The sequence below is a fragment of the Hibiscus syriacus genome, unplaced genomic scaffold (assembly GCF_006381635.1).
Source record: "Hibiscus syriacus cultivar Baekdansim isolate YM2019G1 unplaced genomic scaffold, ASM638163v2 tig00110890_pilon, whole genome shotgun sequence".
Taxonomy (NCBI): domain Eukaryota; kingdom Viridiplantae; phylum Streptophyta; class Magnoliopsida; order Malvales; family Malvaceae; genus Hibiscus; species Hibiscus syriacus.
This window is the reverse complement of record NW_024062900.1, coordinates 7,220,170-7,364,348: the sequence shown is the minus strand read 5'-3', so window position 1 is coordinate 7,364,348 and position 144,179 is coordinate 7,220,170. Positions and strand designations below refer to the sequence as shown.

Below are 144,179 nucleotides of genomic sequence, written 5' to 3'. Positions count from 1 at the left end.
TAGGGAATTGAGTGGATCCACATAAGGAAACTAATGAATGACCACCCTGATGAATGGAAGACTATAGACCTTTTTTGCACTAGGTCTGTATGGCTTGATCATCTTTCCAAAGATTTTGGGATGCATTGACGCAGCCGTGTTGGAACTGTTTGAGCAACTTCCGAAACAGGTCAACCCAGCACCAACCATCTTAGCTGAGACCTTTCGGTCTCTCAACCATTGCCGAAGAGCTGGCGGAGGTAGATTCATTGGATGTGTTCAGCTCCTTCAAGTCTGCATTCACAACCACTTCTAGAAGACTAATGGGGTTGCCTACCACCGATTTAGCACTACGTATTCACATTTGAGAGAGTTTATCACCATGAAATGACACTAAGGAACTTCAAAAGAGAAGTGGATGAAAGTCTTCACTCATCTATCAAGATCGAGATATTACTTGGAGAGCCCCCTGGTTGTTCCTCAGTGACGTTCTTTTCCAATGTGGGGACTCTGACACTATGACCTTACCTAAACTTTGGGATGCAGTTGGGTATGCTCCATTATTAGCACTTAGACATTATGGGGCACGTCAATTTGTCCCAGCAACATGCGGACTAGCTAAATTAGAGTTTGAGTATCACGGTGACAGTTATAAGAAGAGGATCAAAGAGATTGTCGATTCATGGAAGAAAGTGTTACAGATAGATATTGTGACTGATAAAGACATGCTTACCCCAGACTATTTAGAGTGGCGAAGATTGCAAAAAAATGACAACACCCCGGTGCCAAACTGTGAGGACACACGGACCATGGAGGAGTATCTCAGGCATGTCCCTTCTGGACTTGAGATAGCCAAAATAGAGTTTGAAGCTGTGAATAATGAGTTGGGGAAGAGGATAAAGGAACTTGAGGCTGAGCGCTATCAGTGGAATCTATATGCCGACTCTCAGAAAGATCGAGCAGACAAACTAGAAAGAGAACAAAAAAGAGTCCGTTTAGAGCTCGAAGACTTGAGAAAGGGGTATCAAGATAAAGTCAAGGATAACTCCAAGTTGAAAGTGGCTTCTAAATACTGGAATGAGAGAGCTTGGAAGGAACAGATGAAGACTGCCCAGAGGCGCTTAGCAGGCAGTCAGCATCAAAACCAATGCTTGAGAATACGGATGGCTGATATGGAGAAACAACATGAGAGAGATGGCAAATCAATAGCTGAGTTAGAAGCTATTGTAGATGGGTTCAAGAAGCAAGCAAGCAAGCTTCAGATAGTGCCCTTCGATGGATGTTTACAGTGGCGTTTTCGTTGGGAGCAAGCACAACAAAGGGTGAAGGCCAGAGATGCAGTCATCCGAGACTTCCTGGATCAAATACAGAAGGCAGCTCATCATCTACACGGCCTGGAAAGGGAAACTGGAATGGTCCAACAAGGCATACAACCAGTGACAGATGAAGACAGAAGACTTGTCAACCTACTAGAAGCTGTTCGGGGTCTAGAGGATTTAGTCCAAATGTACCTTTGATCGTTTTTATATCTCTTACAAGATAAAACATTTTTGTCTAAGTAAAGATTATTTATAATAATAGACACTTTTCTGGATCAATGCCTCGAACATTTCATGCATTCTTGCATTTTGCATTTTTGCCTTTTTGCATCTTCATCTACATTTTTAAGCATTTTCACAAACATGAAATTAAGTCATGAAGGACTCGATGAAGTGGATTTAACCACATGGAAGCAAGATTGTAACATTAAAGAGCCTGATCAGCTGATGGTAGGACAAAGCCTGCCAAGATGATCTAAGAAAAGAATCCCCATATTCTAAGGGCTACGATGTTGAAGCTGTTACCACATAAGAAGCCCCAAACATTCCTCTGAAAACTGTAAGGCGCTTGCCGAAGAATGGGGCATGGTATATACCATTTGCACTTAGAGGATTGTTTTGTTTAAACACGGCTTTGATCTTTCATGTTTGCTTAATCTTTTAAAGGATTTAATTTATGCTACTTTCTAAGGTGGAGCAATTGAATAAATTTTAATCTTTAGTTCTTCGAATATTAAATGAATTAAGGATTCTTTTAATTCTTCAAGAATTATAGATTTTTGACATGTGACAAGATTAGACCTTTCTTATCCTGACTCAAACCCCAAAATAAAATACCTCGATTCTTTACCCAAAATAACTCATGGTCATTACCACAAAGACCAAATTCTTGAACATTGCCTTTATCTTTTCGATACACCCATACCTTTCTTTGAGTCAATAAAATCACACCACTGTCTTTTGGACTCAAAATTAACATTTTAATACCATTAAAACCCAAGGCATTGAGTTGTTCATCTAAACATGAGCGTTATTCTAAAGACACAACTTGAGGCATCTCGCGGGGAGCTTGAACATTGAGACATCTGGGGAAAAAAAGAAGAAGAATTCATCTGAAATAATTCATCCGAAATAATTCTATCATGCATTAACTACATTATTTTCATGTGAATAGAACTAATCCTGAAAATCTATCCCCCTGGGGATACCTCTTCTGTGAAGACTTACATGTATGAAATGATGAATGACTTTCTTTCTTTATCCCTTCACAACAGGAGAAAATATATATCCCTTGTGTCCCCTTTTGAGCCTATAGTATTTTTTCTTCTGATTTAACCCTAACCAAGGATCACCCTCCACACTGGGGGGCAAGGTGGAAGAAATCTACTCACATGAGTGAAGACATCGATCCAAAGGTAGACCAAATGGCAAGTGCGAAGATCCAATCAAGAAAAAAAAGAAAAGAAGCAAAAAAAGAAAAAAAGAAAAAAGAGAAACAAAAGAAAAAAAAGAAATAACAAAAATCAAAAAGAAAAAGGGACAAAAAGCACATGCAAAGATTCCCTAAAGACAAATGGCACATCAAGCTTCAAACTATGAGATTGATCAAGCACAAACATTCCCGAATCACTGAATCACTGAATCACTTCACTCGAAGATCATAGAGCATCAAGAGAGAGACATTTTGAGCAATACATGATTGAAGGCATCAGAATGAATTGATCCTTGGTTCAAAACCCTAAAACACTTGTTTGGGCCTATTTATCCATTTCTTTCATAACCATGAACCCTGGCCTACATTACGTGCCTTAAAAGTCCCTTCTAATCATACATGGATTTCTAAACAGAAGAGACTATCTTCAGATTTCATCCCGCCCATCAGGATTAATCTTTGTTTGCAAAAAACAATGTAATTAATGCATGGTAGAGAAAAATAACAAAGGGGATTTCAAGACGTAAATCCTGAATAACGTCTTGAAACCAAAGGAGGGTTCGAGTTGAAAACCTGAAAAGGTGGCTCGAATATAAAAATTGTGCAACTGAGGCGATCACACAAATTCCTTGATACGGCATCACACAACCCGAGTGTGATCACGAAGGTTGGGAGTCAGAGAACACTTCCAGTAGAGGAGCATGCAAGCTACCCCATCAAACCGTTGAGCATCAAATGCCAAACCTATGAGCATCAAATGCCAAACCTTTGAGCATCAAATGCCAAACCTTTGACCAAACATAATAACCTGAGATTTTTTTTATCCTTTCCTTACTTAACCACTTCCCAAAAATAGCTTTGATCTTGGCACTTGTCAAATAGCTATAATTCATTAAAGGATTAACACCATAATTAATTCTTTGATATCTGATGAACTCTAGTTTATGATTCGTCTCAATTGTAAAACCGTGAAAGTGACAATATTTTCAAAACTTTGGATCAAACATTTTTCAAAACTCTTTTAATTGATATTTTCATAACTTTGAAAATAAAAGAGAAAGAAAAACATTTTTTTTCAAACAAGACAGTCTCTCTAGAGTGGATCTTGATAAATGACATGTGACTTTTAGACACAAAACTCATGCTCAAAATCAATGCTGAAGCAAGAAATGAGGAACATTTGGGGCATCTTTGAAGATTCAACATCAAATATTGGGGCATTTTTGGATATTGGGGCATTATTTGGGGATTCAACATCCTAATGCAAATTATCATACCTTTTTCAGGAGATAAAATATAACCAATTCATGTTACATGCATCTTATGCATACATTTTAGAGCATCATATTTATCATTTTCCACATACATAATTTTTTGCAGCTTTTAGAGTCAAGTTTCGACTTCAAGACGAAGGATACTCGATTCAAAAGCACCTTTAAAGATTCATGTTTGTTGCTTAACTCAACAGCAAGAAGCTACACTTCGACCAACTCGACAGATTGAAAATTTCTCTCGAACTCACAATTTGCTCGAGAGTAGATTTCAACTTCACAACGAAGGATATCTAGCTCGAAGCCAAACATCCACGATTTCAAATCCACGACGGAGGATATCGTGCCACTCAAGATAACACAAGTTTAACTTCACAACGAAGGGACGGCTGGTTGTCAACAATAATTTTCCAATTTCGGAGCCAATTTCAACTTCACAGCGAAGGATATTGGACTCCAGACAACGCAAGTTCAACTTCACGACGAAGGGACCGTTGGTTGTCAATAAACAATTTCCCAATTTCAGATCCAATTTCAACTTCACAGCGAAGGATATTGGACTCCAGACAACACAAGTTCAACTTCACGACAAAGGGACCGCTGGTTTTCAATAAACAACTTTCCAATTTCAGAGCCAATTTCAACTTCACATCGAAGGATATTGGACTCCAGACAATGCAAGTTCAACTTCACGACGAAGGGACCGCTGGTTGTCAACAAACAACTTCTCAATTTCAGAGCCAATTTCAACTTCACAACGAAGGATATTGGACTCCAGACAACGCAAGTTCAACTTCACGACGAAGGGACCACTGGTTGTCAATAAACAACTTCCCAATTTCAGAGCTAATTTCAACTTCACAGTGAAGGATATTGGACTCCAGACAACGCAAGTTCAACTTCACAACGAAGGGACCGTTGGTTGTCAACAAACAACTTCTCAATTTCAGAGCCAATTTCAACTTCACAACGAAGGATTTTGGACTCCATACAACGCAAGTTCAACTTCACGACGAAGGGACCGCTGGTTGTCAATAAACAACTTCTCAATTTCAGAGCCAATTTCAACTTCACAATGAAAGATATTGGACTCCAGACCACGCCAATTTCAACTTCACGACGAAGGGACCGCTGGTTGTCAACAAATAATTTCCCAATTTCAGAGCCAATTTCAACTTCACAACGTAGGATATTGGACTCAAGACAACGCAAGTTCAACTTCACGATGAAGGGACCGCTGGTTGTCAATAAACACCTTCCCAATTTCATAGCCAATTTTAACTTCTCAGCGAAGGATCTTGAACCCAAGGCAATACAAGCTCAACTTCACGACAAAGGGGCGACTGATTGTCAACAAAATTTCATTCAGAGTCAATTTCAACTTCACAACGAAAGATATTGGACTCGAGACAACACAAGTTCAACTACACAACGAAGGGACGACTGGTTGTCAACAAACAATTTCCAGGTTCCAGAGCCAATTTCAACTTCACGACGGAGGATATTGGACTCAAAACAATGCTACTTACATGGATTTCAAGTTCACGACGAAGGATATCCAATTTCAGGCTCAACTTCATGACGAAGGGGCCACCCGCGGTTTCAACTTCACGATGAAGGGAATCGTGCACACAAGCATCGTCCATCTTTAGATTGGATTTCAACTTCACGAAGAAGGATATCAAACTCAAAGAAGGAGTATATGTCAACAAAGACCTTCGAGTTCGACTACGCTCAGCTCCAAGGCACATCATTTACAGCATAACTCAAGGCTAGAAGGGTTATCTGCCATCAAAATTGTCGAGTTCGATTCCATTCACCTCGATGACACATCAATCGCACTACTTTCTGGTTGCAGTCGAGGTTTTCAAGTCGAGAAGAGGACCTGGGTTAACCGTGCTTTAGTGACAAGCAACCATTTTCAAGCAAAAGTTATCTGTCAATGAAGATTTATGAGTTCGATTCCGATCCAAGGTCTTTAAACCGAGAAGAAGACCGAAGGGCAACGAGAAGCCACGTGCTGATTCAAATTCCGAACTACGGTTTCAATTTCATATCATTTCAAGATGATCTCGGCTTCACGACGAAGGAGTCATCCGTAACTCAATTCGACAGGGAGTTATTGAAATATCAGAGTCAATTTTCAACTCCACCGAACGAAAAGTGTGTCTTTTAATCTTCGCCCTATCCCCGTTACACGACTATGGGCAAAGAGGGGCAGCTGTCAACACACATTTTTATCCTATTAGGATTCAAACTCCTAAAAATATGATAAAATTTTGCTAGGATTCAAACTCCTAAAAATAGGATAGAGTTCTACTATGATTTAAACTCCTAAAGATAGGATCCACAAGCACTATAAATAGCCATTGTAACTCACTATTGTAACACACGATTTACACACAAAACACAGAGGAAAGCACAGAAAATACAAAGGCAAAGCTATTGTAAACGATTCGAAAAGGAAATAAAAGGTAGCATCTTTTTTACATTGGTTCGTTCATTTCTCGCATGTGCACGTTATTTTTCTTGAGATTTGGTTCGAATAACCCAAAACGTGGGTTGCGCATATAACCAAAAAGGGGTGGGGTTTCGAAGTTTCAAACCTAGATCTACCCCCGAGGTGTGTTCATTTTTTTTTAATATTTAGATCACCCCCCTAAATCATTTTTTTCCTACTTTATTATTCTTGTTATATATGCATGTTACTTTCTATTAATTTTATTATATATGTATATATGTTTTTTTAGTGTTATTATATATATATATATATATATATATATATATATTTATATATTTTCTATTTTACATATATAAATACGTATATTACTTTTGATTATCTTTTTTTTATTATTATTTTACTTATATATATATGCTTTTACTTTTTTTTATATATTTTACTCATTTATTTATCTATTTTCTTTTTATCTTTATCCTATATTTTATGTTTTTATATTCTTTTACTTGTTTTATTTATTTATTTGCATTATCATTTTATTTTTATTTAGTTGTTTGCTATGTATATATTAGTGTTATCATATTTTTTATTTTATATATTCTATTCATTTTATATTTACTTTATTTCTTTCTTAATCTCCTTATTTTATTTGTCTTACTTTATTTATTATTTATTCATCTCTTATAACCCATATTTTGACTTTTAAAGGGTATATTTGTAAATCCGTCAAAGGTAAGTAATTTAGGATCATTATTTTATCTTTTAATTTAAACTTATAATTTTTTTTAATCAAAGACAACTGGAAATTGCGTAGTACCGAAAGGGCAGTTCAAGGGTGCTAATCCTTCCTTGACTGTAACCGACTCCCGAACCCGACACATCTTTGGAAAGACGAAGATCAGGTAAGAAATAAGGTATCCGATCAACCTATTTATTCTTAAATAAATGATCGGTGGCGACTCCAATCCACATTTTTTAAGTCGAAGCCCAATCCTGGGGCCCAACCGAAAGACGGTTGCGACAGCAATGAGTGGTAATATGCAATGCTTTGGCTTTACCCCTTGATCGCTTGCAAACATATATGATAAGGCAAGGAAATCTGTGCAAGTATACACAATCAAATCAAGTAATAAAATGTGAGTGAGTTATCGTCTCCTAAAGGATTGGTAGGGGTTTTGATATTTCACCACAACTAGAACTAGGTGTCATGAGCTAGTTCCTGAATTCTTGTAAAAACAGAAAAACAATTAGCAATGGATTATATGAACATGTGTCAAAGCATTGCTAAATCAAGAGAATATTATAAAGTATGGTTGTATAAAAGTTTGGTTGAGGTAAAGAAAATATGCAAAAGTAACAAATAAAAATCACCAAGACAAAGAAAAAGGTTGACCCAAATATATTCAGAATAACCTCATATATTCGAACTTTTCACAGAGCACTTAGTTTAGTCTTTTGCTATGGCGAGAAATTACTCTAAGTTTGGAAGGATTTGTTATAATGTGTTTAGGTTGCCCGACAGGATAACTGAGTATTCTAAGATGGTTTTCTATGGCAATACTACTTAGCATTAACTACAACCCTTAGTTTGTCAAACTGTTATTGTATCAATACCCCTTCGCGTGAACTATAGTCGTTGTCTATCCTACTCAAGTGTCTATCCCTTTTAGTCAAATAAAACCCTCTCCTTATCTCTAAGGTAGGCAGGTTAGAACATTACTGTCCCGAATCTATTCCATTGTTCACGTAGATCTATCTTAATTCTTTCAAATCTAAGAATAAACTTCTAGAAAAACGGTAATCTCTCGAAAGCTCTTACAAGGTCGAGAAGTGTTTCGCCTAGGCATTAGGCTATATCTCGAAAGCTCTTACAATGACAAGGCAAAATACTAAAACAATTAATAAAACAGACGTAAGCCAAAACCATAATGCATCATTCATGAACCATTAAAGAATTGTCTCAACAAAACAAAAGCCAACACCAAGTAAAGTAATTCATGGTGTTGCCAAAGTGCCATCCAAGAGTATCATCGTTTAATACAAACCCCAAAACATATTAAAGATATTAAGAATAAAGGAAGAATGAATCCCCAAATAAGGGGTCTGCCGTGACAACTCTGACCAGTACCGCGCCTGCTCTGGCAACCAGCCTCTCTCGAGGCATGACCATTACTCTACTATAGCCTGGCTATGGAGGGCACCAAGAACGGTCAGGTTGGAGAACGGTGGAACGTAAGGTACTACAGTTGCTTACTCCATGCCTCAGGTAAATTTTCTTCTTCCTTACCTCCTCTTTTATTTTTTTACGGCTTTGATTGTGTATTTATTAAGGGAATTCTCCTAGGGTTTTCCATAATTCAATATTCCCAAAATACCCATGTTAACTTGTCCATGCTATAGATGGAAAGGCAGCTGGATATGGTCAGAATCTTTGGGGCTTGATTGCACATGAGGTCAGTCTTACAGCTGGCATATGACATCAGTAATTCTTCATATCCACTTCAGACTTGCAAGATAAATCTTGCTTTGGAAAGAAAAATATGTTCATCACTGTCTTTGTCTTCTGTGTTCCACTGGCCCATGCAAAATATATTGTCACGACAGAAATATTCCTCCTAAGTCAATTTCTGCACATACACAACCCACAAAATCCCTTTCTCCTTAGCAGCATCAGTTAAGCCAAAATATTCTTGCCTATGCAAAACTTATCCACCACATGCAATTATAACCTAAATGCAACTAATATGATGTGATAACAATGTTTAGACAAACAATAACTTACGTAAAAAGACTAAAAATAGAGTCTTTTTACGGAGTTATCACACCCCCCAAACTTAAGCTATTGCTTGTCCTCAAGCAATGGATAATAATTAGTAGAAAAATTAATATTGTCACAGCAAAGTGATATTAAGACAATCATGTGGTTTAAAATTTTAGCCCTTAGCAAAAAGTTTAGCCTCAACATGTCGGACTGTCATATAATTCATGTACCTTCCTAAGTCAGGATTCTTTGCAAGTGTGTGTTCGTGATTGTACTCAACCTATGCTTTAACGTATTTAGAAAACTTCAAGTAAGTACTTCTGTTTTTCCAAGGAATCATATTATTCGTCAAGCATAGTTTCCACTTCTATTTATTCACTTTTTTTTTATAATTTTCAGGGGAGTCAGCTCATCACGCCTATCCTTCCACACTATAAGTGAAAGGGGGCATACCTTCCACCCCCAAGCTAGTCAGGTAGAGTCATCATGTGACTACTTTCATTCACTCATATGCCTACACAACCATTTATTTTTATGGAGTTTTCTGGTCATGCCATTACATAGAGGAGTGTCCTTTTATTCCACAAAATATAAACACTAAGAAGTTCAACTTAAGCTTTACAATTCTTCAATGTCACGGCATGCAGAAAGTTCTTTCCTAAAAATTTACTAAGCACTTTAAGTAGAGAAAGCATACAATCGTGTTTATAAGTTTACAAAGAATCAAGCCTAAAGTCGGTTATATCCTTCAACAGTATTGTAAAATAATTATGGCCTAGGCAATAAAATTCTGTTTTTATCATCGGGCATCCTTAATTCATTCCAAACAATAGTCTCAACATACTCATGCCATGACAACCTAAATTTTCAAACAATTATCATCAACTACTATTGATTAAGTGCGAGACACAACACCTCCCGAAAACTTGAGGGATGCATTGTCTTCAATTCATGAAAAATAAAAACAAACTACATTAATCTAAATGCAAATGCAGAGGGAAAAAATGTTAAATTACTATGGTAGGGAGACTTGACTGGATACACATGTTATGTGTCACTTTGAACGATGGGGCTCTCATATCCAGTGTCTCCTGATTGAATTGAAGAGGGAGATGGCTAAAGGACACGACCTGTTGTTCGCTTAATGCGATGCCTCGTTCTCGGGGCACTTGCTTGTGATAACCTTTCCTCAGTGTGGGTGGGCTCTACAGGTGATGCTTGAGACTGGATTTGGTATGGTTTGGGAACTGGTGTAGTGTAGCGATCCGAGGATTATTCAGATGCTTGTTTGGTTGTGGGCTGATCGGGGACCAGAAAGAAATCATCACTTTCAAAAAATTCAAGAGGGATTTCCTGTGTGTTTTTGGACAAAGAGAATGAGGAGCTTAGATATTCATCTGTCTCGCCGTAGCCTTCTTCGTGTAAAGGCGAGACATGCGTGGCTAGTGGAGGGACATCTGCGGGGAACTCGGGGGGAACATTTTGCACCGAGGCATGAAATGTACTACCGCCTGCTATGTGTTTCAAAATTTCATTGGGAAAGGGTGGCAGGTACTTGGAAATTGGAAGCAGCTCTTTGAAGAAGGCATTTAGTTGTGTATCCCTCGCCTTGACATAACCAAAGAAAGTCTACATGTGACTTGTTAGGCACTCGATTCTCCCACACGTCTCCCACGTAGATGTGACCATGGTTGTCATTCTTGTTGTGGCAACTGATTTCACTCCTATCTCCAGGCCCTCATGTGGAGCATTATCATCGAAGCTCATGAGTTCTAACACATTCTTTTTGGTTATCCTCTCCTTTAACTTGATAAAGTCTTCGAACGATTCCTCGGTGACTTTTTTTTCCTATATAGAGCAGTTATCAAGTTAGGACAAAGAAAGTTACCTCGTTTCCTCTTTACACAATCATGAATTTGCTCGAAGATGATCTCCCCGACATCAATTGCTCGCCCATAAATAATCGAGTGTAGCAGCATCAACCTCCTCCCTAATATGGTTGTACTGTGGGAGGTCGGCATCAGCTTGCCCTTCAAGAAGTAATTCCACGGCTTTACAACCGGCTTAAAGGCTCGGCGATCTACTCGATTACGCATAGGAGCTTTTCATTCGAACTTGGCCCATCCGAAGCACATGCCTTCTAGGATTTCATCATATGTTTCTTGATTTACTTCGGCCAGAAATTTCTTATGTTAATCATCCACCTCACCGAGCTTAAAATAATGGTTGAAAGCTGATGGAGAGAACCGGATGAATTTCCCTCTCACGTAGACATTATATTGCGATGGGTCCCCTAAATGGGCATAAAATTCAAAGACCATCATCGGCGCCACCGCTTTAGGATGTCGAGCAAACTACTCCCACTTATGCTTCCTTACTACGTCCATTACTTTAGGTCCAAAGGGTCCGTTAACCTCTACTGGAAAAACAAAGTCGTCCTCCAAATAGACTTTCCTTTTTTGTAGGTTTTTTAACCTTGATTCAGCTTCAATAATTTGGAAACACTTAAATCTTAAGGACGTGGCTGGATTTTTCTTGGATCTGGCCATGATTTTTTTGCTGGCACAGGATGTATCGTGGCTACAATTTGGAGGGAAGAATGAAGAGAATAGGTTAAAGAAAAAGAAACTAAGAAAACGGTGAGGATGAAGGAGAGATCGGTAGTTTTGAGGAAAGTAATGGGTAATTTATTTGGGGTAAAATGGTAAATATAGAAAGGGGAAAAGATATGATATTAATGAGAAGATTTGTTGATTTGAATTAAAGTAAAGAAATATATCTTTCTCTCTTCTCAATTGTCGCCAAAAATAATTACCTTAGGGTATCTCTTCCTCCCATGCATGAGCTTCAACCCTGTGATGCCACGTATAACTTATATACCTAAAAGAAACAAAAGTATCTTAAAAATTGAAACAACCTGCATAATAAAATAACAATTTATTTATATACAGAATTCAATTTTTGGTTGCCTAGGCAACCAAAATTGTTCAGGAAAAAAAGCAAACTCTTAGGCATTGTGAGTCATCGATGTCGGTTTATTGCACATGACTGGTGCTCCTTTGTATTCCTTCAGTCTTTGACCATTCACCTTAAAGTTGGATCCATCATCTAGGTTCTTGATTTCTTTTTCTCCGTTGCTATGGACTTGGTGTACGATGAACGGTCCTGACCATCTACATTTTAGCTTGCCTAGAAACAGCTTGAGTCGTGAGTTGTAAAGCAACACTTGTTGTCCAGAATAAAATTGCCTTGGCAAAATTTTTCTATCATGCCATCGTTTCATTTTTTCTTTGTATAGGCAGGCATTTTCATAAGCCTGATGTCTAAACTCATCCATTTCGTTCAGTTCCAGTACTCTTCTTTCTCTAGCAAGCTGGGCATCCATGTTCAATTTCTTGATGGCCCATTATGCATTATGTTCAAGTTCTCCTTGTCGTAGACTAGTCTGAATGGGGACATTCATAGTGGTGTCTTGAATGTTGTGGATAGTGCTTCATCTAGCTTTAGCGACCAATCCTTGCAGTTTGGATTAACCACCTTCTCGAGGATTTGTTTGATTTCCCGGTTAGAAACTTCGATCGGCCCATTAGTCTGGGGATGATATGTCATGGCAATTCGATGATGTACCCCGTATCTTTTCAGCACCTTCGTAATTAATTTATTGTCAAATTGGGTACCTTCATTATTGATAATAGCTCGTGGTGTCCCAAAGCGCGTAAATATGTTCTTGTGCAAGAATTTCAGCACGATCTTGGAGTCATTCTTAGGTGTTGCAATGGCTTCTACCTACTTGGACACGTAGTCCACTGCCAAGAGAATGTATAGGTCACCAAAAGATGAGGGGAAGGGTCCCACAAAGTTGATCCCCCACACATCGAAGAGTTTGACATCCAAAATGTTTTACCACTGTATTTTATGTCTCTTCTATATGTTTCCGGTGCACTGGAATCTATCACATGACTTATAAAATTCTTGTGCATCTTTGAACAAGGTGGGCCAATAAAAACCAGATTGAAGAACCTTTGCTACAGTCCTCGTTCCACCAAAATGTCCTCCGTACAAGGATAAATGTCAAAAAAGTAGAATTTCTTTGTGTTCTTCTTCTGGGACACATCTCCTGATTATTTGGTCGCCACATTGTTTGAATAGTAATGGTTCATCCCAGTTATAGTGTCGTACATCATGTTTGAATTTTTTCTTCCCTGGATAGATAAATCTGGAGGCATAATACCACTATTAATAAAGTTAACTATGTTAGCGTACCACGACACAGCCGTGACAAATAAAATTTTCTCGTCAGGGAAATCCTCCTAAATGTCCTTCATGTCATGACAAATTATTTTGTTTTCTAACCTAGACAAGTGATCTGCTACTTGGGTTTTAGTACCCTTTCTATCTTTTACCTCTAAATCAAACTCTTGTAGTAATAATATCCATCTAATGAGCCTAGGCTCTGCATCTTTTTTATTAACTAAATATTTAATGGCAGAGTGATCAGTATGCACAATAACCTTAGTCCCTATGAGATATGGCCTAAACTTATCGAATACAAATACTACGGTAATAAGTTCTTTTTTAGTTATGGTGTAGTTCATCTGTGCATTGTTAAGGGTACGACTAGCATTGTAGATAACATGAAAGAGTTTACTTTTTTGTTGTCTTAGTATCGTCCCAACTAGATAGTCACTAGCGTTGCACATAAGCTCGAAAGGTACGTCCTAGTCTGGTGGAACAATAATTGGCACCGAGGTAAGTTTCTTCTTCAAATCTATAAAAGCATTTAAACATTCATCATTAAACACAAACTGTTGATTTTATTGAAGAAAAAGACACAAACACTTTGAGATTTGAGAAAAATCCTTTATGAACCGTCTATAAAATCTTGCATATCCAAGGAAACTGCGTATGCCCTTTACATTGGTAGGTGGAGGTAGATTCTTGATTACTTCCACCTTGGCTCTATATACTTCAATGCCTTGGCTAGAAATCTTGTGTCCTAACACAATTCCTTTGATTACCATAAAATGATATTTTCTCAGTTTAGCACCAAGTTAGATTCTTCGCATCACTTCAACACTTTAGATAAGTTGTCGAGGCATCGATTGAAGTCATCACCCGAGACGAAGAAGTCATCCATAAATATTTCCATGCAATCTTCCACTATATATGAAAAATGGCCATCATACACCTCTGAAAGTTTTCTGGAGCGTTACATAGTCCAAATAGCATTCTCCTAAATGCATATGTACCATATAGGCATGCGAAAGTAGTATTCTCTTGATCCTCCGGTGCTATGGTTATATGATTGTCCAGAATATCCATCAAGGAAGCAGTAAAATGCTTTTCCTGCTAACCCATCGAGCATTTGATTAATGAAAGGGATGGGAAAGTGATTTTTCTTTGTTTCTTTATTGAGCTTCCTATAATGCATAATATGCGCCAGCCCTTGACTGTTCTAGTAATTAAAAGCCCATCATTTTCATTCTTAACCACGATCATTCCGCCTTTCTTTGGCACGTACTGCACCAGGCTAACCCATGAGCTATCGGATATTGGATAAATTACTCCAGCATCTAGCCATTTTATGATTTCCTTCATCACCACTTCTTCATAATCAGGTTTAGTCTTCTATGTGGTTCTACAGAATTGTTATTACTATCTTCTAAGTTGATCTTGTGCATGCATATTATAGGGTTGATTCCCTTCAAATCTGCCATGGTCCACCCGAGAGCTTTTTTGTATTGCGACAAAACATTTAACAAAATGTTCTCTTGTTCAGAGGTTAGACTATAAGAAATTATCACCGGTAAAGTCTCATTACAACCAAGATAAGAATATTTCAAATGCGAATGCAAAGTTTTATGTTCTAATATGGGTGCATGTTGTAATGATAATTTTGGTTGAATAAATTCATTGAAATCCAAGGGTTCAAAATTTATACCTGGTCTAGCTTGAAAGAAGTTAGATTGTTCCTCTAATTTATCTTCATAACATATTTTTAACAATTTTTAGCCCATGCCAAAATTTTTGTGTTCCTACGTCAGAAAAAATTTGTCTTGGCATAAAGTTTTGTACTCATCTATATGTAAAAATCCATCTTGGCTAAGATTTTATGCTCCCTCTTCCTCCATTAATTTCACGTCCCTAATGTATTGGCATTCTTCTGAATCATCAACATAGTTCATGGAGTTGAAGACATTGACTGTGACGCTTTGGTCTTCCACCCATATCGTGAATTCTCCCTTCTCGTAATCTATTAAGATTCGTCCAGTGGCCAAAAAAAGCCACCCAAGAATGATGGGTGCATTTTTATCGGCCTTACAGTCTAATATGAGGAAGTCAACTGGAAACACAAATTTGCCCACTTTCACAATGACATCTTCAATTCTACCCTCAGGACAGACATAATATCGGTCAGCTAACTATAAGATAACGGTGTTTGGGCAAGCGTTACACATTTCTAGTTTTAAAAATATGGACTTGGGCATCAAATTTACACTTGACCCTAAGTCAACCAGAGCTCGTCCCATAAAGTTGTCACCGATAGAACATGGTACCATGAAGTTTCCAGGATCTTTTTGCTTTGGCAGAAGTTTACTTAATGCAGAGTAGAATTCTTTCGTCGTGATAATATTTTCTATTTTTTTACCTTCCTCTTCTTCATGATGATGTCTTTTAGAAATTTAGCATAAGAATGCATCTGCTTGATGGCTTTAAGCAAGGGCACATTAATATACAGCTTATCCAGGACGTCAACAAATTTCTTGAACTCAATCTCATCATTGTGTTTCTTCAACCGTTGAGGAAAGGGCGGTGGAGGTCTGACTTCATCTACTATAGGTGGTAAGAATACTTTTGCCTTGGCAATAAATTTCCAACCATGGTTGAGTGGTGTTTTTCCAGCCATGATTCATGTCCTTAATCTCTTGCTCCAGGTTGAAGACCTTTAATTTTCTAATTCTCTAATTCTCGCTCAAAGGGTTCTATTTTCTTCATAGACAATTTTGGAATTTGTTGACCAGCGTCAACCTTGCATAAGAAAATCTTCAAGTTCAAAAACTCTAGCTCTATGTTCGCTTTTCTAGGATTGAACTTGGCCTAATTCTCCCCCATACATTGTGTGCATCTCTTGCATGTTATGAGTGAGTTCTTCCACATGTCGGTCCTTTGTGATACATCTTTGGGTCAAGGAATCAATCTCGTCGGCCTTTCCTTTGAGCATACGACTCCAGAATTCACTTTCTTCCCATAGCTCCTTGCTATTACGTTTTGCTTCAGTTTCAAGTACTTCAATCATTTGTCTTTTAAGCTTAAAGTCTTGCAACATGTTATCCCTTTCAACTCACAACTCTTCAACTTTATGCTTGGCCATCCTCAAATCTCGATTTATGTTTCTCCATTCAGCTCTTAAATCATCACATTTACTAATTTTAGCCTTAAAATCATGATATTGTATCTTTTATCACCTTCTAATTCTTCCATCTTTTGTCTCTCAACTTACAGTTCTCAAATCAAACGTTGAACCTCCGTTCCCAGACTCAAAACCCGAATACTTTACACTTCCAACTCACTAGTTCTTGGCTGAGGTACTTTGCTCGTTCCTCCAATCCCCTTACTTAAGTGTTGATAATTAGCCTTCAATTCGGCATACATAAGCTCAACTCATTTTTTCTCCTAAAACATCTCTTTTAACTCATTCCTATTAAAGGCCACGTTAGTGGTCATTAGATAATTCTCATTTTTCAAGTTTTTCCTTTATTGCGGCCCATTTTTCTCTTTCTGCTTCAAATTTTAGCCTTTGAGTTTCTAAAGATGAAGGGATCGACTTTAACTATTCTATTAAAGAGAGTTCTGACTCATCTTTAGGATCCATGATTGTTTTATTTTTCCTTCTACATCTCCAAGCTTTGTAATCCGTAGTATAAATATCATCCTTGGAAACCAACTTAAATCTGAAAGTTATTTTCCATGACTCAACCTTCTCACATACTTTTTATTTGTAATTATCCAACTAAAATAGGAATTCAGACTTCCTTAGTCAGTGAATCAAAAGAACATATTGTCTCTCTCCAAATTGTTTGATTACCAAGAGTGGTGCATATACGATGCCCCCCAGAGTCCTGACAAGTTTACCCAATAATCCTTGCCACACTTATAAAGAAATTTGTAGTGATCAAATCAAGGTGTGCGCCATATGATATCTTCATCTCAGAGATTCTTGCATATTTTGGTCCATCGATCTTTCGGTAGGTCCTTTGGCCATTATTATTTCAGAAACTAATTCAAATGTGAGTAACCATGAAGGAAATGATCAATAGACACATTTCCAAAAGTGGTTATGAATTCAGACTTGCAACAATTAGGCACACCTAAGAAAACGCTTACGTGCCACACTTTGGCATCTATTTAAAGATATTAAGGTTTTTTCGAGGATTGCAGGCATAGGATTCATTCCTTTAGGCAGTTGCTCTATAAAGTCTACTATGGATCATTCAACATGTCTCAAAACCCTTGAAAATACTACTAAACCATAAATTGTCAGGGCAAAAACTTCAATTCTTTTCCCTTCTCCAAGTGTTGCTAAAAAATTTCTTTGATGATATCCCAAGTGATACCCTCTTTTTCGCCCTTATTTTTAAGACTATCTTTTATCCACTTATCTCCCACTCCGAAAAGTTTTATTAGCCTAACTCTAAAGGACGGGGCTTTGGCAGGCTTGTAGTAAATGAGATCACCCTTGACATTCTTAATGTTTAATAGTGTTATATACTCTTCAATAGTAAGAACCTTGTCATGTCCATTGAAGATGAAGTAGTGGTACCTAGGATTCCAAAATTGAGCCATGGCATGAAATATTGGTTCACCTACATTCACATAGAGCAAGGTCACAACATCACCATAGGGTTGTTTAAAGCGTTCTCTAGTCTCAAGAGCTCAATTATCCCATACTTTCCTAAGCTCTTGCAAATCATTCTATTGGCAGCTGAGATGAATTTTATCTATTAGCTTTGACACAAATTCTGACGGAAAACTATCCCCAAATTCTTATTATGTTATTTCTAACCACACCTTGCTTATGAGTACGAACCCAAATGATTTTTGGATTCCAACTCCATCAATGAAACCTCTTATAATTCTGATGGAATATTCACATATCAACACCTCTTATAGTATATTTCATTATTTCGAACCAATGAGAAATTACCACCTAATATAAGGTAGAATGGTAACTTCTCATACTTAGAAAGAAACTAAAAGTATCATGGTCATCGTATTTATTTAACTAAAGCTATGCAACAAACAAAGTCTTATTAGTGAAGATTATTATATGCCTTTAAGATAGATGAGGAATGTTCAGATATTTATAAATACCAAAACTAAACCTCTGAATAGGGTCGAGAGGACTATTTTTGATAAATTTAAATATGAGAACATTTCCTTTTCTACCATCTTGATTAATTTTAGAAGGTTATCATTTTTCTTTATTCCACTAGAGGGTGTATGTTCACTTTAAATTATCAAATAGAACTGATCAAGTGGATTAGGATAACCCACTTTGATAATTCAAATTAAACGTGTATTACCTTTTAATTTATTATGTAAGAAGTGAAGTGATGTGGATGAGACTATCATTCTCGCGAAAAAATAAAGAATGTCATGCAAATAAATTTCTAAAACATCTATGAATTTAAAAAATAATCATTTTATGGTTAATGACCAAATTAATTATAAATGCTTGTTAATTAATACTACTAAAATAATTAATAAATTAATCAAAATCATGCTTAAATAAATTCACATAATTAAACAAATACATCAATTAATAAATAAACATGGTCATATCATAATAAATATTAATTTATAAAAAAAAATATAACAATTAATCAGTACCATATTGCATCCAAAATGAAGTTTCAGGAGTCAAATTACAAGTTTTCTGAATAAGATAAATTACACATCAAACTTATAGGGACTGCAGAAATAATTAAACTACCTACTAATTGTACTCTCGTCCCTCCTATAAATACCTCAATTTCCTTTTTTCAATTTATTTTATATCTACTCTCTAAAAACCCTAAACCCAAAATGCTCTCAACTCTCTCTTCCCCTCCGGCAATCCTAACCTAGATTCTGGTGGCTATCCATCAGAAAAGCTACCCTAACCGCCACTCTGGCAACCATTAACGATGGCCGAAAACCTAAACCATACCCTAAAATACTCCCCATTTTATTCTAAATCTAAATCCGAAGACCAAACACCCATGCAATCATCATCAAAGCCTAGATCTAAAAAAGGGTATCAATTTTTTACCTTATTTGATGACGATTGAGGTTCTAATGACCTCATTCTCCTCTGATGATCATGAACGCCGATAAGCTCGTTTCCTTCGACGAATAGGGAGTTTGTTTTCCATTTGTGTATGAGTCTAATCCCACAATCGTTGGGATTTTTCTTCGATCTTGGTTTTTTTATTGTTGCCACTGCTTTGGTTTAAAAGTGATTACTTTCTCCGTTTGTGTTGATGTGCATTGTTGTCTGATCTTTATTTTTATGATTTCCTTTTCCAAATCGAGGAAAAAATTTAAAAGGGGGAAGCTTTCCTTTTTCTGATCGACACTTGGCCTTCACACGCGACCTTTATGCTTCTGTGATGCTTTTTTGACTGTTGGATGGCTTTAGCTAGATCCAATGGCTTAGGCTTTTGTAGTGTCTGATGCCCTTGTGATTAGGGTTATAAAACCCTAATCCATTGCTCAATCTGCGTCATTGAAGTCCCCTTGATCTGACGACCCTTGTTTGTGCGACGCTTTGCATAAGATGAAAACCCTAGCTTGCTGGGTTAGGAGAGTGAGCTTCCTTAGTGGACCTCCAGGCTTGTTTCATGTTGGATCTCTTTTTAGACTCCACAATTTGTTGGGTCAGATAGATTGGTCCACTTGCATTGGACCTGGGACTTGGATTTTAGACACTATTTGGACATGCTAAATAAAAAAAATAAAACCAAATAAAAATAAAAAATATAATATATATTTTTTAGAAATTACATAATCATTTAAAATCATATATATATGTGTGTTTCCAAAACTATATATTATGATTTTAAAACTATATGTTATATATATATATATTAAAAACTATATAAAATTTCAAAATTATATATATATTCAAAGCTATATATTACAACATTAGAACTATATAAATTAGAATTTTAGAATTATATATTCCATATATTTTCAAAACCATGTTATATATATATTTTAAAAAACACATTTTTTAAAATTATATATATACACATATATTTCAAAAGCATATGACATAATTATTTAATGACCCTAAAGGAAATGAGTGTCTACAATATTTAAACCCTAGGATTGATTATGTGAAATTTTAATGGTTTGTTCTTGCATTTTCTTCCATATTCATATAAATTTTCTGCATTTTGAAAAGAAAAAAAAGATCGATCCCTTTTGAAAAAGAGATACATCTCCTTTGGAAGATTAGCTATTATTTTGCTAAGGATTGATCCCCACAAAAAGAGATCAATCCCTTGGTTGTGTTCTTGATGAAAATAGGTAAAATTAAATTCATTAAAGGCCTAAAGTGTTCCCTAAGTCCTAGGATGGTCCTTAAACTTTAAGACATATTCAATTTGGTCCTGAACTTGATTTCTTAATTAAAGATTGGTTTTAAGTCGGATTTGGTTGAAATTTGTTCTATGACTTTATAATAATAATTTCATAATGGAACCTTAAATTTTATATTTTTTTTGTTTATTTTCATATTTTAAAAAGTTTACATTTAAGTACCTAAATTGAGCATGTTCAATTAGGTCCCCAAACGATATCCGATTAAGCTGAAATTTGGCATGTAAATAATTAAAGGCAAATAATTCATATTGGTGAGTTTGAATTCTACAGTTTCCATGAATTTGATAGCAACATGTGAAATGACTATTTTACCCTTACATAGTTAATAACATTTATGTTGTGATGTATGATTGTATGAATATCTTAAGATGTATGATTGTATGAATATCTTGCGATGTATGATTGTATGTATGAATATCTTGCGATGTATGATTGCATGAATATCTTGCGATGTATGATTGCATGAATATCTTGCGATGTATGATTGCATGAATATCTTGCGATGTATGATTGTATGAATATAGTAAGCGTGATTATGTTATATATATCATTATTATGTATTGCATGATGAATGTTTTATTTTAATTGCTTCTGCTTAGTACGCATGATTAGGGTTTTTGATCTGTTTGACTTGATCGGAATCTAACATGCACTCAAGTATTTGAGTCATTCTTTGTGGACGGGTATAAAGTGTTACAAATTCATTTGGATTCATTACTATTTCCCTTTGCTTAAATTCACTCGCAAAAATCTTGATTCATTTCTTTGTTCATTCCATCAAAAGTACATTGAAACCTCTGTCAATATCTCTTCACTTCTCTTCCATAGATGATTGTTTCTCCATCACCATTGCCATAATTTCTTTGTTGATTATTGATCCATCTTTCATTGATTTCTTTATTCCATTTTCCTTCATTCTTGATCATCTTTGTTGTTACCTCCCATTGTCACTCTTTGGTGGAATTATTTCTTCTTTAACTTCATTCTTCATCTTTTCTTCTTTTTCTATCAACGTAATTCCTAAAAGTTGATTTCTTTTAATGTTTCGATAATTAAAGATCCATGAAGAAGATGATCTTAATAGATCATGGTTTTCAATTGTGAGTTTTCTCAATTAAAGTGATTTTCAGAGTTAATTAATGATTTTATTTTATTATAAGATTTTTTAAGTGTTTCTTGAGTTTATTATGGTGTTTTTGAGATGAATATTATCATACTAAAATATATTTTTATAGGAATTGATTTGGAGATTGTTTTCTTAAAAATAAGCTTGATTTGCTATTTTTGAAAATCCATAAATTGATATAATTTTTGTTGTTCTTAGGTGTTTTGAATATGCTTAGGTGTTGATTGTGATCATTCTTTATCAACTTTAGGTTGAGGAAGTAAGTGCAATGTGTTAGATGTGTTAGATCGCTTGTGTGGTAAGAATTTCAGTTATTTGTTTGGTTTCCACTATATTTTGGTAGCATAATTTTTTGCTCTGTTTTTTATGTTTTGGTGACAAAATGTTTTCTAACATGTTCTTTAAGTCATTGATGAAGTATTTTTTTGCATCAACTATCAATAACGAGTAGATAGTAGTTTGAAGTTATTTTTATGCTTGGACCACCATTAAAGTGAGTGACTTTACATTCTTGGATGATGAATGTCATCAATGTTAAATGAGGGCTTAGTTGAGGGTATTACCTTAGATTAAGACCCTATGGTAAGTATGTTATTGATGTGAATTGAATGTATATATATGTTATCGATATATGAACAATGAATCATTAAGTTACACTTGATGTATATCAATTATGGAAAACCTATTTTGAGTGTGAATATTTATATATGTTGTGGGATGAGTGGAACAACTTTGCTATCTATGGATAAGTGAGCAACTTGTTGTGCAATAATGGTTGATCATGACAATCAATGTCATTTGTGTTTTAAATTGTGAATCGGAACGTAAAACTATGCATCTTGCATTGACTACTCTTGGTAAGCCTAGATTAATTGGCAATTGCTCTAAATAGGACCTTTGGATATGAAAGGCATGCCTAGAAAAGAGTACTCTATGTTTTCTATAAGTGTGTGATAGGGAATTCAAGTTGTAAGGTTGGTACGTTGAGCATAGCTCTAAATAAACTTTAGTGAGTCTACAAATAAAAAGGGAGATGTATGAAGTTCGTTTATTCATCGAGTGAGTTGTATTATGAACAAAGGTCATTGATCTAAAATTGGAATTAATTGTGTGTTATATGCGTGACTTGCCATAAAGGTAATTATGCATGAGTGTGTGTAGTTGACAATAATGAATGTGTTGAATTGAAACATGTTTATAATCTGGTGTTTGTATGCATTTAGAGTATATTATGTGTGCATCATGGCATGACATATTGGTATGAACATCGAGGTAAAAACATGTGAGGTTGCATGGCATTTAGAAGTGTTGCCCTTTAGCCTTGATACATGCATCACTTTGGAATGTTTAGTCATTCACTAAGATTTTAGCTCACACTCGTTGTTAATATTTTGTAGAAGATTGATTGTTGTTTTAGGAGCAAAGAGTGAACATTCGGTGGTGATCAAACAACGTTCAATTTTACTAAAGTGTATATGGACTTATTTTATAATCCAAGACAATGTGGGATCTTATATTAGGATTAGATTGGATAATGAGTTGTTGAATATGTTTGATTTCATAATGTGATATTGAATACTTTGAGTCTTTGAATAAATGCATGAGTTTGTTCTTTAATGATGTTGTGCATATACATTTATAATATCTTAACAGCCTTAAATGCTCACATGTTGTTATGTGCCTTAAATGAGTGTTTTGCGTGTTTAAACATGTGATAATATGTTTGTTAGAAGCCTAATTTTGTGTTATTTTGTTATGATGTTTTGCATGTTAAATGTTTACTTTGACAATTTCCATTTAGTATGCATGATCAGGGTTTTATTTGTTTGGTTCGCTTTGAAATCTAATGTGCACTAAAAATATTTGAGTTTTTTTACGTGGCTGGATATAGAGTGTTACATGGAGAGTAATGATTAGTGCAAAGATAATTATTAGTGGATGTTCTTCTGTAAGAGACAAGAAAAGAAGGGAGATGCGAATGGAAAGAATATTTCACTAGGTAGAGGATGCAAGAACTCAGGAAAAGCCCTTTATTCAATTTTTTTTTCGAGGGTATAAATTCCCAACCATAAGGTGGTTGGTGTCAGGCCTCTGTTAATAGATTAGTAGATTGTGCAAATATGCATGCCTACTATTAGATTTGGCTGTCAAAAGTCACATCAAAGATTGATAAGTATGGAGTTGAAAGCGATCCCGACAGAGGGTAATTCCAAAGATGATGTGGTGTCTCTGAGGGACTTTTAAATGCTCTACTTATAGAGTATAGTTCTTAGGAAATCTTTATTAACAGAGATTTAGTATTTTTTAAAGGTTTTCTCCGGAAGTATAATACTTTTTTAATAAAAATATAATAAAAACATTTTAATTAAATAATATTATAGTAATTAGAAATCCTAATTTACCTTTTTCTAAATGATTTTGCATATCTTATTAACCTATCCTCGTATTTTCAAACTTCTAATAAAGTGTTCATCTGATCGTTTGTTTACATTTTTAAATTTATTTTTTTATTGTGATTTAAGAAATAGTTATACAAAACATATTTTTTATATTTAATGTTTGTTTTATGTTTCCATATATGAGATTTATTTTTTATTTTTAGTATTTAAACTTAAATTATCGTTTCAAAAATGTGTTTGGATGGTAAAATTTGAAAGAAAATTATTTTTATAAAGATTTCTAATATTCTAAAAAAATTGTTTGTTTGATTAAAGATAATAGAAAAATATTTAAAATTTATCAAGATTTTACTTTTTTTTTCATAGTTTACTTTTAATTATTTTAATAATATAAAATAATTATAATATTATACATATTTAGAAGGATTCCTCCTCCCACGAAAAAAAAAAAACACTCGCATCTGCTATTGATTTAGCCCAATAAGTTCTAATTCATTCTCAACTAAATACGTGTATCTTATTTATTTTGAATTCATTTAATATACCTGATTTCACTATAAAATAAAATATTTAAATTATATATATATATATATTTACAAATTTATGAGAAAAGTATTGTATATATTTACTAAATGTTAGTACTCTAATTTTTTAACAATAAATTACAATTTAATATATACAAAACGTCTTTTTTCACCTAAAAAGTTCTTTCTTTTTGAAACATCATTTTTGTTCCATCCCCCATGGATCTACATGTTTCTGGTTTTATACCAACCATAAAGTTTCTAATTGTGCCCGCGTTTCAAATAATAAGTGATATAAACTGAATTAATTGTGGGTTTGAGTACGAGTTGGCTTGCAGTTGAAAGTGGACAGCCGAAAGCGGAACCCTAGAAACCTTATTCCCTCGGTCTTCATCTGCAAAATGGCAGGTAATTTGGGGGGAAATCAATTTCAATTTCCCTCAAACTGAAGGAGAAGAAGCTGAGCGATAGAGACCTTCCTTGCAGTTATTACCAAGTCATGTGGACGAATGTTTTTAGAATCGTATGTCGCTTATTCATTTCTCTTTTAGTTTCCATGTTTTGTTTTAAATTTCTTTTCTCCTGATCGAACTAGGGTTTTTGTTTGTGCTGTTGAACTCTTTAATTCATTTGCGAACTAGAGAATAATTCCTGATCGAACTAGGTTGAAGTTCGACTAACCTTGCACTGGTTAAGGATTACATTCTAGCTAACTTATTTGCGGACTGGCAGTTAGGTTTTTCTCTCTCTCAATTTTGTTTTACTTTATTTGTTTAATCATTTGTATTGAAAAATGCTGTGCAAAATTTTGAAGGTGATAAAGAAACTTTAAGTTACATTAAAGGATTGGCAACCCATCCGTCCTGCTAATCTTAGGATTATATACTTCATTTAACAGGGATCGATCATGCTGCACCTTTTTAGGCATTTTTATGATGTTGATGCGAATTTTGTATTTTCCTAAGATTCTGAATTTTAATACACAGAAGATTAAATCATTTCTTTAACATTGAACATGGGCTCTTTCTACAGGGAGGTCTCAGTCAAGTATCATGGTTCCAGTTTCTTCCTGTTGAATCTGATTTAAATTCGCTCCCTGATAAAAGGTTAATAACCAAGGCATCTATTTTCTCTTATCTTTCTATGCATCTCTTGGAGCTTTTAAGAAGTAAATTATCATGGTTACTGTGTAAACAACCAGTTATTTATAATTTGCTCTTGAGGCTGCACAGAATAAAAGTAGAGCAGAAAGATGCTGCTACATTGTTAGTTCTCTCATCCCATCTGCAGCTACAGAAGGAGGGATTTCTTAGTGCATGGACCAATTCCTTTGTTGGTCCCTGGGATCCATCTCAAGGTCGACATAATCCAGGTTAGGGTCCAATCTTTCTTTTTGACAACGAACTTTGCCGTGGATTAACTTTGAAAGAAAGATATAAGATTCACTATTTTTTTTTTATCTAATGGAGTTTTTTTATGCATATAGATGAGAAAATTAAGCTATGGCTTTTCATCCGGGGACGTCATGGATCTGTTGTGGACTCTGCACAATCTGCAGTGTCCAGGTTAAGAGGTATCAGATAGCCCCGAGTTTCTATTGTTGTCTTTGTTCTTTTCTTTTCTTTTCTTTAGTTATATGTATTCAACACTTATCTATGAGGGAATTTGTAGATTAGAGTGGCACTCCTCTTTCAGAACTAAGTTTTCTTTTTCATCCACATGGCACTTTTGCTTATGCTATATTTACTGTATGAATGCACTATTTTTTACTCATCTATTTATTTTGTTGAAGTTGTTGCTTCTGGACTTTGGTTGGCTCCTGGTGATTCAGAGGAGGTTGCTGCTGCCCTTTCTCAGGCTTTAAGGAATCGCATTGAAAGGTTTGTTTTATCCCTTGAATAAATCTTGGATAAGTTTTGAATAGACCTGTCCTCATCAAACCAGGATTTGGACGTGATTTTTAGGCCTTAGTCTGACCCACATTAGTATTTAGTTAATAATTTTTTTTATTTCAATTAATTCTGAAAATGTGTAAATAATTAATAACATAATATTTTTTTGATGTTTTTAATAGTCAAACAGACTTATTGGGCCTGATGAATCAGGCTGAGCCATGGGAAAGAAAATTTTATAGTCAACTGTGCTTGGCCTGGCCTAGTTCACGGACTGGTCTAGTCATAATCATGTCTAATTTAAACTTTACAGGGCACTTTTGGGACTGTTCTACATGAGATTTGGTGATGTATTTTCAAGGTTTCATCCTCCACAAATTGAAGAATCTATCAGGTATGTTTATATTTGTTGTCAATTGGTGGTACTTTAATTTGAACAAGTAGATATTGTGTTGCTAAAAAGACCATGGTTATTGTTAATCTATAGTACTTGAGGCCGATGATGTTTGCTCCAGTGTTAAAAAGGGCGCAAGGCGCACTAAAGCGATAGGGGTTTTATAGCCAAGACGTAGAGCGCAAGATGTGCGCCTTATTGAAATGAGGCGACATTTAAAAAATAAAAGATATACAAGTTTTTTCTAGTTGTATAATCAAACAAAAAGAACAGTTCATGCAATATAAATACCAAAGAGTACTCATTATTAGCATTTTTTGTAGTAAACATCACTTTTGTTCCATCAACCATTGAACCTTGAGAACCCAAGCAAACCCCGTCCTTGGTCCACAATTCCACATTAGAAACTGAAACAATAAAAAGAAGTCCAATAATGAGTTGGCATCAACTTCTTACTTGTCACCTTTTTGTCTATCCACCTCGCATCTCTCAACAAACGTGTCTTCCTCCTTGTTAACACCACCTACACCCTAAATCCCTCATTTGTCCACCCTAATCCTCCATTTTCGTATGTCTAAATTGTGCTTTCAAGATTTTCTTTCTTTCTCATGGATTCAAATTTCATCGTCTGCTAAATGTGCTTCTCAAGAACCTGTTACTATTCAACAAAACTCACTAAAACCTATCTTTTCCTCCCTCGATTTTCAATTCGTGTATGCATGCTTCTCTCATTTTGCCTGCCCAGTCGGTTGTCTTTTTTAAGACAAAAAATGACCTCTATTCATTCCCCTTTGTTTCTCTCTTTCAAACTTTAAGACAAACAAAAATTATATAAGGTAAAGCACACACCCCCTTTTATCTGTATTTCACGCCAAATTTTCATACGTCTTCCATGAAACTCTCTTTTCTAGTCACCCCACCATATTTTACTCTTTTCTTCATCGACATTTCATTTTTACTTATTTTTTGTTGTTGATATATAAGTTAGTGTGTAAAACATAATAAAAAAGGCAAAAAAAAAAAAAAAAATGAAAAGGCGGCGCCTTTCTGCTCCTTAGGCACCCCTTGCTGCACTTCATTGAAAGCGCCTCACCTAGACCTAATTAGGCGCTTCACCCTCGCCTTAGCCCCTAGGCGTGCCTGAAGTGCGCCTTTTTAAACATTGGTTTGCTCCCTCTCCTCCATGACTTAGAATTCATCCTTTTATTGTGATTTTTCCGGCATTTGCACTACCATTCTTAGGAATGCCATTGCCACCAATTAGAGGAAGAAGCCGACTGCCACTTGTTTAAGAACCAAGAGATAAAAGGGTCTTTAAAGAGATAAATCGAATAAAGTGAAAGTGAAAATAAACAAAAACAACAAATAAACCGTAGAAATTAAGGATTTAGGAAAAATAGATTAAAATGATACTCTGAATTTCTTGATTGATTAGAAAGAGTATACAAGCCTTATTTAAATAGGTTGATTAGAAGTGTTTGAATACAACTACAATTAATCCTAGATAAGGTTCCATCCTATTTAGAGAATAAAAGGATAAAGTTATAGTTAATCTAAACTATTAAATCAAATAGGATAGAGTTATAGTTAATCTAAACTACTAAATCAAATAGGATAGAGTTCTAGCTAACCTAAACTACTAAATCAAATAATTTAATGCTATTTCACATGGCAATATTCTACACTCCCCCTCAAGCTGGGAATATGTTGAATATTCCCAAATTGGATGAAAAATCATCTAGAACGGGTCTTGAAAGAGCTTTAGTAAGGATATCAGCCAATTGGTTAATTGTTTTGTGTTGTGGGTTTTGGTAGTTTCTTAGGTGTTGGGATTGGTTATGTTTTTGAGTTTTTTTTGTACTTATGGTGTTATTATGGTTTGCTAATAAAATTGAGGTACTTTTTTCCTCCTTTCTATGTTTGTTGAGACACTTTCTAGTGTTTCTACGGATATGAAGGGGTTTTTCAATGAGACCTCCCATTTAAAAAGAAAATGCTCAATTGCTTACTTTTTTCGAGATAAAATGTCTATCTATCTCCAACCCGTGTTTTATCCGCTATCCGCATTTGAAAAAGGCATAAAGGTATAAGAAGCCGCTGGACTTTTTTCGAAAAATAAGTTAGGCCCCCTTTTTTGCGTCCAATCTATACCTCCAACCCAAGATTTTCATCAAGTTTTCCCTTTGACCAACAAAAAATATTATTGACTGTTCAAATTTAACATCCGTATACCAAAGTTATCAAAGGCTCAAAGCGTATCGAGGCGCAAAGTATCCTAGAGCCTTGAGCCGCGAAGCGCATGAAAGGCGCGGGATTCACAAAGGCGAGGCGCATGATATCCAAAAAATTGTAATACATGTATATATTAATGCAATCAAACTCAAATATCATAGATACCCAATATTAGGCTTCAATAGAGTTCATTCTCAAACTCAAATACCAACCTAACGTCATAAAAGCTATCGACAAGCATAATCAAGTACTAAGTTTAACAAAAGCATCCAACATGCATAAACAAAACATCAAATAAAGTCACTGATAATCATCATCAAACATCAAACGTGACACATGTCACTCACGTTTTTATTAACAGTAGAAACCTAAAAGTGTAACGGAAGAAACATTATACACTTATTTTTAATAAAAAAATTTAAACATCAAAAATTAATTTTAAATATGATTTAGACATTTAATTTTATATTAATCATTATTTAGAAAAGGTAAAATATAGAACTGTTGTTAGACGTAAATTTTTAATTACAATTAAATTAATATAAATAAATATCCACATCAACCGGTCACAAAACGTTCCACGTCATGACTTTATCCATTCCCCATGAGTACCTGCGACAACTAAAGATTTTTCTTCCCGCCAATCAAAATACGACACATTACCATAGCTTTTGTGTTTAAAATTACTCACTAGTCACTTTCTCCTTTTCTTCACCTTCTTATTCGTACGAAGACAAACCACCGTTCAAAATCCCCCCCACCGACCTTTTTGTTCTTTGTAGAAAATGAATCCAAATAAGACAGCGGAGGATGAACAACACCTATCCATCGCTGTCGTGAACCGCCATATCCAGTGGCTGTCCCTTCACCTGACCCCACTTCTATCGCTCCAACCTTCACACCAACTCAACATGCTAACGTACGCCAAGTCGACCAATAAACTAAAGGTTGACAAATCCTCCCTGAAGAGCTACATGAGAGGGAAAAAACAAGGAAACACGAGAAAATCATCGAGTTCTTTGAGTCGAGGCCCGATTTGTAAACCCCGGTGGGGATTCCGATAAAGGAACACAAGGTTTTAAGCCCACATCGCGCCTCGACTGAGCCTCGCGCCTCAGAGCCTTGCTGTGCCTCACTGAGCCTAGGTGCGCCTAGGCTACGTGCCTCGCTTCAGTGTTGAAAAAGCCCCTTTCAGTGAGCCTCTGCGCTTTTGCGCCTCAGGCGCGCCTTAGGCACGCTTTTTACAACTATGCCGTATACTTGGCAATTAATCATGTTTTTCTTTAACCGTTGGTCTAGTTGGCTTGCCACATGTTTTATGATGTGGCATGGTAATTTTGTTGCTGAATTGTGTTAATAAATGTAATCAAATTATTGTATTTAAGAGTTAAATTTGTTCCAGTTTTAAACCCACCTGGACCTAAAATTGGAATCGCTCTTCTCTACTTTCGTCAAGCCTTTTCTTCAAAGCCAAGGCAATCAAACAAAATCTCTCTTCCTCAACAAACTCGTTTCATTTTTCTTAGAAAATTTCTAGTTGGCCTTTAAACCAAGATCGAATTTTAACCCTTTTACTCACCGGATCTCTAATGTTCACATTTAGATCGAATTATTTGCAGATCTTGAAAGGTACATAAGACTTATTGGTTAGTTCAATTATCTTATTTTTACACGTCATGATATTGCTTATCTGGTAAGTGTGCGGAGTCTGTATGTCTGTGTTTAAAAAAGCGCCGCTTAAGCGCGATTAAAGCGCTAAGCGACTCGAGCGAGGCCCCTAGCTCTTCAGCATAGCAAAAGCACTACGAATTCATTAAGCGGTAGTAATCGGCGCTTTTGCAACGCTTTTAGAAAAGCGCTAATCGGCGCTTAATCGTGAGTTTAGAAGATGCGATTCTGGGCTTTAGCAGATACGATTTTTGGGCTTGTTTAGGGTTTAGCGGGCTATTAGATTATCAGGCTTAGATCGGCTTTTAGTTTAGGCGGGCTAGTGTAAAAAATCCTATCTCTAGTAGACCGTCTCGTAGATGCTTAGTTGATGAAGATGAGATAGAAGAAGATATTGGAGTGTCTAGTGATGAAGGAGATGGTGTTGTCCGAGTTGATGACGATGACGATGACGATTTAGAGGCTTTTTAGTTATAAGGAATTGAGGGTTTAGAAAAATACTTTTGTTCATCTCACTTTAGACTACTTTTGGTGTAGACCATCTTTTGAGATTAATATGCTCGTATAGTCGTATGGTTAATGGTATATAATTATTTAAGTGTTTATAACTTATAAGTAAATTGAGAATTGTATTTTGGTGTTTAAGTACTTATAATTTTTGAATATATGCATTGACAATTTGATATTTAAGTATTTATAAGATAATTTATAAATATTCTGTATTTTTTTGTGAATTTCGGCCTTTCTGGCGCTTCGTGTGCATAAAGCGAGCGCTTTCGCTTAGCGCTTAGGCGTCTAGGACCCTAGGCACTTTAGGGCGCTTTACGCTTTTTAAAACCAAGCTGTATGTCATCACTCGCAGTTGATCAGTGGAAGGCATTGGAAAAAATTCTGCATTATTTGAATTGAGCTCATGGATGTGGAATTTTATATGGAAGTCATGATTATACTAGGATCAAATGTTTTTAGATTCAGATTGTGCAAGATGTAAGGAAGATAGGAGATCTACTTGTGTGTTTGTTGGAGGAAACTTGATTTAATGAAAGAGTAAGAAACAAAATGTGGTCTCATGATGCAGTGCAAAAGGTGAATATTGAGATATGGCCAAGTTTGTGTGAAATCATGTATATATAAACTCCTCAGTGAAGTAGGAATTAAGGTTTCAGTACCTACAAAGCTGTGTGTGATAATCAAGTTGTGCTTCACATTGCTTCCAATCTAGTTTTTCATGAACGAACGAAACACATTGAGGTTGCTTGTCATTTCATTCTCGAAAAGATTCAGCAAGGTTTGGTTACTACCGACTATGTGAAAACTGGAGAACATCTAGGAGATATTTTCACAAAAGCTCTTAATGGGTCTGGATTGTTTATCTATGTAATAAGTTGAGCACGGTTAATATCTATGCTCCAACTTGGGGGGAGTGTTACAAATTGTAGGCTGAATTTTACTTGTACAAATACCCATAATGTTGATGAATGAATATAAGAGAAAGTATTCTATTCCAGAATTCTACAAGTTAAAAGTAGATGAAGAGAAAAGCTGCAAAAATTTTGTTTCATAACTTCTGTTAGCTGTATTTTTCTTCTGGCTAGTCTTCAGTTATGTCATAATAATTTCTTTTATTATTTTGCAGGAGAGTACATCCTACAATTGAGTTCATCTTTGCTGCTACTGAAGAATCTATTTTTTGTACATGCTATAATATCCTCAAAGTTCGTGAAGCTTGGCATCTTACGCTTCTAGCAGTTTGCAGTTTTGTAGTTTTATGATTTTCCCTTCAATATGCTCTTATACCTATTTTAATTATATTTTCAGGCATATCCGGACACTTTCAACTGGTGATATTGAGAAAGTGCTGGAGCATTCTTCTAATAATACCAGTTACCTGCTTCCTGGTTTGTTTATTGCTCTTCTCTATTGTAGTTTCTGAATGCGACTTTGAAAAGGCTTGCTAGTGCTTTTGTATGTGTAAGAGTGAAGAGGTCATCTTGTATGATTTGTTAGTTAAATTTCCTGCTTTTTTGAATACTAGGCTATCCATTATTTCAACCTGATTTTAAGAGGCCAGTTATGCAAAATTTAGCTGCATTGAGAAGCTTTTTGATTTTGTTCATTCTGATGTTTGGTTTTAGTGATAATCTCCCCACATGGAATGTGTGGAAGGCTCACAGGGTGTTGTCCGAACGATCTAGTCAAGCAAGTCTATCTCAGGTGGTCTTTATTTATAATCTGTTCATTTGTACTTTTCGCACCCTTTTTTGTTATTTGCAACTAATCCCTCTATAGTTATCGTGCTTGGATTAATATTTTCCTTTTGCTGCAAATTTCTTCTTTTTCAGCAACTCCGGGAAAAATAGTCTACCATATCATACTTCTCAAAGTTCTGCTTGCCGGTTGAGGGGTCAAAACTGCTATGTCAAAGTTAGTTTTGGATGCTCGAAATATAGGAGTGATAAGTCACTGAACCCAAATCCTGATCATATCAGGAATTTACCCAAGCACCAGTCTACTGACACTTATACAATGGGAAGAGGATACCAGAAGGGATCAGCAGATCCCTTGTCAGTACATGAGAAAACATTTATCTATCCACCTGAGGTTGTGCTTGTCCCTGTTTTGCAAATATCCTTTGCTAGATCCTCTTTGAGAAGGTATGTTCGAATTCTGTGGCAATTCATTTGCTGCCAGTGTTGATTTGTGTGCTATGATCTAGCTTGAGAACTGGCAAGGTCAACTTTCTCAAGCAGGTGGTATCTAGCATTTTGTGATATTTAAAGCAGCATCCTTTTAAGACATTTCATTCTGTTTTTTAGGGTTAAACATCTTTGTAAAGATGAACTGATGATACCATACTACTTTTTCCTCTTTGTAAACTTATTTGTGTGACACACTTGCAAAAGCTTATATGTTAACTTGCAGATTCTGGTTACAAAATTGGATAGGACCTTCATTGGCTGGTTCATCCTTTTTTAGGCATTGGTTAGTATTCTCTCTCTGACTGCGTCTCTCTCGCTCTCTCCCTCCCTCTCCCTCTCTTGCTCCCTCTTTATCTCTCTTCCCTTCTTACCCTCATATTTTCTTATTTGTCTGTTAACTTTCATGCTTTGCCTTCTTGTAGTACTAATTTATGTATTTAAGCATAAGAACTGTGAACCAATAAATTCACAACCAAAAGAAATTAAATGATTCATAAAAGTTCCTTGGTATCTGCTCTAGCCAAATTTAATACCAATTTTGAGACTGATTAAGGTTAGCCACAAACAGGATTGCACAATTGAACAAATATAAGAAATGACCAACAACTTCCTATTTTGTGCGCAATATCACAATCAAGGTGCACCTACACATTCACGTAAACATTGGACAGGCAGAACTCTAATTTCACTTATTTATGTATTTAAGCGTAATAACCGTGAACTAATAAATTCACAGTCAAAAGAAAAAGCTTTGCCAAAAAATGCATGGAATTACCGTTCTAGATGAAGAAATTAAATGATTCATGAAAGCTCCGTGGTATCTGCTGTAGTTAAATTTAATACCAATTTTGAGAATGATTAAGGTAAGCCACAAACAGGATAGCACAATTGAACAAATATAAGAAATGACCAACAGATTCCTATTCTGTGCGCAATACCACAATTAGGGTGCACCTACACGTTCACATAAACATTGGACAGCCAGGACCGTAAATTTCACTTATTTAACTGGAGGAAAATTACATACGTTATCCTGACATTAATGAATTGTCTGTTCGTTACTTCATACCACAATTGATTAGCATTTTTTGCACATAGCTTTTTTTTTGATAGAAATAGAGTAGGCCTCATTAAAAACCCCCCTCATAACCTCCATGTTACAACAGTAACGTGAAGGACATTGGAAGGAGGAAAAGAGTGCCTAAGATTTAATTAATATAAGAATAATACAAAGCCAGATCCTACAAACTTGTGAAACAACATAACACTTAAACAACAAACTAACACCACAAAAACAACCAACTCCGAAACATAACAACCTAACCCATATCCTATCAGCCTATTCCTTCTTTAGCTAATTTATCCGATTCCCAATTAGCAGCTCTAAAAATATGCCTAATGATAATGTCTTTACTATCCAGTAGGGTTGTAATTTCTTTCACCAAAGGCTGAAACATAGGAGTACATAGAGCTGGATTTTTAATCCACTTTATTGCAGTAAAGGAATCCGATTCAAGGATAACCCTTGGCATTGGAACCAAAACTAATTCCTCCATAAGCAGCAACCCTCTCTTGATAGCCATTAACTCTGCAAGAATAGGAGGACCACTCCCTATCCTCTCTGAAAACGAACCCAGCAGCCGACCTTAAGAATTCCTTATCAGACCCCCTATGCCTCCTTTAACCTAATCCTTAGACATCGCACCATCAACATTTAATTTAACAAATCTAGAAGGGGGAGAAACCCAACAAGATGATAAAGAACTACCCTTCTTCTTCCTTCCCACAAAATTTGCTAGTTTAACATCACACACTAGGGAATCAAAATTAATCTTCACATCTTGCCACAAACCATGAAGCAATTCTGAACTGAATAATGAAAAACAAAAACGAACCATCCACCTTCCCTTTCTCAAAAACAATTTCATTTCTGCACTTCCAAATCGACCACAACACCGCCCTTGGAATAAATTTCCATATAACAAAACTCGGAACTAGACTATTCCAAACCGTGAAGAAGGTCAACAACCTCTGCGAAACCTCAAAAGAGACATTCCAAGAAGACAAGAATCTGCTCCTCAAACACCAAACCACCTCACAATGCAAGAAGAGATGATCAACCGACTCCACACACTTGCCAAACAACGGACACAAAGAGTCATCAATCCCTATCACTCCTCGCTTCAGCAATTCCTCCCTAACTACCACTCTCTGATGAAGAACCTGCCAAATAAATGATTCCACCCTTGGCAGAGCAACCCCAACCCATATTACGCTATCCCAAATATCTTCGTTAACATCAGTACCAGTCCCATCAAAGTAGCACTTAATACATGATTTAGCAGTAAAACATCCTTCCCCATTCCCTGTCCACACCCAACAATCTTCTTGAAAAGCTGACAATGAAAGACTACTCAACATAAGCTGAAGCCATTGTTCCACTTCCCAATCAACCAAATTTCTCCTCAATTGTATATCCCAACAGCTACCTAAAGAAGAATTCACCCTGAACTCAGCAACTTTACCCCTTTATTAATCGAGAGAGCAAAAATTATGGGAAACCGATCTTTTAACGGAATCGAGCCCACCCAAGAATCCTTCCAAAACTGCACTGTCTCGCCATTTCCCGTTTTTAAACACAAGTTTTTCCTTAAACAGTCCCCAAAATCATCATTGGCAAAAAAATTCTTTACAACTCCTTTCCAAATCCACAAAGCACTGTTAGGCCACGAATTCCTAATCACACATGAGTTCGGATCCAAATTATACACGCAGCAAGCAACTCTCTTCCACCACGAATCCTTCTCTGATGCAAATTTCCAGACCCATTTGCCCAACAATGCCCTGTTCAACAGAACTAAATTAGGAATTCCTAAACCCCCAACCTCTTTGGCTTACACCAGCTTCCAATTAATCCAATGAATATTTCTTTTTTCTGTTGACCCCCCCAAAGGAAGGCAGCCATAATAGAATTTAACTTCTTAACCACACCAACTGGAATTCGGAAAATAGAGAGAGTATGTAAGAAGAGAACACAACACATATTTTACCAAAACAGCCCTTCCAGCAAGAGATAAGGAACTAGCCTTCCAACCAGCCAACTTCGAATAAAATCATTGAACAATTGGCTCCCACAAGGCAACCGAGTTTCTCTTGGACCCCAACGGTAATCCTAAATACTCTGCTGGAAAAATCTCCACTGAACAGCCAATTTCCTTTGCCCAGCCTGATATCACTTATGGCTCCATATTAATGCCGAAGATTCTGCTCTTGGCTAATTTTAACTATAAACCCGTCAATAATTCAAAATTAATTAGCACCCTTCTAGTGTTCTTCAAATCTTGAATAGAGGCCTTAATAAATATAATTAAATCTTCCGCAAATTGCAAATGCGACAACAAAAAAGAACGCTCATGGTTTCCTAACTCAAAGCCCGAAAACAGCCCCTTCTCCACTGCTTTGGCCAGCATCAAGTGTAACAGCTCTCCAACCAAATTAAAAAGCATAGGAGAAAGTGAACAACCCTGTCTTAGACCCCTTTTAGTATGGAATCTCCGTAGGAGACCCATTTACAAGAACCGAAATGGTTGTTGTAGACACACTGAAAAATCTAAGAACATCACTTGTCTCCAAACCCCATTTCACGCATAATTTTCAGCAAAATTGACCAATCCACTGAATCATATGCTCTTTTGAAATCTACCTTAAACACAACCCCCTTCAATCCTTTTTTCCTCCAGAAATCGATGCCTTCATTAGCGATAAACGATCAATCCATTATCTATCTCCCCGGTATAAACGCAAATTGTGCCGGGCTTATTATCTCGTTAATGCACTTACTCAGCCTTCTAGCTAAGACCTTGGATTGGATAGAATTTTTTATAATCCTCCAACAAGACTAATAGATACTGCATTCTTTACCTATGGTCTCTAAAGGGACTTGCAGGCACCCCTATATGAAATGCATTCATCACAAAAATCCGGACTTGACTATTTTAGTGATATGGTGAATCATTAACCACAGTGACTAAAAATATATTAACCATGATTGACCTTGGGTGTAAGTAATTTTAGTTCATTGAATTGTCATGCTCCTCTTATCCTGTTATTAATTTTTGCAGTGATGGCAATATAGATTTCCTGGAAAAATCCTGGGTTGATTTCAGTGGAATACTCTCACAGCATTGCTATAACAGCAGCAGCAATAGTAATAATAGCAGCATAAGTTCTATAAGTAGTAGTTCCAGTGAAAGTGTGACCACAGGAGCTCGTGGCATGGAGGCAGATTCAGATTCATCATGTAGACAGTCAGGCTTATCTTCTAATGATCAGATGGAGACTGATCACCTCAAAGTGGTCTCTTTCGTATATATTTTTTAGTTTAACTTTTTCTTAAATTTTACTTGCTGTTGATGAATCCATACAAGTGTCGATTCTGGATAGGAGAGTTTCATGCACGCAATCATAAAATATCCACCTCAAGATGAAATAACAAATGTGTTCTTCTGTAAACTTGGTAAAAGAGAGTAATGCAAAAAAACTTGTATAGACTATACTTGTGTGCTCATCTTTTATTTGTTAAATCATAAATCCATTGGGAAAAGTCCACTTCTGTGGTAAGTTACCTATTTGGATGGAGAGTACTGCAATGTTCATCTGAGTTGATTAAACATGATTGAAGCCCAAAAAGTGGGGTTTAGATTTTATCCTGAATTGTAATAGCTTGGTATCTTTTTCACTTGTATAGGGGACTGAAATCAGCTCCCTTTGTTGCATGTATTAAGCATTTAGCGAGGAAATAACGACTTGTGTATGGGTTTTGAATGTGAAGCCATTTTCGCTATTTGAATTTAGAAGTCGATAACATGTTCGTTTGTTTTATTCTTTTCAAATTCATAAAATTATGTTCGTTCACTAAAATTAATAGTTATGTAGGGTTCCAAGCGTCCTCGAATTGGGATGACAGAGTCATATGGTCAAGCAGGTACGAATGTTCCAACTGGAGACACATAAGTCTAATATTGGTTCCATGGAAGTTAAAAGGTCAGTGATTGCAGGTGTTGGAAATGATCAAATTGGTTCTAATTGGGATTGGGATGACGACGACAGAGGAATTGTCATGGATATTCAATCTCTTCTCTCTGAATTTGGAGACTTTGGCGACTTCTTCGAAAATGATGTACTGCCATTTGGGGAGGTATTGTCTTTTCATTCCATACATACTGTTATAAATGCTGCATTTTATTAGGTGTTTGTACCATTTTGGCTTGAACATCTCAGAGATTGTATGGATGAGGGATTTAGAGGAAGAGTTTGATTTTCTATCAAGATTTTCAAAATTAACAAGGAATTTCGAAAGGGGATTTGAACGATCCAAATTCTTTATTAAATTCAACCTTAAGAGATGGTTTTTCAAAATTCATTAAAATTCTTCTTTCATTTATGGACGTGGTCCTACTGTAAAAAATTTAACCTACTAAATATCATTTTATTTACTCTAATATACACATATTTTATATTTATTAATATTGATATATATTTACAAAACTATTGATAACCATATTGTATATTTTTTAATGTCTATATATGTATTATTTAATATCATTATTTTTGTAACCATTTTTATGTCATGAAATTCCAATAAATTTAAAAATATTTATCCAAACAAAATAATTACAAATACCAGCATTTAAAATGCATTTTAAAATATCTTACTCTTATGTTTCTACAAAATTTTAAAATTCCTCATCCAAACGTGAGCAAACCTAGGAGAGGAAAAAACATTCTTGTTTTCTATCTTCTAAAGAATCAATAGATTATCTTACTCTTATGTTTCTACAAAATTTTAAAATTCCTCATCCAAACGTGAACAAACCTAGGAGAGGAAAAACATTCTTATTTTCTCTATCTTCTAAAGAATCAATAGATTACAACTTATTTGCTATGTTTAGAGGGTTGTGGGAAGAATTGTGGGTGTTCTGATGGTAATATCCTGGTGTTTTATATGGTGTAATTCCTTTTGAAGCAATAAAATTTTGAGTCACTCTTTTCCTCCTCATGTCCGTTGAGTTACTTATGTAGCTTGACGGTTATGAAGGGGCTTTTTAATGAGGCCTCTCTTTCCTATAAAAAAAATAGGAAAGTAGGCAGTGAACAATAGGAAATGATTCCTAAAAATTAGGAACTAAGATTTAAAGACTATTTATACTAAGTCAACTCCTAGAAATAAGGAATAATTTTACTCCTTAATTCTCAGAATTCCAGCACTCCCCCTCAAGCTGGTGTGTAGATATTGATCAATCCCAACTTGCCACTAAGGTCTTCAAACATGCTTTTATTTAAACTCTTAGTTAACAAGTCGGCTGTAGGAATTATAGAAATGAGCTGTCAAGAGATTCTGTAATTATTTTCTGTTTTTCAAATCCCTTATTTCAAGGGATTACATCTCCTAGGATTAGTATCTTTGCTAACTTAGAGTTTCCTAGTTTAGAGGCATAATTTGTATATAAATATGTAATATGCTTCTATTGAAAGTATGCAAGAATAAAATAACAGACTTGACTGTTTCCTACAGTCTGTTTTCTACTATACAGTCTGTTTTCTTTCTATAGTATGATTTCTACATGGTATCAGGTTAGAGCGATCAATCCGATTTCCGCTTCTCTTTAAATCAATTCCTGTTCAACTCTATTTTTTTTCATGGCTAATCGTGATCCCTCAGTATCATTTGCATTTTGTCGATGACCTGTTAATTTTCTGTGGTGCTTTGGAAGGGTAACTAAAGTATGTGAAGAGAGTATTGACCATTTTTGAATTGTGTTCGGGGCTTCAACTAAATTTGTCTAAGAGCAAAATTTTTGGTAATAATGTTGATGAATAATGCATCAAAGCATGGGCAGACTCGATTAGATGCTCGGTTGGATTCTTTCCAAAGGAATACCTTGGTCTTCCCCTTGGTTCGACGAAAAATTCTATTACGTTGTGGGATCCAATAATCCATAGATGTTACTAGAAATTGACGGGTTGGAAAGCAAATACTCTTTCTCTGGCAGGGAGGGAAGTGTTGGTGAAGTCGGTTTTAAACGCTTTGCCAATTTATTTTATGTCGTTTAGAATGCCGAATAAGATTTGAGGAAACTAAATTCTATTACTGTAAACTTCTTATGGGGTGGTTCATCTTAAAAAATCGTATCCATTGGGTGAATTGGCAGACTGTGTGCAGACCTAAAGGTCAAGGGGGTATCGGTGTAATTGATTTAAACTCTATGAATAGGTCTCTCCTGGGAAAATGGGCATGGAAGTTTGCTACGGAAAAAAGTCTTGGTGGAAGAAATTGGTGTGCTGTAAGTATAATTTGGATAATAGATTAAGTTTGATGGACAACAGTGTATCCTGCAAGTCATCTTTGATTTGAAGAGGAGTGGTTAATAACTGCTGGGCGAATGATGCTTTTGGTCATTGTTTTAGGAATCATTTTAAATTATGAGTTGGAAAGGGGAATGATTTCATGTTTTGGTCTGATAGGTGGATTTGCAATGTCTCGCTTAGATTGAAATTTACGAGATTGTTCTCCCTTTCCGTTAATAAAGAGGGTAAAATATTCGTGTTTGGCTTTTATAATGTAGGGGTTGGTGTTGGGATATACAGTTTCGAAGAAATTTATTGGATTGGGAAATAGAGTTGTGGGTAGAACTACTATTGTTTTTAAGCAATGGGAGTATCCGAAATGATGCAAAGGATCAATGTGTATGGACGAGGAATGGGGAAGGCGTTTATTAAGTAAAATCATGCGTTAAATTATTGTCAGAAGGGTCTGCTGAAGATCCAATTTGGTCGAAGCTGGTTTGGATCGGTTATGCTACCCCAAGAGTGGAGGTGTTTATGTAGCAGGTTTTGCATAAAAAATTGGCTATTAAATCTGAACTTTTAAAGCGTGGTGTTATTGGGACAGAGAACACTTTATGCCCGCTATGTGGTTTGCTTCAAGAGAGAGTTTCTCACCTTTTTTTTTGTGTTCTATTGCGTGAGGCCTTTGGGGGTGTTTCTTAAGATTGTGGAACTTATCCACGGTCCTTCAGAGCATCCTAATGTGTTATTATCGTCTTGGGAAAGCCTTGTTCCGAAGTCTATAATATGGAATTTTATTCCGGGAGCTGTAATGTGGTTAGTTTGGAAGTGTCAGAACCATGTGATTTTCGAGAAGGGAAACATTGATCTTAATCATTTGTTCTTTTCTTCTAGATATAGAATGACGGCGTGATTTTTGGCGAAATTTCCTAATTTTCCATTTCACTTTGATTGCCTTGGTGGTGACCCGAAGCTGGCTAATTTAAGTAACCCGTCCATGAAGATTAATCTTTCACCGGTCTCGTGGAGTCCCCCTTCCATGGGTTTCTTTAAAATTAATGTGGATGGGGCAGTAAAAAGAGAAGGGGAAAGCAACGTTATTGGGGGAATACTAAGAAATGAAGAGTCAAGGTTTTAGGCTCATTTTCGGCTTCGGCTGCTCCAGGTCCCCCTATTTTAGCTGAATTGAAGGCTATCCAAGCTGGTTTAGTTTTGTTTGTGGATTCAAAGTGGTGTGGCAAGTGTGTTCTACCGTATTTTCACAGCTAGCTAAGGGAACTATTAGTGTTGTTTTCGAGCATTATGTCATTTTAAGGTTTGTAAAAAGGTCTGCGAATTGGGAGGCGACAACTTGGCTAAGGCAGGTATAGAGTAGTAGTTCAGTTTGTGTGGTTGTAGAGAGTGTTGGGGGGTGTTTGTAATAGCCGGTTGTCGTATGAATTGTAATTTATTTTTGGAATAACATTTAAGGCACTCTTTTCATCCTTCCAATGTCCGCTGATGTATTTTTGTACAGCAGTGGTTATGAAGGGGATTTTTAACGAGGCCTCGTTTCTTTATTAAAAAAAAAGACAATGAACAAAGGCATTGCAACCAAATATTTTAGTTGGTAGAGTAGGAACACATATTGGTGGGAAGGTTTTTTGTAGGGCATTTAGTGGTGTTTGGAGGTTGAGGACTTTGGATGGCATTCGATTTAATAGGTAACATGCAGTGAGGACTGCCTCCCTCCACAAACATTTTGGGACATTCATGGTGAACATTAGGGCACGAGCAACGGCTAGAAGGTGTCGATTTTTTTCTCTGGAAAATTCTGTCTTGGTGTGGTGTGTTAGGGCAAGAACTTTGATGTATAATACCTTGATCAGAAAGGTATGGGCTTAAAATAGAGTTGAAGTATTCTCTCCTATTGTCGGTGCGGAGCGTGAGTATTGTGGAGTTAATTGAGTCCTTGTTATGAAATGAAAAGGAGATAAACCCAACATACTCTTATGGTCATCAATGAAAGTTATGAACCATCTAGCTCTCATGACATTTTTTACTTGGCTATCCCCCCATAGGCCACTGTGTATTGAAGAGAAAGGTTGGGATTGGATATAAGGTTTTAAAGGGTATGGTACACGGGTATGCTTTGATAATTGACAAATTTCATATTTCAAGGAGAAAGGTTGTATGGTGGAGTTAATTGAGTCCGAATTATAAAATGAAAGTTCTGGAATATATTTGCTGTTTCAGATTTTTCTTTAAGGAGATAAACCCAACATACTCTAGTATGGTCATCAATGAGAGTTATGAACCATCTAGCTCCCGTGACATTTTTTACTTGACTAGCCCCCCATAAGTCACTGTGTATCAAGGAGAAAGGTTGGGATTGGATAGAAGGTTTTAAAGGGTATGGTACACTGGTATGCTTTGATAATTGACAAATTTCATATTTCAAGGAATTGGTGCTTTTATTACAAAATAAAGGAGGAAACAAATGCTTCAAATACAAGAAGTTTTGGTGCCTTAACTTACGGTGCCACAACATGACAGTGTCCGCATTTGAAGCTGAGAGAGTTGATCCTCCATGCAAGCCATCTTGCTTATTCTTGTGGTTATTCCATATATATAATATAGTCCATCGTCTACCTTAACAGTGCCAATCATCCTCTTCGATTTTAGTTCCTGTATAACACAACCAAGAGCAGAAATTGAGCAAGAACATCCTTATCTTCAGTGAGCTTACTGATTGAAAGTAAATTGCAAGATAAATTAGGAACATGTAGAATTTTCTCAAGTGAAATATTCTTGGTGAGTTGAATTGCTCCAACTCCAGCAACGAGAGAGTATGAGCCATATGCTATTTGGATATGGGATTAGTTGTGACTGAGTGCATATGTGTGAAACAGAAATGAGTTATCTATCATGTGAACGGAGGCACCCGAATCGAGAATCTGGGCAGATTGATTACCGGAATCAGAGGCAGTACCTTGAACGACCAAAGATCTATGAGCAGTTGGAGTACCAAGCATCTTATGGAGAGTTTGGAGTTGAGACTTGATTAGATGAACATCTAGGAGAACTTCAGTGGGAACAGACGAGGTGTTGGAGGATATTAAAGCCTTGTTGGCCTTTTGATTTTTTGTTGTTCCAGGATAGCTATGAAGGTTGAAGCACTTCTCATTTATGTGTCCAATTCGATTGTAGTGGCTATGCCATTTACGATCTCTTGATCGATTTTGCCCCGAATCACTTTCAACTCGAGTTTTCTGAGATTGAGGACCCCGGAGATAAGGGCTGAGTTTTCAACAAGTTGGTCACATGTTTGGGTTCCTTCATGTCTCCCATCATGACTCAGCGACGATTCTCCTCTCTTCGAACCTATGCAAAGGCTTTACTAATGGCAGGTAGGTGAGTTCTGCCCAAAATACAGCAACGGACTTCATCTAATTCATGGTTCAGCCCTGCTAGGAAATTGTAGAGTCGTTATCTGTTGAGATATGTCATGAACTTGGTGTGTTCCAAGACTTCACCCTAGTTTGCTTCATAATACATGAGTTCCCGCCGCAGGATCTTTAAATTATTGTAGTAATGGGTCACTTTGAGTGTCCCTTGTCGAATGTCCTTCAGTTTTAGTTTGATCTCAAACACTTGAGAGGCATTTCCCAAGTCAGAATAATTTTCCTTGACTGTATCCTACATTGCTTTTGCAATATTGAACATAAGGTAGTTACGACTTATGTGGCTTTCCATAGAGTAGATCAATCATGCCATTACAATTGAATTGTTGAGTTCCCATGTAGCATAATTAGGATCTGTCGAAGGTGGACGTGGGATTTCCCCATTGATGTATCCTAATTTGCCTCGACCTTGAATCACCATTAGAATGGGTTGAGACCACTGTAAGAAATTTTTTCCACCTATACGGTGATTAGTGATTATAAGGGAGAAATTGATCTCACCATGAGAGGTTACCTAATTGATATTCTGAGTTACTTGTGAAGTCTCAGATTCGGACGAGGTTTCAATGTGATCTCCCGTGGGAGGAAGACTAAACAAGAGAAATTTATAAGGAAATGAACAGGACCATAAGAGATCTAAAGCTTTGATGCCATGAACAAACTTAGGAGAGGAAAAAACATTCTTATTTTCTCTATCTTCCAAAGAATCAATAGATTACAACTAATAGGAAAAAAAGGCCCTAAACAATAGGAAATGATTCCTAAAAATCAGGAACTAAGATTTAGAGACTACTTACACTAAGTCGACTCCTAGAAATAAGGAATGATTCTGCTCCTTAATTCTCAGAATTCCAATGGTATTGTCGGGGGTCTGTTCGGATTGTGCATTACAATCCAATTGCTAAACTATTTAAGAAGGAATTTGCATCGTCTCAATATCCCTCTTGGAAAGCCCACATGAAAGGTGGCTAATCAAAATTCCTCCAAATCTCTCGCTCTACTCCCCCATGTCTCCTATAAAATGAAAAACTCAATATTTATATTTAATTACTATATATGTTTTCATATTTTTCAGTAAAGCTATACATTTTTACTAATCTAATGATGCCCATATTGAATTTTTGTTTTTCTTTATATTTTCTACCTGTAATATCATTCTTCTTTTATCGTAATCTTTTTCTTGTAGTCTTATCCAATTTCGATATTCATTCTAAAAAATCTTTACCATAACAGTACAATTGTAACTTTTATGTTTTGAGCTGATGCATAGAAAATGTCTTCCTTTCAAAATCCCCCATCCAAATGCACTCTTTGTTTACAGAAGGGAAGTTTTCAAATGGTGTATGCGGAACTCATATACATTTGTTGAGCACTTTGGTTCAAGCCTTCAAAATTTGCATATGAACTGGATAGCACGGAAAGTTCTTTTTCAGGGAATTTTATGAATGTATTTTTTTCTCTTATCACCTCTTTCTTTGCTAATTATATGAAGTTACAGCTGCTATTGTCCTGCATTTAGTCTTTAGTCTTGTCATTTGCGCATTTTTTTCCTCATCATGATCAAACTTTAATTGATCTCATTATTGTCTTTCATTTCTGAAGCCCCCAGGAACTGCAGAGTCATCGGCTATCATGTTTGGTACTTCAGATTGTGGAGACATAGGAAGCAGTCCGGTAGGGGCGATGGATACTTCAGATCAGATGCTTTTGCCTGCAGGTCTTCCTTCCTTTGATAACTTTAATCCATCTCTTCCAGTTTCCACAGAGGAAATTTTGAGCAAAAGTCAAGAGATCACAAACAGTGCTATGACATCTGGTCCATCAAACCAAACTCCAGCTTCTTCCACTGGTGAGTTAGATCATTTAATGAAAGCTGAAGCGCTGATGACTTTTGCAGTTGAATATGGTGCAGTAGAAACACCTGCAAGTGATTCCTCATCAATTTTCAGAAACCCTTATCTCCCAAAGTCTCGTAAAACGCAGAGTTCTAATTCAAGCCAAAATAATTACAAATATGTTGCAACATCACCCTCTTTTCCTTGCTTTGGTGGATTGGATGAGAAGACTGGCATGCCTATGAATTTGAAGGCTCACCCTGGAGGGCTCGATTCCAATGCCATGCTCCAACTGAAGAAATATTATACTCATGTGGAAACAAGGGCAGAGAGATTTGGTAGGAGGTTGCTGACGAAAAATGATAGCAATGCTACCAATCAGATGTCGGGAACATCTCAGTTTGGTAATTTTTATTCAATCAATTCAGATAATTCTGCTGGCAGGAAAATGTCACAGGGCATATTTGGCGGGGAGCGTATCCTTCTATCTAAGAGGACTGTGCTAGGAACTGATGTGGAATGTGCTATGTTCCAAGCTTCGATGTTAAGGTTGCGACACATACTATTGTCTCCCACTAGTCCTGCAACTATTAACTTGAGTAGGCCTACAACTAGTTATGTTTTAAACCAGCTTCCTGATGAACCTAGTACCATGACGGACAATCTATCTAGCCGGTATGAGGTGAACAAGAAAGAATGTATACCTTTCAAAAGTGCTGGTGATATTGATGGAGTAATGCTAGATAGGCATCTTAATGATCCTGTAGGTGTATGGCGCACTGTTGGAGCTCCAAAAGTCTCAAAGCTTGCTACTCCAAGTATTGAAGCTAATCCATCATTAACCCATAATTTATTTAATGAGGAAAGTATGCTATCTTACGGGCAAAGTCAACCACTTCAGAAACTTCTTGATGGCATTCCATTATTGGTCCAGCAAGCTACTTCCTTTGTTGATTTGCCTTTGGATGCCGGTGGTGGTGACTGTCCTTACAGCTGGCTTGCATTACAAGAGCATTGGAGGCGAGGATTTTGTTGTGGGCCTTCTATGGTTCATGCAGGTTGTGGAGGGACTTTGGCTTCTTGTCATTATCTGGACATTGCTGGTGTGGAGTTAGTAGATCCACTTTCTGCTAATGTGAGCTTCTCATCATATTCCAGATTACTAATTGCACTAATTTCTATGGGTCCTATAACACTGGAGTGAATCCCCTGAGATCTTGCGGGTAGTTATCAAGTCAAATAATTTTGAAATCTGTCACATTTCATTGTCGAACGTGTGTGCAGAATTATTGGACCAGAGAACTTTGACATTTTATCATATAATTAAGTCTCATGCGAAGAATATTTTCTTTCAGATTCATGCTTCTTCCGTAATCAGTTTGCTGCATTCTGATATCAAGTCAGCCTTAAAATCTGCATTTGGCAGTTTGGATGGTCCTTTGTCTGTCACTGACTGGTGCAGAGGTCGCAGTCAATCAGGTGATGTTGGAGCCTCAGGTGATGGATCATCAACAGAGTCCAATATAAGTGAATGCCGAGACTCTTCAAGTACCGTAACTCTCTCTGTGGGAGAAGCAATGAGTCCATCGCAAACTTCTGTTGGTGGCTCATCTTCCCATAAAGGTATGTTTACATGCTACTATGCTATATCTACGGGAGTCCTGAAGAAACTTGACATGCCAAATGGGTTTTCCTCATTGATGCAGTTGTTGGTGCAATAGATGGATGTAAAGTTGATGAGACCAGCCAAAGGAGATTGAACCAAGAAACTTCTGGTTCTGAGTTAGAGCAACAACGATGCAGTCGGCTAAGACCAACACTTTTTGTTCTCCCATCACCTGCAATACTTGTTGGGTATGTGTCCTCCGTTTGTTATTTCACATGCAACAGGTTGCTCAAGTCAATGGCAAATGGCCTAAAACAAAGGAGTACAAGAAGCTGGATTATCGACCCAGTCTAAAGCAATTAAACAGTCGGACTCTAAAATTAGCCTTCCCCTTGATGCCCACTCCGATTCCAAAAATAATTGCAAACCCCTCTTGATAGCCAACAATTATGGCAAAATTGGAGGACTAGAACCAACTTTTTCAGAAAAAGAATCCAGCATTACACCATTTTCGTCCCAAAGCAAACACCCAAAATTGTTGAAATTATATATATTATATTTTTTAGGCCATAAAGAGGAATTTTATATATTTGTATAAAATTTCAACAATTCTGGGGGTCCCTTGCATTGCTACTAGAATGTGTGTAACTCAGTCGTTAGACTCACTCCGAAAAGTTCATATTTTGATTTCGAACTTTAATAGACATAAATATAACCTATTGGTATAAACTTGTGGAGACTTATATAAAATAAAATTAACGAGAAGACAGAATACAGAGTACTTGTTAATAGCGATTAAAGGAAAGAGAATATCGGTCGTTGACTCTTATATTCACCTCTCTCCTATTCATGGGTTTCAGGATGGTTAGTTTATAGAGAGGTGGTAACTTTGCTCTGGAGGAGCATGAAATTTTATTTTCTAAAGTCTAAACAGGAAAGAGAAAGTTAAGGATTTCACTGCTAACCACTTGGAAACCCTTTGATTTGCTAAGTTGATACAGAATTGCCAGAGGGGAAGAAACAGTGCTGAAATCCATTACAATAACATATCAGTTAAGATTAGAGTAGATCAACTGAATTGTCAAGATATATAACTTACTGTGCTATAATGTCAATTACATGCGTATCATGACATTACTTGCAATTGATAGTTTGGACAGTTATTGCATGTGACAATGAATGTAGGGTATACATGTGAGCCAAGTAGGCCGTATTTAAAATGAAGTTGATACATTAGTCAGACTTTGCGGTTTGCTCTCGTTATATCATGACATTCGATCATATAAGTGCAAAGATGATTTTGTAGGTACCAGGATGATTGGCTTAAAACTTCAGGGAACTCATTGCAGCTGTGGGAAAAGGCTCCTCTTGAACCATATGCTCTACCGAAACCTGTAAGATTCTTTGCATGGGTTGCTGCAGCTGAAAAAAAGACTATTTAATGGGCTGATCTGATTTTAGAAACTGCTTTCTGTTCATAATCTGAACTTTTTGCTTGCAGATAAATTATTCTGTTATATGCCCCGATATTGATCCCCTTACTTCTGCTGCTGCTGATTTTTTCCAACAACTAGGAATTGGTGAGTATGAGATTTTGTTGCATTTTTTGTTTTCTTGAGTTTGAATTCTTTCAATTGAATATGAAGGTTATTGCTCAATAATTCAATTTAGCTAGAGTATTGTATTTTTGATGCATACCTAGTGAGAAAGAAAAGGTCATATGTTTCTTTCAGTATGGTTCTGTAAATCCACGGAGATTAGGTAAGGAAGCATAATCTTTTTTTTTTTTTTAGAATTGGAGGTCTCATTGAAACCCCCCTTCATATTTACTAGTACACTTAGGGGTATTCCAGTAAAAAGCGGCAGTGGGAAAATGTCAGAATTTATTGAAATATAAAAGAACAGTACAAAGTGCTTAGGACTACAGATTGTTAGTCCCAAAACATAAACCTTGTAACCCTACATCAGAATCTTCCACAACCCGAAAAGAAAACCACTCTATTAACCAATTCCAGTCTTGGCTAAAGCATCTGCTTCTAAGTTTGCTGGTCTAGCTATCCAGTGAAGAATACCATCTATACTCCTAATTCTACCGGCAATTTCCTTAGAGATTGTAGCATAAATGCCAGGACACTCATAGCAATTCACTTTAGTTAATGTACATCTGATGCATACCTGTGAGAAGAAAAGGTTAAATGTTTCTTTCAGTACGTTTTGTCAACCTGACAGGGATTTTGGTGGGAAGCACAAGCTCGTAATTCTTGATTGGAAGAAATGAAAAGTTTTGGAGCTGTGTTGACTTTGCCCAGATGTTTGATCCTTTTCTCCTTAGATGAGCTGAATCTGTCCGTCCTTTGATCAAACTAGAATTATCTTTTAACAAGGATGCCTTCATTGTTTGCTCATCTTTGTCTTTAAATGTTATTGACATTTCACAACTTGCAACGGCTGGGTTCACTCAAATCTCTGGTTTATGGTGATGGTAAATGGGGCAGACACCCTATGAGTTCCCTGTAACTTCCGTCCAATTAATACTAGTGAAAATATTGACGTCAGTTATCAATATAGCTTGTTTTCTGTTCGAGTTATCATTTTATATTTGTGAAGTGAAAGCATGGTTATATGATAGTTTGATCTTATTGCTTATTTTTTCTCAGTATATGAGACATGCAAACTGGGAACACACTCACCTCAGAGTTTGGGAAATCAGATGGAGATTGATTCGGGAAAATGGTTTTCTTCTGGTTTTGTCCTACTTGATTGCCCCCAATCAATGAAGATAGAAAGTAGTAATGCATCTCTCCTAGGATCGATAAGTGATTTTTTTCTCTGTCTGTCAAATGGTTGGGACTTGACCTGCTATCTCAAATCTCTTTCTAAGGCCCTTAAAGCTTTGAAAATTGGTCAATTTTTGTTCACAAACCAAAAGGAAGGAATAAGCAGCCCTTGCATGGTAAGTATGGTGTTCCTTGTATGTCTTTTATGGAAGTGGTTCTCTCTCGACATGTTCCTTGTTTGATGATGATTGACCATATTTACCTCTGCACAGAGGGGAAACAAAAAATCTGCTCTCTTCGTCGCTCCAATTTATTAATTATGAGAAATGAATGTGGTAAATTCATTATTCTAGGCACAATAATTCAGTTACCTTAAATGATACATCTGTGTATTATCTTTGGGTTTTTGTTTTTCTTATGTCAAGATCCATATCAATATTAGTTCTACTTTGCAAAGTGCATGGTTTTCTTTCTGAAATGACACATAATGTTTATTCACTGTAACTATGTGTTTTTTTTCTGTATTCCTTGTTAGTTTAGAGCATATTGTGTCTAGGCCAGACCATAGTTTGGCTGTCCTACTTGATGGTACATGTAATGTGCAAGCTTCTTCATGTTACTGAATGTTACTTCTATTGGCATTTTTGTGGCATTCAATTATGCTTAAGTTATTTATATCAATATTAGCAGGTTGGAGGATTTAGAATGCACTTTCATTTTGGTATATGTTCATATTTGAAAAGCATCATATCCTAAAAAATATTTTGCCTGCAATGATTTCACATGTTTTCCCCTTGTATTATAACATTTCTCATTAGAAAAAGATCGAGTAGCTTGTTGCGATTTAAGGGTACAACATAAGTGCAACTAAGATAGAAAAGCTTCAGAGTTATAGTTTCGATGAATTTATATTATATACCATTGCCATCTCACCCTGTAATACATAAATTAAGATAAATTGTTTAATTAAATACGAAATCCGTTCTTCAGCAGAGTTCTTGTTGTGGTGCATGACCCTCTCTGATTTAAACCTTACATTTTCAGATTACCTCGTAAACTTGCTTAGTATTACTAATGTGACCAAACCAAGTTGTCATTACCTATTGCGTTGGTTTCTTGTATTTAGGTAATATATGTGGTTTGCCCCTTTCCAGAGCCTACGGCAGTCCTAAAAACTGTCATTGAATCTTCTATTGCTGTTGGATCAAATATTCTGCCTTCGGATAGGGATAGATCTCTGCTGCACAGTCAAGTGGGGAAGGCATTAAGCAGCTCAGGAGCTGCGGATGAAACATCAGTATCAAATATTCCTGTAGTTTCTGGGTTTAGTGTTCCAAAAGTGGTTCTTCAGATCATAACAGTGGATACCATTTTTAGGGTTACAAGTCCACCTTTTAATGAACTTGTCATTCTTAAGGAGATGGCTTTCACTGTATACAACAAAGCTCGGCGAATTTCACGAGGATCCATGAATGATCTAGCCTTATCATCATCATTATCCAGTAGATCTCATTCTGTCTTAACTACTGTGACATCTATTCCAGCAATGTGGAAGGATTCTGTTGGTTCTCGAATCCCAGGGTCTTCTATTCCTAGAGAGGGTGAAATTGATTCCAGCTTGAGGGGTGGTGCTTGGGAAAATTCGTGGCAAACAAGGACAGGAGGATTAAGTTGTGACCCAAACAGAAATGGGGATTTCATCTATCCCGATGAAGTTCGTTACATGTTTGAGCCCCTCTTTATTCTTGCAGAGTCTGGTTCTTTAGAGCATGGAGTTTCACCTACATCTTTTGGTAATTCAACCTCTGAAACTTCAAAGATAGTCTCAGATGAAAGTAGTGGTGGCTTCATGCAGACTGCAAATTCAGTAGGAAGTACTGATCCTGGCTCAGGCTCTCAGCTTGCTGGGTTGGAGTCTGATGGTCTTGATTCTTGTAACCAAAAGACCCCTAGCTTACACTGTTGCTATGAATGGACAGAAGATTGGCGGTGGCTGGTTTGCATCTGGACAGATGCAAGGGGGGAATTGCTTGACTGCAACATATTTCCTTTTGGTGGAATTAGTAGTAGACAAGACACAAAAGGTCTACAGTGTCTTTTTGTGCAAGTTCTGCAGCAAGGCTGTCAAATACTTCAGACATGTGCTTCATCTGATATTGGTGTTGTCGAGCCCAGAGACTTTGTGATCACACGCATTGGAAGTTTCTATGAGCTTGAATACCTTGGTACATCAGTTTGGTTCGTTGTTAATTTTTGTTTTATCTTTCCCTCTAGCATTTCAGGCTATCTTGTGCAATATCATTGAATGAATAGGCCATATTATGTATATGTTGCTTCTGAATTTGATAATTCCGCTGCTTTTTGTTTGTTGTTTTTATACTTGCAATTATAATATGTTTAGCGTATCAGTCACAAACCTCCAAGGATGCTGTATGTTAATATACTATTTTGTTTTCTTCTGTTTACCCGGCATTAATACTGTTTTTGTTTTTGCATTGTGACTAAAGAGTGGCAAAAAGCCATCTATTCAGTTGGTGGATCTCAGGTGAAGAAGTGGCCTCTTCAGCTGCGCAGATCTGTTCCTGATGGCATGCCTGCTAGCACAAATGGAACTTCATTGGATCAGCAAGAGATGAGTTTGATTCATGATAGAACATTGCCTTCCTCGCCTAGTCCACTGTACAGTTCTCACACAAAGGCTAGCTTTATGAAAGGTGATTTAGGACAATCTGCTGCAAGAAAGCAGCTTTTGAGTGGACAAACATTAGTTGACAACTCTAGGGGATTGCTTCAGTGGGTGCAGAGTATCAGTTTTGTTTCAGTTTCAGTTGACCATTCTTTGCATCTAGTGTTGCAAGCAGATTCAGCGTCTCCTGGTGAGCTATCAGTCACTCTTTTAGTTAATTCTCTTTTTCACATTGTAAATGATGCTTTAATGTTTTTATTTCCCTTTCACAACACGACTACGTTGAATTGTTTGGTTAAATTATATATGGGGGGGGGGATACCTGTCTTGTTGACCATGGTCTCTTACTCATTCTAGTCCTCTTACTATTGTGCATAAGAACGAGGCTTGAAAGAGAGAGATTGTTAAAAGAAGGGAGATGGATGTTTGTCCTTTCATCCCACACTGTTGATGCGATTCAATTGGACGGGAACTAGATCTAGTGCCAGCCAACAACTTTCCTAGAGAATAGTCGTATATCATTGGGTACCGTTCAGAGGGATGGATCATGCTGAGCCTGTTGACTCTTCATCCAGAAACTAACCATGTTTTCACTTTTACATATAAAAAAAAGTGAATGCTATCTATTTGTAATTATGTATTATTTGTTAATAATACTTGTATTTACTAAGACCATTTCATCGTGTACCAGGAACTCATAGTGGCAGTGGTGTGGGTCAGTCAAGCTACATAGAAGGGTTCACTCCTGTCAAATCTCTTGGTTCAACATCTGCTTCATACATGTTAATCCCATCGTCCAGCATGAGGTTCCTACCTCCAACACCTCTTCAACTGCCAATATGTCTAACTGCGGAGTCACCACCGCTTGCTCATCTACTTCACAGCAAGGGCTCTGCGACCCCTCTTGCAACTGGTTTTGTGGTTTCAAAGGCTGTACCGTCTATGAGGAAAGACAGCAGAAATTACCCAAAAGAGGAATGGCCTTCGGTTCTTTCCGTCAGTCTCATTGATTATTATGGAGGTAATAAGGTTGCCCAAGATAAAGTAATCAGAGGAATTACAAAGCAGGCAGGAAGGACTCCGAGCTCTGAAACTAGATATTTTGAAGTTGATAACCATTTGATTTTGGCATCTATTGCAGCAGAGCTTCATGCTCTGTCATGGATGACAATTAGCCCTGGATTTTTAGATCGCCGAACTGCACTGCCGTTTCACACTGATATGGTTTTGAGACTTAGAAGATTGCTTCATTTCGCAGAGAAAGAGCTCTCTCGGAAGCCCGATAAGTCCCAAGTTTAGGAAATAATTGTTGATAAAGAGTAAACAACATAGTGGAGAAGAAAAGAAACTCTTTTTATTATATATTGTGAATGGTGAAAATACATCTTTTTATAGGAAAAGTTAGGAGTAAGTTTTCTATTAGAAGTAAAATATTTGGTAGTTATCCTTATGTATCTAACTTTATAAGAGTTAGTGTTATATTAAAATACTAACTTATCTATTGCATAACGTACACTCCCCCTCAAGTTGAGGAGTAAATGTTGAAAAGACCCAACTTGGATATAATCTCATCAAAGGTAATTCTTGGAAGTGCTTTAGTGAGAATATTTGTTAACTGATTCTTCGTTGAAATATAATTGAGCTTCACCGTTCCACCATTCACCTTTTCAGAGATAAAAAATAATTGGATTCTTTGCCATACTTATTGTAGATTTACTGTCACTTTGAAGTTCAAATCATTTGTTGGCACATAATCCCAGTTCAGTTAACATTTTTTGAAGTCAAATTCTTTCACAAATTCCAAGTATTATTGCTTTAAATTCTGCTTCTACACTACTTCGAGACACCATTGCTTGTTTTTTACTTCTCCAAGTAACCAGATTTCCCCAAACAAATGAACAATAACCAGTTGTAGATCTTCTATCCGTTAATTCACCTGCTCAGCTTGAATCCGAAAAAATTATTACTGTTCTATAATCACTCTTTCTAAAAATTAATCCATGTCCTGGTGTCATTTTAAGTATCTTAGAATTCTATTCATAGCCTCTAAATGTTCTTCTCTTGGATCATTCATATATTGATTCACTATACTGACAGGGAACACAATATCAGGTCTAGTAAGTCTAGTAAGTGATAAATAAATTAGTTTACCTACTAGCCTTTGATATTGTTCTTTGTTCACAGGACTTCCCAATTCTTCTCTCCTTAGCTTCAAATTTGCTTCCATGGGTGTTTCAGCCGGCTTACATCCCTTCATTCCAGTTTCCGATAGTAGATCAAGGATATATTTCCTTTGGTTGATCACTATTCATTCTTTTGACCTTTCAACCTCCATGTCTAAAAAATACCGTAAAGTTCCCAAGTCTTTGGTTTCGATCTCCTTTGCCAGTAGCTTTTTCAATCTTTCTATCTCCATACAATCATCACTTGTTAGAATGATATAATCCACATAGACAATCAAAATTGCCTTTTTGTTGTTTGAAGATGTTTTGACAAATAAAGTTTTATCTGATTGATATTGCTTGCAACCATCCTGAATAATCACCTCCAAGTTTCCGTTTAGAAATGTGTTTTTGATGTCTAATTGATGAAGCACCCAATTCTCATTAACTGCTAATGACAGTAACACTCTCACAGTGTTTAGTTTTGCTAACGGAGCAAACGTTTCATGATAATCAACTCCAAAAGATTGAGTGAATCCTTTCGCCACTAATCTCGCCTTATATCTTTCAATGCTACCATCAGCTTTGTATTTTACTGTGAATACCCATTTGCAGTCAACTGATTTTTTATCTTTCGGAAGATCAACTATAATCCAAGTATTGTTGTTTTCCAGTGCTTTTAATTCCTCTTTTACTTCCTTTTTCCACTTGGGATCTTTCAATGTTTCTTCCACCGTTTCTGGAACAGTAATGCTATCTACACTTGTTGTTTTGAAGACTTCCCATCAGTAGGATTGCCATGTAATTTCCAACAGGAATCCCGCAGATGGCCAACCTTCTTACAATAGTCACACCAAGGTCTCCCCTTCTTTGGCCTAGTAGTAGTTTGAGAGTGAGGGATATAATTGTCACCATTCAATCGGTGACAGGTGATAGAGGTTGAAGAAACATCAGAATGAGGTGAATTAATGAGGAATTCCGAAGTGACCTCCGATGAAGAAGTGGTGGAATTCATGATCGACGGCTAGATTTAGGGTAAAAAAGAAAAAAAAATCAGCTAGATTTAGGTGAAGGATCGGTCACCTAGCTGATACCATGTTGATAAATAGTAAACAACATAGTAGAGAAGAAAAGGAACTCTTGTGAATGGTGAAAATACATCTTTTTATAGGAAAAGTTAGGAGTAAGTTTTCTATTAGAAGTAAAATATTTGGTAGTTATCCTTATGTATCTAACTTTATAAGAGTTAGTGTTATATTAAAATACTAACTTATCTATTGCATAACGTACACTCCCCCTCAAGTTGAGGAGTAAATGTTGAAAAGACCCAACTTGGATATAATCTCATCAAAGGTAATTCTTGGAAGTGCTTTAGTGAGAATATTTGTTAACTGATTCTTCGTTGAAATATAATTGAGCTTCACCGTTCCACCATTCACCTTTTCAGAGATAAAAAATAATTGGATTCTTTGCCATACTTATTGTAGATTTACTGTCACTTTGAAGTTCAAATCATTTGTTGGCACATAATCCCAGTTCAGTTAACATTTTTTGAAGTCAAATTCTTTCACAAATTCCAAGTATTATTGCTTTAAATTCTGCTTCTACACTACTTCGAGACACCATTGCTTGTTTTTTACTTCTCCAAGTAACCAGATTTCCCCAAACAAATGAACAATAACCAGTTGTAGATCTTCTATCCGTTAATTCACCTGCTCAGCTTGAATCCGAAAAAATTATTACTGTTCTATAATCACTCTTTCTAAAAATTAATCCATGTCCTGGTATCATTTTAAGTATCTTAGAATTCTATTCATAGCCTCTAAATGTTCTTCTCTTGGATCATTCATATATTGATTCACTATACTGACAGGGAACACAATATCAGGTCTAGTAAGTCTAGTAAGTGATAAATAAATTAGTTTACCTACTAGCCTTTGATATTGTTCTTTGTTCACAGGACTTCCCAATTCTTCTCTCCTTAGCTTCAAATTTGCTTCCATGGGTGTTTCAGCCGGCTTACATCCCTTCATTCCAGTTTCCGATAGTAGATCAAGGATATATTTCCTTTGGTTGATCACTATTCATTCTTTTGACCTTTCAACCTCCATGTCTAAAAAATACCGTAAAGTTCCCAAGTCTTTGGTTTCGATCTCCTTTGCCAGTAGCTTTTTCAATCTTTCTATCTCCATACAATCATCACTTGTTAGAATGATATAATCCACATAGACAATCAAAATTGCCTTTTTGTTGTTTGAAGATGTTTTGACAAATAAAGTTTGATCTGATTGATATTGCTTGCAACCATCCTGAATAATCACCTCCAAGTTTCCGTTTAGAAATGTGTTTTTGATGTCTAATTGATGAAGCACCCAATTCTCATTAACTGCTAATGACAGTAACACTCTCACAGTGTTTAGTTTTGCTAACGGAGCAAACGTTTCATGATAATCAACTCCAAAAGATTGAGTGAATCCTTTCGCCACTAATCTCGCCTTATATCTTTCAATGCTACCATCAGCTTTGTATTTTACTGTGAATACCCATTTGCAGTCAACTGATTTTTTATCTTTCGGAAGATCAACTATAATCCAAGTATTGTTGTTTTCCAGTGCTTTTAATTCCTCTTTTACTTCCTTTTTCCACTTGGGATCTTTCAATGTTTCTTCCACCGTTTCTGGAACAGTAATGCTATCTACACTTGTTGTTTTGAAGACTTCCCATCAGTAGGATTGCCATGTAATTTCCAACAGGAATCCCGCAGATGGCCAACCTTCTTACAATAGTCACACCAAGGTCTCCCCTTCTTTGGCCTAGTAGTAGTTTGAGAGTGAGGGATATAATTGTCACCATTCAATCGGTGACAGGTGATAGAGGTTGAAGAAACATCAGAATGAGGTGAATTAATGAGGAATTCCGAAGTGACCTCCGATGAAGAAGTGGTGGAATTCATGATCGACGGCTAGATTTAGGGTAAAAAAGAAAAAAAAATCAGCTAGATTTAGGTGAAGGATCGGTCACCTAGCTGATACCATGTTGATAAATAGTAAACAACATAGTAGAGAAGAAAAGGAACTCTTGTGAATGGTGAAAATACATCTTTTTATAGGAAAAGTTAGGAGTAAGTTTTCTATTAGAAGTAAACTACTTAGTAGTTATCCTTATGTATCTAACTTTCTAAGAGTTAGTGTTATATTAAAATACTAACTTATCTATTGCATAACCTACAATAACAAAAGCAATGCACCCTCATTTTATGCATACTTGGTCTGTGTCCATACCTCACCTATTGTAAAACTAAATGGTATATCATGTAAGATGTTTGCAGTCTGCTTGTATGATTTCAGCTCACAAATTGGTCTCCATAAAAGAAGGGAAGGAACAAAAAAAAAAAAACACTAGTGAGATGCATCAGTTACTACCAAAGAAAGACGATGTAAACTAGCATACGTGGAATGTTATTCCTGTTAGACTCTAATTGGAAATGCTGCAACGTGGTATAGGTGTAGGAAATTTCAGTCACTTTGGTGGTGTCCTAATGATCAATTTTGATGCTTTTTTCTTTTTATAATTCAAGTAGCATGTATCCAACTCTTCATGCTAGGGATATAATTCAGTTCTCAATTGGAGTTCTAGTTCGACATGGAATTGGAGCTCAAAATCGAATAGTGAATGACCATTAATCAATGCTTTTGGACTTATTATTTACCAACTCAATTAAGTTCTTAAAAGAAAAGTAGATAGAGAAAACAAGGGTGGAGACTATGAATTTTTATATGTATTAATATAATATCTCAAAAGTTATAAATTTCAAACTTTTCAAAGTTTAATAATAAACGAATAGAAATATTTATAAAATAATATGAATTTTTATATATATTTAAAAATTGACATTATTATTTAAAAATATAAAAAATATATTAAACATAAATTTTAGTTACATTTGAAGGTCAAATAAGATTTACTTTATTAACTTAATATGTTACTTCATCCCTTTAATGACAATTAAAGATGTTTGTATCTATTTTATAAACTTAAATATACAAAAGGTGCCCAATCTATGTCCGTTTTTTCAGTTTAGTGTTTAACGTTTTTTTTTGTTCTAGTTTGTTCTAGTTTGGTGCCTAACTTTCATTCCGTTACTCAAAATGAGTCCAGACATGACATACCGTTAAGTTTGGCAGTTAACCCATTAAAAGTGCCAGCTGGCAAATTTTTTAGAGTAAAATATATAAATAATCCCCAAACTTTTAGGGCATTACATTTTGGTCACCCCGAAAATTAAATATAAAGTAATCGGAGCTTACCCTGACGACAGACGGAGGAAACGGGACGGGAGGGAACGATACTAGTTGGGCTGTGGTTGGAATAAAGCGGGGAAAAAGGTGGCGGTGAGGCGAATGGAGCTCGGGCGCGAAAATCGCGAAAACAACGGCGGTGGTTTAGTTTTTTTCCGAGTAAGCTTTAAGTCATTCTCCACGAAGAACGACGACTATTCACAGTGTATTTGAGGTTAGTAGTATGAAAGTATTTAAAAATGGAAGGTAATGTAAGTATGGCTGAATTTTCGAGCTAAAAAGTGAATTATGGGCTATGAGTATTGGCACTGCTTTATCAAGTACCTATACTTCTTGTTTCTAATTATTAATTGAAATTATTTGAAGTCAAATTATGAAGGTTCTCAGTTGTAAGAAAAGGTAAAAAAAGAAGTAATGAAGAGAATTCACCACCATGTCGAAGCCATTGCCTCGAGCCGAAAAAACTATAACGTCTTCAATGGCGGTGGTATTAACGACACAATACCACATTTCTATCTCTGACGCGTTGTTGACCAAAGAAATTCATGTGATGAGAAAGATTGTCAAAAGCATTTGTCGCATTCGAACGTGACCGACCTTCATGACAATTGCGAAGATCAAATTGGCATTCACTTAGTAGTAGAGTTCTGCTCCGGCAATGAGTTGTTCGATCAGGTTGTCGCGGAAATGAGGTACTTGATGGCTGGTACGGTGGTGGTGGTGTGAGAGATCGCGCAGGCAGTAGGGGTTAACAGTGAGTCATAGGGATTTAGAATAAAAAAATTGTTTGTTCTTGAGCAAAAGCGAAGACTCGACGTTGAATATCATGGAATTTAGGTTGAGTTCAATGAATGAATTCACGGATCTTGTTATCGGGTTGTTTGGATCCATTAATTATATTTCACCAGAGGCGCTTTCTCAAGGGAAAATCACCACGAACAGTGATATCCGATTATCGGGTTATTTGGATCCATTGATTTTTCTTCTTGCTCTTTATTGTATTTGATATTCTGCAATCTCAATCTTTGGAAATTGAATTTTAGTTTGTATAACCGAGATTATCCACTTCAATTTATCTCTGAGTGTCTACCCTATCATTTTTCTTTGAACTTGCGGTGCTATTATTTGTTATCAAAAGTGGAAATCTTTCATTATTCTTAAAATGCAACATGATTCCTTGAAAGAAGGAAAATGAAGCAATGGAGTAAATATGTCTGAAGAAGCAGGGAGGAAATGAACAACAATGAGGCTGGGAAGAAAACCGATTAAAACGGATAAATTGAAATGTTGTCCATAAACTAATTTGAATTTACATAAAAAAACTCATAATTAATATTTTGTCTAAGGTTTAGGGGTTAAAATAAAAATTAAACCATTTTACTGATGGGTCATGTCTTCAAACTAATGACATTCAACGTTCAATTAACTAAAACTTAATAAAATGTTAACGTAAGTGACCAAAACTTAATAAAACCATAACGTAGGTGACGAAAACTTATGTTTTTAAAATTTAGTGACAAAAGTGTACAAATATGAAAGAGAAATGACCAAAATGTAATCCACGTATTATCTACATGAAACTTATATAATTTTAATTTAATATATTTATTGTGTCATATCAGCAAACAGTTAAAAGTTTAACGACTGTTGACATTTAGTGACTACATTTTAATTAAAAAAGAATAAAAGTGACCAAATCATATGTTTTTTTGAATTCAATGAAAAAGTGTTAATAAAATTCAAAGGAAAATAACAATTTATGTAGTTTACCCAAAGATGTTTAACCGATGAAAATTGATTACATGCGACCTATTATGCTTACTTTATCTTCTAAAACTGAATCTCTTTACTGTCTATCATTACATCATATCAACTAAATTAGCACTTCAAGCCCAGAGAAGCTTTTAAGAAATACATGTATGTATCTATACTTATACAAAAAAAGTTAAGAATATGAGGTGTCAAGTTAGGGGAGGGGGAAAGTCGCACTTCACCGGAGAGACTTGGACTGTCTTTGTAAACAACCTAAGTAGGCGAATTTCAAGAAGAACACTTTGGAAGTTTTTTAACAATTATGATAAGGTCGTTAGACTTTTCATCCTGGTAGTAAACAACAAACCAAGGTATATAAAATCCAACTCTACCTTTACTTTTGTTCAATTCGTGTATGAGAGGGACCTTCTCAATGTAGTAAAAAGAGTTGATGATGCTCGGATAGATGGAAGGATGGTGTCGATTAGGAAACCAAAATACCAGAAAGTTTGGAATGTATGAGAGGTGACTGATAAGATTGTGAAAGGACCAAAATCCGTTAGTGTGAGGGAAGAGAACAAAAATAGGAGTTCAGGATATTCTCTGGGTAGTCTACGTGATGATAGGTCATATAAGGAAGCGTTGGTCAGGAATAAGAAGATATATAACTCTGACATAAAGAAACGCTCTCAGTTGGTCGGTGGAACATCAGGTGGTGGCAAGAATGAATCACCGCTGTTTTTTTTCCTTTAAAGGAATTAGAATGGATCAAGCGTTCATTAACATGGATTGTTAAAGACGGTCAGGATATCGAGTTTGTTAAGAGAGGAGAGCACTCTCAAATGATGGGATCGATGTAAAAGTTGCAAGGTGGGGTTTTGCATGGAACGCTTGTATTGTTACATTCCTATCAGAGGAAGCTCTAAAGGTTTCTTGGACGGACAAGAGGGAAGAACTTTCGTTCTGGTTTGAATGGCTGGATAACTTCGTTCTTTTGTGTTGTGGACCTTTTTTGGAGTCCCCTTAAACCACTGGCAAGAGTCATTTTTCTCACGTCTGGCAAACAAATGGGGTAAGTTAGTCTGGATTCAGGAAAGGATGAGGAGGAATGGTGATATGTCAGTTACCAAAATAATTATTAGGGTGGCAAGCCCTTTTGATGTTCCGAGGTCTGTGACCATTCGATCAATGGGTAGACCACATTTAATTAGTATCAAGACGGATATGTCTTCATGTAGATCAGAGGAGCACGCCGATTTGGATGCTGGGATTAAATCTGCTGATATTTGGTTTTCAGATTTGTTAGGGAGTTCGGATTACGGTGGCCAAAACTTACAAGTGGGGGTGGAGAACCAACCGTCTTACCTGGAGTCTCAAGACAAGGTGATGTCGTCGCTTGAGGATGGGAGAACAGATGGCAGCCCAAAGAATGTTCTAGCCGGCAGTGTCTCGGTTAGTTTGAGACAATTATCATTGATGTTGGAAAAGGAAAACAAGAATATTAATGAAGTAGAGTCCTTTTCACAGGGTATTAAACATGCATTTATTGAGGAATTTGCAGGCCTTGACTAAGAGAAAACTTGAATGATTTTTCTTTTGGGCTTGATCAACCCAACGATGTTATTGAGCAAGAGCCTCAGGGGGTATTGAATGATCTATGTTCTGATAACATTAGTGGGCCTGTTTCTTTGATCCCATATCTCAATATGGTGGTCATCGGGGAAAGAATTATCCTTGATCTAGAAGGCAGTCAAGCCCGTGGCCCTAGACTAGATCGTCAATCCAGAGATTCAATCCGTTCGAATCAATCTCGGAGGCCTGGTAGGTCCATTTCAGTTAGAAGACTAGAGACTAAATTTTTTGATAAAGTATATAGAACCAAGAGAGGAGTGTCTTCAGTTTCTTTTGACCAAGAAAATGTTTCTACCTATTCCTCTCTTCTCTCATCTAAGCTCTCCAAGGAAGCAATAGCTACATGAGAGGTGAGCAATCTACTAGGAATTTCCTTTAAGGGTGGGAAACAAAGAATGGTGGACAAACTGTTGAGACTTAAAAGACGGTCGGGGCAGGGGAGATAGGGTTTTCTTGGAGGTAGGTTTTTCTTTTCATTTTTATGTTAATCCTCTCTATTATATCATGGAATGTTAGGGGATTGGGTCAAAAGAAGAAGTTAAGAGCAGTTAGGAAATTGGTAACAAAAAAGAAGCCATCTTTTCTCTTCCTATGGGAAATTAAACTATCAGTGATTAAACCTTCAGTGCTAAGAATTATGAGTGGGAATTTGCTATAAGGTTGTTCTTTCTCAATGGCAGCAGGGTCAGCTGGAGATCTTCTAACTACTTAGGATAAAAAAATTTCAAGATCTCAGATAAAGTTATACATAGAAGATATATAGCAGTTGTGGGGAAGATAAAATAGTGTTAGCTTAACTGTGGATTCATTAACATATATGGTCTATCAGTTGAAGCAAAAAATGAGGGTTTCTTTAAAGATCTTCTTTCTTACATTGAGAATGTAGATTTTCCCGTCTGTATTGGTGGGGATTTTAATGCGTATCTATCCTCAGAGGAGAAAATTGGGGTATATCAAAACTCACGCATGATATGATGAAATTACTTTGGTCGTTCATCAATCAAGCAAATTTGGTGGACTTCCCTTTATTCGATGGGAGATTCACAAGGTGCAATAACAGGGAAAATTCAACTTTTGTTTGGTTGGACCATTTTTTGGTGTACAATAAATTTATACTGGCTTTTCTAAATTTGTCTCAATCGCACCTTCTGAGATCCCTATCGGATCATAACACAATTGAAATCAGACCCAAACGTTGTAATTAGGGATCTAGACCTTTCAAGTTATTCAATTACAAGTTGGAAGATACAGACTTTGTTAAAATGGTGGAAACAACAATCTAGTCTCAAAAGGATGGAAATAGTCGTATGGGCATTGTAAGTATTTTAAAGGGTACTAATTCTGAGATTAATAAGTGGTTTGGGAGCAGGTTTTCCAGAATTGATGTTTCAATTAAGGAGCAGAAGGAGAAAAGAATTGATGTTTCAATTAAGGAGCAGAAGGAGAAAATTCATTCATTGGAAGAAGAGTTACAATAGGGATCATAATCATCTAATTTTTTTGGAGTTGTTGGCCAATCATAGGAAGATATAATGGAATCTATAGGGTTGAATAAAAAATATGGCATCATAATTATCGGGCTATATGGGTGAAAGATGGTGATTGAAATACGAGATATTTCCATCTTTGTGCGTCAAATCGTGGGAGGGATAATACCATAAAGTCTTTGAAAGTGGATGGGAGAATCTTTCACACCCAGCTCTAATTAAAAATTGTGTTTATGACTTCTTCAAAGATGCATATAACTCGAAGAACACTATGGAAGTGAAAGACATGAATTTAAACTTTTCCAAATTATCTGGTGAGTAGGCTGGGTTTTTAAAAAGACCATTTACGGAGGAAGAAATTTTGGAGGCTATTGAATCATGGGATAGCCAGAAAGCTCCAGGTCTAGATGGTTACACAATAGGGTTCTTCAAAATATTATGGCCAAATTTAAAGGAATTCTTCCTAAAATTTTTTAAGGATATTTTCGTGGGAAAGAAGGGGGAGAATGTAGTGAACCAAGCCTTTATAACACTAGTTCCTAAAAAATTAATCTTGAATGTCTTGAGTATTACAGGCCAATTAGCCTGGTCGAAGGGTTATACAAAATATTGTCAAATGTCCTCTCTGGGAGATTAACGGAGTGCATCAATTCTATCATTAGTACTTCGTAATTTGCCTTTATTCCCATAAGGCAAATTCTATATTGTGCTTTTATTGGTAACGAGGGGATCGATTATTGGAGAAAGAGGGGTCTGTAAGGGGTGATCTTTAAAGTTGATTCAAATGGGCTTATGATTCCATAGATTGGTCCATCCTAAGCAGAATCATGAAGAAGATAGGTTTTGAGGATCGGTGGTGTTTGTGCATTATGAGGTATTTTTCATCAACCTCCATCTCGGTTCTTGTAAATGGTGTACCAACCGAGGGTTTTTTGATGGCGAGAGGACTTCGACAAGGTTGTTCTTTATCTTCACTGCTAATCAATCTGGTTGGAGAAGCGCTTCACCTGATGCTCACCAAAGTTGCGAACTCTGGGTTTTTTAATGGCTTCACAATTAGAAGATCGAAAAATCCATTCATGCTTTCCCATCTCTAGTTCGTAGATGATCTAATCATCTTTTGCAATGCGTTGGGAGGTCAATTAAAAAAATGTTAGAAGAATCTTACGTATTTTTGAAGTTGAATGGTTCAAAAAGTAAGTTATTTGGGATCAACATTGATGAAGCAAACTTGAGGAATTGTGCCTTTAATAATGCCTGCTCAGTTGGATCCTTCCCATCGGAGTATCTTGGCTTACCTCTAGGAGTGAAGAAGAACTCTGTGTCCCTATGGGATCCCATAATTCAAAATTTTCAGTTTAAACTAGCTGGATGGAAGGCCTCCACTTTATCCATGGCAGGAAGATTGGTGTTATTGAAAACAGTTCTATTGGCCTTACCTATTTATTTCCTTTCAATATTTAAGATGTATGCTTCAGTTTTTAAAAAGTTGAATTCCATTACGACAAGGTTTGTTTGGGGATGGAATTGAAAAGTGGGGCATCCATTGGGTGAATTGGGTGACTGTTTGCAAACCAAAAGGTAACAGTGGTTTGGGAGTGACGAACCTAAATATTCTAAATTGATCTATACTCAGAAAATGGGCTTGGAAGTTTGGTGTTGAGAAGGACTCCTGGTGGAAAAGGGTGTTATACAGTAAACACAATGTGGATCATAATTCTCTTTCTATGAATAATATCCAATTTTCGCAATCCTAGTGGGTGTGGAACGAAGGAGTCAAATATTGCTCTAAGGAGGATGATTTTGGGGTTTGCTTTTGCAGAAATATCAAAACTAAAGTCGAAAATGGTGAAGTTGTCCTTTTTTTTGATTCCTGGATTGGTGGGTCTCCGTTAAAGAGTAAATTCCCTAGAATGTACGCATTTTCAAATAACAAAGAAGAAAAAGTGGCTGAGTTCGACTTCCTTGGTCCATCTGGGTAGACATGGGATGTTCAACTGAGGAGGAATATGTGTGATTGGAAGCTAAATAAATGATCGAAATTGATGTCTCTACTTAATTGTTTCAAGCTAAACAAAACATAGGTAGATGGATTAGTCTGGATAGGGAATGGAGAGGGGGTTTATTTGGTTAAATCTTGTAGAATTAAGCAAAATGAAGAGGAAGACAAGGATTGGATCAACTTAGTTTGGCAGGGTATGGCTCCTCCAAGAGTTGAGACTTTTATCTGGAAGTTATCCATCAAAGGTTGGCGGTAAAATCGGAACTTCTGAAATGTGGGATCATTGGGGTAGAAGTGTCCATTGTGTAACTTGTGCATTGAAACAGTTTCTTTGCAGCAAAGTGGCTTGGGATTTATGTGTACGCTTTATGCAGATTTGGAAGACCTCCTCTGCCCTCCTTGTTTATATTTAGTCTCTCATTTCTTCATGGGAGACCTTGTTCCATCATCTTCAATATGGAAATTCATCCCTGGCATGGTTCTTTGGTCAATCTGGAAGCTGAAAAATTTTGTTGTTTTTGAAAATGGTTTGGTTAACTCCACTCTTATTTTTTTCATTGAAAGATTTAGATTGGCTTCGTGGTTCACGACTGATAACTATGTAAAAAGGCCATATTTACTGCCTTTTCACTTAAGTTATTGATACAAGGCATTTCTACCTTTCGATTGATTGTGGATCTAGGAAGGAAGCAAAACAACCTGCATAAGTGAATGACTCAAATAGATGGTTTAGGTGGTAGATGAATGGACGAAAATAGTAGGCTATTTTTATGATAAGAGTGATGGTAGCGGAAGTATGTTATTATGGCTATGGTATGGATGATGAAACAATGGATTGTTGATAAGGATAGTATCTTAGAATAATCAAGGAAGAACCAATGCTATAAAGAGCAAACACCCAACCTTATAAATCGTTCTAAGGGGTGGTAATTAGGACTTTGATCCACTATCTATAAAGAGGTATGAACCATAAGTATCAAGGTGAAAAGGATTGACGCCACAAATAACAAGTTACTTGATAAGTTGATGCCACAAGTAAGTGAATTACTTTATAAGTCAATGAAAGCCACAAGGACTTAAGAGAATACTCTCAATTTTAATTCATGATAAAAGTCTTAGTTACAATGCTATATGAAAGCCTAATTAAAGGACTTGAATGAGCTTTGGCCGAATAATGCATAGTGATGTGGCCATCCATTACAATTTCTAAAAACATAATTCAAAAGCATAATTTAAACATTATCATGCATATTTTAGGTTTTGGTTCGGTCATAATGGGGGAACAAAACTCATGGCAGAATCATTCTCAAATTAGTGGAGATTAACATATTGTTTTTACTGGTCACGCACATGGGCTGTGTAGTGGAGACAATCATCTTGTATTTCTTAAAATTGCTCCCAAATGGAATTACACGTCTCTCACATTATTTGCTGGTCATATGGCCACTCATGGGTGTTCTTAGAAAATCTGGTAGTGATTGCTTGTGTTCAGAATGTGTGCTGGCCATGTGTGGCATTATGGGTGTCCTATGTAATCTGGAAATGCAGTCTTGTGCTCCACTTAGTTGTTCCACTAGCTGTTTATGTCTTCCAACCTGTTTCATGATCCAAGGAGTTGTTTATGTCTGCATAATGCTCCTCCAAGATGTTGCAAACGTGTACCATGTTGTTTGTACCATATAGTGTTGTTTTGTGCAAAAGGAGATGTTGTCCATGTGCAAACAATATGGGCATCTATGGGGTCTTCATCCAAGCTTATTTGAATGAATAATTAATTAACAAGCAAAGGCTGGTGGTGATTTATCTAGTGCCCCACGTTCTGCCATGTCCTTGATGATTTGTTGGTGAGCTGTTCATGTCCTCTTAATGCTCCAACAAGCTGCCAATTGTGTGCCATGCTCCACTAAACCTTGGCTGCCGCGTTGGTGTCTTCTAAGTTCTCCATTATGCCATCCCAACATGAGGTACGTTCTAATGTTCCTACATGTTCAAGAAAACAAGTATTTTTATAGCATTGATATGTTATGAACTAATACTTGCTGCCGTGCATGTGCTTGTGATAGTGAGCTGTTGGTTGCATGTTTTATTAACTACAAATGCCATCAACACGTGAACAAATTCAAGAACTAAAATGAATGAAATGAGTTAATAAAATAACCATGCTGTCATGATGAATGTAAAACAACACGTGAAAAATATTAAGTGTTAAGATGAATACAAATGAACCACACGAATGATATGCATGCTGTCATGATGAATGTGAATGCAAGGCTATCTTCATATGTTGAACATATTTAAAAAGTAATGTGAATCAATTGTAAAGATGTGAATATGTTTATGCATGAACATGGTATTCATAAATGATAAATGGAAACATGTAAAAATAATATCCTCAGAACTGATATGTATTTATAACAACTAATTGAATGATAGGAAAGACATGATCAACTACGCATAAGAATGAACTAAAAATATGACAATTTATACTATCATGTGAATGTATGTTTAAGATAGAATAAAATATATAAAGGGTAGAATATAAGATAGGGTAAGGAAGAACTCCCTTAAAAATAACAATGAAAAACATCCATGGTATGATTAGATCATGGAGAAAATTGGAGCTAGACAGGATCACATCATCCTCCCCTTCTTTTGGGCGATTTGTCCTCAAATCGAAAGGTGATCTCTCTAAATTGTATGCCCATTCAATCATTGTTGGTTTGCCTCCATAGGTCATCCTTATAAAAGAAATCTTATCAAAAGTAATATCCTTTGGATAAGTTCCTTGAATGTCCATGACTTGAAAAGGAAGACAATTTTCATAAGTAAGATAATGATCAATGAGAAATAAGTGAAAGAGGTACTTCCTATCTATGTTTGCTGGATGGTCAAGAATCAAGTCTTTTGAAGACATATTGTCTTGAATGATCATATCTATTGGTATCCCAATAGACATATTGTTTGGTTCTTCAAAAGTCATGTCCATTGAATCATGAAAAGTTATAGCTTTTGGAACATGAAAAGATAATTCTCTTAAGCTTCCATGGATCATGTCTCTTGGTCCATACCTTTGAAAAATTGTGTCTTTTGAAGCATCCTCCATGCTTGATGTTGGTTTCCAAATGATAGCTCTTGATGTACTCTTCTCCTTATCCTGCAATAATGACAATTCAAGAATAGAAGAATAATGGTCAAGGTTGTTAGTGCAAACTGAAATTTGACTTTCTCATTCTTTTGCACAAACAATTTCCTTTTCTCCATTCTCAATGTCTTTTTCAACTATTATTTCTATTTATTTGTTTCAAATAATTCCTTTGTCTAGTTGTTCTTGCAATTATGTTTCTTTGACGAAATTGTCAACACACTCTTGAAGACGATCTAGACTGAAAGATGCATAACTTCTTGGCACACTCTGCGTTAAACGATTGATATTGTTTCTTATTCGAAAATTGGGATCCTCTTTGCAAGTTCTTTCCCTCCACTTGGATGTAGAATTATAAGTGGGTCAAGAGTCATCTCTCCTCTTTACTTAGCTTTTGATCTTCGGTGGAGATGTTTGTGAACAAGAACCTTTTTCGATGATACGATTCAACTTCTTTGAGATTGTGTAGAAATGATTTTGGTACAAACTCCTCATTTCTTGACTGAAATCTTAAAATTGAGAGTTTGATGAAAAATCGGGTACGTTATCACTTGTATAAACATTTGGTCTGGTATACTTTCGAGACATGATTAGTGAAATAAGAAAAGAAAAGATGCGTAAAAGACCTTACCAAATAACGCTCTCACAAAGCCTCACGAGTCACTCCAAGAAACTTGAATGTCACTCAATCTGCTCGTGTTTACACTCGAGGACTTTAAGGCTTTTACTTGTCCGCTTCTGTTCTCACACACTCGAACCTTTTTCCACTCGTTCCTCTTTGTAAAGTTTGAAGTGACTTTACTCAAAACCATCTCAAGTAAATGTTACTTGTTGTGCGTCGGCTGCAAAGAGTTAGTAGGAATGATAAAATAGAAGATAATGATAGGATGACTTAGAAATAGAAAGAAAGAATAAAAAAAAGGTCACTTACACAAGTCACTTCACAACCTTTCTATCACCACAATCAATTTAAGGCTTACTTGAATGGTTTGGTGATGAAAAGTGTTAATGAGTGCTTCAACCTTTCTCTTGTTGATTTTAATTGCTTGCACTTGTAATTTTCGAATTCTTTCTCTTGTATTTCACGGGTCATTCTCTTTGTTTTTTTTAGTTGAACGTTGCTTCTTCCACCAAAGCTCTTATTACTGCATGATACAAGGCATTTTTACCTTTCGATTGATTGTAGATCTAGGAAGGAAGCAAAACAACCTGCATAAGTGAATGACTCAAATAAATGGTTTAGGTGGTAAATGAATGGACGAAAATGGTAGGCTATTTTTATGATAAGAGTGATGGTAATGGAAGTATGTTATTATGGCTATGGTATGGATGATGAAACAATGTGTTGTTGATGAGGATAGTATCTTAGAATAACCAAGGAAGAACCAGTGATATAAAGTGCAAAGACCCAGCCTTACAAATCATTCTAAGGGGTGGTAATTAGGACTTTAACCCACTATCTATAAAGAGATAGGAACCATAAGTATCAAGGTGAAAAGGATTGACACCACAAGTAACAAGTTACTTGATAAGTCAATAGGTTGATGCCACAGGTAAGTGAATTACTTTATAAAAGCCACAAGGACTTAAGAGAACACTCTCAATTTTAATTCATGATAAAAGTCTTAGTTACAATGCTACATGAAAGCCTAATTATAAAACTTGAATGAGCTTTGGCCGAATAATGCATAGTGATGTGGCCACCCATTACAATTTCTAAAAACATAATTCAAAAGCATAATTTAAACATTATCAAGCATATTTTAGGTGTTGGTTCGGTTATAATGGGGGAACAAAACTCATGACCGAATCATTCTCAAATTAGTGGAGACTAACACCTTGTTTTTGCTGGTCACGCACATGGGCTGTGTAGTGGAGACAATCATCTTGTAATTCTTCAAATTTCTCCCAAATGGAATTACACATCTCTCATATTATTTTCTGGTCACATGGCCACTCATGGACGTTCTTAGAAAATCTGGTAGTGATTACTTGTGTTCAAAATGTGTGCTGGCCATGTGCGGCATTATGGGTGTCCTATGGATTCTGGAAATGTAGTCTTGTGCTCCATTTAGTTGTTCCATTATCTGTTTATGTCTTCCAACGTGTTTCATGATCCAAGGAATTGTTTATGTCTTCATAATGCTCCTCCAAGATGTTGCAAATGTGTACCATGTTGTTTGTACCTTGTAGTGTTGTTTTGTGCAAAAGGAGATGCTGTCTATGTGCAAACAATATGGGCGTCTATGGGGTCTTCGTCCAAGCTTATTTGAATGAATAATTAATTAACAAAAAAAGGTTGGTGGTGATTTATCTTGTGCCCCATGTTCTGCCATGTCCTTGATGATTTGTTGGTGAGCTGTTCATGTCCTCTTAATGCTCCAACAAGCTGCCAATTGTGTGCCATGCTCCACTAAACCTTGGCTGCCGTGTTGTGTCTTCTAAGTGCTCCATTATGCCATCCCAACATGAGGCACGTTCTAATGTTCCTACATGTGCAAGAAAGCAAGTATTTTAATAGCATTGATATGTTATGAACTAATACTTGCTGTCGTGCATGTGCTTGTGATTGTGAGTTGTTGGTTACATGTTTTATTAACTACAAATGCCATCAACACATGAACAAATTCAAGAACTAAAATGAATGAAATGAGTTAATAAAATAACCGTGCTGTCATGATGAATGTAAAACAACACGTGAAAAATGTGTTAAGATGAATGTAAATGAACCACACGAATGATATGCATGCTGTCATGATGAATGTGAATGCAAGGCTATCTTAACATATTGAACATATTTAAATAGCAATGTGCATCATTTGTAAAGTTGTGAATATGTTTATGCATGAACATGGTATTCATAAATGATAAATGGAAACATGTAAAAATAATATCCTCAGAACTAATATGTATTTATAACAACTAATTGAATGATAGGAAAGACATGATCAACTATGCATAGGAATGAACTAATAATATGACAATTTATACTATCATGTGAATGCATTCTTAAGATAGAATAAAATATATAAAGGGTATAATATAAGATAGGGTAAGGAAGAACTCCCTTAAAAACAACAATGAAAAACATCCATGGTAAGATTAGATCATGGAGAAAATTGGAGCTAGATAGGATCACATCATCCTCCCCTTCTTTTGGGCGATTTGTCCTCAAATCGAAAGGTGATCTCTCTAAATTGTATGCCCATTCAATCGTTGCTGGTTTGCCTCCATAGGTTATCCTTATAAAAGAAATCTTATCAAAAGTAATATCCTTTGGATAAGTTCCTTGAATGTCCATGACTTGAAAAGGAAGACAATTTTCATAAGTAAGACAATGATCAATGAGAAATAAGTGAAAGAGGTACTTCCTGTCTATGTTTGTTGGATGGTCAAGAATCAAGTCTTTTGAAGACATATTGTCTTGAATGATCATATCTATTGGTATCCCAACAGACATATTGTTTGGTTCTTCAAAAGTCATGTCCATTGAATCATGAAAAGTTATAGCTTTTGGAACTTGAAAAGATAATTCTCTTAAGCTTCCATGGATCATGTCTCTTGGTTCCTCCCTTTGAAAAATTGTGACTTTTGAAGCATCCTCCATGCTTGATGTTGGTTTCCAAATGATAGCTCTTGATGTACTATTCTCCTCATCATGCAATAATGACAATTCAAGAATAGAAGAATAATGGTCAAGGTTGTTAGTGCAAACTGAAATTTGACTTTCTCGTTCTTTTGCACAAACAATTTCCTTTTCTCCATTCTCAATGTCTTTTTCAACTATTATTTCTCTTTCTTTGTTGCAAATAATTCCTTTGTCTAGTTGTTCTTGCAATTGGGTTTCTTTGACGAAATTGTCAACACACTCTTGAAGACGATCTAGACTGAAAGATGCATAACTTCTTGGCGCACTCTGCGTTGAACTATTGACATTGTTTCTTATTCAAAAATTGGGATCCTCTTTGTAAGTTATTTCCGTCCACTTGGATGTAGAATTATAAGTGGGTCAAGAGTCGTCTCTCCTGTTTATTTAGCTTTTGATCTTCGGTGGAGATGTTTGTGAACAAGAACCTTTTTCGATGATATAATCCAACTTCTTTGAGATTGGGTCGAAATGCTTTTGAAACAAACTCCTCATTTCTTGACTGAAATCTTGATATTGAGAGTTTGATGAAAAATCTTGTACGTTGTCTCTTGTATAAACATTTGGTCTGGTATACTTCCGAGATATGCTTAGTGAAATAAGAAAATAAAAGTTGTGTAAAAGACCTTACCAAATAATGCTCTCACAAAGCCTCACGAGTCACTCCAAGAAACTTGAATGTCACTAAATCTGCTCATGTTTACACTCTAGGACTTTAGGGCTTTTACTTGTCCGCTTCTGTTCTCACACACTCGAACCTTTTTTCACTCGTTCCTCTTTGTAAAGTTCGAAGTGACTTTACTCAAAACCGTCTCAAGTAAATGTTACTTGTTGTGCGTCGGCTACAAATAGTTAGTAGGAATGATAAAACAGAAGATAATGATAGGATGACTTAGAAATAGAAAGAAAGAATAAAAAAAAGGTTACTTACACAAGTCACTTCACAACTTTTCTATCACCACAATCAATTTAAGGCTTACTTGAATGGTTTAGTGATGAAACGTGTTAATGAGTGCTTCAACCTTTCTCTTGCTGATTTTAATTGCTTGCACTTGTAATTTTTGAATTCTTTCTCTTGTATTTCACAGGTGATTCTCTTTATATTTTTTTGTTTTAGTTGTACGTTGCTTTTTCCACCAAAGCTCTTATTACCGCATGATACAAAGCATTTCTACCATTCGATTGTAGATCTAGGAAGAAAGCAAAACAACCTGAATAAGTGAATGACTCAAATAAATGGTTTAGGTGGTAAATGAATGGACGAAAATGGTAGGCTATTTTTATGATAAGAGTGATGGTAATGGAAGCATGTTATTATGGCTATGGTATGGATGATGAAACAATGGATTGTTGATGAGGATAGTATCTTAGAATAACCAAGGAAGAACCAGTGCTATATAGAGCAAAGACCCAGCCTTACAAATCGTTATAAGGGGTGATAATTAGGACTTTGACCCACTATCTATAAAGAGATAGGAACCATAAGTATCAAGGTGAAAAGGAATGACGCCAAAAGTAACAAGTTACTTGATAAGTCAATAGGTTGACGCCACAAGTAAGTGAATTACTTTATAAGTCGATAAAAGCCATAGGGACTTAAGAGAATACTCTCATTTTTAATTCATGATAAAAGTCTTAGTTACAATGCTACATGAAAGCCTAATTATAGGACTTGAATGAGCTTTGGCCGAATAATGCATAGTGATGTGGCCATCCATTACAATTTCTAAAACATAATTCAAAAGCATAATTTAAATATTATCATGCATATTTTAGGTGTTGGTTCGGTCATAGTGGGGGAACAAAACTCATGGCCGAATCCTTCTCAAATTAGTGGAGACTAACACCTTGTTTTTGCTGGTCACGCACATGGGATGTGTAGTGGAGATAATCATCTTGTATTTCTTCAAATTGCTCCCAAATGGAATTACACGTCTCTCACATTATTTGCTGGTCATATGGCCATTCATGGGTGTTCTTAGAAAATCTGGTAGTGATGTGTGCTGGCCATGTGTGGCATTATGGGTGTCCTATGGAATCTAGAAATGCAGTCTTGTGCTCCACTTAGTTGTTCCACTAGCTGTTTATGTCTTCCAACGTGTTTCATGATCCAATGAGTTGTTTATGTCTTCATAATGCTCCTCCAAGATGTTGCAAATGTGTACCATGCTGTTTGTACCTTGTATTGCTGTTTTGTGCAAAAGGAGATGATTTCCATGTGCAAATAGTATGGGCGTCTATGGGGTCTTCGTCCAAGCTTTTTTGAATGAATAATTAATTAACAAAAAAAGGCTGGTGGTGATTTATCTAGTGCCCCACGTTCTGCCGTGTCCTTGATGATTTGTTGGTGAGCTGTTCATGTCCTCTTAATGCTCCAATAAGCTGCCAATTGTCTGCCATGCTCCACTAAACCTTGGCTGCCGTGTTGGTGTCTTCTAAGTGCTCCATTATGCCATCCCAACATGTGTCACGTTCTAATGTTCCTACATGTGCAAGAAAACAAGTATTTTAATAGCATTGATCTGTTATGAACTAATACTTGCTGCCGTGCATGTGCTTGTGATTGTAAGTTGTTGGTTGCATGTTTTATTAACTACAAATGCCATCAACTCGTGAACAAATTCAAGAACTAAAATGAATGAAATGAGTTAATAAAATAACCATGCTGTCAACACGTGAAAAATCTTAAGTGTTAAGATGAATGCAAATGAACCACACAAATTATATGTATGCTGTCATGATGAATGTGAATGCAAGACTATCTTAACATGTTGAACATATTTAAATAGCAATGTGCATCAATTGTAAAGATGTGAATATGTTTATGTATCAACATGTATTCATAAATGATAAATGGAAACATGTAAAAATAATATCCTAAGAAATGATATGTATTTATAACAACTAATTGAATGATAGGAAATATATGATCAACTATACATAGGAATGAAATAAGAATATGACAATTTATACTATCATGTGAATACATGATTAAGATAGAATAAAATATATAAATGTTATAATATAAGATAAGGTAAGGAAGAACTCCCTTAAAAACAACAATGAAAAACGTCTATGGTATGATTAGATCATGGAGAAAATTGGAGCTAGACAAGATCACATCAGTTATATATGTCTAAGAGCTCATATAAGATCATATAGATGCATTTATGAACATATAGTTGCATGTGGTGGAAATATATTTTTGCCATGACATTTTATTTATCACCAAGATGTTGTAAATTTTAATAAAAAATTATATTTTATTAAAACTTGTCACATTGACGTGACGAGTTTGAACAAAAAACTATTTTTTTGGACAAACTCATAATATGGGCATGACAAATTTCTCCTGCACTATAACATTTACCGTAAATCTCAAATTAATTTTGAAGTTGACCTAATGGGTTAAATTTTTTATCCGCCTAATCTATTAGGCCAGTTTGGCCAAGGACTTAGTGCATTAGTCCCTGCTCCTTAGTACATTAGGCGTTGTCGAGGATCAACATTTTTTATTTTACTTTGATGAACCTGGATATATTAAAATAATATAATTCATGATGTCGTTAACATATGAAGGAATCTTTCTTACCTTTCAAAAAAAATCTTGAAAAAGTAAAATACACAGTTGGTCACTAATGTTTGAGCTAACTTTCATTTTTCTTACCGAAATTTTCAAAAGTTACAAATCAATCGATAACGTTATCGATTGATTACAAAATGGTTACTCAACATTAACAGTCGTTAACAATCCTGATGAAAAACACAGTTGACACATTAACTGCTTACATGAATTGGATTGACCGTCACGCTAGAGTCCTAACATTGGACACTTGTTCTCCTTTTAAAAAAAGTCTAATCCTTGTTGATGGCTTTTGGTGCTCGTTGCCTTCTCTTGTTAGAAAGGAAGAAAATTGGATTCATTCACCTCTTCTCCTCTGTTCTCTCTTCATTTTTCTTCTTGTTTTAACGATTCTAACTTTTCCATTCGTTTATTCTATTTAGGGGCTGTTTGTTTACTTCAGAATGATTAAGTGTTGAATGATTCAAATGCTGAATGATTCAGAGGCTCTGGATGAATTAGCTCTGAATGTGACATATTGTTTGTTTACTGGCTCTGAATCATTCAGAATGTACTTCTGTGCTAAATCGTTCAGCATTGTTTTGCTGAATCAGTCAGCATTGAATCATTCAGAGGTGCGAAACAAACACGTTGAATACTGAACGATTCAGCGTTCAGCGCTGAATGGTTCCATTAAGAGGTAAACAAACAACCCCTTAGATAGTTTAAAAAATTGATGCGCCATTTTATCAACAATGGAGTTTTTTAGGCAACAATTTGTTCAAAACCGAACCTTTGCTTCACAAACTCGCTTTGTTCTCTTGAAACAATGACAACCACATATTTGGGTGCTCTTTAAACCATAGAAAAAGTCCTTCCTTTTATATACATATAAAAAAAAATTCAGTCAAAACCATAGAAAAAGTCCTTCCTTTTATATACATATAAAAAAAAATTCAGTCATGAACGAGAGAGAGAGTTCAAGTGTTTGATGGTAAGAAAACTGGGTTTTCTTTATATATGATTTGGGGTCTCAATGGAGTCTCCAACATAATGATTTTCATCATGGTGGCTTGTTTGCAAGCGTTGGTCAAATGAGAATAGGATTTGGACCCAACTCCCCACATCAGCCTAACGATGGTGGAATCAAAGACCGTTCATCGATTTGTTTCTGAAATATTTACCATCATAAGATGAAATTCGGGTTGATGGGGTACAAGAAGGTGAAGCGGCATCGAAGAACAAAGTTGGATTAAAACTGAAAATCAAGGTTTCAAATTCTTCCTTGCGGTGAAAATTGTGAGTTCTTTGTTTATCATTGTTCTTGTAAAGTAGACCTCCATATCAAATGTTCTTTATTTACCCTTAGCATAGACGAAAAGAAGCTTAAACACATAGCCAACATAGATCCACCGGTGGTCCTGGTAGAGGGCAACAAATCACTTGAAAATTTTGGTTGTTTTGGAGGTTAGGAATCATTAGGAGAGTTTGCATCAAATGCCAATTTTCAGATAGTGGGAGCTTATTCTTTCCCATACAACAAATTTCTTAATCTTTTTCTTCAACCACAAAGCGAAGCTCATAACTTTAGTACAACACCCATGGATGCTTTGATGGTGGATGGCGAGCTTCATAAGCTCGGACATCGGTGCCGACCGGAAGAAACAATTTTTCAGCAATGGGTTTAGGAACAGCAATTAATCCGGGTTCTATGTTTCAAATGAGTTTTGGTTCTTATTAATTCAAGCGTCGGTCAAAGAGATCCCAATAGTTCTCCAATGTGGATGTCAAAGGCAGTCAAAGTAATCAACCCAGTCCATGTAAGCAGCCTGTTAAGGGCTGTTAATGTTGAGCGATCTGTTTGTAATCAATCGATAACATTAGTGATTGATTTGTAATTTTTAAAACTTCAATAGAAAAAATGAAAGTTAGCTCAAACATTAGTGACCAATTGTGTAGTTTACCCTTTTTTTTACAATAATGACCATAATATTAATCCAAACCAACTAACCTGCTTAATTGATAGGTCTAAGTGAAATCCAAGGTTGTAACTTTTTGCATAAAGAAAATAGTAAATGCATGCATGTATAACAGGAAGGGATTCAAGGATTCTCAAATCTAGTGCATAGCCAGCCGACAAATAAAAGATAAAATTACAGCATTCTAAGATGATTTGAATCACCCTCCTTACAAACGATTGAGCCAAAAGGATCCAATATCACAATTTATGAATGTCAGAATCACACTTCGAAATCTCTTTAAGAATCAACAATTTCGACTTCAAACGACACCTACATGGAACCGAACCTGAAGTATCAATTCAAACTCCATCCTTTGATGTCACAATGCTTTTAAATCCTAGACATGCATCATATGAACCAGCTCTCAACACCCAGACCTTAATCCAAATCAGAATGAAAGACAATACTGCATCTTTTAAGGGAACATACACACGCATCTGACACGGGGAGACATTCTGTCAGTACTTTCTTACTGTTTCGCTACTCTCATCAGATATTTACTTGCTGGCCTTGCATGCTTTTCTCACGAGCAATCGAAGCCGAGAGAATCCAAGGTTACAGTTTAAGGATGTAAACGCTGACTCACACTCGGAAATAATTCTTGTTACAGGAGAAGGTTCACCAGCAACTGTTTCAGACGATCCAACTGCAAAAGCAGCATGGGAGTCTCGCAGATTCCTCAAGTTGCCCAGGAACTGCCACAAAAGCAAAGGAATCTCAACTTTACTAACAACTCAGAATTGAAATGAAAAACACATGTGAATATTATCAAATAATATAGGAATAAAAGTTGCATGAAGCGATAGTGCAATTTATCATATGCCACCATTCTGGCAATAGTGGGATATATCATATGACATCATTCTTATATTCTATTAGTTTGCATTATTTCCAACCTGATATAGCCCTCCCCGTTTCTTTTTCATGCATAGGAGTTTAGGCGAAAGATCTCAATTGGGATTTGCATCGGGTTTACAAATTTCCGACCAAGAGGTGTACCACTTTTGGGGTTCAAACCTAAGTCTTACAGGCAAAGTATTAGAACCTTACCTACTCAACCCTATTGGCATCTCCTTCTCTCTGTGTATGTGCACATGCTCTCATTTGTTTATGTACATCATATTAGGTTATTTTCTCTCGCTATAATAAATCCAGATGATGATTCTTGCATGGCACATAAAAATATATGCTGTCCAGCCATTTTATGCATACTAAAGATCCTATGCAAATAAGGGTAAGGGCTATTTTAGAAAGCTGTTGTGATTTAAACTAGTAGAAAAGAAGTTTTTGTTCGTCCTAAATTCTAAGTTCAAATTTAGTTAGGATTAGGTTTTATCCGTTCATCCTAAATTCTAAGTTCTAATTTATTTAGAATTAGGTTTTATCTGTTTAAAAAATGAGTTTTCTTAGGAGATTAAGAAAAAATATCTAATTAATTTATACTTCTGTAAATCTTAGTCTATAAAGAAGGCTGATTATTTTATTCTTGAGATAGAATAAGTAAAAAATTCTCCTCTTTTGGTTTGCAATCTCTCTTTCTTTTTTTCTTGAATATTTAATTTCTTTTCCTCTTAGAATATTTCATTTCATTTGTTTTCTTCTTAGAATATTCACCATTGGAAATCGTGAAAAATCTAGCCACTCCTAAAATTATATACAATGATAGTGTTGAACATGCTTTGATATTTTGATATATCAAAAATGATTAATTATTTTAATAATTTTTAAGGTTGCATTCGAGTCAAATATTCGAATATATAAACTTTTTCTAAGATAAAAAACTCAACCTTTCTCTTTATATATGTAACCCCCTAGACCCAGCCTATGCGTTTCGACTAAGTCTAGTGAATTACATTAAAATTTCTTAAAACATTTTTCTAAAACGTTATTTGATAATTCTAAACATGTGTTACAATTAACATTTATAAAAGTAAAATAATTAACAATAAAAGTTTAACTCATAATTATAAATCAAGGAAAATAGTTTCATAAACAAAACATGCCACAAACCTGGAGTACAGTAGCAAAATCTATAAACATCATCATCATCATAAAACAAGTATGTCAAAATAAAGGCTCATGTCACATAATTAAAATCAATTTGGAAGATAGAAATATTACAACAAAAAGTTCTTCTATAATGTGTCGATCTTCCGAGTGCCTGAATAAGAGCCTATCCACAAGTATCTGAAAGGGGGAAAAACAGTTTGAAAAGTGAGCTAGGACTCATTGTGTCCCGTTAGTGCAGTAAAAACATAATATGAAAAAACATTAACAATTGTCCTATCAAGTATCATGAAAATCCTGATAAAACATATGATATAAATCATATAATATACCCTCCTCCCGTACACCATATGAAGTTCCCAGAACTGTGTCCATGGGGCTACCTTATACCCATTAGTATAAGGGGCCAACCTAAGGGAACACCTTGGGGCCCGAAAGCCTACCCAAGTGTTGCCTTAGGTCCGTAAGGATTTACCAGCTTGATTAGGGCTGTACCTCCATACTCCAGCCTACCCAATTAATATCCCTATAATATGTTTCATATATCAAGCAAAGATTTCCATGATCTATATATAGTAAAATAATACCGTCCGTTGAAAACAATCATTCAAATATCATAAATAGTTCCATCATAGTTCATGAACCATTATCCATTGAATCATAAATTCCAGTGAAATACATATATATATATATATTTATTAAACCAATTATAACCATCGAATAACACATAGGGAACACACCTCGTAAAATAGGCACATAGTAAAATTACTGAGCACCGGCCTCGTCATGCTCTGCTATAGTGCTCAAACCTAATTCATAACAATCAGAGTTAATATCAGAATAATATTTTAAATTGGGTATTCAAAAAGTTCACGATTCATACGAGTGACTATCGACTCCCGTGGCCTAACAGATCGTGAAGACTTGGGTCGAGCTGGAGAACGGTCAGATAAGTCTCTAGTACCTTCAAACAATAACAATTTGGAGGCTTTCGGGTTCGAATTTGGCAAAACAGACTTCAGAATCGGACTCAGGACATCGAAAAACAAAAATATGACTTTTTGAAAATTTTAACTTTTTTGTCAAAGTCAAATGTTAATGGGTCAGGCAGTCCGGTCGGATCGGGTCTGACGGCCAATTATAGACTGTCCCCATTTGCGAACCTTCCCCACGCGCAGGGGCGGCGCGTGTGGCGTTGTAGAGCGTTAAAAAAATTCTTAAAATTATTTTAAGGGATTTTGAGACACTTACCAAGCTCGGTTCACAATTTTGAACGGCTGAGAGCTCGATTTTAAAATGTCAGAAACTTTATCTTCCTCACTCCTTCACACTCCAACGACAACGGAGACAAGAAGGACACCAGTGGACTCAGAACGATGCAAGGAACACGATAGTGCGGGAGGTGTCGAAAACGGAGCAACGATCGACGACGAATCGACGATTTTCATGGTGGTGGAGTTAAAAAACTCCGAAACTTTGAATCAAAATTCATGGTGTTAGACGATGTTTCACGATGAGAGGGTTGATGGGTTTTGTTCACCGGTCAACGATGAACTAAACGGGAGTGGTGCTGTGAGCTGGAACGGCCGGACGGTGACTAATTTGGCCTTGGAAGGAGGGTTGCGGGTGAGGAAATATTTGGGAATTTGTTTCTGGTTTGCAACCAGAAACCAAATTTAACACATTTATTAGGATTCTCTGTCGACACAAAATGGTCAAATTCAGGGCCAGCTTCCCGAATTTCCTTCAACTTTTAAAATGGCCTACAAGTTCTGAAAACTTTTAATTTGGCCCCCAAATTTCACCAAATTGATTATTTATTATATTTTTCCCAAGTTGTGACAATATACTTGAAAATTTTTGCCAAACAAAAATATTTTTAGAACAAATTTTTCTAAAAGTTTCAAACTTTAATCAAGTCAAAAATGTATTCAAGCGTTGCAGTACTGATATTGTTCATATGGTATCGATGAGTATCGACGATAAAATCTTTAAAATCATCAAGTACTATCGATACTACTCAATGTAGTAACAATTCTACCTATTGCTTTGAAATTCCAGTATACCAAAATGGTACGGTACTCCACTACCCTTAGATTTCAAAACCTAGAAAATTCCAGTACGCAAAAATGGTACCGATATTCCTCAGAATACAGATACTATCTTAATCTACCATAACGCTAGCATCGATACCACTCAGTGTAGTAATGATACTCTCTATTCCAACATCTATATTTTTTATTTAGTGCAGATAGTATCGATACTCAAGCATATATTACCGGTATTCTAGACATCTTGGCAACATTTATTGTAGGAAATCTTCATCCCAACAACTTTTTTAACTCCCACAACTACCTAAACAGCTAGAATTAACTTAAGTGGTATAAAAGCAAAATCCTAAAATCATATTAAGGCAAGATATCATAAAGAAAACCAAAGCATTCAATTTGAGCCAAAATTCAAGTCAACTTGTACTCATTCTTTTTGTTTTCAAATGACACTTGTACTCTTTTGTATTCATTCTCTCAAGTATTCTATTTGCTCTTGAATTGTGCAAACACATTCCTTGTGATGTATTTTCTATGTTTGCAAAATTATAATTTTCTCTTTAAGAGAGTGTCTTAAGGATTTGAAGTATAATTCTTGAGGGAGTTTACAAGGTTACACTTTATCCTTAAAGGTTGATACAAATTATTGAATTTGTGAAAATCTAGTGTTGATAGCTAAGGTAGTCGATGTAGACTTGGCTTAAAAATTTAACAACTCTAAAATTCTTTTGTCACTCATAAACTATACAATTCCATATATATCACCTTCTTTTAGCATCAGTCCTATTTTTCCAAAATTATGATCCAATGGGAGAATTCAAGGGAATTTCAACTTTTGGGACAATTTTCAAAAAACTTTGTACAAGTATATTCCTCATTCCTCTTCAAAATCTAAAACTACTCACGTTATTCACCTTGTTAAACTCCTCCAAAACGAACACCATCAAAAAAAACTCCTCAAACCAAAATACCATCCCTTATTAAACTTGACAACAATCAGGAACTTTGTGTCTATAGTAGGAGGGGACAACCTACTACAAACCTAAAGTGTATCACACAGGTCAACAACTATCAAGAATCTGAATTGGATCTCCTTGCCTTAGAAACAAGTATGAAATCTTCACCTAATCATTCACTTATTTCTTTTTTTGATAACTCTGAACTGCCCATTGCTCAAAGTAAAGGAGTTCAAAAATGTATTAATGATCCTATTGAAAGATATATAACCTATCAAAAACTGATGCCATCATACATAGCTTTAACTGCATCACTTGATACTATACGGATTCCAAAACCAATTCAAGAAACCTTGAAGATTCAAATATGAAAAAAGGTAGTTGAAGAAGAAATTGAAGCCCTAAAAAACAATGATTTAAACTCTCACAAAACTACCACACAGGAAAGAGGAGTAGGATGTAAGTGGATTTTCACTGTAACACCTAAGACACGTATACTTATGCCAATACGGGTTATAGATGTCACATTAGTTACTCAAAACATTTTCAAACTCAAAAGTGATTAAATTTTCTTATTTCTCCAAATTGTAGTTATTATTATAAAATATTAAATCACATAATATTTAAAACATATATTAGTATAAAATATGTCCCTTTATAATAATAATACTGATTAATACTATTTGTAATATCCCAAATATTAGACCAGGGGCTATATTAAAAAGAGAGAAAATTTAATATTTAAATTTAAAAAAATGGTAAAAGACGAGAAAAAGGAATTGGAATAATGTTTACACTAAATTGTATCAATAGATAATCTATAAAGGCATTTTAGTCTTTTTAAAGGAAAATAAAATTAATTAGATAAGAATAAAGAGGAAAGTAAAGTAATTCCTACATTTCTTCTTCTTCTTCTTCACGTGGGTATCCTCTCCTCCCTAGCATAAGGTGAATTTTTTATTAGTTAGAGTTTTCTTCAAATTATGGGTTACTTTGGTAATATTGAGTAATATATGTGCATAAGAAAGGATTAAATGTGATTAAAATGAATAGATAGGGAAAATAATTGGGATTTTATAAAATGGGTTTTGAAAGGATATGTTAATCTAAGTGTGTTTATGGATGTTTTATGGTAGATTTGACTTGTCCTAGAAGCAAATGAGAGATTTGAAGCATTAGATAGGACTAAAAACACATTAAAAAAATGGTATGATTCTTAGAACTTAATGTTCTTTGTAGATGTTAGATGTTTTATGAAATAAGATGAAGGAAAATTGGTATGGATAAGTAGAGAAGAGTTAAATAGCATTGTTGGGTGTTAATATAAGGAAATTTGGCCCTATTTGGCTAATAATCGGGTTACAAACTAGAAAATCTGGGCAAGGATATCGGTACTGATAGAATAGTACCGATACTATAGGAAAAAAAGGGATGAATTTGATGAAGTAGTATAAATACCGATTCAAATAGTATCGATACCGTTGAAGTAGTATATACCATTATAAGGGTATCGATACCGAGCAAACATAGAATCTAATTTCGATATGAATACCGTAAGGGGTATCGGTACCATAGAAGGGTAGTATCGATACCATGGTAAGGGTATCGATACCAAGAAACATCGAACCTAATTTTGGTATCGATACCAGGAAGGGGTATCAGTACCATATGTTAGAAGTATCGGTACTAGGGTAGGAGGATCGATACTTTGGAGTTAGAAATTTTTAAAATAAGGTGATGATGATATAGAAAGTTAATAAGATATTCTTTTGATTATGGTTTAATTATAATGGTTAGGAAATATACTAACATTGAGTATGGTACATGTTTTAATGGATGATTGAATAGATCGAAACCAAACTCTCGAGACAAGCAAAACTAAGGGAAATGGTCAAGTCCCGGAGTAATCAGCATTACTTTTTGGACACTTAGCAAGGAAAGTCAGGTGAGTACATTTATTGTATGCAATTTATACAAAAATGATTAGAAATTAGTCGAGAGGTATTATTTAAATGTTGCTGTATATTTTACCTTAATTACTATGTTTTATTGAATGTATGGAATTTATATTATGAATGAGTTTTAGAGTATGAATTGATCTAAAATGAATGAAAAAAATGAAATGCATATGGGTACATTATTAGTATTAAAGAATGCTATAGTTGATATGTATATGGGTACATGATCAACAGAAAAGTAAGCTATAGTTGATATGTATATGGGTACATGATAAATAGAAAGTATGCTATAGTTGAAATGTATATAGGTACATTGTCAAAAGAAAAGTATACTATAGTTGAAATGCATATAGGTACATTGTCAACAGAAAAGTATGCTACATTTCAAATGTATATGGGTATATTTTCAACAGAAAAGTATGTTATAGTTGAAATGCATATGGGTGCATTATCAACATAAAAGTTTTCTTTATATGAAAGGAATAATGGTGTATCATAAATATGAATAAAGTTTATATATAAAGTAATAGAATAATGATCATGAGAATGGTGAATGAAAAACCTATGTATACATAATGGTTATCTTACAATACTATGACTCACTAAGTAATAATTAATGTGTGTGTTTCCACGTGTAGATAATAACAAAGAATAATCAAGTAAGGAGTGCAACTATAGTAGCAGATATCATCCGCTAAGGTCGACTCATTAGTAACATTAGGACTATATAAATGATTTTAAAACTTTGTTTGGCATGTAATCAAATTTAACAAAGAATTATGTCATGTAACTTAATGAGTACTACTTATCATGTTAAATTATGTGTAATTAAGTTTTGCATGTTAGCTGGGTTAACAATGGGTGAAGACAAAGCTATTTTTTCTACGTTTCTTGCTCATTTTCTTGCTTTCTCTAGACTTTCTTGAGGGGTTTTATTCACTTATGGCTGGTGAGGGTAGTGCCAACTGGAGAAAGCTTTTCGCGGCTGGGATTGATCAAGAGTTAGATTTCTTTTCTCCTTCGGTGGTTGAGGGTTCTTGTGTGGTTAAGCCACCTCGCGTTGTGTTTGAGGAAGGTATTTTGGAATGGAGGTTCTCCTTAGTTGGTCAATTTGTTGGGCAGGCTCCTAATTTTACTTTTCTTCAGAAAGCTGTTAATCTGATGTGGGGCAAGGACTCGCCGGTGAAGGTAAGCCTAGCTGGTTCGAATTTATTCATTTTTTTCATTTGTTAATTCTTCCGCTAGGGACTGGGTTTTAGATAACGGTCCGTGGCATGTTCAACATAAGCCGGTTTTCCTTCGGAGATGGGAACCCAATCTGAAAGAACTACATTTTGATTTGACCTATATGCCTGTTTGGATTCAACTATATAATGTGCCTTTGGAATTATTTTTGAAGAAAGGGCTCAGTTATATCGCGAGTGCAATCGGTAGACCTCTTCATATGGATTCAATAACTGCCAGTCAGGAGCGTCTTGAGTACGCTCGTGTCTGTATAGAGATTTCTGCTAAAACTCAGATCCCTGATTTTATTGATGTGGTTCTTTGCGATGAGTCATTGGCTAGAATCGGGGTTTTTGTGCCTTGGTTACCCAGTTCCTGTGTAGACTGTGGCCGATTTGGGCACGCTGTGAAGTTTTGTCCCCAAGGTAAGAAAGTAGATCGGGTCTGGAGAGCCAAAACTTCTATGCCAGCAGCTAAGGTCGTTAGTTTTGATAATATTGGAGGGGTTCCAAGTACTTTATGTGCTGAGAATTCTATTGTTGTGTCTAGTCCCGATATGGAACATAATCAGAATGTGTATTGCCAATCGGGTATTGTTGGAAACAACCTGGTTGTTCACACGGTGGCTAGTGTGGTTTGTTCTAGGACCTTTTTGAAGCCAGCTGGGCCTACTAATAGTGAAAACCAGGCTATTATTGCTGGTAACAACTCGGTTGTTCATACTGCTAGTTTTAGGAATTCTGGTATTGTCTTAACGTCAGCTGTGCCTACTGATAGTGCAGATAATCTGGCTGTTGATGCTGATAGCAATTTGTCTAATGTAATTGGCACAAACTCAGTTACTGTCACGGTGGCTAATGGAGTTCATTCCAACAGTTCGGATATGGCTATTGTTGGGAGTGATGCTGTAGCTGATTTGGGTTCTAAACTATCTGAAGCTAAGCATGTTCATATTCCTCCTGTGAAGAGGGGAAGAGGTAGGCCAGCTAAGGATGGCAAATTCGTAGGGGGTGGTTCTAAGAATAAATTTGATGTTCTTAATTCCATAGACCCTGAAAATTTGATGAATATGCCTTCTGGTAACTCTGGCAAGAAGTAGAAGGGTACTACTTTGGGTGTGTCAGCAATCATCCAAGAGTTGAAGTCAAAGAAGAAAGAACATGCTGATAAGGTAAAACATACTGAGGATAGTGGTGGTGCTTCTTCCTCCACCATGTTAGTCTACTTTTGGAATATTAGGGGTTTTAACAGTCCCCTAAAACAAAGTGCAGTGTTGAAATGGGCTACTAAGTGCCAAATTAACATATCATGCCTTCTTGAAACTAGAGTAAAGGAGAGTAACTCTGGAGGTATTCTTTCTAAGAAGTTTGTTGATTAGGGATTCTGCTGCAATTATAGTTATTCTGATAAAGGCCGAATTTGGGTGCTCTGGCAAAATCACTTGAGTTGTTCCATTAGTTATATCTTTGACCAAAGAATCACCATTAAGAGTACTTTCGGTGATAAGGTTTTCTTTTTATATCCGGTGTATGGCTCAAATGACAGTTTTTCCCGTAGACAGCTCTGGAATCAGCTAAGCACTACGGCTAGTGTAGTGGGAAGTGATGTTTGGTTGATCGGTGGTGACTTCAATGTCATCTTAAACATAGAGGAAAGCTCGAATGCAGTAAAATTTGCTACTGTTTCTGATATTTCTGATTTCCAGAGATGTGTTGAGGAATTGGGAATCTTTGGCCACCAGTATACTGGCCCTTTATTCACCTGGTCAAACAAACAACATGATACTTACCTGGCTCGTAAGTTAGACCGTGTGCTTATTAATCCTAGTTGGTTTGTGGCTTTTCCTTCTTCGATGGTGGAATTTCATGCCCTTGGTGACTCAGATCACTGCCCAGCTCTAGTCTGGTTTTAGAAGGATGCTCCCATTTATAAGCCAAAGCCATTGAAGTTTTTTTACTTCTGGACAACACATCCTGACTTTATGTCTATTGTAAAAAATTCATGGCAGTCCCCGACCACTGGAAATCCTGCTCATGCATTATTCTTGAAGTTGAAAAGATTAAAACGATGCCTTAAGGAACTCAGCATGTCCCACTTTCGCGATATTTCTAGGCAAGTTCAAAGGAAGAGAGATGAGCTTCAAAATATTCAACTTTCAAACTTATGTGCTGCTCCTGCTAGAAGTTTCATTAAAGATGAATTGGAGGCAGGAAGGGAGCTTCATTCCCTTGAACAGGCGGAGCTACTATTCTATAAATAGAAGGCCAAAGTTGATTGGATCAGAGATGGTGACCAAGGCACCCGTTTCTTTCACTCAATAGTGGCTAACAAAAGAACTTGCACTACCATTCGTGCTCTGTATAACCAGGATGGGGTTAAACTGGACTCATTCGAAGGCATGTCAAATGAAGTAATTCGATTCTTTAAGGATTAATTAGGGATTGCTGACCCTGATTTCTAGAGCTACAATATTAACGTCATTAGGAGCCTTCTTGATTATTCCTTGCCGAGGGGTGCTGCCGATATATTGATCAAAGATGTGTCCGATGCTGAGATTAAAGATGTTGTATGGAGGAAAGGGAACAACAAGTCCCCTGGTCAGATGGCTTTAATTCTTACTTTTTTAAGGTTGCTTGGCCTATAGTTGGGAATAACTTCTTGGCAACTATCGGGTACTGCTTCGATAACTCCTTTATGCTCCCATCTTTTAATGCTACTGCTGTGGTTTTAGTCCCTAAAGTCCCCAACCCGAATATGGTAATAGATTATAGGCCCATTTCTTGCTGCTCGGTTATATATAAAACCGTTACTAGAATTTTGGTGAATCGATTGTCTGTAGTTTTCCCTAGTATGATCACAATGAATCAATCTTCTTTTGTGAAGGGGAGAAGTATTATAGATAATACGCTTTTAGCTCAAGAGCTTGTTAGGGGCTATTCTAGAAAGAATATCTCGCCTAGATGTGCTCTTAAGATCGACTTGCAAAAGGCTTTTGACTCTTTAGACTAGGAGTTTGTGGGGACTATCTTGCATGCTTTGGGCTTTCCTGAGAAATTCATTGGTTGGATTTGGAACTTTATCACGAATCCTAGCTACTCCATTGTTCTTAATGACTGCCTTGTTGGATACTTTAAGGGTGCTCGGGGTGTTCGGCAAGGGGACCCCCTTTCACCATACATCTTTGTGCTGGCGATGAATGTCTTATCCAAACATTTAAATTTGGCCGCTGCTAATGGTGTCTTTAACTACCATCCTAAGTACAAAAAAATTAGGCTTACCCACCTTTGCTTTGCGGACGATTTACTTGTCTTTTGCAAAGGATCCATGGACTTTATTATTGGGGTGCAAGCTGTCCTGGACGTTTTTTACACTATGTCGGGCCTGAGGCTTAATGCTAGTAAGTGTGAACTATTTCCTGCTGGAATTTCTGCCCAGCAATGTGTTTCCATCAGGAATATTACTGGCTTTAAATTGGGTAGTCTCCCGGTGAGATACTTGGGTGTGCCACTGGTGTCAAGGATATTAACTGTGAAGGACTGCCGAAGTCTCATTGATAAGATCAAAGCAAAACTGAATCTTTGGGCCAACAAGCACCTCATCTTTGCTGGTAGGTTGCAACTGATCCGTGCTGTTTTATTCAGTATGGCTAATTTTTGGTGTCGACAATTAATTCTTCCAAAAGAGATTATTAGAACTATTGAGCAGCTCTGTTCTAGGTTCTTTTGGAAGGGGTATGACTCGTCTACGAGGGGTGCCTGTGTTTGTTGGAGGAAAGTCTGTTTGTTGAAGTCCGAGGGGGGCTTGGGTGTGCAAGACATAGGCGATTGGAACAAGGCCTGTATTGTCCTACTAGTCAGGAAATTGTTAGCCAATGAAGGTTCTCTTTGGGTAGCTTGGCTGCGTGCCTATGTGATTAGAGACAGTGATTTCTGGCAGTTGGATATCCCCAATAATGTTAGCTGGAGCTTCAAACGCCTCTTGAAAGCTAGGCCGTCTATTATTCATCTTCTGGCTGATCCAGCTCTTGACCTTAGTGCGAGACGTATCTGGGATAACATGTGTATTAAGGAAGCAAAGGTCCATTGGCAGAATCTTGTCTGGTTTTCGGGGCGTATTCCCAAGCAGAGCAATATTGTTTAGATGGCCATTTTAAATAGACTCCCTACTCGGATTAGACTTCAAAGGCTCGGTCTTAGTATTGATGATATTAATTGTTTGTTGTGTGGTCGTGAGGCAGAATCTAGGGAGCACTTATATTTTGAATGTAGCTTTGCTAAGAGTTTATGGGGGTCTATTCTTACTTTGTGTGGGTTGTTTCGTGTGGTTAGTAATTGGGATGGTGAACTCGCTTGGGCGATCCATTGTCTTAAGGGAAAATCGCTCATTGTGAAAGTTCTTAAGCTCGCTTGGACCAGTCACATTTACTGTACCTTGAAGGAAAGAAACAACAGATTATTTGGGAGCAGCTTTAGGTCAGTGGAAGCGGTTTTGCAGGATATTAAGGAGACAATTTGCATCCGGTTGGCTGGCAAGCCTATTAACAGAGCCGATTTAAGGAATGTTACTCTCTGTGCAAGCTGGGGCATCTCTTAGCTGTGCTTCTTTTCTGGTTTCCTGTTTGTTAAGCTTAGTTATGCATTTCTTAGCTAGTTCATTTCCTGTTTTCCTATAATTACTGGTTATCCTGCGATCTATTGCTTTATGTATGCTATAATTTATAGCAGGTCTCCTACTTTCTTGGGTAATGAAATGGAATTATCTAAAAAAAGTTTTGCAACAAAAATTTTAAAGTTTTCTTAAAAAAATGACTATATAATCTAAAGTGATGTGACATCTGTATTTGTATATGGTAACGTATACGGTATATGGATGTTATATTTATTGGTATCAGAGCTACAGGCTTAGCCAATTCTTGGACAAATATAGTTCTATTTTAAACTAGAAAAAAGATTACATGCCAATAAAGTTTTCAATGTTACTGAGATGGTGTCATTAGAGGGTGATTGATAATACTCCTTACTAATAGTATTGTTATTATTATGAATGTTTATTAGATGTCTGAATCCATGAACTCATGAAGAGCGTGGAACAAGAAATGCAAGAGGGAACGGGGAGTGAAAGTTATAAGGATAATGTTGCGCAACCTCTTTCTTCTGAAAATGCAAGTGCATCTGCACCTCAAGGGATTTCAGTGCCTGATTTTGGAAATTTCATGCAAGCCCTTGATGCTATACTGACTCACTTTCAACCTCCCCCTACTCCTCAAATACCTAGAATGTTGATTCCAAAGGATCTGAAGAGTTTGGGAGCTCTAGAGTTAAGAGGAGATGAGGGTGAGGGTCATATGGAGGCTGATATGTGGCTAAATGATGTAATGTTAATGCTTGAAAGCCTACAATGTTTAGATCAGGAAAAATTGAGAGGAATTGTATCTTTTCTTAGAAGATCAGCTCGAGTATGGTGGTATAACACTACGATGTATGCACCACCGGATCAAGTCACCTGACGATTTTTCCTAGAAGAATTAAAAAAACAAGTATGTGGGTGAACAGTTCAAGCAAGTAATATTGATGAAGTTCCTTAATTTAAAGCAAGGTGATCGAGCCGTTCATGAAATTGAGGCTGAGTACAAAAAGTTGAGCCATTTTGCCATTGAAGTTGTGCCAGACGACAAGATAATATGTGATTGGTTCATAGAGGGTTTAAGGCTGAAGTTGAAAGAGATGATGATGGCCTTGAACTTGCTGAGTCTACAAGAAGTTATAAACAGAGCCAAAGCTATTGAAAGAGCTTAGGAGGAAACATTAATAGCGGAGCAGAGTGTTCAAGCGGGGAAAAGAGTGGGAATACCTTTCACTCCCCATTATGCTAAAAGAGGAAAAGGCTCGAGTTCCAGATTCTTGGAGAGAGATAGTTTTATAACAGCTTCACAGAAAAGTAGGCAATCCCAGTCTTTTGCTGTTAGCTCAGGTAGAGCTTTTGGGGAAAGGAATCCGTCTTAAACTTGTGGTAAATTGCACTGTGGAGTATGTAAATTTATCAGTAGAGCTTGCTTTCTATGTGGAGATATGGGTCACTTTTCCCGGAACTTCCCTAAGAAGTCTGGTGATAATTTAGCACAGTCTGAAAGATCAGTGGCAACCTCAAATAGAAACAGAAGAATGGGTAGATCCAGGGGAGAGATAGATTCAACACCAAGACAAGAGACTCAGGGAGTTCCTATAATTTACAACATTAAAACCACTAAGGATCGAGATGACCATGAGATCATAACAGGTATTTTTCATCTTTTTCATGAACCTGTATTTATTTTAGTCGACCTTTGTTCTATACATTTATACATTAGTACAAAATTGGTTAGAGCTAGATGAATTCCTTTAGAACCAATTGTGAGATGATAGATGTAAATCCTATGGGTCACAGTGTAAGAGTATCTAACGTATGTAGCAAATGCCCTATAAAGATCCAAGGAATTGTGTTTTTGGCCAACTTAATGGAATTGCCCTTCGATGAATTTGAAATTTTCTAGGTATGGTTGGTCGTCTTCACATTATGGATGGGTAGATTGTTGTAATAAACGCTTGCTTTTAAAGAATGTCGAAGGTTTAGAAATTGTAGTAATCGGTGAAAGATCGAAATCACCCTCGAATGTGATATCAGCCATGACTGCGAAGAAGATGATGTCGAAAAGAAGTATGGCTTCTCTAGAAAATGTGATAGATACTAGAATTCCGAAAGTTAGAATAAATGATATTTCCACTGTTAGAGAATTTCTGGATGTATTTCCTGAGGATTTACCTGGACTGCCTCCAGATCTCGAGGTAGAATTCAGAATTGAGATTTATCTGGGTACCGAACCTATTTCTATGGCTCCGTATAAAATGGCTCCAACTGAACTGCAAGAATTGAAAGGGTAACTGCAAGAATTACTCGACAAGGGGTTTGTGAAGAATTGTAAGACCTAGTGTTTCTCCTTGAGGAGCACCTGTTTTGTTTGTGAAGAAGAAGGACGAGTCTATGCGATTATGTGTTGATTATCGTCAGTTGAACAAAATCACAATAAAGAAAAAATATCGTCTTTCGAGGATTGACAATTTGTTCGATCAATTGAAAGGAACATCAGTGTTTTATAAAATAGACTTAAGGTCGGGGTACTGTTAGTTGAAGATCAAAGGTGAGGATATTCCAAAGATAACTTTTCAAACTCGGTATGGGCATTATGAATTTGTAGTAATGCCATTTGGTTTAACTAATACACCAGAGACATTCATGGACTTGATGAATCGAGTTTTCTAATCTTATTTGGATCAATTCATGGTGATATTCATAGATGATATCTTGGTATATTCCAAGTCAAGAGAAGAACATGATGTTCATCTTCGAGTAGTTCTTCAGACACTTCGCGAGAAGAAGTTGTATGCCAAATTGTCAAAGTGTGAATTTTGGTTAGCCGAAGTTGCTTTCCTTGGTCACATAGTTTCCACAGAAGGCATCCGAGTAGATCCAAGAAAGATCCAAGATATAGTGGATTGACAATCTTCAAGGAATGTTTCTGAGGTTTGGAGTTTCTTGGGACTTGTCGATTATTATAGACAATTTTTGAAGAACTTATCAATGTTAGCTTTACCGTTAACTAAGCTGATGCAGAAGGATGTGCCTTTTTTTGGATAGAAAAGTTGCAAGAAAGTTTTGAAGGGCTCAAGATAATATTAACCGAGTCCCCTATACTGGTACAACCTGAATCCGGAAAAGATTATGTTGTGTTTAGTGATGCATCTTATAATGGACTAGGGTATGTATGGATGCAAGATGGTAAGGTGGTGGCTTATGCTTCAAGACAGTTGAAGAATCATGAGAAAAACTATCTGACGCACGACTTGGAATTAACAGCAGTTGTGTTTGCATTGAAAATTTGGTGTCATTATTTGTATGGGGAGAGGTGCCATATCTATACTAATCACAAGAGTTTGAAGTGTTTATTAATTCAGATAGAATTGAATTTGAGGCAATGAAGGTGGATTGAGGTCCTAAAGGATTATGATATAATTACTGATTACCATCATGGAAAGGTGAATGTAGTAGCAGATGCGCTAAGCCGAAAGATTTTTGCATCTTTACGGGCTTTGGATGCGCAAATTTCATTAGAGGAAAATGGTGCATTAATTGTAGAGCTTAAGTTAAATCTGATGTTTTTGGATCGGATTAAAGAATTACAAAGTAAAGATGAGAAATGCTTATTGAGAATAGCACAAGTTGAAAAGAATGAGACTAAAGACTTTGAAGTAAGAGAGAATGGATGTCTTTATTATAAGGAAAGACTTTGTATTCCGAGTAATGATGATTTGAAGAAATATATTCTTTATGAAGCACATTATAGTCCTTTGAAGATGCATCTAGGAGGTAATAAGTTGTATCAACATTTAAAAATTCGTTATTGGTGGCCAGGTATGAAAAGAGCTATATCGAAGTTTGTGGCAAGATGTTTGACATGTCAATAAGTGAAAGCTGAACATCAGGTACCCTCTAGATTACTTCAACCGATAGCTATTCCGGAGTTGAAGTGGGAACGAGTTACCATGGATTTTGTTTCGGGGCTACCTTTATCTCCTGGTAAAAAGGATTCCATATGGATTATTATGGATCGATTAACTAAGATAGCTCATTTTATTCCATTTTGGGTAGATTACTCGATGGATAAGTATGCGGAGTTATACATTAAAGAAATAGTCAGACTGCATGGAGTGTCGATATCAATAGTATCTGATCGAGACCCGAGGTTTACTTCAAGGTTCTATAAGTCATTGCATTAGATTTGGGTACTCGATTGAACTTCAGCACAACTTTTCATCCACAGATGGATGGGCAGTCAAAGCGAGTCATTCAAATACTTGAGGATATGCTAAGGTCTTGTGTGATTGAGTTTAAAGGATTATGGGAAAAATATTTGCCTTTAGCCAAATTTGTGTATAATAACAATTATCAGTCAAGTATTAAGATGGCACCGTATGAAGCATTATATGGACGAAAGTGACGTACACCATTAAATTAGTTTGAATTGAAAGATCGAACCATAATTGGGCCGGAGTTGCTTAGAGAGATTAAGGAGAAAGTAAAGATCATTCAAGGAAATCTCAAAATACCCTCTGATCGGTATAAATCTTATGTTGATTTGAAAAGAAGAGAAATCGAATTTCAAGAGGGAGATAAAGTGTTCTTAAATGTGTCACATTGGAAAAAAGTCCAGAGATTTGGGCGAAAAGGAAAGCTGAGTCTGAGATTTATTAGACTTTATGAAATTTTGAGAAGATTCGGACTAGTAGTATAGCAACTAGCCTTCCCTCAGGATATGGACAAGATTCATAATATTTTCCATGTATCGATGCTCAGAAGATATCGATCTGATCCATCCCACATATTAATCCGGAGGAAATAGAGGTCTGAATGGATTTAACTTTTGAAGAAGAACCAGTGCGGATCTTGGCCAGAGAAATCAAAGAATTGCACAACAAACAGATTCATTTAGTTAAGGTACTCTGGCAAAATCATAAGGTGGAATAAGCTACTTGGGAAAGAGAAGAGGACATGAGAATGCGGTTTCCCTATCTTTTCGCTTCATGTATTTATCTAAATTCGAGGAAGAATTTTCTTAAGGGGAAAAATTATAATATCCCAAATATTAGACCAGGGACTATATTGAAAAGAGGGGAAATTTAATATTGAAATTTAAAAAATGATAAAAGATGAGAAAAAGGAATTGAAATAGTGTTTAGACTAAATTGTATCAATAGATAATCTGTGAGGGCATTTTAGTCTTTTTAAAGGAAAATGAAATTAATTAGATAAGAAGAAAGAGGAAAGTAAAGCAATTCTTACATTTCTTCTTCTTCTTCTTCACGTGGGTATCCTCTCTTCCCTAGCATACGGTAAAATTTTTATTAGTTAGTGTTTTCTTTAAATTATGGGTTACTTTGGTAACATTTAGTAATATATGTGCATAAGAAAAGACTAGATGTGATTAAAATGAAGAGATAGGGAAAATAATGGGGATTTTATAAAATGAGTTTTGAAAGGATATGTTAATCTAAGAGTGTTTATGGATGTTTTATGGTAGAATTGACTTGTCCTAGAAGCAAATGAGATATTAGAAGCATTAAACAGGACTAAAAACACATTAGAGAAATTGTATGATTCTTATAACTTAATGTTCTTTGTAGATGTTAGATGTTTTATAAAATAAGATGAAGGAAAATTGGTATGGATAAGTAGAGAAGAGTTAAATAGCATTGTTGGGTGCTAATATAAGGAAATTTGGCCCTATATGGCTAATAATCGGGTTAAAAACTGGAAAACCAGGGCAAGGGTATTGATACTGATAGAACAGTACCGATACTATATGCAAAAAGGGGATGAATTTGATGAATTATTATCGATATTGATTCAAGCAGTATTGATACCATTGAAGTAGTATCGATACAATTGTAAGGGTATCGATACCAAGCAAACATCGAATCTAATTTCAGTATCGATACCGTAAGGGGTATCGGTATCATAGAAGAGTAGTATAGATACCATGGTAAGGGTATTGATACCAAGAAACATCGAACCTAATTTTGGTATCAATATTAGGAAGGGGTATCGGTACCATAGGTTAGAAGTATCGGTACTAGGATAGGGGTATCGATACTTTGGGGTTAGAAATTTTAAAAATAAGGTGATGATGATATAGAAAGTTAATAAGATATTCTTTTGAATATGGTTTAATTATAATGGTTAAGAAATATACTAACATTGAGTATGGTACATGTTTTAATGGATGATTGGATAGATAAGAACCAAACTCCAGAGACAAGCAAAACTAGAAAGAGTAAAGTCCCGGAGTAATCATCCTTACTTTTTGGACACATAGCAAGGAAACTCAGGTGAGTACATTTATTATATGCAATTTATACAAAATGATTAGAAATTAGTCGAGTGGTATTATTTAAATGTTATTGTATATTTTACCTTAATTACTATATTTATTGAATGTATGGAATTTATATTATGAATGAGTTTTAGAGTATGAACTGCTCTAAAATGAATGAAAAAAATGCATATGGGTGCATTATCAACATTAAAGAATGTTATAGTTGATATGTATATGGGTACATGATCAACTGAAAAGTAAGCTATAGTTGATATGTATATGGGTATATAATCAAAAGAAAATATGCTATAGTTGCAAAGTATATGGGTACATTATCAACAGAAAAGTATACTATAGTTGAAATGTATATGGGTACATTGTCAACAGAAAAGTATGCTATAGTTGAAATATATATGGGTACATTTTCAACAGAAAAGTATGCTATAGTTGAAATGCATGTGGGTGCATTATCAACATAAAAGTATGCTATATATGAAAGGCATAATGGTGTATCATAAATATGAATGAAGGTTATAAATAAAGTAAAAGAATAACGATCAATGATCATGATAATGGTGAATGAAATACCTATGTATACATAATGGTTACTTTACAATACTATGACTCACTAAGTAATACTTAATATGTGTTTCCACGCGTAGGTAACAACAAAGAATAGTCAAGTAAGGAGTGCAACTGTAGTAGCAAATATCATCCACTAAGGTCGACTCAGCAATAACATTAGGACTATAGAAATGATTTTGAAACTTTGTTTGACATGTAATCAAATTTAACAAATAATTATGTCATATAACTTAATGAGTACTACTTATCATGTTAAGTTATATGTAATTAAGTTTTGCAACAAAAGCTTTAAAGTTTTCTTAAAAAAATGAGTATATAATCTAAAGTGAGGTGACATCTGTATTCGTATGTGGTAACGTATACGGTATTTGAGTGTTACACTATCCATAGTGAATTATAGTAAAATAGTTTAGTTTAGCCATTTCAAAGCAGTTCTAAAATAGTTCAATAGAGCAGATAGGACATTCATAAGTACATGCCACTAACTAAGCTAAAATCACATCAAATGATGTCTTACTGATACTGTAATATACTCCTCGATGCTTGGGGTTGCTCAGTACTCCTTTCTCCTACTCATGATCTTTACATACGCTTGAAAATCATCACACGCTAAGTATACACTTAGTGAGGCAATCAACAATAATAAACAGTGCAATACATCAATAATATGTAACCATATATCATAATCACATGCATGGTGATCACTTACATGTGTATCTATTAAGTTACTACAATAATCATGATAATGGTTCAATATAAAATATTTTCAATAAATCATAGCCCAAAATTTAAACCTTGAGGACCCTGTGTACATGAGTAAAATATATACATAGATATGCACTATAGTGCTAGCCCGAGTATGACACATAAGGTCGTGTCCACCCTCTATACTAGGTATACTTAAGTACAGTCCCAAATATGACACATAAGGTTGTACCCACTATATACAGTAGCTATACTTTAGTGTAGTCCCGAATATACAGCCTGCTGCTGGACTCTATGGCATGCCAAATATACCATAACAATGTATCAATTTCAATAATCATTTGGGTAGTTCATACCCAAAATAAAATTCACTTATATGTTTCCACAAGTGATTAATGCATTTTCTATTTAACCATTGACATATTCCAAATTGTCAAATACATGATAAATGATATAAATATCTTGCTAATGTATTTAAGGTAGACTCATCACAAGTCTTCCTAATGATGTATAAACATCCATGAATAATGTCATCCATGCATTGCACTCACTTTGACACTATATATATTTCAAAAGATTTACCTCACTATATTCCAAATTTAATCATTTTTATACTCGATTAGCTTCAATCACAAAGTCAATCACGATCTGTACAAATTCACATATTTATTCTGATACATATGTTAGTATTGTACTAATATAAATACATTTCCAAAACAAAATCCATAATTATTGTCAATACTTATTCGATATCGAATACATCAACATTTATGAATTCTTTTAATATTGGCACAAACTTTTCCAATTTAAGTAAAATGGTCTTTCATCATTTTACCCACTTGAATTTCAATACTAAAAATTCTAGCATTGAATTAATTATCAACCAAGTACATTTGCAATTATAAAGACATCTTAAAGTACCCCAAACTATTCAAATATTGCATATAAATTACCAAACTTTGCAAGCTTCCAAAATGATCAAATTTCACATTTTAACATCCATTAAATTCCCAAACAACAATTTTCATCATAGTACATTAACTATTGAAAAATTACACAACAACCCATGATTTGTTTTCAAAATTATCGATTTGTTTCCCAACTTTTTGAAAATTACCAAATGGTCCCCAAATTTTTATATGGCATGTATAGTACTCCCTACATCATTTCCAACCCTTTCATAATTTTTTCCAAAAATTTTCTCATCCATTTATGCCAAGGTTTAATACTTTAAGACTTAAAATCTAGGGTTTTCTTGATTTTACTCGATTTTGATTAGATTCGAGCATGAAATCAAACTCAATCCAACCTTATAAAATCTATAATCGAAGCCATAATAAAATTTCATAAAAACACAAAGTTTTCCTAAATTTAGTGCTTCAGCGAAACTTAAGGAAGCATTTCTAGGAGGATTGAACATGTTTTAATCATTAAACAAGCTTGGAAATGAATCTACAACCTCAAAAACATCAAGATTCCTCATTAATTCCATAAACCCTAATATGAGCATAAACCCTAAAATTTGGAATATTTGAATTCAAGCAAGATTATCAAGCATAAATGGTACCAAATATAATGTTTTTTTCGCATAGAACAATTTTATATTTCACAGCATGATCCAAAATCTAAAGGAAATTGCTCAAAAATTGAAGAGAAATTTTCTCTTACCTATGGAGAGGGTTCAAGGCTTGGAGAGGAAGATGAAAAATAGTTTCATGAAATTTTAGATTAATTTCATGTTAATTTATCCTTAATTTAAGTTTAAATGAATATTAAATCCATTTAATTGGGAAAATACCAATTTACCCTTAAAGAAACTTCATTTTACCATCAAACCAAGCCACATCATCCTTATCATCTTCCAAAAGTTAAAGATGAATAAAATATTTCACCCTTTACCATTATGTCCATGCAACTTTCTAAAAATTACAATCTTGCAACTTTAATCCAACGATCCAAATTTAACATTGAATTAAATCCTCAAATACAATGGTTTATATTATTTTCTATCATTTTAAAATGTGGAAATAATATTTTCAATCCTAATTTAGCATCCTTCAAATTTATCAAAATTTCTATTTGATCCGATTTATCGAATTTTAACCAAATTTAACCCTTTCTAGTTTTTAACATAAATTCTGGATCAAGAATCTAATTTCAATAAAATCCCACTCTCAAAATTAAACTATCTATTTATGAAATAAATTTTTTTTTTGGGAAAATTTCCACTTAGGTCCCTAAACTTTTCCTATCTTTACACTTTGCCATTAAACTTTCAAAACTTACATTTTGGTCACTAACCAAAAAATTGTTGTATATCAACTCTCCCCTTAAGAAAAGTTCATCCTCGCATTTTAACATGTACCTGATGAAAAGAAGTGTGGATACTTCTTTCTCATGTCATCCTCTTTTTTCCAACTAGCATCCTCGACTTTATGATTTCGTCAAAGCACTTTAACTAGAGGAATCGTCTTTCTATGCAGTTCTTTGATTTCCTAAGACAAAATTTGTACAGGTTCTTCCTCATAAGTCCATTCTGGTCGGATCTCAATTTCCTCAGGTGTAATGACATGTGAAGGATTCGATCGACACTTTCTAAGCATCGACACATGAAAAACATTGTGAACTTTGTCCAACTCTGGAGGTAATGCTAACTAGTAGGCCAATGATTCGACTCTCTTTAAGATCTCATAAGGTCCAATGAATCTTTGACTTAATTTTCCTTTGTCCCCAAATATCAATATCTTTTTCCAAGGTGATACTTTAAAAATGACTTTATCACCTTCATGTAATTCAATATCTTTTCGCTTCAAGTCTGTATAAGACTTCGTCCATCAGATCCTATCTTGATATTATCTTGGATTATCCTCTCTTTATCCTCAACCTCTTTCAATAAATCAAGGCCAACAAGATCTCGATCTTTTAACTCAAACCAATTTAATGGTGTTTGGCACTTTCTCCCATATAAAGCTTCGTACGGAGCCATCTTGAGCTCGATTGATAGATGTTGTTGTATGCAAATTATGCTAAAGTAAAATACTTTTCCTACGATACCTTGAACGCAATCACACATTCCCTTAGAATATCCTCTAATATCTAAATAGTCCGCTCTGACTGACCATCCATCTGTGGATGAAATACCATACTAAAATTCAATCGATTACCCAAAGCTTTATGAAAATAATTCCAAAATCTTGATGTGAACCTTGGACCCCTATTGGATACTATCGATGCTGAAACTCTATGCAGCCAAACTATCTCTTTTATATATAACTTTGTATACCTATCTAATGAATAGTCCATTCGTACTAGAATGAAATGTGCCGACTTAGTTAACCGATCAACTATCACCCAAATGGAATCCTTCTTATTTGGTGGCAAAGGTAGCCCTGTAACAAAATCCATAGTGACTCGTTCTCATTTCCACTATGAAATTGAAATCGGTTGCAATAGACCCGAAGGTACTTGATGTTCATATTTTACTTGTTGACATGTCAACCATGTAGCAACAAACTCAGTGATGGTTCATTTCATACCAGACCACCAATACCGACTCTTTAAATCCTAATACATCTTGTTCCCGCCTGGATGCTTAGTTAGTATACTATAATGCGCCTTAGATAGAATGTCTTTATTCAACTTATCCTCATCCAGAATGAATATTCTTTCTTGGTAATACAAGCATCCATCAGACTTGATTTCAAAGTCTTTAATCTCACCTTTTTCACTTTGTGCCATCATTGCCAAACACCTTTCATCATTCCCTTGTAGCTACTTTATCCAATCTAAAAGCTTCAAATTTATTCTTAATTCAACCAACAATGTGCCATTTTCCTTTAAAGTTAAACGCACATCTAAAGTTCGAAAAGTTGCGAAAGTCTTTCAGCTAAGTGCATCAGCTATAACATTAGCCTTCCCAGGATGATAGTCAATGACCACATCATAGTCCTTTAAGAGTTCTATCCATCTTCTTTTTCTAAAATTTAGCTTTTTTTAGTCAACATGTACTTTAGACTTTTATGATCGTGTAGATGTAGTATCTCTGACCATACAAATAATGACACCAAATCTTTAGAGCAAATACTAATGCTTCCAACTCAAGATCATGTGTTAGATAATTTATCTCTTGTGTCTTTAGTTCTTGGGAAGCATAAGCTACATCCTTACATTCTTGTAGAAGTACACAACCTAAACCATTATGAGATGCATCGCTACATACCACATACGCTATACCAGATTTCGATTGTACCAACACCGGTGCTTCCGTTAAAATCTTCTTTAAAGTTTCAAAACTCTCTTGTTACTTCTCGATCCAAATAAATGAAACATATTTTCTGAAGAGCTTGGTCAAAGGAGAAGCAATCATCGAAAAGTTTTCACGAACCTTCGATAATAACCAGCAAGTCCTAATAAGCTTTGAATCTCTGTAACATTCTTTGGTTTTTCCACTCCACTATCGCCTAGATTTTCTTAGGATCCATCCTTATGCCTTCTACCGAGACCACATGACCAAGAAAAATGACTTCTGACAGCCAAAATTCACACTTTGACAACTTGGCATATAACCTTTTCTCCTTAAGGATCTCGAGCACAATACGAAGATCAGCATCATGCTCTTTCTTTGTCATAGAGTACACTAGAATGTTATCAATAAATACCACCACAAACTGATCCAAGTAAGGTTGAAATACTTGGTTCATGAAATCTATGAATGATGTCAGAGCATTGGTTAGACCAAACGGCATCACCATGAACTCATTGTGTCAATACGGTGTTCTGAAATATGTCTTTGGAATATCTTCCTCTTTAATCTTTAATTGGTGATATCCCGATCGAAGAACAATCTTAGAGAAAACTGCTGCTCCCTTTAGACGATCAAACAAATCATCAATCCTCGGAAGAGGATACTTGTTCTTGATAGTCATTTTGTTTAACTATCGATAATATATGCATAATCACATGGATCCATCTTTCTTTTTTGCAAACAACACCGTAGTACCCAAGATGAAACATTGACCTAATGATTCCTCGATCTAACATCTCTTGCAATTGATCCTTTAATTCCCTTAATTCCATCGGGACCATCTGATTAGGAGACATTGAAATAAGCGTTGTACCTGGAAATAAAACAATACCAAACTCCACCTCTCTATCAGGAGGTAATCCATGTAACTCATCTAGAAATACCTCTGGATACTCTCGTACTGTTGGAATTTATTCAAACTTAACTTCAATTTTATGCAAATCCACCATATTTTCTAAAATTGCTTGACATCCTTGCAACAACAATTTTTTAGCATAAAAGGTTGAAATCACATTGGATAAGGGATTTACCCTTTCTCTAACAAATATTACCTCTAAACCTTTTGCATCATTTAAAACAATCTCTTCATACGGCAATCTACCCAACCATAGTAGGGAGATAACCAATCCATGCCTAAGATTATTACAAACTCCTCAAAAGATAATTCCACCATATTTACAGGAAATTCTACCTCATGTATCTTTATCAGACAATTCTTACATATCCAACTAATCCTCGCACTATGGCCCAACGAATTGATTGCCACAATATCACTAGAAATAGGTTATAAGGGAATTCTCCTATCCATAACCATCTTTTCACTAATATAAGATTAAGTAGAACCAGGATCTACCAACACAAAAATAGGTTTATCAAAGAGATAAAAGGTACTTGCTATAATTTAGGAGCATCCCGATCATCATTAGTTTTGATATGATAAATTCGAACAGAAGTCTTGCTTTCACGATTGGATGCAATCTCAAATGTACCTGATCTGCCCCATTTTCCACATCTTCCCTTCTGGGGTCCTGCTACTGACTGATCTTGGTAAAGCTCTAGACACTCTCTTTTAAAATGAACAACTTTTTTACAATGATAACATTTTTCTTATGTATACCAGCAGTGACCAATATGCCTCTTTCTACAGTTTTCACATTCTAGAACAGGACGAAATCCTAAACCTCTGATACCTGCGGAAGCTGTCTAAATATGCTTAGACTTCCCTCCAGAAAATCCTTTTATGTATGTGGATGCTAAGAAGACATAAATTTTCTAATGCTAACCCTTGTTGCATTTGGAAGATGATGTAGAGAAGGAGATTCCAAACCTTTTCCTTGCCTGAGCCTTTTTTTCCTCCAAATCTTCAAGGTCAAGTTTTTCCATAGCTTTAGCCTTGTTTACTGCTTCTTGAAAAGAATTAAAATGATGAGAAACCAGGATTCTTTTTATACTGAGGATCTAGTCCATAAATATACCTATCAATTCTGATTTTCTCAATATGTGAACCGGCTCAGCCTGTGAAACTAACATTCAACTCATAAATTATCCTGCCAGATTGCTTCAGATTTAGGAACTATTACATCATTTCATTGATAAACACATCCCCAATATACCTTTCCTTAAACTCCCATAGAAATAATTCCCAAGTAATCTGCTCTAAAGGGACTCGGGTAGTGACTGTATTCCACAATACGTTGGCTTGTTCCATCAGCAAGGACACAATTCCTTCCAGCTTTCCTTGATCATCACATGGAATTCTATTTAGCATGTTCTTAATATCATTTAGCCAATAATAAGAAGCCATCATATCTACATTTGTATCACCTCAAACTCAAGTGATCTCATTTTCCTGAATTCTTTTGGAACCAATGCTGGTGTCGGACGATTGATAATGTTGTCCAGTGCTTGTAAGAATAACCATCGATCTTAAACAAGCATATCATGCTGATTCAAATTAAGCGACTCTACATTATGCTGAGTAAGAGGTGGATTCTGATTCACCTCATTACTCTCAGTCTCTATAGGAGTAAACACTCACCCACCCTACTAGATTCATGATGATCTAACATCTGAACACAATCAAAATCATCTATTATTAGTAAGAAGTAACTTTGCTAAATAATAACCATCATAACATATATACAACTATCAATAAAATTTTAACATCCTAGTGGCATGTTTTCCCTCTCAACTTAATATAAACTCAATCCATGTCTAGAAATGGTTAAACCAATAGCTCTGATACCAATAAATGTAACACCTAAGACCCGTATACTTATACCAATATGGGTTATAGATGTCACATTAGTTGCTCAAAACATTTTCCAAGTCAAAATTGATTAATGTTTTATTTCTCCAAATTGTAGTTACTATTATAAAATATTAAATCACATAAAACTATCACTAAATATTTAAAACATATATTAGTATAAAATACATCAATTTATAATAATAATATTTGTTAATACTATCCATAGTAAAATATAATAAAATAGTTTAGTTAAGCCATTAGAAACCAATTCCAAAATAGTTCAATAGAGCAACTAGGACATTCATAAGTACATGCAATTAACTAAGTCAAAATAACATCAAAGGATGTCTTACTAATACTGTAATATACTCATCGATGCTTGGGGTTGCTCAGTACTCCTTAATCTTACACCTGATCTTTACCTATGTGTGAAAATCATCACACACTAAGTATCCATTTAGTGAGGCAATCAACAATAATAAACAGTACAATACATCAATAATATGTAACCATATGTCATAATCACATGTAGCATGATCATTTACCTGTGTATCTATTAATTTACTACATTAAGTTACTACAGTAAGCATGATAATGGTGCAATATAAAATATTTTCAATAAACCATAGCCAAAATGTAAACTTTGAGGACCTTGGGTACACAAGTCAAATATATACATAGATATGCACCGTAGTGCTAGCCTGAGTATGATACATAAGGTCGTGTCCACCCTCTATACTAGGTATACTTAAGTACAGTCCCAAGTATGACACATAAGGTTGTGCCCACTATATACACTAGCTATAATTGCATGTAGTCCCGACTATGCAACATGCTCCTAGACTTTATGGCATGCCAACTATACCCTGCCCCTCAATAACTCACTTGGGCCTATAGTTTATTCTTGATTCATCCATAACAATGTATCAATTTCATTTTATTAAATAAAAATTATTTTTGGGAAAATTACCACTTAGGTCCTTAAACTTTTTATACCTTTATACTTTAGCCACTAAACTTTTAAAACTTACATTTTGGTTACTAACCAAAAATTTGGGATATTACATTGACACTCAAATACAAGGTAAATAAAAGCACTAAATGGTTCAAAGCAAGACTGGTGGAAAAATGGTTCACTCATCTTATAGAATTGATAATCATGAGATGTTTGCACCTGTAGCCAAACTAAACATAGTTCGAGTAATATTGTCATTAGTAATAAATGAAGAGTTACCTTTATATCAACGTAGCATCAAGCATGTCTTTTTAAATTAGGATTTTGAAGAAGATATGTAAATGGAGATACCTTCAAGCATAAAAAGTCAGTCGAATAGTCAAAAAGTTCGCTAATTGAAGAAATCTCTCTATGGTATAAAACAATCTCTCTATGCATCGTTTGATAGGTTTACCAAAGTAATGGTTACATATGGATACAACCAGTGTCAAGCTAATCATGCATTGTTCATGAAAATCTCCTCAAAAGGTAAAAAGGTTGCTGGAATTCCTAAGATTAATGATAGATTACTTACCTCAGTCATATGAGTTACCTTGTAAATTAGGATTTAATCTTAGTCACTGATTCTTAGGGAGTTACTTATTTTTATGGATTGTTTCCTTATTTGTTCTTAGTACTCTATAAAGGTTGTAAACTAATTAGTCAGAAAAAACAATCTTCATTCTAAGTTTGTTCATGGTATCAGAGATTTAGGAATCATCTGATCATGTTCCTTTAGTCTCTAATTTTTCATCTTGATTATCTCTCCCATCTAATCTTTCTTATCCCTCTGGTTTAATCATTTTCCCATGGGTGACACTGGTGAAACTTTATCTGAAACTGAGACCTCACAAATGACAAAATATTAATCAGGAACCACTCAACGTGACTTTAATTACTCCCTTATAATCAACAACCACCGACTAGATAGAAAAAAACTTCTTGTAATGGTCTCAATCAGTCATTATGGTGATCGTGGTCATAGAAAATTAGGGTACATCAATCGAGAAATTTAACGACCAACCACAACAGACCTGACATATGCCACTTGGGAACTCAACAACTCGATTGTAATTGCTTGGCTAATTGATTGAATAGAAGGCTATAGAGGTCGCACATATTTCTTCTTCAAAACTGCAAAAGAAATGTGGGATACAATCAAAGAAAATTACTCAGATCTTGGAAATGTCTCCCAAGTATTTGAGATCAAGATGAAGTTGAAAGATGTCCGAAAAGGAACACTCGAAGTAACTCACTACTAGAACAATCTAAAAATTCTGTGGTAGGCGTTGGATATGTACTACGAGGTAAACTGGGGTGAAGGAGTGTAACATACCAAGTTTATGACTCACCTCAATAATGAATGTCTATATGAGTTCCTAGCAGGACTGAACCATGATTTAGATGAGGTTCATGGACCAATTCTAGGAAGAACCCCTCTACCAACCATCGATAAAGCATTTGCAGAAGTTAGAAGAGAAAAAAAGTTTTTCCTTGTCATGATGGGAGACTCAAAGGAACCTAAACATGTGACAACTATTGGTCATGGTACTACTAAAAACTTTGTTCTAATCTCCAAAGGCCCACAACCATAAAAGCCCCATGCTAGAAATGATTCTGGATCAACCATGCCATGGTGTAACCACTACGGTCATACAAGGGAAAAGTGTTTCAAACTCCATGACTATCCTTGAAAAAACAAAAGGAGAATAAGACTACAATGTTATCCTCTAATACCTCCACTACTGCATATGATGCTCTTGATGTTCACCTAACCAAAATCTAACTTGAGGCTCTCCAAAAGTTGCTTGGTACTTCTACTGCTCATGGATCTCTAGCCACCCAAGGTAGTTCCCCCTACATTGCCTTTGAATCTAATAACCAATCCTCTTGTATACTCGATTTGGGTGCTTTATATCACATGACATGTAACTCCACTTTGTTTCACAGCTATACACCCTGCCATGATCAATCCCAAATCCGTATAGCTGATGGCTCTTACCCATTGGTGGTTAGTATGGGAAAAGTACAACTAACAGAGAATTTCTCTCTCGATAAAGTCCTACATGTCCCAAATTTGTCATGCAATTTACTTTTAATCAGTAAACTTACCAAGGATGAAAAGTTATTGCTGAAGTTTTTGCAATTGGTTGTGTGGTAAGGAACAGAAATCAGGGAGGTTGATTAACACTTCTAAAGTTGATGATGGACTCTATGTTTGAAATAAAGATATTGTACAAGGAGGATTGGCTCTATCCACTTCAAAATAGGACAAATTATGTTATTGCACTATAGACTAGGGAATCCAAACTTCTTGTATTTGAAGAAACATCTTCCATTGTTATTTCGAAATAAAAGTGTTAGTTCCTTGAAGTGTGAAATTTGCCAATTATCCAAACACACCCGTGTACCACACCCATTAAAACCCTATATCCAGTCCCAACCATTTTCATTAATCCACAATGATCTATCGGGAGCTAGCCGAGTGAATAATGTTATGGGGGCTAGGTGGTTTATAACTTTCATTGATGACCACACTAGGGTCTGCTGGGTCTATCTCCTCAAAGAGAAATTTGAAACACCTAAAATATTATAAAACTTTCATTAAATGGTTCAAACCAGTTTAACTATACCATACATACTCTCTACATAGATAATAGGATATAATATTTTAACTCTGTTCTAATTCCTTACCTTTTTCACCAAGGCATCATGCACCAAAGTTCTTATCCTGATGATCGCTTGGAAATATATATGCTAAGGCAAGAAAATTTGTGCAAGTATACACAGTCGAATCAAGTAATGAAGGGTAAGTGAGTTATTGTCACTTCATGGATTGGTAGGCCTTTTTAAGTTTCACCAAAACTAGAACTAGTTGTCACGAGCTAGTTTCTAAAGTCTTGTCAAGCTAGAAAACTATTAGTAATAAATTAAACAAAATAAAGCAAAAAATATTATAAAGTATGGTTGTAGAAGATTTTGGTCAAGGAAAAATAAATATACAAAACTTATTGAATTAAAATAAAGAAGGAAAAGACAAGCATTGATTCAAATATATTCAAAACAACCTCACATATTCAGACTTTTCACATAGCACTCATGTTAGTCTTTTTCTATGACAATCAATTATTCCATGTCTGGAATGATTTGTTATGACATGCTTAAGCTGCCTGACAGAATTACTGAGTATTATTAGACGATTGTTATGGCAATACTACTCAACGTTAACTACAACCCATGGTTTGTCAGACTGTTGTTGTAGCAATACCTCTCAGCGTGAACTATAATCATTGTCTATGTTACTCTAATGTCTATCCCTTTTAGTTGATTAAAACCCTCTCCTTATCTTAAAGGTAGGTAGGTTAGAACATCACCATCCCGGATCCATTCCATTGTTCACGTAGATCTATCTTAATTCTCTAGAATCTAAGAATCAATGTCTAGACACACGTCAATCTCTCGAAGATCTTACAATGTCAAGATGTGTTTCACCTAGAACTCAGGAAATATCTCGAAGCTCTTACAGTGTCAAGGAAAAATATTTAAATAATGAAAAAAACATACATGAGAAAAATCATAATGCGTCATTCATAAAACATAAAATAATTGTCTTGGCAAAACAATGACTAACACCAAGTAAAGCAGTTCATGGTGTTGTCAAAAAGTCAACCAAAGTATCATCATTTTAATACAACCCCAAGTAGAGTAAAGAAATTAAGAACAAAAGAAGAATGATTCCTAAAATTGGGGTCTCTGTTGTGACATCTATGATCAAAATCGTGCCTGCCCTGGCGGCCAGGCTCTCTCGAGGCCTGACTGTCACTACTATAGTCTGTCTATGGAGGACAACAAGGATGGCCAGTTTGGAAAATGATGGGAAAGTACTGCAATTGCTCACTCCATGCTTCAGTTAAAGCTCTTTTTGTTCCCTTGCCCCTCTCTTTTTGGCGGCTGTGACTGGGTATTTATTAAGGGAAATCTCCTAGGTTTCGCATAAATAAAGATTCCCTAAATACCTGTTGTTTTCTTGTACAGGCTAAAAAGCAAAGGCGGTTGGCTACTTTCAGAATCTTGAGGGCTTGTTTTCATGTGAGGGTAGTCGTAAAGCTGGCTTATGACATGAATAATTTGTTGGATCCACTTTAGACTTGCAAGATAAACCTTGCCTTGGCGAGATAAATCTCCTCCTCACTATCTCTATCTTGTATGTTCCACTGGCCCTTGCGAAATACATTGTCATGACCGAAATATCCCTCCTTAGTTAATTTTATGTACATACATAATCCACACAAGCCCTTTCTCCTCGATAGCATCAGTTAAACCAAATAAATCTTGCATAAGCAAAACTTATCCACCACATGCAATTATAACCTAAATGCAACTAAATACGACTAATATGCTATGAACACTTTATTTAGATGAGTAATAACTTAAGAAAAAAGACTAGAAATAGAGTATTTTTATGGAGTTATCACACCCCCAAACTTAAGCTATTGCTTGTACTCAAGCAATGGACAATAGTTAGAGAACAAATTTATATTGTCATGGCAGAATAGTATTAAGAAAATAATGTGGGTTAAAATTTTACCCTCAGCAAAAGTTTGGCCTCAACATGCTTGACTGTCATATCATTCAAGTAACTTCAAGTAAGTACTTCTGTTTTGTCAAGGCATCAAATTATTTGTCAGGTGTAGTTTCCACTCCTATTTATTCATCAGTTTTTTTTTCGGGGAGTCAGCTCATCACACCTACCCTTCCACAATCTAGGTGAAATAGAGCATACCTTCCACCTCCAATCTAGTCAGGTAGAGTCATTATGTGACTACTTTCATTCACTCATATGTCTAGGTAACCCTTAATTTTTATAGAGTTTTCCTATTATGCCATTACATAGAGGAGTGTCCATTTTATTCTAGACAATTTAAGTACTAATGAGTTCAACTTTAGCCTTACAATTCTTTGATGTCTTAGCAAGAAAAGAGTTCTTTCCTAAAAATTTACTAATCACCTTAAGCAGAGACAACCTACAATCGTGTTTATAATTTTTCAAAGAATCAAGCCTAAGGTCGGTTCTCCCCTTTTGACAGTTTTGTAAAATAATTATGGCCTAGGCAATTAAATTATGCTTTCATCATCGAGCATCCTCAATCTATTCCAAACAATAAACGTAACATACTTATATTATGACAACAAAATTTTTAACCAATTATCATCAATTGCTCTTAACAAAGTGTGAGACACAATACCTCCCTTAAACTTGAGGGATGCATTGTCCTCAATACATGAAAAATGAAACTACATGTAACAAAATGCAAATGCAGAAAAAAATAAAAAATGTTAACTTATTGTGGTGGGCAGCTTGACTGGACTCGCGTGTTCTGTGTCTTTTTAGAGGATGGGGACTTTGGGATCCCGTATCTTTTGATGCAATCTGCGAGGGAGAGGGCTGAAGGACACAACCTATCATTCGCTTAATGTGTCACTTAGTGCTTAGGGCGCGTGCTAGTGTTTGATGTGCTTCAGCATGGGTGGGTTACGCAAGAGTTGATGGAGTCTGACTTTGATCTGGTTCTGGAACTGGTGTTGTGTGACGAACAGGGGACTTTTCAGGTGCTTGGTTAGTTGCAGGTTAATCAAGGACTGAAATGAAATTATTATCGACAAAGGATTAGGGTGGAATTTCCTGAGTGCTTTCGGAGGAAGAGAAGGAGAAGCTCATATATTCATCGGTTTCACCGTGGCCTTCTTCAGGTACAGCGAGACATGAGTGGCCAGTGGAGAAACGTCTACAAGGAACTCTAGGGGAGTAGTTTGTGCCGAGGCATTGAATGTAGTGCAGCCAACAGTGTATTTCAGGATAACATCAGGGAAGGGTGGAAAGTCTTCATTGGTGATTGGAAGCAGCTCCTTCAAAAAGGCATTATGTTGTGCATCCCTCGCCTTGACATAGCCAAAGAAAATCTCCAAGTGATTTTCTAGGTACTCGATCATCTTATGGGTTTCTAGCATATATGTAACCACGACTGCCATTATGGTCGCGGCAACAGATTTGGCTCCTATCTCCAGTCCTTCATGTGGGACATTATCGTCTAAGCTCATCAGTTCTTGCACTTTCTTCTTGGTTATTCCTTCATTTGACTTGATAAAATCCTCAAATGGTTCCTCAAAGACTTTTTTCTTCCTGCACAAAGTAGTTATTAGGTTAGGAAAAACAAGATTACCTCTGTTTCTTTTTGTGTAGTTATGGATTTGCTCGAAGATGATTTCTCCCACATTGATCACTCGCCCATAAATAATCGAATGTAACATCATCAACCTTTTCACTAGAACGGTCGTATTGTGGGAGGTCAACATTAGCTTGCCTTTTAGGAATTCATTCCATAACTTCACCACCAGTTTAAGGACTCGACGATCGACCCACTTACGTGTTGGTGCATTACCTTCAAATTTGGCCCATCCGAATAAGAGGTCTTCAAGGACTCCACTATAGGTTTCTTGGTATGCCTCCACCACAAACTTCTTGTATTGGTCTTCCACCTTTCCCAACTTAAAATAGCGGTTGAGTGCTGAAGGGGAAAACTGAATGAGTTTCCCTCTCACATAGACATTATGTTTAGATGGGTCTTCAAGATGGGCATAAAATTCATGAACCGTCACTGATGCCACAACCTTAGGATGCCGAGCAAATTTCTCCCATTTATGCTTTCTAACCACGTCCATTACTTCTAGTCTGAATGGCTCATCATTTCTGCTGGAAAAACTAAACCTTCATCCAAATATAGTTGCCATTTTAGAGGTTTTTGAACCGTGCTTCGGCTTTAGCAGTCTGAAAACGGTCACATCTTGATACTGGGGCTGAATATTTCTTTGATCTGGCCATGATTTTTGTTGGTACAGGGTATTTCGCGGTGGCGATGAGGAGGAAATATTGAAGGGAAAAATTGCAAAGAAAGAAATTATGGGAACGACGAGGAAGATGGAGTGTAAGTTGGTTTTTATGAAAAGATAATGGGTGGTTTATTTGGGGCAAATTGGTCAAAATAAGAGGGAAAAAGATATGGCATTAATGACATAATATTTGATTTGACATAAAGTAAAGAAAAAATAACTTTCCCTCTTCTCAATTACTGCCAAAACCTTTTATATTAGGGTTTCTCTTCCTCCCATGCGTGAGTTCTCACCCCATGATGCCACGTGTACCTTGTATGCCAAAAACAAAATAGAAATAAAATAAAATAAATAACTAGTGCATAAACTAACTTAATTTATTTATGTACAAAATTCAGATTTTTGTTGCCTAGGCAACGAAAATTGTTCAGGTAAGTAAAGCAAACTCTTGGGCGTCGCGTGCTGTTGATGCCAATTTATCGCGCATGATTGGTGCTCCTTTGTATTCCTTTAGTCTCTGACCAATCACCTTGAAGATGGATCCATCATCTCGGTTCTTGATTTCTATTGCTCCGTTATTATGGACTCGGTGTACGATGAACAGTCCTCCATCTAAATTTTAGCTTGCCTGGAAAAATTTTGAGTCGTGAATTATAGAGCGACACTTGTTATCCAAAATAAAATTGTCGTGCAAAATTTTTCTGTCATGCCATTTTTTGTTTTTTCTTTGTAAAGGTGGGAATTTTTGTAAGCGTGAGCTCTGAATTTATCCATTTCGTTCAGTTCCAAGAGTTTTCTTTCTCTAGGAAGTTGAGCATCCATGTTTAATTTCTTGATGACCTAATATGCTTTATGTTCAAGTTCCACAGGCATATGGCACTCTTTTCCGTAGACTAGTTTGAATAGGGACATTCCTAATGGTGTCTTGAATGTTGTGTGATAGGCCCATAATGCTTCATCTAGCTTTGTCGACCAATCCTTTTGGATTAGTTTTACTACTTTCTAAAGGATCTTTTTGATTTCCTGGTTCGATACTTTGGTCTGCCCATTGGTATGGGGGTAATATGCCATGGCTATTCGATGTCGCATTCATATCTTTTCAGCGCCTTGGCAATTAATTTGTTGTCAAAGCGTGTGTCTTCATCATTGATAATAGCTCGCGGTTTTCCAAAATGCAAGAATATGTTTTTGCGCAAAAAATTCAGCACGGTCTTGGAATCATTCTTAGGTGTTGTTATGTCTTCTACCCACTTGGACACATAGTCCACATCATGTCTGGACTTTTTTCAGCCTTGGCTAAATAAATCTGGAGGTATAATGCCACTAACAAGAAAGTTGACTATGTCATCATACCACGACACAACCGTGACAAATAAAATTTTCTCATCAGGGAGATCCTCCTAGATGTCTTTCATGTCACGACAACTAATTTTGTTTTCTAGTCTAGACAAGTGATATGCTACTTGGTTTTCAATACCTTTTCTATCCTTTACCTCTAAATCAAACTCTTGTAGTAATAATATCCATCTGATGAGCCTAGGCTTTGCATCTTTCTTATTGATTAAATATTTAATGGCAGAGTGATCTGTATGCACAATAACTTTAGTTCCTATGAGATATGGCATAAACTTATAGAATGCAAATACTACTACAAGAAGTTATTTTTCAGTTGTGGTATAGTTTATTTTGCATCATTAAGAGTACGACTAGCATAATAGATAACATGAAAGAGTTTACTATTTTGTTGTCCTAGCACTGCCCCAATTGCATAATCACTAGCATCACACATGAGCTCGAAAGGTGCATTCCAGTTCGGCAGAACAACAATTAGTGCTGATGAAAGTTTTTTCTTCAAATATGTAAAAACATTTAAACAATCATCATTAAATACAAATGGTTGATTTTGTGAAGCAAAAGACACAAAGGTTTTGAGATTTGAGAAAAATCATTTATAAACCGCCTATAAAAGCCTGCATGTCCAAGGAATTGCTTATGCCTTTCACATTGGTGGGTGGAGGTATATTTTCAATTACTTCCACCTTGTCTCTATCGACTTCAATGGCTTGACAAGAAATCTTGTGTCCCAACATTATTCCCTCGGTTACCATAAAATGGCATTTCTCCCAATTCAGTACTAGGTTGGATTCTTCACATCGCTTCAACACCTTAGATAAGTTACCGAGGCATCGGTTCATTTCCCGAGATGAAAAAGTCGTCCATAAATATTTTCATGCAATTTTCCACCATATCCGAAAAAATTGCCATCATACATCTCTGAATGGTTGCTGGAGCATTACATAGCCCAAACGTCATTCGTCTAAATGTATAGATACCATATGGACATGTGAAAGTAGTCTTCTCTTGATCCTATGGTGCTATGGCTATCTGATTGTATCATTAATATCCATCAAAGAAGTAGTAAAATACTTTTCCTGCTAGCCTATCAAGCATTTGGTCAATAAAATGAAGGGGAAAATGGTCCTTCTTTGTGGCTTTATTGAGCTTTCTATAGTCCATACATATTCGCCAGCCCATGACTATTCTCATGGTTAGAAGCTCATCATTTTTATTTTTGACCACGGTTACACCACCTTTCTTTGGCACACACTGCACCAGACTGACCCATGAGCTATCAGATATTGGATAAATTACTTCAGCATCCAACAATTTTATGATTTCTTTCATGACTACTTTCTTCATGATTAGGTTTAGTATTCTTTGGGGTTCCACCAAATTGATATAACTATCTTCTAAGTTGATCTTGTTCATGCATGTGGTAGGGTTGATTCCCTTCAAGTCTTCCATAGTCCGCCCTAGAGCTTCTTTGTGTTGTAACAAAACATTTAACAAATTGTTCTCTTGTTCGAAAGTTAGACTGGCAAAAATAATCACTGGTAAAAACTCATTACTACCTAAGTAGGTGTATTTCAAATACGATGGCAAGGTTTTAAGTTCCAATGTAGGTGCATGCTGTAATGATGATTTTGGGGGACTAACTTTATTGAGATCTAAGGGCTCGAATTTCGTATCTGGTTTGGCATTGAGGAAACTAGATTGTTCCTCTTATTTACCTTCATATTCTGCTTTGGTGTCATTGGTAGAGAATTATTTAATTGCTTTATTCAAAAGTTTGTTGTCAAGGAACAGAGTAGCAAAATCCTCTTCTAACAATTTTTCATCTGGGCCATAATTTTTGTGTTCGTACATCAGAGAAATCAAGTCTTGGCACAAAGTGTTGTATTTAATGATTTGAAAAAATTCATCTTGGCCAAGATTTTCTGTTTCCTCTTCCTCCATTGATTCCATGTCTATAATGCATTGTCATTCTTCTGAATCGTCCAAATATCTCATGGAGTTGAAGACATTGATTTTGACACTTTGATCTCCTACCTGTATCATGAATTATCCCTTCTCTCAATCTATTAAGATTCATCCAGTGGCCAAAAAGGGTCGTTCAAGGATGATGGGTGCATTTTCATCGGCTTCGCATTCTAATATTAGGAAATCAACTGGAAATACTAACTTGTCCACCTTGACAATGACATTTTCTATTCTTCCTTAGGACGAACATAAGACCAATCAGCTAACGGTAAGATAACTGTGGTTGGGCAGGCTTTACACATTTCTAGTTTTAAAAATATGGACTTTGGCATCAAATTTACACTTGACCCTAAGTCAACAAGGGCTCATCCTAAAAAGATGTCACCAATTGAATATGGTATCAAAAAATTGCCAGGATCTTTTTGCCTTGGTGGGAGTTTACATACTGTAGAGCAAATTTCTTTTGCCGCGACAACATTTTCTATTTTCCTCTTTTTTGTGACAATGTCTTTTAGAAACTTAGCATAGCAAGGCATTTTCTCGATAGCTTCAAGTAAAAGTACATTGATATACAACTGATCTAGAACATCAACAAATTTCTTGAACTGTATTTTGTCATTATGTTTCTTCAGTCGATCAGAGGTTTGAGGAAAGTAAAAGTACATTGATATACAACTGATCTAGAACATCAACAAATTTCTTGAACTGTATTTTGTCATTATGTTTCTTCAGTCGTTGAGGAAAGGGTGGTGGAGGTATCACGTCATCTGCTGTAGGTGATGAGGAAACTCTGGACTTGGCTATAAGTTTCCCATTATCTATTTGACGAGTTTCTGTACCTTCTTCCTTTTCCTTCTCCTCAGGCAATTCCTCCCACTCAATAAGTTTAGCTCGATCCTCATGTTGTATAATGTCTTGGCTAGAATCTTATTTTTATTTTCCCCACACTTGTCATTCTGGTTAATCTGTGTACCACCGCTCAATGTAAGCACACTGCATTGTTCCTTTCCATAATTTTTAATGACTTCGGTATCACTAGGGAGACTTCCTTATGGGTGAGAATGTAATGTCGTGGCGATTTGACCCACTTGGTTTTCCAATGCTCTCAATGATGAACTATGGCTTTGCAAAAAGAGTAGCTTGATTTTTCAACAAATTACCTTGGTTTTTTTATTGTTGATGAGTGCTCGTGCATCAAAGTCTTTGTTGAAGCCATGAAATCCTTTGTCGAGACCATAAATTCCTACAGTGAAGCTTTCAAGGAGTTTGAATTAGAGTTTGTATTAGATGAACAAGTTGTACCTTTAGTATGTTACCAAGGCATCTGTTGATGTTGATTTTGAAAATTTTAATGTTCTGAATTACTCTGCTGTGGCATGTTATAATTTCTTGCCTTGTTGTTATTGTTGGTCCTTTGATTACCCCATAAAAAAATTCAAATGTTTTCGCCATCCCGAATTGTATATATTCGAGTAGGGGTTATTATTGCTTCGGTTGTAGTTGGCCACAAAATTGATGGACTCCCGATTTTCTGGACATTCACTCTCATGATGGTTGACATGATAGAAAATGCATGCATTACTGGTTGCTTTGACTTATCTCACCTTATGAGGACAATGCAGATTTTTCAACTTATTAGTTATGGCATAAAGTTGTGTATTTACTGAATCCTTACCCTTGATTTCATATGCTCCAGACACTTTTCTATTGGTTCCCAACCTTGCAGTCTGGAATTGATAGTCATTATTTGCAATCATGTCGAGTATATCGAAGGCTCCCTTGGGTGATTTATTAAGCAAAGTACCATTTGCTAAGGCATCCAACATCATTCTAGTATGTGTATCAACTCCATTGTAACACATCACGACTTGAGTCCTGTCAAGAGATATATGGTTTACACACTTACGAAGTAGACTGTTATATCTATCCCAACACTCGTACATGGATTCATCATTACCTTGGTAAAAACTTGTAACGTTATTACATAGTTGTGTATTCATACTGGGTGGATTGTATCGAAGTAAGAAGCTTTTACATAGATCCATCCAAGATTCCATTGAGCCCGAAGGAACTCCACTGAGCCAAGCTCTGGCTCTGTCACATAGGGAATAAGGGAAAAGTTTAAGTTTTAGCACATTTTCACGCACTCCTTGTTGCCAGAAATGAATCGTACACTTCAAGAAAGGCACAGATGTGCTGTCTAGCATCTTAATTAGGCGAGCCACCAAATTGATCGATGAAGTTTAACATGTTAAACATCACCGGTTTAAGCTCAAAATGGGTTGCTTGTATTTCAGGTACCACGATGCATGGATTGAGATAATCAAGAATTGGGTTCAAGTGATATCATATTGCTCGTGGTCTTACAACTTTTCTATGAAAATTATTTGTTCCTACATCAGGATCTACCTGGTCTCCCTTATTATTGTTGCCTTGAAATTTGTAGTTGGTTCATATACTCTCTGGCTCGTTGGTTACGTCGCCTTTATCTGAATGACTGTTCAATTTCATAGTCGAATGGCTCTAATGGTTTATCAGCAAATCTCAGGGTCATGCAACGATAAAAACCTACAAAAGAGAATAATTAAACGAATGAAACTAACTAACTAAAAGGTGACAAGAAAATTTTTGTTATGGAAAAAATAAAAAATTACGTCAGTTGCCAATCCCCAACAACGGCGCCAAAAACTTGATCACTTGGAAATGTATATGCTAAGGCAAGAAAATCTATACAAGTATACACAGTCGAATCAAGTAATAAAGGGTAAGTGAGTTATCGTCTTCTCAGGGATTGGTATGCCTTTTTAAGTTTCACCACAACTAAAACTAGTTGGCATAAGCTAGTTCCTGAATTCTTGTCAATCTAGCAAACTATTAGTAGTAAATTATACAAAATAAAGCAATAAAATGTTATAAAGTATAGTTATAGAAGATTTTGGTCATGGAAAAATAAATATGCAAAACTTATCGAATTAAAATAAACAAGGGAAAGACAAGTGTTGATTCAAATATATTCAAAACAACCTCACATATTCAGACTTTTCACATAGCACTCATGATAGTCTTTTGATATGAAAAGCAATTATTCTAAGTCTGGAATGATTTGTTATGACATGCTTAAGCTACCCGATAGGATTACTGAGTATTCTTAGATGATTGTTATGGCAATTGTACTAAGCCTTAACTACAACCCTTGGTTTGTCAGACTATTGTTGTAGCAATACCTCTCAGCGTGAACCATAATCATTTTCTATCCTACTTTAGCGTCTATCCCTTTTAGTCGATTGAAACCCTCTCCTTATCTCTAAGGTAGGTAGGTTAGAACATCATCATCCCGGATCCATTCCATTGTTCATGTAGATCTATCTTAATTCTCTCGAATCTAAGAATCAATGTCTAGACACACAACAATCTCTCGAAGCTCTTACAATGTCAGGACATGTTTCACCTAGACCTTAAGCAATCTCTCGAAGCTCTTACAGTGTCAAGGAAAAATATTTAAACAATGAACAAAACATACATGAGCAAAATCATAATGCGTCATTCATAAAACATAAAATAATTGTTTCGGCAAAACAAAGACTAACACCAAGTAAAGCAGTTCATGGTGTTTTCAAAAACTCAACCAAAGTATCATCGTTTTAATACAAACCAAAGAAAATTAAAGAAATTAAGAAAAAAGGAATAACGACTCCCAAAATCGGGGGCTCTTTCGTGAGATCTCTGATCAACACTGCGCCTTCATGGCGACCAGCCTCTCTCGAGGCCTGACCACTGCTCTACTATAGTCTGGCTATGGAGGACACCAAGGATGGTCGGTTTGGAAAACAGTGGGAAAGTACTGCATTTGCTCACTCCATGCTTCAGTTAAAGCTCTTCTTGCTTCCTTGCCCCCTCTTTTTGGAGGCTGTGATTGGGTATTTATTGAGGTAAATCTCCTAGGGCTTTGCAAAAGTAAGTATTCCCTATATACCCATTGTTTTCTTGTCCAAGATAAAAAATGAAAGGCAGTTGGCTGTTGTTAAAATCTTGACGGCTTAATTTCATGTGAGGGTAGTCGTATAACTGGCTTGTGACATAAGTAATTCTTCAGATCCGCTTCAGACTTGCAAGACAAACCTTTCCTTGGCAAGATAAATATGCTCATCACTGTCTTTATCTTCTATGTTCTACTGGCCCTTGAGAAATACATTATCATGACTAAAATGTTCTTCTTTAGTTAATTTTCTACACATACACAATCCACACAAGCCCTTTCTCCTCGGCATCATCAATGAAACCAGTTAAATTATCCACCAAATGTAATTATAACCTAAATACAATTAAATGAGACTAATATGCTATGAATACTTTGTTTAGACGAGCAATAACTTAAGTAAAAAGATTATAAATAGAGTATTTTCATGGATTTATCACCTAACGCCCCTTAACATAATAAGATCTCCGAAATCTCCTTGCTATGTCTCGAGCCCTAATGTTTACCATGGGTGTCCCTAAATACCAATGGGGAAAATTTGTACTTACTGACTGCTACCTCATAACCCAACTACCATCAATGATCTTAAACCTCCAAACAACTCTAAATACCCTTAAAAAGGCCTTTCCCCTATTTCGTGTTCTCAATCTTCCAGCAAAAATATTCAGTTGCAAAACTTTTTCCCATAATCATCAACCCAATCAATCTAAACTTTATCCTAGATCCCACACCTACGTCTTTATTGGCTATTCCCCCACACAAAAAGGCTATAAGTATCTTGCTCCGAATGTTTATTTCTTAGGATGTCACCTTTTTTAAGAATGAACCATACTTTGCAGCATCCCATCTTTAGGGAAAGACTCTCAATGAAGATGAGACCCTTAATAGCCTCCTTATTTTACCTCATGACCCTACCGTTACAGTCAAAAACACGCCTAATGATCAAGGTGCCATTTTAATCGTAGATTTAGACATTGTTTCCCCTTTACAACAAGAAATTAACATGATTAATCACACCACCGAATAGCAATAGCTATCTGATCTAGGAAGACAGTTAGAACAAGCTCCATAACTTTGGGTTTACTCTCGACGATGTTATTCTCTTGAAACTGATACAATAGTGCCAATTCCATCCCTAACCGATGAGTGTTTTAAAATAGAAGTCTCACCTCCATCACCATCCATCTATATTCCAATTGTATTTCGAAAGTGCACAAAGAGTTTAACACAACACCCTATTTCTCAGTTTGTGTCATATGGAAACTTATCTAAATCTTACAAAGCTTTTGTGTCTAATATTGATTATGTAGAAACTCCAAAAAATATAGAAGAGGTTCTTGAATCAACTAGGTGGAGGCAAGTGGTGATGGGAGAAATTAAGGCTTAAAAAGAAATAAAATTTGGGAAGTCTCGGATCTACCTAGTAGGAAGAAGACAATAGGATGTAAATGGATCTTCAATACAAAATTTAAACCCAATTGACAGTATTGACCGACACAAGGCTCAGCTTGTGAGTAAGGTTTCACCCAAACCTATGGCATTGACTATGATGAGATGTTTGCATTGGTTGCCAACCTAAACACCATTCGAGTTCTTCTATCCTTAGCTATCAACTTGGATTGGGCCTTGAATCAATTGGATGTAAAAAAATGCATTCCTCAATGAATAAGTAAATGAGGAAGTGTACATGGATTTCCCATCCGAGTTTGAAGAAAGCAAGGGTTAAGTGTGTAAGTTGAAGAAGTTCATATATGTGCTGAAGCAATCTCCAAGGGAATGGTTCAGCAGATTTGCTAAAGCTATGATCATTAGAAGTTACATTTAAGGACAGACAAACCACACCATATTTTACAAACACTTAGAAATAGGAGATGATTCAAGTGAAATTGAGAAGCTAAAAGAGTTTCTTAGTTTTGAATGTGAGGTTAAAGACTTGGGAAATCTTAAATACTTTATTGGAATTGAGGTAGTAAGGTCTAAAGCAAGTATTTCCATCTCCCAAAGGAAGTATGTTTTTGATCTACTATCAGAAGATGGTTTGTTGCATTGTAAACCAACCGAATCTTCTATGGAATTTAATATTAAATTGGAAATTGATAAGGATGGAGAAGAAATCGACAGGGGGAGATATCAAATACTAGTAGATAGACTTATCTACCTATCTTACACCCGTCCAGACATAGCCTTCAGTGTAAGTGTTATCAGCCAGTACATTCATGCTCAAAGGGAAAATCACTTGGAAGCTGTGTATAAAATATTAAGGTATCTAAACAGGGCTCCTAGTGAAGGCCTGCATTTCAAGAAAACTGTCAATCAGAGTGTGAATGTATATACTAACATAGATTGGACAGGGTTTGTTATATCTATATTTAGGGTAACCTCGTGACATGGAGAATAAAAAAAAGTCTGTTGTAGCACGCAAAAATATAGAGGTAGAGTATCGAGCACTATCCCATGGTATATGCAAAAGAATCTATATACAACGGCTAATAGGAGAACTAAAAGTACAATATACCTATAAAGATGTATTATGATAATCATGAAGCTGTTAGAATAGAACATAATCATGTTCACCAATTGTTAGAGTATGCCCAAAGACCAATCATATGATGATTGTAATAATACTTTTTATTTATCGATTTTATTGAATAAAGGCATTGCCGCTATTATTTTCAGTTATATATATGTGTTTAACATAAACTGAAAGATAATAAAGTCCATATAATGACATAATTGTTATTATTAAAAGATCCCTAGTCAAGTATTATTATGGGCATGGACAATAATAATACGCTCAAGACTAACATGTTATTGATTGATGACAACGAGTTGTCATTGACATAGAGATGTCAGAATTAATACATGATTATATTGTTAGAGAACAATGTATTGGATTGACCCACCATGAGCATATGTCTTTGATTATTATGTGACAGTCATAACATTGCTCATGGTGATGACTATATGTATGATCCTCAGACTTGAGATCAATACTATCCCAACATATATTGTTGTATGTTTTGATGCAGCTAAACAAGCTCCGTAACTGGTTGCTCTATAAAGACTGTTATTGAATATATCTCAATATATGTAGTGGGTGTGTATGATTAAGATATGATATGTCCTTCATAAATAATAGGAAATATATCATAGGCCACTTGATTGAGTAAGACTAGAAACGCATGGCCATGCTCGAATAAGTTGATATGAGATATCATAAACTATTCGTTAATTAAAGTCTACTCTAGAAATCAAGAAACAATAGATGGGCTATACAAGTGTGACTATTCCAAGACTTGTGCCTATTCTAGATATAAAGGACATAAGGATATAATACATAAAAGAGTTAATTACCAAGATGATATATCGAATCATATTTTCTTGTAACTTAGGTGACAATGATATATTGCTAGATGTCACTCATTGTATGTAATATTAGAATTGTTCTAATAATTACTTCTAATGTTACAAGAACCTAAAGGGTCACACCCTAAGATTGAAATGAGCAAAAATGTACAATTTGTTGTACGTTACTAAAATATATCTAGAGTTAATTAAGTATATATATTTTAATAATCCCGAATATTTAATTTTAATTAATTAAATATAGATTTAATTAATTTGAAATAATAAAATCCCTGAATGATTAGGGTAACTTGGATATAAAAGGATTATTAAATTCTAATTAATTAAATATATATTTAATTAATTTGAAATAATAAAAACCCTAATATGACTAGGGTAACTTGGCTATAAAAGGGTGTGTTAGGTCTAGCAGCCGTTTTGGGGAGAACACACACAAAACCTTCAGCCACTTTCTCTCAAAACTGTTTTGGGGGAAAACAAAATTGCTCTCAATCGGGTGAACTGAGTAGAGGCCGAGACGTGATTTCGTGGAGGCTTACGATTCGAACCGATCTACACCACCAGAATTCACTGCTTTCCTTGTTGTTTTTCAAGGAACCCGTTGTAAGTATTCGCATCTCTTCGTCCCGATTTCAGTTTTTCGTACTTGGATCGCTGGTGAGACCGTCGAGTTTTGTTTTCGCTGTGCCATGGGGTGCGCTGACGGTCCTAACATAGATTGGACAAGGTTTGTTGTATCTATATTTAGGGTAACCTCATGACATGGAGAATAAAAAAAAGTCTGTTGTAGCACGCAAAAATGTAGAGGTAGAGTATCGAGCACTATCCCATGGTATATGCAAAAGAATCTATATACAATGGCTAATAGGAGAACTAAAAGTACACCATACCTATAAAGATGTATTATGATAATCATGAAGCTGTTAGAATAGAACATAATCATGTTCACCAATATTGCACCAAACATGTGGAAATAGATCGCCACTTTATCAAAGAAAAAATTAACTCAGGAGAAGTGTGTGTCACCTACCTACCTACTAGACAACAAGTTGCAGACTTGTTAACCAAAAGCCTGAGCAAAAACATGTTTGAGGAATTTATTGGCAAGCTAGATTTGATAAATATACACTCCAGCTTGAGGGAGAGTGTTGGAATTTCTAAGATTAAGGACATATTACTTACCTTAGTCCTACGAGTTACCTTGTAAAATAGGATCTAATTTTAGTCACTGATTGTTAGGGAGTTACTGATTTTTAGGGATTATTTCCTTTATGTTCTTAGTCCTCTCTATAAAGGTTCTAAACTAATTAGTAAGAGAAAACAATATTCTTTCTAAGTTTGTTCAAAGAAATTCTTAGTGTTTACATTGATGATATTATTATAACAAGAGATGACACATACAAAATAATCAAAGCTAAAAAGGTTGCTTGATGTCGACTTCGAAATCTAAGACCTTGGTGCTCTCAAATAATTTGTAGGGATGTAGGTGTCTTCGTATAAAGCAAAAAATAGTTATATCTAATAGAAAGTACGTGCTAGACTTGTTAAACGAGACAATTATGCTTGGGTGCAAACCAAAAGAAACTCTCATGGATCATAATATAAATTAAGGGTGAAAAGGGACTTTCAATCAACAAACATCAATTCCAAAGGTTAGTCAGGAAGTTAATTTATCTCTCACACACTAGATCAGTTATTGCATACTCAATAAGCATTATCAGCCAACATATGAACAATCTATGTGAAGAATACATGGATTACTCTTTAAAAAGATTGAAAATTATGAGGTAGAGATATTCTAGAAGAAAGTTAGACTGGAGAACAAACTAAAAGGACGTTTACAAGTGGTTATTACTCAATTGTTTGCTTAATTTTAAAAGGCACTAGGCACACCGAGACGTAAAGGGTTCCTGAGCCTAAGCACAAGGCAAAGGTGCGCTTCATTTGTAGGCGAGGCACACTTTTCATGATAAAAAGTTTATAAATCAATATTAGAGTATATTCAAACCCATTACCCACTAGTTCACTCATAAAGAACTTATTCTCCCCTTCACACTCTGTTCTTTCACCATTGCTTGTCTCTTCATCAAGATGATACTACATATATGGTATGTTTTTGGTGGAAGAGGAGTTGAGAAGTTAGTAGGTTGTTGAAGGTTGTTAAGAGAGTTGTCTATGGTTGTTGCAAACAAACCAAAGTTATTAGTTTGTTTGAAATGGTTAAGCCTAAGTAATCCATGATGGATCGATCTCCTTGTATGGATTTGTTAGACTAGGTTGGTGCTTATAAAAAAACTTAATTGGTTAAAGGCCAAAATTTATCTTTTGACCTACAGTTTTGTACTTTACATGCTTGCTTTGTTAAACCTAATTGTGTTTGTAGCCATCGTTCATTTAGCTCTTTCAAATCTAATTGGATTCAAGCATGTTTGACTTGTAGAATGTGATGTTGACTCTACCATTAATTGCCTTGGTAACAACTATAGATGATATTCATTGTATCATCTCAATGGTCGTTTGATATACGCTGACTTAACCATTAATTGTCTTGGTAACAGTTGTAGATGATATCTATTGTATTATCTCAAAGGTCATTTTACATACCATTATCTTCCACTTCTTTAGCCTCTGGAATCTTTGAGCTTCTGTTTACATTTCTTCTCTAGTCAATACTTTGAGTTTTCAATAGAGGTAAGCGATGGACGAGCAGTAAACTCTATCTCTTATCCCTAAGGCAACAAAAGTGAGCGCCTGACGCCTATGCAAAAAAAGCCCTAAGCTTACGCCTATGAGGGCTTCTCATTTTCCACTATGCCTCTCTCTCCAAAGGAGATTTTCTCACCGCCCACCTGCCCTTGGTGCCTTAGGCGCGCTTTTAAAAATTAAGATTGTTTGGGGCAATCTTGTCACATGAAGAAGTAAAAAGAAGTTTATTGTCCCCAAAAGTAGTATGGATGCTAAATTTCAAGCACTTGCTTCAAGAATTTGTGAAGGAATATGGATTAGAAGACTATTATAAGAAGTAAATGTAAGCTTAAAAGATGACTTCAAGATACAATGTGATAATCAATCAGCCATAAGCAGCGCTAAAAATCTTGTTCTTCATGATCGGACAAAATATATGGAGAAGAACAAACAATTTATTTCAGAAAAAGTAAACAACAAAACTATGAAACTAGACTATTTTCCTACTCAACAGAAACTTGCAAATATTCTTACCAAAGCCTTTCCAAGAGCGAGCTTTGATGAACTAAAGTTTAAACTAGGTTTGCACAACATATACACCAAACTTGACGAAGAGTGTAGAAAATTGTGGTGATTTCAACTAGTAGGAAAGAAGTTTTTGTTCATCCTAATTTATGAGTTCTAATTTACTTAGATTTAGATTTTTATTTGTTCATCCTAAACTCTAAGTTCTGATTTACTCAGGATTAAGTTTTATCTGTTTAAAAGATAAGATGAGTTGTGTTAGGAGATATAGGTTAAAAAAAAGATATCTAGTTAAATTTTACTTTTGTATTTCTTAAGACTATAAAAACAGGTTGATTCTTTTATTTTTAAGATACAGCAAATCAGAAATGTCTCTTTCATTCGAGAACTCTTCTTTTCTCTTGAATTTCCTTTCTTTTCTTCTTAGAATATTCACACTTATGAGCAAGCTAATTATCAAAGAAAGTAGAAAGTACACAATCCAAAGTCCCTCAAGCCATATAATTTAGATTTGACCGATCTAAGCTGCCTATTGTTATCGATCATTCATCCAACTTTCCTAGAAATGATTAATTATCCCAAAAGCTATCAACCTCACCTTTCTAGTATATAAATTGGAGCTTTTAAAATCTTGATCTGATTACTAACTACTTAAAGCAAGAAGAGTGGTTAATAACTAATTGACTTTACCAATTCAGGTTGATGTGACAGGGAGAGAAGGGTTAGCTGAAACATATTGGGTGAGTATTCCTTTCAGCACGTTATTACGCGTATGCCCTCATTCTTGCATGTCTACACGCACATGAGCAGACAAGCATATGCATTCCCAAGATTAGGACTGTAAATGAGACGAGACAGATCGCAAGCTACTCGAGATCTACTCGGTTAAGGCTCGATAAATACTCGGATCGAATGGTCTCGACTCGAGTTCGACTCGAATTCTTAACGAGCTGAAACGAACTACTTGATACTTGACTCGAAAAAATCGTGAGCAGCTCGAAAATATAATATATTAATATTTTATTTTTTAAAATAAATTATTAATAATATTAACATTTATGTGTTGATTTAAAAAAAATATAGTAAGGTTTTCTTTTATTTAAGGTTCAAGTTCGAGTTTGAGTTTGAGGCTTCAATCTAGTTAAGTTTAATATTTTTTTCTCATTTCGAGCCTTTTCGAGCTGCTCACGAGCTTCAATTTAGGATTTCGAGTTCGAATCGAGATTAAAAATTTTAAGCTCGCGAGTTTACGAGTCAAGCTGCATTTCAAAGTTTTCGAGTCGAGTCGAGCTCAGCGATACTCGAGCTCGACTCGGCTCGTTTACACCCCTACTCATGATAGCAATGTTAGCTAAACCTTCTTCCTAAATGATACAGGCAACATGGAAAGAGAAGACCAGGGAAAGGAAGGCAGGTATCAAGAGACGAACATAGAAATTGTTTATTTAGCTAAGCTTATTAAAGGAGAAAATTTTAATTTCACAAACTGTGCAGGAGTTAGGACAATGATAGAATCAGCATTGAGATACCTATAAAAGCATCTTGTAAGCCTCCAACAAGAGATTGGCAGCAGACCCAAACCCATGAAGTTGAGGTACCTCCATCATATGCGTCCATGGACGAATTTCCTATAATGAAAACTTTCAAATTTTAGATGGTTCCAGAAAAATACAGAGACAGATAAATATTAAAAAAGTTCCACAAATTCTAGAGCAAAAGATGACCATATGAAGTGCAGAAGAAATCAAATGAATGATATGTATGAGTACATGCTCGGATAAGGTTTTTGTGCAGAACCAAAGTGACGGTTCTTTGGTACAAAAATGGCCACAGCCTGAGAACACTGGACGGCATTGTGGATGCTCAGATTGGAACACAACCCATATATGGATGCCACCTTTTAAGGGTAGCTATATATACCATCTAAGGTAAGCTCTGGGATCAAATCCAAAGTGTCATTGAAGCCAATCAAACTTCAACCATTTAGTCATTGAAAATCATGCAAAAGATGATCTGAAATAACCTTCCTTATAGGGACTCAAGACATCAAAATATGAAATTATATCAACTAAAAATCATCGAACCTACAGACCCGCCTAAATGGGGTTTGGCTACATCATTCCATGTTATACCATTATACACTGCCAAGAGCATATTGAATTAATGTATATGTTGCAATATCTTTCAATTGACTGTTCTTAAAACAGGAGATAGCTGAGAGAAAAAAAGACAGTAGCTTATCAACTAAAAGCAACAGCAAGCCAGAACCTTGGTGTAAATCATATTGAATGATCTTGCTGTTTCAAGAAAAGATTCCAAGTGTGCCCGCAGTTTTGATTCCACCTCTGTATACTCCTCGTCAGGGTTGTAAGCATGCTAGAAATGGGAAAAATAATTTAAATTAAATAAAAGAAACAAAAATGAGTAATTATCAAGAGACACATAAGGCTCCACACAGACATTGAACTTGAAAAACATGTAGAGCCATGAGCTAGATAAGGAGCAAAATTAACCTTTGATGCCAAGTAATCAACTTTTTGCTGAAGATTTGAGAGTATCTTGGTCAGTTCAGAAAGTTTTGACTCCAGCTCAGAAACATCAGGTCTGTAAGCAAACGTAATTAAAGGAGGCAGGAGGCTAGTAGCATTTGTGGACTAGCAAGAAATTAACTCTGTAATCCAATACTCCATGACATACAACAATTTCATGTTTTAATTTAAATTGAACCAAGACAAATGTACTAAGAGAAGCCCCACTATCAAGCAATAGTCCCAATATATGTCAACTACTGTGAGTCTATGCAGTGACGGAACCACCTTCGCTATTAGGGTGCCAATTGACAGCCCAAATTTTTAAAATTTTTTTTTATAAATTTTATATAAAACATTAAAAATAATTTCTCTATCATTTAAAAAAAATATTGACACTGCTTCAAATATAGTTGACACCTTTTTAATATTGATTGCACTAGTTGAATTGATCACCATCTAATCACCATTGAAATGGATCTCGAGGGGACGAACATAAATTCCAATGATATTATTTATTTATGTATTGCAACTGTATCTAGAATGAATGACGCGCTTGAATCATGCTCCAAACCTCAAGGGATGGTAAAACACTTAGGTTTATCAGTGTTTCCAAAATTATCTAATGGCAATCACTTATTTCGTCATGAGGGTATTTAGGTCTTGTCAGTACTCAAAGGTATTTCAGTCCTTTCATTTGATTCAATCTTCTCATATAATTCAGTCATTTCCAACATTTCAAACATAAAGATTACTTTTGGTAATTTAGTCTTTAGGTGTTTTCTCAAGGACTATAATTTCTAGGTCTTGTACTTTCTCTGAGGTTAGAAGCTAACTATCAGGAATTTTCAAAACATATCAAGTATTTAAAAGGAATTTTCTACCAAAACAAGAATGAATTTTTAGATAGTTTTTGCTATTAGGGGAGATCTTGGTATCTTTCTAATTTCAAGGGTATTTTCATCATTTCATTCTATTCTGTTGTATGCATTACTCTTGGTAAATTATTCTTCAGGTAATTATTCAAGAATCATAATTCACTATTTCGGTGGTCAAGATCAATTAGCAGGAATTTTCTAAATAAAATAAGCATTTAACAAGTGCATCGGTAATTTATCAAACTGAGTATGTCTTTTTAGGGTTATTTCTACTTTGAGGAATATTGTTTGTCTTTTACCTTAAAGGGTATTTTCTTAATTCATATCCAAGATTTTTTGTCATTAAAACATTTAACGGAATTAATCAAAATTTAGGAATCCTGAGGTTAATCGAATAACCAATTATTCACTAAACTCGGAATTATTTATTATTGCTCTTCTCATTCCTTAAATGGGTCATCTGAGTCTTATTCGGTTTACTTCCTTTTTTACCATATACAATAATAGTTTTAGAATAATTATCGATAAGCACATAATCAATCATTTTAATTCATGCACTTACCAATTATGAACGAGTACCATAAATCATTCAAAAGATAGTAAAATATTATCTCGATTTTTGAGCCATATTGATCAACCATTTAAATTCTATACGATCGCCCTTGAACCTAAATTCAATGTCCCATAAAGCCTCGAATAAACAATAAAACAAATTACATCAGACACAGAACTTAATTGGGAAAACTATTCGAATCGAAAGGAAAAAGCTGAAAACAACTTACCGGGTTTGAATTTGGTGAAATGAACTTCGAATTCAGAATCAAGATGTCGAAAAACATAAAATAGGATTTTTTAAAAATTTTTGACTTCTTGGTCAAAGTCAACGGTCAACACTAGTAAAAAGTCAAAGTCAACTCTGATCAATGTTAACGGTCTGAGTAAAAGTCAACAGTTCGGTGAAGGTCAATATGATAAATCAGTTCAGCTTGACTCAAGCTGGTTTGAGTTAACTCGATTCGGTCTGCGAGTTGACTTCGTTTTTAGAAAACTCGATTGAATGACAAGTCGCACATGCAATGGTGGGTGTGGTGGGAGATGCAGCGGTGATAGAGACGGTTGAGGGCAACCAATCATTCCAACAAAACCATCTCACAATTATCAACCCAAAATAAACTTTAAATTCAGTAAACAAAATGAATAGAAATAAAAGAAAATTGATATGGTTCTTACCCACGGTGGTCGAAGAAAAAAAACGGCAGTAAGGGACACTGTCTGTTGGGTCCTGATCGACACTAAACGAGGAGTTCAATGGTGAGGTGAACGGACGATGGAATCCACAAGAAATCATAAAAAATAGTGATGATGCTTGGGTTTCCAATGAAAGTTCGAGGCTTCCTCCATGAGAACAATAGACTTTCACGACAAACGATAGACTTTCATGACAAATAACAATCGGGGTTTTGTTTGGGACGAGATTGTGCACCCATGAGGTAGTAATTCTTAATCTCAACCAAAGACATTGCTCCTAAATCCGTTTGAGTAGCAGTTATTAATCTCGAAACTTCTCTTATAAAGTTTGTTATGAGTTTATCATCACAAAACGTTTGTAGTAACAAAACTCAAATTCATATCAGGAGTAGGGTTAGGATCCTCAAACAAGTAACTTATGTGTTACTCATGAAGCATTATATAGAATACAAATGAATGTTAATGACATTCTTTTCCTTCACATATCGAGCCTTAAATTCAAAATACCTAGGTACACTTATTACAGAATGAGGACTTCACATCAAAGTTCTGGCTCAAGTGAGTACGTCTATAATCTAAGGGCAAGTACTGATCAGACATCTTACGACATTAAATAAGCCAATCTATCCAAAATGCTCGACTCAACCTAATCTCCGATACCATTAAATATAACACCCTCACACCGATACAGGTGACTCAATTCAATATGAGGTGTCACATTAATGTCACCGAAGTAACCCATAATAAAAATACGTGAAAAATAAAAAAATTATAAACCATTTACAAGTTCAAAAAATCAATCACATATTAAAAACATAATTTAATCATACATCGTAACATAAAAGTCCCAAACTCAATATAGAATCAAATCTGACATACATGCCCCCTAATTACACATGAATCATACTCGCAAGAAAAGCCAAATGAACTCTATTATTGATGTTGATACTACACAGTCAATTCCTTTAACCTGAAATGGTGAATAACATAGTGAGATTTGGGAAAGCTCGGTAATACAGAACTACCAGATGATGCTAAAGGACAACATATAAATGATGCAACATGAAGATTCCCTTAGCTATCTAAGAACAAACATATCATAAATATAAGTTGAGGTTTCACTAATTAATTATACAGTTAAACGTCAGGACACTTACAGTTCAAAAGAAACATTTAGAGAGACAGATTCAAGAAAAGAAAATGGGGAGTCTAGTGTGTTCCAACAAAACCAAAAATAGTATTTTATTCAGTAAAACAAATTTTTTTTTTAAAAACACAGTGATACCCTCCACCCAAACAATCCATATGTAGTTCCTCAAAACTGCGAGCCCACCTAAGTGGATCATAACTCTAGAATCCTACCCAGACAATACCTGTCGGAACGGTCCTTAAGCTTTTTTGGGACAATGGCGGGGAGCGATCCAACTTAATCTCGGAAAAGGTTGGGTTTTAAAATAAATGTATAAATAAAAAAATTTGGAGTCGTCATCAACATTTGGGTTAGATAGGTCGAATACCTAAAAAATATCATTTAAAATAATTTTATGAAAAATAATTTTAAAAGATAAAAAGTGGTATGCGTTTAATAAGAAATTTGTTTTGAAAAGGGTTCGAGAGTTGATTACGAGTGAGGAATGATTAGCACCCCCATAACGTCCAAAATTAGTACCTAAGAGATTATACATAATCTAAATATTGAAATTATCAAATTTGAATACACATTTAAATTATGATCATTTTTAGAAAAAATATAAGGGATATTATTTTGCACGAACAAATCTCGAAAATACCTTCCTTGTCAGTTAAGGGGGTATTTTCTTGGATTCCCCATACAAAATAATATTGCCCTAATTTTAATAAATTATATATATACAATAATTAAAAAAAACTCGAATATAAAAACATGTTACAATGTATGAACAATCATTGGGGACGTGATCCTCGTCATTTAAGGCATTTTTCCATAGATTCTCCATACAAAATAATATTGCCTTAGCTTTTAGATAAAATACATATATTAAATATATTTAAAAAATAAATTCATTCGAATATAAAAGGTATTATTTTCTTCTAACAATTCTTGGAAACGCACTCCTTGTCAGTTAAGGCGTGTTTCTATAAATTCTTCATGTAAAATAATATTTGAAAATATTACAACTAGCAGGAAATTAACAAATATGTAAATGATGGATCAAAATACTAAATATGGTGACTTTAGGGATTAAATTATAAAACAAAAAAGAAATCAAGGCAACCATTGCAAATATTTTACAAACTAGGCACTACAATCGTAAACAAACCAACTTCAATCATTCAGTACCAAAATGGAAATTATTAAAGTAAGACACTCAAATTAAAATAATCATAAAAATAAGATAACAAGTAGAAAGAGACTAAAATATAAAACGGAAAAAAATTAAAAATAAACAAATAGAAATTCATTCCAGTGACCAGAATAAAAGCAGTGCAAACTAGCAACTAAAATCATAAATATTAACACAAAGACTTTAATAACCAAACAAGGACAAAAATAACATAACTAGTAAATAAAGAGCTCACAATATAAAAAGGAAAATTCCATTCAGGGGCCAAAATGGAACTTTACAAAACCCGAAACCCCACGTGATTAGTTTACCCACACGCTAAAATAGTGCAACCCTAGAGTACCTAAAACAACACCGTTTTAAAACCCCCTTAAATTTCATATTATAACTAAAAAACCCTAACCCATTTATTTTTTCTTTTAGCCACTCGGTCTCCTCTTCTCTCAACCTCTATCTTTTTTTTTAATTTTTTTACTTTTGAATGAAACCCAACCGGTGGCCACGAACCACCATAGCCACCACCGCACACCACCCCTATGAGGGGCCAACTACCCTCAAAGCCCTCAAAATAAAACTTCCCTAGCTTATTCGAACTTTAAACGACCCTTTTTGAGACCTAAAACTCCTTGAAACGAATCCAAACAAATGGTTACCTTCGATACTTGACAAGAACCCTCGTCGTCGTTGGAGTGAAGACAAGGTGAAGTCTCTTTTCTTTCTTTTTCCTTTCTTTTTTTCTCGATTTTTCTCCTTCTCTTCTTTTTTTTTGTTTTTTCTTTCTCTTTCTTTTTATTGTTTTTATGTTTCCCCTGTTTGAAAATCCTCCTTAAATATAGTTTGAACCCCCTTTACATGTTTGGTAAGGCTACTGGTCGAGATCTGATGATGGCTTGACTAGTGCATGGATTAGGTGAAGAAAACCGAGGCTTTGAATGTCCTAGATTTTTTAGGATTAGGCTAGATTTTTCTGATTTGATTTTTTTTTTATGATTGTGTGGTTGACTTGGTTGATGGCTAAACATAGATGGCAAGGTGACCGACAATGGTGGTGTGCTCTGATGATGGCTTGTAGGTCGGCAATAGCGACATCGATCCTTGTTGGCAACGGCGGCAGCAATTGAGTTTGGGTAGCAGTTGCTAGGGTTAGGGTTAGGTTAGTTTGGTCTAGGGTTTTTTAGTTTGGGCTTGGGTTTTGGGTTTGTAGTTTGGGCCCAATTGGGCTTGTTGTATTTGGACCTAGGTACACCTGTTGAGTTTGTAACATGAAAATCAAAATAATAAAATAATAATAATAATAATAATAGTAATAAATAAAACGTCGAGACAAAAATGAGTATCAATAATTGCCACTCTTTGTCTTTTCTTGTGTTAACAAGAATAAGACAAAGATAAAAGAACAATGTGTTTTTTTTCGACTCCCTCTTGATGATGTCTCAAGTGAGACTGACCGAAGACCTGAAGGGTTTGATCATCATCCTCGGAAGACTTACAGATGACCCGAAGGATTTAAGCATCATGCTCGAATGACTTACTAAGTTTGGAAATAGTTTACTAAGTAAGAAACTTTTCTTACTTTTCAAAAATTTTAAATTTCAGATTTAAATGAGAAACTTTTCTCATTTTTCGAGAGACATGTGAAAGCATCCTGCCCGAAGGTCTTGTGGATGACCCGAAGGACTTATCATCTTGCTCGAAAGACTTACAGATGACCCGAATGATTTAAGCATCATGCTCGAAAGATTTACTGATGGCCTGAAGGACTTACCAATTTTGGAAATAGTATACTAGGTAGGAAACTTTTCTTACTTTTCGAAAATTTCAAATTCCAGATTTAAATGAGAATTTTCTCATTTTTTTGAAAAAACATGTGAAAACATCCTGTCTGAAGGTCTTATGGATGGCCCGAATGACTAATCATCTAGCTCGAAAGACTTACTGATGGTGTAATGCCCCAAATGTTGAAGTAGGGACTTTATTGAAAGGATTGAAGATTTGAGAATCTATTTGATTAATTGATAAAAGATAAGAATGAATTTGGAAGAATAGTTTAAATTAAATTATAGTAATGGAGGATTAACAGAATATTTTGGTAATTTAGAGTTAGATGAATTTAAAATACATTTCTTTTCAGGTATTCAAGTTTAGAGTAAGGGGAAAAGGGAGTAAATTTGGTCAACTCCTTTCCTTCTTCTTCTTTCCCGTGCATACTCTCCTCCATATCTCAAACATCGGAACCAAGCTCCCGAGACAAGCAAAACTAAGAGAAAATGCAAGGTACTGGAGTAATCGGCCTTACGTTTTGGATACATAGCGGGGAAGCCAGGTGAGTGCATGTATCATGTTCATTTTGAAATATATATATAAATTTTATTTTGTTAAAGCATATATTGCAATGGTATAGCAGTACTAAGTGTACTTCAGGCACTATGTGTGCAAATCCACGGAATTCATCATGAGTTGATGAATAGCCGTTCATGCACTAGGTATGCAATTCCACAGAATTCATCATGAGTTGATGAATAGTCGTACAGGCACTATGTGCGCAAATCCAGGGAATTCATCCTGAGTTGATGAATAGTCGTACAAGCACTATGTGTACAAATCCATAGAATTCATCATGTGATGATGAATAGCCGTACAGGCACTAGGTGTGCAAATCCACCGAAATTTATCATGAGTTGATGAATAACCGTATAGGCACTAGGTGTGCAATTCCATGGAATTCATCATGAGTTCATGAATAGTCGTACAACCACTATGTTTGCAAAACCAAGGAATTCATCATGAGTTGATGAATTACCGTATAGGCACTACTTGTGCATTCTAATAAATGAACATGAATAGAAAGTGGGTAAATAACCATATTAGCACTAATGGTGCAAAGTTATAATGTTTATAATGAAGTGTAAAGAGTTGCTCAATAATAGAGCTGTTACCTTATGTTTATGTTTATAAATTGCTTATGATTAAGCATGCCTCACTAAGTAATACTTAACGTGTGTTTATTTCACGCGTAGGTCAAATACAAGCTGAGTAAGAAGATCATCGGACATCAAGTCAGAGTCGCCTCATCAGTAACAGTATGACATACCTGTCTACTTTTGATATATTTTAGTCAACATGTAGTAGGTTTAGTAGGAACGCTCTGAAAAGCTTTTGAAATAAACTATTGTAAAACGGTGAAATGTGAAACATCTCTTTTATTTGTTTATTTAAGTTTAATGCATGTTTTAATTATAAGTATATTATAATGGTTTCTAAAATTTAAATAAAATAGTATGGATTTTTAAATAGGAAACTATTTTAAAAGTGATGTGGCATCTGTAGCCTGTATACATAAAGGTATATGGGAGATGTGTGTTACATTTATTGGTATCAGAGCCACAGGTTTAGCCGATTCTCAGCCGAATCAAAGGTAAATTTTAAGGTAAAAAGAGTTTATATGCCACTAAGATGTCAAGGTTACTGATAGGGTATAGAATGAATATGATAAGATGTCTCTCCTTACTAACTTAAGTATTATTTTATGAATGTTATGATAGATGTCAAATTCTACAAATTCGAGAAGAACGGTTGGTCGAGAGAGTAGAGACGAAGTGGGTAGTGAAAGCTATGAAGAGAATAACGAACGTCCGATTCCGTTTAAGAATGCTAGCACACCGGCACCTCAGAGTATGCATGTTCTGGAGTTTGGAGCTTTTATACAAGCTCTCGACGCTATTTTGAAAAGGTTCCAACCTTCTCTGCCTCCCCTACTCCTCCAATACTGTGAATGCTAATTCCGAAGGAGTTGAGAAGTTCAGGAGCTCCTGTGCTTAGGGGAGAAGAGAGTGAAGGTCCTATGGATGCGGACTTATGGCTACATGATGTTATGATAATGCTAGAAAGCCTTCAGTGCTCCAATCATGAGAAGTTGGGTAGAGCTGTATCGTTACTCTGAGGTTCAGCTCGGGTGTGGTGGAGTAACACGACAATGTATTCGTCGCCTGAGCAAGTGAACTAACAGTTCTTTCAAGATAAGTTCAAGAACAAGTACATAGGGGAGCAATTTATGAGATCAATGATGTTGAATTTTCTTAACTTAATACAAGGTAACCGAGCAGTGCATGAATATGAGGCCGAATACAATAAGCTTAGCCGTTATGCTACTAAGGTGGTCCCAAATGAAAAATCTCATCGAGATTGATTTATCGAGGGTCTGAGGCCAAAGTTGAAAGAGATGATGTTGGCCTTGAAGTTTCCTAGTTTATAAGAAATGAAAAATAAAGCTAAGGTAGTTGAAAGAGCTCAAAAGGAGACTTTGGCAGTAGAGTAGAGTGTATAGACCGGAAAAAAGATTAGGATGTCTTCATTTACATCTCAAGCTAAGAGGGGCAAGGGCTCAAGTTTTTGATATACTTGAAAAGTGGATGCTACTGCAGCTGCATAGAAGTCTAAGCAATCACAATCTATTATTGCTAGCTCGTGTAGAGCTTTTGGAGAAAGAAATAATCAATGTAAGATTTGTGGTAGATTTCACGGGGGAACATGTAGAGTGCTTTCTAATGCTTGTTTTGTTTATGGAGAAATGGGTCACTATGCTCAGAACTGTCTGTTAAAGTCTAGGGATAGATCAGCACTAACAGAGAGATCGATAGTCGTACTAAGTAGAAGCAGAGGAAAAGGAAGATCAGGGGGTCAATATAGGTCTAGCCAGAGACATGAGACTCGGGGAGTGGCCCGAGTTTATAATATAAAGACCAATGAAGATAGGGATGATCCAAAAATCATAACAAGTACATTTCACCATTTTGATGAGACTATTTTTTTTCTAGTTGACCCTCATTCTGCGCACTCGTATATTAGTAAAAAATTGGTTAGAACTAGAATAATTCCTTTAGAACCGATTTTTAGTGAAATGGTGGCAGTAAACCCTATGGGTCATAGTGCAAAGGTAACAAGGGTGTGTAGAAAGTGTCCAATTAAGATTCAAGGGGTTATCTTCTAGGCAAATTTAATGGATTTTCCATTTGATGAGTTTGAAATCATTCTTGGCATGGATTGGTAGTCTCCACATCATGGATGAGTAGATTGTCGTCAGAAATGACTATTTTTAAAGGATGTGGAAGGCTCCGAGATTATAGTGATTGGTGATAAGGCGAAGTCCCTCTCCAATGTGATATCAGCCATGACCGCAAAGAGAATGATGTCAAAAGGATGCGTAGCTTTTCTAGCTAATGTAATAGACACTAGAATTTCGGAAGTGAGATTGCAGGATATCCCCACAGTTAGGGAGTTTCCAGAGATTTTTTCGGAAGAGTTATCAGGTTTGCCTCCAGATCGAGAAGTAGAATTTAGAATTGAGGTTTACCTAGGTATCAAACCTGTTTCTATGGCTCCGTATAGAATGGCTCCAACAGAGTTAAGGGAACTAAAAGCACAGTTGCAAGAGCTGCTGGATAAAGGATTCATTCTACCCAGTGTTTCTCATTGGGGAGCACCTATGTTATTCGTGAAAAAGAAGGACAGGTCTATGCGGTTATGTATTAACTGTCGTCAATTAAACAAAGTAACGATAAAGAACAAGTATCCTCTTCCGAGGATTGATGACTTGTTTGATCAGTTGAAAGGTGCATCAATGTTCTCTAAGATAGATCTGAGGTCGGGGTACCATCAGTTAAGAATCGAAGAGGCGGATATTTCCAAAATGACTTTTCAGACTCAGTATGGACACTATGAATTTATGGTAATGCCATTTGGATTAACAAATTCTCCTACAACATTTATGGATTTAATGAACATAGTATTCCAACCGTAATTGGATTAGTTAGTGGTAGTGTTTATAGATGATATTTTGGCATATTCCAAGTTAAGGGAGGAACATGATGCCCATCTTCGAGTGGTTCTTCGGATACTTCGTGATAAGAAGTTGTGAGCGAAGCTGTCCAAATGCGAATTTTGGTTAGCTGAGATTTCTTTCCTTGGTCAAATAGTACCTACAGAACGCATAAGAGTGGATCCTAAAAAGATTCAAGCTATAATGGATTGGCAACACCCAAAGAATATTTCTGAAGTTTAGAGTTTCTTGGGGCTCACTGGTTATTATAGACATTTTGTGAAGAATTTTTCAATGTTAGCTCTGCCGCTAACTAAATTGTTACGGAAAGATATGCCTTTTGTTTGGACGGAAAGATGCTAGGAAAGTTTTGATATGCTTAAGAGAATAGTAATGGAGGCTCTCGTTCTTGTGCAACCTGAGTCAGGTAAGGATTATTTTGTTTTTAGTGATGCATCCCATAACGGATTGGGATGTGTGCTGATACAAGAGGGGAGAGTTATGGCTTATGCCTCAAGACAGCTGAAGAATCATGAGAAAAATTACCCAACACATGATTTGGAATTTGCAGCAATAGTGTTTGCTTTGAAAATCTAGTGTCATTATGTGTACAGTGAGCGTTGCCATATTTACACGGATCACAAAAGTCTAAAGTATTTATTGAATCAAAAAGAGTTGAACCTAAGGCAGAGAAGATGGATTGAGCTCCTAAAGGATTATGATTTGGTTATTGAGTATCATCTGGGAAAGGCTAATATGGTAGTAGATGCGCTCAGTCGATAGACTTTTGCAGCTTTAAGGGTTTTAGATGCACGTATATATTTAAAAGAAGATGGTGTTTTGATTGTTGAATTAAAGTTAAGGTCGATGTTTTTGGATCTGGTTAAAGAGCTGCAAGGTAGAGATAAGAAATGTTTGATGAGATTGGCACAAGTTGAAAGAGGAAATGTTAAAGAGCTGCAAGGTAGAGATAAGAAAATGGTGTTTATATTACTGTGGAAGACTCTGCATTCCTTATAATGATGAATTGAGGAAAGATATTCCTGGTGAGGCACATTATAGCCCATTGATGATGCACCCAGGTGGAAATAAGATGTATCAGGATTTGTAAAGTCGTTACTGGTGGGCTGGCATAAAAAGAGCTGTCACAGAGTTTGTTTCCAAATGTTTGACATGTCAGCAAGTGAAAGCTGAACATCAAGTGTCGTCCGGGTTACTGTAGCCAATATACATTCCTGAGTGAAAGTGAGAGCGAGTCACAATGGATTTTGTTTCGGGGCTACCATTCTCACTGGGTAAAAATGACTCGATTTGGGTAATAGTAGACAGATTGGTCAAGACGGCACATTTTATTCCAGTTCAAGTATACTACCCGATGGATAAATATGCAGAGATATATATAAAAGAGATAGTTAGACTGCACAGAGTACCAATATCGATAGTGTCTGATTGAGACCCAAGGTTTTCTTCAAGATTTTGAAAGTCTTTGCAAGAGGCATTGGGCACTCGATTTAACTTTATTATAGTTTTTCATCTGCAGACAAATGGGTAATCAGAGCGAGCTATTCAGATACTGGAGGATATGCTTAGAGCATGTGTGATTGAATTTAAGGGATCGTGGGAAAAGTATTTGTATTTAACAGAATTTGCATATAATAATAGTTATCAATCTAGTATTAAGATGGCCCCGTATGAAGCTCTATATGAGAGAAAATATAAAACACCATTAAATTGGTTTGAATTGAAAGATCGGGATTTGGTTGGCCTAAATTTGATGAAAGATATGGAGGATAAAATAAATATTATTCAGAGCAATCTAAAGATAGCCTTAGATCGACAGAAGTCCTATGCGGATTTGAAAAGAAAATAAATAGAATAACAGGAGGGAGACAAAGTATTTTTGAAAGTATCGTCTTGGAAAAAGGTGTTACGTTTTGGGAGAAAATGAAAGTTGAGTCTGAGGTTCATTAGACCGTATGAGATATTAAGAAGGGTTGGACCCGTAGCGTATCAGTTAGCTTTTCCTCTAAATATGGACAAGATCCACAATGTTTTTCATGTATCAATGCTTTGGAGATACAGATCAGATCCCTCACATGTTATCACTCATGAAGAAATAGAGATCCCACCATATTTGACTTATGAAGAATAACCAGTATGGATCTTGTCTAGGGAAATCAAGGAATTATGTATTAAAAGGATTTTGTTGGTCAAAGTGCTTTGGCAGAATCATAAGGTGGAAGAGGCTACATGGGAGAGAGAGGAGGATATGAAAAAGTAGTTTCCACATCTCTTCGATTCAGGTACTTCTTTAAATTCGAAGACGGATTTTGTTAAGGGGGAGAATTGTAATGCCCCAAATGTTGAAGTATGACTTTATTGAAAGGATTTAAGATTTGAGAATCTATTTGATTAATTGATAAAAGATGAGAATGAATGTGGAAGAATAGTTTAAACTAAATTGTAGTAATGAATGATTAAAAGGATATTTTGTTCATTTAGAGTTAGATTAATTTAAAATACATTTCATTTAAGGTATGAAAGTTCAGAGTAAGGGGAAAAAGGGAGTAATTTTGGTCAACTCTTTTCCTTCTTCTTCTTTCTCGTGCATACTCTCCTTAATAGCTCAAAGATCGGAACCAAGCTCCCGAGACAAGCAAAACTAAGGGCAAATGCAAAGTACCAGAGTAATCGGCCTTACGTTTTGGATACATAGCGGGGAAGTCAGGTGAGTGCATGTATCATGTTCATTATAAAATATATATATATATAATTTGTTAAAACATATATTGCAATGGTTTATCAGTACTAAGTGTACTATAGGCACTATGTATGCAAATCCACGGAATTCATCATGGGATGATGAATAGCCGTACAGGCACTAGGTGTGCAATTCTACAGAATTCATCATGAGTTGATGAATAGTCGTACAGGCACTATATGTCCAAATCCATGGAATTCATCATGAGTTGATGAATAGTCCTAT

The 144,179-nt window shown here is 35.7% G+C and overlaps 1 protein-coding gene and 1 pseudogene across 1 annotated transcript; one reads left to right on the top strand and one right to left on the bottom strand.

Moving 5' to 3' along the window:
- Positions 1–25,143: 25,143 nt before the first annotated feature.
- On the top strand, positions 25,144–54,799 carry LOC120144846 (mediator of RNA polymerase II transcription subunit 13-like). The gene is given in 24 exon segments (XM_039158805.1): positions 25,144–25,441; positions 25,951–26,024; positions 26,151–26,290; positions 26,405–26,491; positions 26,711–26,798; positions 27,124–27,204; positions 32,741–32,792; positions 32,794–32,819; positions 32,923–33,002; positions 33,240–33,318; positions 33,447–33,758; positions 34,027–34,086; positions 37,925–38,159; positions 38,739–38,787; positions 38,861–39,000; positions 46,196–47,563; positions 47,784–48,051; positions 48,135–48,282; positions 49,341–49,428; positions 49,536–49,614; positions 50,692–50,987; positions 51,938–53,036; positions 53,319–53,687; positions 54,189–54,799. Coding segments are annotated over 24 exon segments (5,850 nt in total). The 5' UTR covers positions 25,144–25,417; the 3' UTR covers positions 54,797–54,799.
- Positions 54,800–69,718: 14,919 nt separating this feature from the next.
- LOC120144678 lies at positions 69,719–131,090 on the bottom strand (annotated as a pseudogene).
- Between the last annotated feature and the right edge of the window lie 13,089 nt (positions 131,091–144,179).